At 44.6% G+C, this 144,179-nt stretch overlaps 1 protein-coding gene across 1 annotated transcript; it reads left to right on the top strand.

The window, feature by feature from the left end:
* The first annotated feature begins 4,713 nt into the window (after positions 1-4,713).
* Positions 4,714-115,383, top strand: LOC149467450 (sodium- and chloride-dependent creatine transporter 1-like). Its single transcript, XM_089671646.1, has 14 exons — positions 4,714-5,174; positions 49,203-49,454; positions 59,162-59,293; positions 67,680-67,956; positions 70,767-70,899; positions 78,985-79,119; positions 82,366-82,469; positions 87,828-87,952; positions 92,079-92,191; positions 98,488-98,625; positions 101,432-101,534; positions 107,541-107,641; positions 109,680-109,850; positions 113,442-115,383. The coding sequence occupies exons 1-14, from the start codon at positions 5,135-5,137 to the stop codon at positions 113,583-113,585; spliced, it is 1,968 nt and encodes a 655-aa protein (XP_089527772.1). The 5' UTR covers positions 4,714-5,134; the 3' UTR covers positions 113,586-115,383.
* Positions 115,384-144,179: the final 28,796 nt, after the last annotated feature.

Consider the following 144,179-nt stretch of genomic DNA (forward strand, 5'->3'; position numbering starts at 1 on the left):
TACTAAAAAAAGGGCCAGTTTACTGTCCTTCAGACTTTAGGGGGGATATACCCTTTCCAGAGGGAATAAAAAAGTCCCATCATTGGTGTCAGTGGGAGGAATAGTACCTCATCATTGGTGTCAGTGGGAGGAATAGTGCCCCATCATTGATATCAGTGGGAGGAATAGTACCTCATCATTGGTGTCAGTGGGAGGAATAGTGCCCCATCATTGGTGTCAGTGGGAGGAATAGTGCCCCATCATTGGTGTCAGTTGGAAGAATAGTGCCCCATCATTGGTGTCAGTGGGAGGAATAGTGCCCCATTATTGGTGTCAATGGGAGGAATAGTGCCCCATCATTGGTGTCAGTGGGAGGAATAGTGCCCCATCATTGGTATCAGTGGGAGGAATAGTGCCCCATCATTGGTGTCAGTGGGAGGAATAGTACCTCATCATTGGTATCAGTGGGAGGAATAGTGCTCCATCATTGGTATCAGTGGGAGGAATAGTGCCCCATCACTGGTGTCAGTGGGAGGAATAGTGCCTCATCATTGGTGTCAGTGGGAGGAATAGTGCCCCGTCATTGGTGTCAGTGGGAGGAATGGTGCCTCATCATTGGTATCAGTGGGAGGAATAGTGCCCCGTCATTGGTGTCAGTGGGAGGAATAGTGCCCCATCATTGGTATCAGTGGGAGGAATAGTGCCCCATCATTGGTGTCAGTGGGAGGAATAGTGCCCCATCATTGGTATCAGTGGGAGGAATGGTGCCCCATCATTGGTATCAGTGGGAGGAATGGTGCCCCATTGCTGGTATCAGTGGGAGGAATAGTGCCCCATCATTGGTGTCAGTGGGAGGAATGGTGCCCCATTGCTGGTATCAGTGGGAGGAATGGTACCCTATCATTGGTCTCAGTGGGAAGAATAGTGCCCCAAGAAGGGCTGCAGTACTGAGTGAAGTTTACACCATCAGGCCAAAAGATTAACACTAGGCCATCTGGCCGATACTGTTGGACATCACATTCCAAAACCATGAGCTTTCACATGCATACGGTTGTCCTTCAGCAGCCCCCACTCCTCCGGGAAGGCTTTCTACCAGATTGTGGAGTCTGCCTGTGGGAATTTGAGTCCATTCAGCCAAAAAAGCATTTATGAGGTCAGGTACTAATGTTGGAGGAGAAGACCTGCCTCACAATTGGTGTCCCCCTTCATCCTAAAGATGTTCAGTAGGGTTGAGGTCAGGGCTCTGAGCAGGACACTCGGGTTCCTCAACACCAAAACTGTCCTTATGGAGCTGGCTTTGTACGCAGGAGCACAGTCATGGTGGAACAGAAAAGGCTCTTCACCAAACGTGGAAGAGCACAATTGTCTGCAATGTCTTTGTATGATGTAACCTTACCATACCCTTCACTGGAAATACTCAGTTCTATGGAGGGGTGTCCACATATGTTTAGCCAAATAGTATGTTTAAAGGCCAGGTGTCCTCAACTGCTAGTAAAATAATATAGAAGGCAGTAGAGATTAACTGCACATGTTTGGCACGTGGTGCAATCATGAGGGCTTATGCACATGGACGTAGGGATAGCCAGACCAAGAGATGGTCAGAGACTGTGGACATAATACAGGAAATGGCTACAGACTGCAGCCATGACACGAGATGGTCAGAGACTGCAGACATGATACAAGAGATGGTCAGAGACTGCAGACATGATACAAGAGATGGTCAGAGACTGCAGACATGATACAAGAGATGGTCAGAGACTGTGGACATAATACAGGAAATGGCTACAGACTGCAGACATGACACAAGAGATGGTCAGAGACTGTGGACATAATACAGGAAATGGCTACAGACTGCAGACATGACACGAGATGGTCAGAGACTGCAGACATGATACAAGAGATGGTCAGAGACTGCAGATATGATACAAGAGATGGTCAGAGACTGTGGACATAATACAGGAAATGGCTACAGACTGCAGACATGACACAAGAGATGGTCAGAGACTGTGGACATATTACAGGAAATGGCTACAGACTGCAGACATGACACGAGATGGTCAGAGACTGCAGACATGACACGAGATGGTCAGAGACTGCAGACATGATACAAGAGATGGTCAGAGACTGCAGACATGATACAAGAGATGGTCAGAGACTGTGGACATAATACAGGAAATGGCTACAGACTGCAGACATGACACAAGAGATGGTCAGAGACTGCAGACATGATACAAGAGATGGTCAGAGACTGCAGACATGATACAAGAGATGGTCAGAGACTGCAGACATAACACAAGAGATGGTCAGAGACTGTAGACATGATACAAGAGATGGTCAGAGACTGCAGACATGACACAAGAGATGGTCAGATATTGCAGACATAACACAAGAGATGGTCAGAGAGCACAGGCATGCTACAAGAGCTGGTCAGAGACTGCAGACATGATACAAGAGATGGTCAGAGACTGCAGACATGATACAGGAGATGGTCAGAGACTGCAGACATAACACAAGAGATGGTCAGATACTGCAGACATGATACAGGATATGGTCAGAGACTGAAGACATGATACAAGAGATGGTCAGAGACTGCAAACATACTACAAGAGAGGGTCAGAGACTACAGACATGACACGAGAGATGGTCAGAGATTGCAGACATGATACAAAAGATGGTCAGAGACTGCAGACATGATACAAGAGATGGTCAGAGACTGCAGACATGATACAAGAGATGGTCAGAGACTGCAGACATGATACAAGAGATGGTCAGAGACTGTAGACATAGTTACATAGTGAGGTTGAAGTCCATCTACTTCAACCAACAAGAAAAGGTTATTGAAAACCCCCATGTACACAATCCTATATCCACAGATAATCCAGAGGAAGGCAAAAAACACAATAAAGCATGATCCAATTCACTCCAGTGGGGGACAAAAATTATTTTCAGATCCCCGGGAAGCAATCGGATATTCCCTGGATCAACTACCCCTGGTGTTATCTTGTGTCTCATGATACAAGAGATGGTCAGAGACTTCAAACAATATAGAAGAGATGGTCAAAGACTGCAGACATGATACAAGAGATGATCAGAGACTGCAGACATGATACAGGAGATGGTCAGAGAGTGCAGGCATGATACAAGAGATGGTCAGAGACTGTAGACACTATAGGAGAGGTGGTCAGAGAGTGCAGACACTATAGGAGAGGTGGTCAGAGAGTGCAGACATTATAGGAGAGATGGTCAGAGAGTGCAGACACTATAGGAGAGGTGGTCAGAGAGTGCAGACACTATAGGAGAGATGGTCAGAGAGTGCAGACATTATAGGAGAGATGGTCAGAGAGTGCAGACAATATAGAAGAGATAGTCAGAGAGTGCAGACATTATAGGAGAGATGGTCAGAGAGTGCAGACATTATAGAAGAGATGGTTAGCGACTGCAGACATTATATAGGACATGGACAAAGATTGCAGGCATGATACAGGAGATGGTCAGAAATTGCAGACATGACACAAGAGATGGTCAGAGAGTGCGGATATGATACAAGAGATGGACATGGACTGCAGACATGATACAAGAGATGGACATGGACTGCAGACATGATACAAGAGATGGTCAGAGACTGCAGATAATATAGAAGAGATGGTCAGAGACTGCAGACATGATACAAGAGATGGTAAGAGAGTGCAGACATGATACAAGAGATGGTTAAAGAGTGAGAGTGCAGACATTATAGGAGAGATGGTCAGAGACTGCAGACATTATATAGGACATGGACAAAGATTGCAGGCATGATACAGGAGATGGTCAGAAATTGCAGACATGATACAAGAGATGGTCAGAGACTGCAGACATGATACAAGAGATGGTCAGAGACTGCAGACATGATACAAGAGATGATCAGAGACTGCAGACATTATATAGGACATAGACAGAGATTGCAGACATGCTACAGGAGATGGTCAGAGACTGCAGGCATGACACAAGAGATGGTCAGAGAGCGCAGACATTATAGAAGAGATGGTCAGAGAGTGAAGACATTATAGAAGAGATGGTCAGAGACTGCAGACATGATACAAGAGATGGTCAGAGAGTGCAGACAATATAGAAGAGATGGTCACAGACTGCAGACAATATAGAAGAGATGGTCAGAGACTGCAGACAATATAGAAGAGATGGTCAGAGACTCCAGACATGACATAAGAGAAGGACAGAGACTACAATAATGATCCAAGAGATGGTCAGAGACTGTGACCATGCTTTAGGACATGTTGGAGGCTGGGGACAGTCATTGACTGGAGACATATTACAGGAGACTGGTACAAATCATCACTATTCCAAGGAAATAGGGAAACACAGATCAGTGTCTGCAGGGGCCACAAGGGCCACACAAAGTGTCTCATGTTGGGCACCAGGGCTTTAAACACCACTACATACTATATTTTGTCCCTCGCTACTCCTACTGCTTCCTCGTTGGCGATTTTCCTGCTCCGATCGCTGCACCAGAAACGCTCAGGCTAAAGCCGGCTGCAAATTCAGGGTAAATGGCCAGTGGCCAAGGGATGGCCAGCGGAGGCTGCAGCTTGCAGAGGAACGCCAGGCAGGTGCATCTGCGTCTGTTGATGCTATTATACCAGCAGGGGCCGCCGACCAATCAGGAGAAGGATGGGAGGGAGGCAGAGCGAGCGAGCGAGCCTTTTTTTTTCCTCCTCTATTTCCATTCTTTATTTGGAGACAGAGAGCTCAGTGCTTGTGAGTCACCGAGTGTGATGGAGATCGCTCCAACACAAAGCCTCGTCTTCCGTCGCTGAACCGGCTCTCCTCCGCCGCTGGCCGCTCGCTGACGCTTCCTTCCCGCATTCTGCAACTTCATCAATGCGGTTCTTCAGACTCACCTTCAAGTGTTTTGTGGATTGCTTCTGAGCCCCCCTCCCCGCCTCTCCCGCGGTTCGTCCTATCTTTTATTTTTTTATTTCTTACCTCCTAACAGCGATTACCCTCCTTCCTTCGAGAAAAAAAAAACAAAAAAAAAAGAAAGAAAGAAAATAGACTAAATAACTCTCTTTTTTTTTTTATTTGCTAAAAAAAAAAAAAAAAAAAAAAGGCGACAATTCTGATAAAAAAAAAAAAAATCGATAAACCACCCCGAAAAAGAATGAGAAGTATATCGACGACGGTGAAAGAGAAGAGCGCAGGTACGTTCACTACGAGAAAAAACAAAATTGCTGATATTGCATGAGCGGCGGTGGTTGCGTCTGGTGTGGTAGACGCGTGCGTTCTGTACTATGGAAGCGCGTTCATTAGTGCCAATGGGGAGGATGTATTTCTAGGGGGGGGAGGGGGGGATGTGGTGTGGAAAGGCTTGACAGCTGTACGATGGCGACCGTCGCGTACGATTTGGAGCCGGTTCCCATTTCCGCATAAGTGTTGCGCGTTGGTGTGGAATGACGACGCGGCTTCTGCAGTCATATGATAGACCTGCTTACGTCTCATCAGACGCACCGACCACGGAGCTCCATTCAGAGCGTTCCATCATGCAGGCATACGTCTCATCAGACGCACCGACCACGGAGCTCCATTCACAGCGTTCCATCATGCAGGCATACGTCTCATCAGACGCACCGACCACGGAGCTCCATTCACAGCGTTCCATCATGCAGGCATACGTCTCATCAGACGCACCGACCACGGAGCTCCATTCACAGCGTTCCATCATGCAGGCTCGTCGCATTACGTTCCGCGGCTTTTGGTTTTTTTTTTTCGCAGAGCGTCTTCCTGCAGACTTACCAATCGCAGTCGCTGCTGACCTTACCGGAGCGCAAAAATCAAAGGTGCCCCCTCCCCCCAACTGACTGTGATTGTCCTGACAGCAGACGTACAGATTATTGGAGCACAAAGGAGCTCCCTTCCCCCCATGATAGTCTGATGGGTGCTGGAGGATGCTTTGTGCACAAATGTATCAATTTATATATATACCTAGATGTGAATGGATAGAGGAGATTCAACAATGTATCATTATATATATACCTAGATATGAATGCGTAGAGGAGATTCAACAATGTATCAATATATATACCTAGATGTGAATGCGTAGAGGAGCTTCAACAATGTATCAATATATATACCTAGATATGAATGGATGGAGGAGATTCAACAATGTATCAATATATATATATACCTAGATATGAATGGATGGAGGAGATTCAACAATGTATCAATATATATATATACCTAGATATGAATGGATAGAGGAGATTCAACAATGTATCAATATATATATATATACCTAGATATGAATGGATGGAGGAGATTCAACAATGTATCAATATATATATATACCTAGATATGAATGCATAGAGGAGATTCAACAATGTATCAATATATATATATATACCTAGATGTGAATGGAAAGAGGAGATTCAACAATGTATCAATATATATATACCTAGATATGAATGGATAGAGGAGATTCAACAATGTATCAATATATATATACCTAGATATGAATGGATAGAGGAGATTCAACAATGTATCAATATATATATACCTAGATGTGAATGGATAGAGGAGATTCACCAATGTATCAATATATATATATACCTAGATATGAATGGATGGAGGAGATTCAACAATGTATCAATATATATATACCTAGATATGAATGGATAGAGGAGATTCAACAATGTATCAATATGTATATACCTAGATGTGAATGGATAGAAGAGATTCAACAATGTATCAATATGTATATATACCTAGATGTGAATGGAAAGAGGAGATTCAACAATGTATCAATATATATATACCTAGATATGAATGGATGGAGGAGATTCAACAATGTATCAATATATATATATATACCTAGATATGAATGGATGGAGGAGATTCAACAATGTATCAATATATATATATATACCTAGATATGAATGGATGGAGGAGATTCAACAATGTATCAATATATATATACCTAGATATGAATGGATAGAGGAGATTCAACAATGTATCAATATGTATATATACCTAGATGTGAATGGAAAGAGGAGATTCAACAATGTATCAATATATATATACCTAGATATGAATGGATAGAGGAGATTCACCAATGTATCAATATATATATATACCTAGATATGAATGCATAGAGGAGATTCAACAATGTATCAATATATATATATACCTAGATATGAATGGATGGAGGAGATTCAACAATGTATCAATATATATATACCTAGATATGAATGGATAGAGGAGATTCAACAATGTATCAATATATATATACCTAGATATGAATGGATAGAGGAGATTCAACAATGTATCAATATATATATACCTAGATATGAATGGATAGAGGAGATTCAACAATGTATCAATATGTATATACCTAGATGTGAATGCATACTATGGAGGCGCAATGAACTGGTGACATGACTCACTGGCTGCCCATGCATATGGATGGCATAGTCTGTGCTGATAGCCAGACGGCGCGATGACGTCCCATTGTACGGAAACGATGTATCTGCTTGTATCACATGACCGATGATGACCATGGGTTCTATAGGAGATGTAGTTCAGGGATGCCTCCTATCACTGTAGACTTTACTTGTCTGGCCTCATGCACACAGGGCGATTTTCCTGCAGCCTTTAGGAACGTCCCCCCCCCAACGCCCCTCCATGTTATCCTATGGCTCTATGCACACTGTGGCTTTTAGAAGCTTTTAGACTCCATTCACACCTATGCAGTTTGCTTTTTGTCCGTTTTGCAGCACTTTTCACAGTTCGTTTTGCGTTTTTTTCCCCTACACACGTTTTTGATGCGTTTTGCATTTTGTTCAGCTTTTTTTTTTTAAGTGGAATTTTTATTTTTTAGCTGGGCAGAATAAAAATGCGAAATGCTGCAAAAACGTGGCAAAAACGCACTACCAAGCAGATTCTCCATTGAACTCTTATGTAGCAAAAATGCTGGAAAAACTCCCCGACCCTTTCCAAAAACGCATCAATGTGAACGTGTCCCATTCGAGACCATTGTACATGGACTGCAGTGCATTTCCGCAAAAAAAAAAAACACTAAGAAAACACATAGGTGTGAACAGAGCCTTAGTGGGAGGGGCATTCAGAGGCAGTAACAAAAAAAAAAGCCCAGGGCCAGTGCGTTCTGGAGCAGAAAAAACGCTGCTGCCAGGAAGAAAAAAAAAAAAAAACCTCAGTGGACACGAGGCCATTCACTATACAATCTGATTGTACAATCTCCCATGTGATTCACACAGGAACCGCACCACATTCCTGCGCAGATCACATGTGATTTGTGTGCGGTGCGATCGGAGTCGTACATTTTGTATGGCTCTAATCTCACCGCACCAAAAACGTGCAGGACCCTTTTTTTGGTCTGCGCTAGAATCGGATCGCATGGGTATTCACACCTACGTGATCCGATTCTGCACATCGCACCGCGTTTTGCGGACCGATTTCGGGGTGTTGTTAACTTAAACCCTTCCCGCCAGCGCCTCCCGGCCCTTTAAGAGTTTCAGAAGCCGGGAGGCGTGGCAGGTGGGGTTTAGGGATCATGTGACCGCCGTGACGAATCAGGGTTTAGGGATCATGACGCGTCGGGAAAGGTCCCGATCGAAAGAGAAGACCAGGACCTTTCTGTGAGTACCGGACGTGTGCTGGGAGCGGGCAGGGCGCGCGCTCTCAGCACGTTTTTTATAATTGAACGCAAATGTGCGGCCGCTCAGCATCTAGGCCCAGACGCCGGGAAGCGGCACATTTGTGTGCGGCCGGTGTGAACAGGTTAAAAAGGTTCCTGCATTACTTTGATGCAGCTCTCATGCGACTTGAGTGCCATAGACTTCAATGTAAACTCTCAAAAGTCGCCTCTTAAACTATTGGCGCCGGCCGAACGCAAATGTGTGGCCTCCCGGCGTCTGGGCTTAGACGCCGAGCGGCCGCACATTTGCGTTCTATTAAAAAAACACATATGTTCTGAGAGCGCGCGCCCTGAGCGCTCCCAGCACACATGTCCGGTACTAACGGAAAGGTCCTGATCTCCTCTTTCGATCGGGACCGTTCCCGATCATGTGACCGCCGTGACAGAAAATCATGGTGGTCACATGACCCTAAAACCACGCCCCGCCTCCTGGTGTGAACCAGGAGCGGACTGACCATTCGAGCACTCGGGCACTGCCTGAGGACCCAGGGTCAGTAGGGGGCCCCATGAGATGCCCCTGGTACCTTTCAGAGGCTTTTTTGGGTGTGGTTTGAGTGTGGGCGAGGACACGGGGGCCCCATAATCCCCTATTGCCCGGGGGCCCCATGAGTTGTCAGTCCGCCCCTGGTGTGAACCTGGAGTAAGAGGGTTTACCACCAATACCCACCATTGGGTACAACCGACTGGAGGGACTCCCTACCGACCCACCTACCCTGGTCCAGTCAGTCCAGCGCAGTCTTCAGCACAAACAAGATACCCACCCATGATCACATGATCGGGAAAGGTCCAGATCGAATGAGCAGACCGGGACCTTTCCGTGAGTACCGGACATGTGTGCTGGGAGCGTGCAGGGAGCGCGCTCTCAGCACATATGTTTTTTCTTACCTGAACGCAAATGTGCGGCCGCTCGGCGTCTAGGCCCGGACGTCAGGAGGCCGCACATTTGTGTGCACCCGGCGTAAAGGGGGTTAACACACCCGCAGCGGTTCTCATGAACGGGGTGCGATTCTGATGCGGGGCGGAATTCGCACAGAAAACGCTGCAAATTCCGCATCTGTTTGAACCCTTGGATTACACTTATGCGGATTTCAGTGCGTTTTCCAGTTTGCAGAGACGCACTACAGTCCATGTACTATGATTTCCTATGCGATATACCGCACCGCATTAGCCTGAACCCGGGTTTAATAATTCTGGAATTGCATTGGGGAAGATTTACTAAAAGTGGTGCGCACAGAATCCGGTGCAGCTCTGCAGAGAAACCAATCAGCTTCCAGGTTTTATGGCCAGAGCTTAACTGAACAAACTGAAGCTAGAAGCTGATTGGCCGCCATGCGCAGCTTCAAAAGGTAAGAGGTATTTGAGCGCACTACAAGTAGCAGCTATGCACGGTAGGTAACCAAATAAAACCTGTAAATCAGAAAAAAAAAACGTAGTGCAGCTCTAAAAAGAATAAATCGAATAAATTGCCTTTATGATCAATACAATAAAGTTCATGGATATATAATTATAAAATCTAAATGTTCAAAAAGTGACAATAGTGCTCTGAAGCAGGGGCGGACTGACCATTTGGAAACTTGGGCACTGCCCGAGGGCCTGGGGTCAGTAGGGGGCCCCATGAGATGCCCCTGGTACCTTTTTCATAGGCTTTTTTGAGTTTGGGCAAGGACACAGGGGCCCCATGATCCCCTATTGCCCAGAGGCCCCATGAGTTGTCAGTCCGCCTCTGCTCTGAAGGTGCCCGCTTCAAAATATTCCAGTGCTCGTGCAGATGGGAAATAACAAAATTGCGCACTCACCAGATGCACAACTTTAATGCGCATATATATATAGGTATAGATGTCCTCTCAATGGGATCTGGGTAGAAGATGATAGGTGATCCTCCCTCTGAAGGGTAGATGACACAACGGGCGATTCCAGGGCTTAATGTTGATCCAAGACAGCCAGAGGTCCCCTACAGGGTTTGGTGGATGCAGTAATCTGAGTAGACAGGAGATCCTAGGATTGAAGAATCTCCTCTGGTGAGCACATCGCTGAATCCCTGCACAGTGAATTCATTTGCAGAAGCCCATTTAAGGTCCATCCCAGTACCCAGAGAGGGGATCTCCTGTCTACCCAGGATACTGCATCCACCAAACCCTGTAGGGGACCTCTGGCTGTCTTGGACAGGGGCGGACTGACAACTCATGGGGCCCCCGGGCAATAGGGGATCATGGGGCCCCTGTGTCCTTGCCCAAACTCAAAAAAGCCTATGAAAAAGGCACCAGGGACATCTCATGGGGCCCCCTACTGACCCCAGGCCCTCGGGCAGTGCCCAAGTTTCCAAATGGTCAGTCCGCCCCTGGTCTTGGATCAACATTAAGCCCTGGAATCACCTGTTGTGCAGGGGCGGGCTGACCATTTGGAAACTTGGGCAATGCCCGAGGGCCTGGGGTCAGTAGGGGGCCCCAGGAGATGCCCCTGGTACCTTTTATATAGGCTTTTTTGAGTTTGGGCAAGAACACAGGGGCCCCATGATCCCCTATTGCCCGGGGGCCCCATGAGTTGTCAGTCCGCCCCTGCCATTGTGTCATCTACCCTTCAGTGGGAGGATCACCTATCATCTGTTCTACCCTGATCCCATTGAGTGGACATCTATACCTATATATATATGTGCATTAAAATTGTGCATCTGGTGAGTGCGCAATTTTATTATTTCCCATCTGCACGAGCACCGGAATATCTTTGAAGCGAGCACCTTCAGAGCACTATTGTCACTTTTGGAACATTTAGATTTTATGATTATATATCCATGAATTTATTGTATTTATCATAAAGGCAATTTATTCGATTTACTCTTTTTAGAGCTGCACTACGTTGTTTTATTCTGCCATGCACAGCTGCACCAGATTCTGAGTGCTCCAGCTCTAGTAAATCTCCTCCAATGTATTGATTCGCGTGATCAAAATCCTTGTTTTTGGTCATTATTGAAATTACATAGATACATAGTTAGTCTGGCTGAAAAAAGACAAAAGTCCATCCAGTTCCACCATTAACCACTTGCCGTCCGCCTGCTGTATATAAACGGCAGGGCGGTGGCAGTCCAGGGGCGGGTTGCCATTCATAAACGGCACCCGCCTTTTCTAGCTGTGCGCGCTCCCTCCGGAAACAGTGAAACACCGATCGTCGGACGGGACCTCTGTACGAGGTCCTGATCATGTGATCACTGATTGGCCAATCAGTGATCACATGCAAAGTAGTAAGCAAGATGTCACTTGTGACATCATTGCTTACTATGTGTGAAATCTGTGAATGATCACAGAGATCACATGGTACAGGGCTATTCACAACACCCTTGTAGCATGTGACAAGTTGTGACCACTCACAGCTCACTCAGTAATTCTCAATGACTGCAAGAATGCAGACAGAGAGAAAGAGAAATGATTGCTTTTACATCCAATATGGGTGTAAAAGCAATCAGCGTAAAAAAAAAAAAAATCTACATCACGCCCCACAAGTAGTACAGTGTCACCATGGTGACACTGTACTGCTAGGGTGACAGTATGTAAAAAAAAATAAAAAAATAAAAAATAATAATATAAAAAAATAAAATAAAAATGTAAAAAAAAGTTTAAAAATTATAATTTTTGGTTATAAACTAATTCAGATTTTTTTTTTTTACTAAATAAATAACGGAATACATTTTGGCCAAGATTTATGATGAAATATTATTTATTTGCAAAATTTTATTTAAAAAAACACTTTTTTTTCAAAATTTTTGGACTTTTTCATTTACATAGTAAAAAAAATTAAAATCCCAGCGGTGAATAAATACCACCAAAATAAAGCTTTATCTGTCTCAAAAAAATGGTAAAAAATTCATATGGGTACATATGGGTGTTGCATGACCGCGCAATTGTCATTCAAAGTGTGATAGCGCTGAAAGCTAAAAATTGCCCTGGACAGGAAGGGGGTAAAAGTGTCCGGACTGGAAGTGGTTAAACAAAAAAAAAAGAAAAGTTATAATCCTACACCCACAGTTGATCCAGAGGAAGGCAAAAAAAAACCCAGCAAAGCACGATCCAATTTTTTCCTGTTGGGGAAAAAATTCCTTCCTCACAACTGTTTATATATATATTATTTATTTATTTATTTTTAATTTTTTTAATTTTTTTTAAACTGGTTGAATTAGAAAAAGAAAATAAAACCCCCAGCGAGCCACACATTATAATACTGCAAGGGTACAAAAAAAATGAAACAGCAGTGGTAATGTGTGTGGCCAACTTGGCCAGGGATACTATTGTCACTTTATTCAGCCTCATCCAGATTTTACAGTTGGACGGCATCCTGTGTGACTCCTACGTGAAATGAGAACGATGTAAAATTCAGCCGACTCTTAAAGCTGAGGTTTTAATTTGCCGATATTTCGCCTTCCCTGGTCCCCCCCCTCCCCCATCAACACACTAATTCAAATTATAAGCAAACTCTTTCAGCTTTTATTACATACCTTATTTTAGACCTAGAGATGTCATAACTGGGTCTCTGTGCTTCTCAATGCAATGCAGGCAGGTTATGGCTGGTGGGAGGGGCCAGCAGGGTGCTGTACGTCACAGCCTCAGTGCTCCTCTCAAGAGCCCTCAGCTCTGAAGCAAGTAGTGGGAGGAGTTATGCAAATATCAGAATGCCTTGATGGGTGGGTATCTTGTTTGTGCTGAAGACTGCGCTGGACTGTCTGGACCAGTCACTGGGTAGGAGGGTGGGTAGGGAGAAGTCCCTCCAGTCGGTTGTACCCAATGGTGGATATTGGTGGTAAACCCTCTTACTCCAGGTTCACACCAGGGGCGGACTGTCAATTCATGGGGCCCCCGGGTAATAGGGGATTATGGGGCCCCTGTGTCCTCGCCCACACTCAAACCACACCCAAAAAAGCCTCTGAAAGGTACCAAGGGCATCTCATGGGGCCCCCTACTGACCCTGGGCCCTCAGGCAGTGCCCAAGTTTCCAAATGGTCAGTCCGCCCCTGGTCTTGGATCAACATTAAGCCCTGGAATCACCCGTTGTGCAGGGGCGGGCTGACCATTTGGAAACTTGGGCACTGCCCGAGGGCCTGGGGTCAGTAGGGGGCCCCATGAGATGCCCTTGGTACCTTTCAGAGGCTTTTTTGGGTGTGGTTTGAGTGTGGGCGAGGACACAGGGGCCCCATAATCCCCTATTACCCGGGGGCCCCATGAATTGACAGTCAGCCCCTGGTGTGAACCTGGAGTAAGAGGGTTTACCACCAATATCCACCATTGGGTACAACCGACTGGAGGGACTTCTCCCTACCCACCCTCCTATGCATGCTTGAATGGTCAGACCGCTCCTGGTTCACACCAGGGGCAGACTGACAACTCATGGGGCCCCCAGGCAATAGGGGATCATGGGGCCCCTGTGTCCTTGCCCAAACTCAAAAAAGCCTATGAAAAAGGTACCAGGGGCATCTCATGGGGCCCCCTACTGACCCTGGGCCCTCAGGCAGTGCCCGAGTGCTTGAATGGTCAGTCCGCTCCTGGTTCACACCAGGGGCAGACCGACAACTCAGGGGGCCCCCAGGCAATAGGGGATCATGGGGCCCCTGTGCCTTTGCCCAAACTCAAAAAAGCCTATAAAAAAGGTACCAGGGGCATCTCATGGGGCCCCCTACTGACCCCGGGCCCTCGGGCAGTACCCAAGTGCTCGAATGGTCAGTCCGCTCCCGGTTCAAACCTAATTGTTTTCTGCGGCATTTTGCAGAAACGCACAGCAGTCCGTTTAACATGATTTCCTATGGGACAGGTCCACATCTCCGCGTTTTCACCCGGTGCGTTTTTTGAAAAGGGTCAGGGACTTTTTTAAATGCAAAAAAGTTGTATTTTTGGCTTTATAGACCTCAATGGAAATGATGCATAAAAGCATGTAGTACGTTTTCGATGCGTTTTGCATTTTAAATCTGCCTAGCAACAAAAAAATTTAAGAAAATGAAAAAAAAACCAACACAAAACACATAAAAAAGGGTCAAAAATGCGTCAAAAACGCAGGTGCAAAAATTAGAAGTTTTCTCTTCTCTTTCCTCAGCATAGTTTGCGACTTTGGATGGGTGCGACTCGGTGTGACTTTGGCTTCGACTGTTGCAGAACTGTCACATTGCTAACATTAAGCCCTTGGCGCCGGTGCCTCCCGGCCCTTTAAGGGTTCCAGAAGCCGGGAGGCGGGGCGTGGTTTTAGGGTCATGTGACCGCCATGATTTTCTGTCACGGCGGTCACATGATCGGGAACGGTCCCGATCGAAAGAGGAGATTAGGACCTTTCCGTGAGTACCGAACGTGTGTGCTGGGAGCACTCAGGGCGTGCGCTCTCAGAACATATGTGTTTTTTTTTAATAGAACGCAAATGTGTGGCCGCTCGGTGTCTAGGCCCAGACGCCGGGAGGCCACACATTTGCGTTCGGCCGGCGCCAATAGTTTAAGAGGCGACTTTTGAGAGTTTACATTGCAGTCTATGGCACTCAAGTCGCATGAGAGCTGCATCAAAAGTAATGCAGGAACATTTTTAACCTCTTCATGCCGGCCGCACACGAATGTGCCGCCTCCCGGCGTCTGGGCCTAGACGCCGAGCGGCCGCACATTTGCGTTCAATTATAAAAAAACATGCTGAGAGCACGCGCCCTGCCCGTTCTCACCTGGTCTTCTCTTTCGATCGGGACCTTTCCCGATCATGTGACCGCCGTGACGACGCGTCATGGCAGTCACATGATCCCTAAACCCCGCACCGCCCGTCCCGCCTCCAGGCTTCTGAAACTCTTAAAGGGCCAGGAGGCGCCGGCGTGAAGGGGTTAAAGTCGCTGCCGATTGGAACGGCTTCCGTTGAAGTACATGGGCCGTGCTACTTCATGTGTCCAAAGTCACATGACAAGTCGCTGAAGTGTGATCGGAGCCTGGAATTCAGCTTTATTTACTCCGCAGTGCCTGCGGCTACAGAGTTCAGTGAGGGCTCATTTAAAAAGTGAACTATTAACCCCTTGTCTACCAAGCTACGTTTATAAACATCCTGGCATTCAAGGGAAGAAAACAAGCTCACGACTTGCTATCGATTTTATACAACCTCAGGTGGACGGTCAGCTCCTGGCGCGAGGGGCGGTAATCCAACAACCCCCGGTACATGATGGAACCTTGAGCTATGGCTGCCTGGACAGGCCCCGCCGTCTTCAGATCCCTTCGCTTGCGTCTAGCCGCTACAAGTCATTGAAAGTGACTAAATGTGAAGCCGAAACCTTTGAAAGGCAGCCAGCGCTAATGTTATTCATTGATTTCCATTAAAGGAGCTCAGGGTATTGGCAGGACCCCAATAGGTGCCGTCTCTGGAGTAGAGTTTGGAAGGAGGACCAAGGGGGGGGGGAGGTTATGGCGGCCCAGCTGGCGTGGGATTTCTAGAAACAGTGCAAAATGTAACCCTTTCCTGCTCAAAAACTAAAAAAAATGCCTATTGCTTCAACAAAAAGCAAAAAGACAATGTACATAAGTTCCGTAACACAGAGGAACCGGTAGGTAGTTTATTTATTAATATAAAGCTTTGCCTTTGTTAAAAAAATACATTAAATAATAATGAAAGAAAAAAAACAAATATATATTTTGTAGTTTATTTTATTTAAAGGGTAACTCCATTTGAATAAAAAAAAGCAAGTAAAAACAATAAATAATAATTAAAGAAAAAAAACCCAAATATATATTTTGTAGTTTATTTTATTTAAAGGGCAACTCCACTTAAAAAAAAAGCAATTAAAAAAAACAATAAATAATAATTAAAAAAAAACAAACTAATATATATTTTGTAGTTTATTTTATTTAAAGGGTAACGCCACTTAAAAAAAATAGCAAGTAAAAAAAAAAAATAATAAAATAAAAGCATCTACTATATTAGTCATATTGTAATTGAATGTTATTAAAATGTCTCCTTTCCATTTCAATCTGGAACTGCTGTAATTTTCTGTAAAAGGCAACCTGGAGGCATTCTCTACATAGATGGTGTGCAGTACGCCCACTCCTCCCCCAGAAATGTCATTTCCTGCTTGTGTGATTGGATCACTGACTTTCCCAGGGGTCTGCACTAAGATACAAGGGCATCCCCTGCAACAACAATGTCGTTTTTGGTGAGATACACCCAATGGGAAAAATGATAGCTACAAGGATGCAGACCCTGCCACTTTCCACATTAGAGCCCTGACCTTCCCAGAGGTCTGCACTAAGATACAAGTCAGGTTTTGGACATCCCCTGCAACACAAAATGTCATTTTTGGTGAGATACTCCAAAAGGGAAAAATCACAGCTACAGGGATGCAGACCCTGCCACTTTCCACATTAGAGCCCTGACCTTCCCAGAGGTCTGCACTAAGATACAAGTCAGGTTTTGGACATCCCCTGCAACACAAAATGTCATTTTTGGTGAGATACTCCCAAAGGGAAAATCATAGCTACAGGGATGCAGACCCAGCTACTTTCCACATTAGAGCCCTGACCTTCCCAGAGGTCTGCACTAAGATACAAGTCAGGTTTTGGACATCCCCTGCAACAAAAAATGTCATTTTTGGTGAGATGTTCCTAAAGGAATGCAGACACCGCCATGTTCCTCACTAGAACCCTGCAAGTTGCTGCTGCTGATTGATAGTTATACAGTCACTTCTATTCACATTCAGTTTGCACAAACAAACAGCTGTTTCTTCAGAATAATAAAATATAGGAATCAGCAACAACACTTGTTAAAATCCCTGCCATGTACAGTAGATCACCCAGAGGGGAATGATAAATTTATTTTTCTCAACAAAAGTGGAGCTACTCTTTAAAATACTTTTAAGGGCAATACAATACAATTTACACTCTGAAAAAAATGGGCAACTAATTACAGATGACACCTTCACTGCCCTGGAAGAAGTAAAAAAAATGAAAGGAAAAGAAAAAAGAAAGTAAAAAAGAAACAACATTCACATAAATAGGAAAAAAAATAAAACTCCCCAATGAGAGCTGTGAAAATGTGGAATAGACTCCCTCAAGAGGTGGTTGTGGCCAGCTCAGTGGATTGCTGTAGGAAAGTCCTGGATTCTTTCTCGGATACACAGAATATAACTGGATATAACATTTATAGGTAAAGTTGATCCAGGGAATATCCAATTGCCTCTCGGGGGATCAGGAAGGAATTTTCTTTTCCCTGCAGGAGCAAATTGGATTGTACTTTGCTTGATTTTTTTGCCTTCCTCTGGATCAGCTGTGGGTGTAGGATTATAACTTTTTTTTTTATGGTTGAACTTGATGTACTTTTTGTCTTTTTTCAGCCAGACTAACTATGTAACTGTTAAAAATAACCCCCCATTCAAAAAGACTCCAAATTAGTCTTTCTCAGCCTTCTATCCCCCATATCTATCTATCTATCTATCTATCTATCTATCTATCTATCTATCTATCATCTATCTATCTATCCATCCATCCATCCATCCATCCATCCATCCATCTATCTATCTATCTATCTATCTATCTATCTATCTATCTATCTATCTATCTATCTATCTATCTATCTATCTATCTATCTATCTCTCCATCTATCTATCTATCTATCTCTCCATCTCTCCATCTCTCCATCTCTCCATCTATCTATCTCTCCATCTCTCCATCTATCTATCTCTCCATCTCTCCATCTATCTATCTCTCCATCTCTCCATCTATCTATCTCTCCATCTCTCCATCTATCTATCTCTCCATCTCTCCATCTATCTATCTCTCCATCTCTCCATCTATCCATCTATCTATCTATCTATCTATCTATCTATCTATCTATCTATCTCTCCATCTATCTATCTATCTATCTCTCCATCTCTCCATCTCTCCATCTATCTATCTCTCCATCTCTCCATCTATCTATCTCTCCATCTCTCCATCTATCTATCTCTCCATCTCTCCATCTATCTATCTCTCCATCTCTCCATCTCTCCATCTATCCATCTATCTATCTATCTATCTATCTATCTATCTATCTATCTATCTATCTATCTATCTATCTATCTATCTATCTATCTATCCATCTATCTATCTATCTATCTATCTATTATCTATCTATCCATTCAGTCGTATCCAACCCTTGGCGATTGCATGGACTGTCACTCATAAGCGACTTTTTCCATTAATTCTCTTAGCAATTATTTTACAGGGGAGGTTGCCAGGTCTTTCCCCAACCCCTACCATGGACCAGGAGATCCTGCATGGCCAGGGATTCTATCCCCATAGGAACCCCTAAATTATTTATCAGGTTTCCAGAAACCTTTACTAAAACCAATTTATTAAGTGCCAATGGGAAAATGCCTCTTGCATTGGTGGCCAGTAGTAGATGTGTGTTGTAGGAGCGCTGGAGCTGCTGGACAGGTACCTAATCTGTAATATCCCTGAGGAAGGGTGAGTTTTGAGTCCCTGAAACACACTGGCTACCCACTTTTATATGGTTTTTAATAAACCTTTAATTTTTGTGGCCCTCTTATCTATCGTATACCCTATTGGTGGTCAGTAGTAAGAACTGTCATAATACCAGCCATTCAGCCACGTAGTTAGTCTCCTCCTGCTGGCTTTGCCAGGTGGCATTGGCACCCAGAACTATGCAAGCACCATAAATAGGAGGTCTGTCAACCAAAGTTTAAGGAACCCTAGCAACCTCTCAAGGAACCATTCCTTTTCTAGAAAGGGTTTTATCTATGCTGCTTTCCTCCTACCAGGGGCGGACTGACCATTTGGAAACTGAGGCACTGCCCGAGGGCCCGGGGGTCAGTAGGGGGCCCCCATGAGATGCCCTGGTACCTTTTTCATAGGCTTTTTTGAGTTTGGGCAAGGACACAGGGGCCCCATGATCCCCTATTGCCCGGGGGCCCCATAAGTTGTAAGTCTGCCCTTGCCTCCTACGTGGAGAGTTACCGATGTACAGCCCTGGGAAGGTGGGAGGCTGATGTAGGCAACCTGACAGGTGACCACCAGGAAATGGCCCTGGAGTGGGTGTTCTCTAGCTCCCTGAAGGTATCACAGAGGCTTTCGCAATTGTATATTCTCCTCAGGGTACACTATACTCCTCTTAAATTATACAACAACGACAAGATCCCATTTGTAGCAAATGCTGCAGGGATCATGGGGATTAGATCCATTTGCTATTGCGTTGACCCAAATTGCAGATACCGGGAAACAATCAATAATACTAGTAAAAAGGCCTTGCAAACTACGATTGGACTAGATCCCAAACAATGCAACTTAGGTATTATAGATGAAGTGGTACCAGACTCGTAGACTAGGGAGGCAGCCTCCAAATCTCTATTCCAGGCAGGGGCGAACTGACCATTTGGAAACTTGGGCAATGCCCGAAGGCCCGGGGTCAGTAGGGGGCCCCATGAGTTGCCCCTGGTACCTTTTTCATAGGCTTTTTTTAGTTTGGGCAAGGACACAGGGGTCCCATGATCCCCTATTGCCCGGGGGCCACATGAGTTGTCAGTCTGCCCCTGATTCCAGGCACATAAACTTATCATAATCCATTGAAAGTCCATGGCTCCCCCTTCCCCACAGGCATATGTAGCACACCCCCTAAAAAGCGGCTGATAAATTTAGTCCGATTCCCCCAGATTCCCCGGATAAAGCACACACAGCCAGATTTACAGCATTTTTTTTTACTCTTCCACTGGCTTGAATCAACAGTCTAGGGGTGTTTTTTTTAGGGTTTTATTGGGAATGTTGAACTTAAATGAGGATAGAGGGAGCGTGGGACACCCCAAAAACTGAAGGACTGGTCAAGTTGAGGACTCCTTAGCTATCTTGCTGAACTGAACAGAAAGAATCTCCAACAGAATCTCTATTGCTGACACTGACTTAATTACTCACAGCCATAGGATCATCGGTTGACTCCTTGCGACATCCACCAGGCTCTTCTCAGTGAGGGAGATGCAGGCTCACACCACCATAGGACAGCTTTCCACCAACTTCCTCCTGGCTCTATCTAATGAGCTTCTCCAGGTCCAACCTAAACCCAGGACTTAACCTTGTGAATGGGCCCTCCAGCTAAGGCTTAGCTTGGACCTCAGTGTTTTCCTAATTGCTCTCTCCTGCTGTCTCAGGCCTCAGTCTGTTTATGAGCTCTCCAACCACTTACTGGGTTCCAGAAGTTCCAGAAATATTCAAGTGACACTAAAACTTTGATTTTTTTTTAATAAAACATGCCCATACTTACCTGCTCTGTGCAGTGGTTTTGCACAGAGCAACCTAGATCCTCTTCTTTCCCCACTGGTGCTCCTGGCTCCTTCCCCCTGAGCAGGAAAACTTGCTCATTCTAGGTGCACTGCTGCGTGCTCGTCCCCTTTTTTAAATTTTAGATCAAGCCCATTATTGTTTGAAAACAATTATTTGAAAAAAAATATATATATATATAAATATATATATACATATAATTTTTTTTTTATTTTCAAAGCAAATATTGTCGAAGCACCTCAACGTGTGAAATTGAGAGATTTCGCTATGTTGAAATTGTCCATTCCACAGAAAAATCAATTTTGCCAAAATCCCTCCATTCGTCCCTAATTAGCAGATTCCTGGTTGACTTTTCTCATTGCCCTTTACCTCGAAAAAGTCAATGCTGGAGGCCATACATATTCGTCAGAGTTTATTTATTAAATAGCAGGTGGTCCAATACACATTAGAAACTAACGCGTTTCGGCTTACAGGGCTATGTAAGGCAAAATGCGTTGACTTTCTGCTGTAGACTGGACCACATGATTTTTATTCAACTCTGTGGATTTTGTATGAACTCCAGCATTGACTTTTTCGAGTACGAAGTGGATGGGGCTGACAGGAGCCCAGCTGAGGGGGGGGACTGACACTGGCTGCATGATGATAACAACCAGGAGGATGAGCTCAGCTCATTTGTTTGGTGTCGTTTACCTCCCCCGCAGGGGTAGACTGACAACCCATGGGTCCCCCCAGGCAATAGGGGATCATGGGGCCAATGTGTCCTTGCCCACACTCAAAGCATACCCAAAAAAGCCTAAAAAAAGGTACCAGGGGCATTTCATGGGGCCCCCTACTGACCCCGGGCCCTCAGGCAGTGCCCGAGTGCTCGAATGGTCAGTCCACTCCTGCTCCCCCGGTATGGGAAAGTCCACGTCTAACCAACACCGATAATTGCAAGACTTCTTCCAACACTGGAACACCGGAACAGTTTTACTGTATCTCTACCCAGCTAAATACAACTTCTTTGTTCAGCAAGCTGGCCTGGTTTGGTACCCAGGATGACTGTCACACACTGGCACATCGCAGTCACAGGGTGGGTACAATGACGGCATTGAGTAACCCCCCTTGAGCTGTTTGGGTAAACAGTCAAATCTTGTATCTGCCTTGGCTGCAGATAGACATCCTGTTACCTCATTATACAGGGTTATTGATAATGGAGGAGCACAGAAATACATCCATTTTCAAAACAAAACTGTTACTTTTGAACACTGCGTGGGGTCCTGGGTTCAGTTTCCTCCAGGGATTCTGTCTGCATGGAGTTTGTAGATGTAGCGACCTCCTAGAGAGGATAGGTAAATGTAGTTCTTTTTGGCTTCCCTGTACATAGTGGAGCAGTTTGTGATTATTTTCGACCTGTTCTGGGCTTTACTGGCTGCAGATTTGACAGTTTTCTCCTGCCTTCTGGAGGATCGTGGATTGTAGCGAGATGAATGGAGAAAATCCACAGCCTGAATATTTATATGGTCTCAGCCAATCCCTGGGGGAGGGTGCCCAGTAGGTGGCCGGGGTGTGCATAAATAGTCTTGAGCCTGAGGCAGCCCTGTTCTTGTGCAGGAGAAGAAGTTCCCGGCCTGAAAGGCTGATGTCCTTCTGAGTAGCCCTGCTGTAGTTCTACATGTGCTCACCAAGGTCCCAGCTATTCTAGAGCTGGCGGGCCTGTTCTGCTGAAATTTGCTGGAACTGATTAAGGGATTTCACTGAGGGTCTGGTCTGGAGGGTTCACAGGAGGAAATGTCTGGCTGATATTGAAAGGAGGCATCCATGTATGCAGGGACATTGTGAGTACAACTGTAACAAGTGTAGAGCTGCCACCCTTCTGGGAATCATTCTCAGCTTCTATAGCATGGCTCCCAGCCTCTCTGAAAACCTCCAATCTCCAATGATCATAAGTAGAGGCTGGCACCAGTGTAGATCAGCAAAAACATAAAGTCCTTTGTTGATAACGGTGACAAAACCCAACGCGTTTTGGCCCTCAGGCCTTAATCATGGCTCATGAGTCATGATTAAGGCCTGAGGGCCGAAACTTGCTGGAACTGATTAAGGGACTTCACTGAGGGTCTGGTCTGGAGAGTCCACAGGAGGAAATGTCTGAATGATATTGAAAGGAGGCATCCAAGTATCAAGGGACATTGTGAGTACAACTGTAACACGTGTAGAGCTCCCAACCTCCTGTGAATCATTCTCAGCTTCTATAGCATGGCTCCCAGCCTCTCTGAAAACCTCCAATCTACAATGATCATAAGTAGAGGCTGGCATCAGTGTAGATCAGCAAAAACATACAGTCCTTTGTTGATAACGGTGACAAAACCCAAAGCGTTTTGGCTCTCAGGCCTTAATCATGGCTCATGAGTCATGATTAAGGCCTGAGGGACGAAACTTACTGGAACTGAATAAGGGATTTCACTGAGGGTCTGGTCTGGAGAGTTCACAGGAGGAAATGTCTGGCTGATATTGAAAGGAGGCATCCAAGTTTCAAGGGACCATCTACTTCTTGGGCTGAGATGCCGGCTCAGAGATGGCAAAATCCAAGCAGTTCTTGGCTCAATGTCTGACACAGATCAGCCCCTGCTGCAGCCTCTTTTGTGACTTGTTACAAAGCTACAATGGTGATCACTGTAGTGGATGGAGATTTAGGAAATGCTTCCTTCTGCCTGCAGCAGGCTGATGACATCATATGAGCCTAGGCAAAGTCACCAGGTGGAGGCAGTTTTAAAAAAAATTATACTATGCTGACAATGCCTTCATCTGCTTCTCTCTCCAGGTAGGTCGGAGAAATCTTTATTCAGGCATCATTCAGGGTCACCATCTACTTCTTGGGCTGAGATGTCGGCTCAGGGATGGCATAAATCAAACAGTTCTTGGCTCAATGTTTGACACAGATCAGCCCCTGCTGCAGCCTCTTTTGTGACTTGTTACAATGCTGATCACTGGAGTGGATGGAGATTTAGGTAATGCTTCCTTCTGCCTGCAGCAGGCTGATGACATCATATGAGCCTAGGCAAAGTCACCGGATGGAGGCTTTTAAAAAAAAAATGATACTATACTGAAAATGCCTTCATCTGCTTCTCTCCCCAGGTAGGTTAGGGCAAGGTTTATTCAGGCATCAGGGCAATCTTGGGCTGAGATGCCAGTTCAGAGAAAGCAAAATCCAAGCAGTTCTTGGCTCAGTGTCTGACACAGATCAGCCCCTGCTGCAGCCTCTTTTGTGACTTGTTACAAAGTTACAATGCTGATCACTGGAGTGGATGGAGATTTAGGCAATGCTTCCTTCTGCCTGCAGCAGGCTGATGACATCATATGAGCCTAGGCAAAGTCACCGGATGGAAGCTGTTTAAAAAAAACAATGACACTATATGTACTGTATATTGGTAGGTCGGGAAGGTATTCATGCCGGCTTGTAGAGTCACCTAACTGAAGTCGCTGCTCTGGCTTCTAAGTGGCGGCCTCAGGCATGAGTGGGGGCTGGGAGCACTTCAGTTCATTTGGCGCGGCGCACAGCATGCCATCTTTCAGGTTTACGGCACACTGAGCCAGGACGCTGCTTGTCGCTGCCTGTACATAAATAACTTCCCTGGCACAGCGATCTGCTTCTCACCACGGAGGCCACATAACCGGGATTTCTGATTTCTGAGCCATACTTTTCTCTCCCATATATTACCTATCAGCTATTCTTAATGCTGATCTATTCCTATGTGCCACATATGGGGGGCAGTAATACCGTACGGCATGTAACCTTGTTACGGGATGGAATGTAGAGGATGCAGGTTTCTAATAATAATTACAATATATTACAACAACCAGCCAGGAATGAGGCTGCGTGGGGGGACTCAATAGGAGAAGCTTTAACTGCTTCCCGTCCTCAGGCTGTATATATTTGGCCTCAGGATCGAGTGGTTATACCACGTATCTTTTTTTGGTCGGCGACCGGCTTCCCAGTAAAAGTGATCCGAGAGCAGGGGCGGACTGACAACTCATGGGGCCCCCGGGCAATAGGGGATCATTGGGCCCCTGTATCCTTGCCCAAACTCAAAAAAGCCTATGTAAAAGGTACCAGGGGCATCTCATGGGGCCCCCTACTGACCCCGGGCCCTCAGGCAGTGCCTGAGTTTCCAAATGGTCAGTCCGCCCCTGTCCGAGAGGTTATGCAGCCACCTCCGGGGGCGGACTGACAACTCATGGGGCCCCCGGGCAATAGGGGATCATGGGGCCCCTGTGTCCTTGCCCAAACTCAAAAAAGCCTATGAAAATGGTACCAGGGGCATCTCTTGGGGCCCCCTACTGACCCCTGGCCCTCAGGCAGTGCCTGAGTTTCCAAATGGTCAGTCCGCCCCTGTCCGAGAGGTTATGCAGCCACCTCCAGGGGCGGACTGACAACTCATGGGGCCCCCGGGCAATAGGAAATCATGGGGCCCCTGTGTCCTTGCCCACACTCAAACCACACCCAAAAAAGTCTATGAAAGGTACCAGGGGCATCTCATGGGGGCCCCCTACTGACCCCGGGTCCTCAGGCAGCACCTGGGTGCCCAAAAGGTCAGTCCGCCCCTGGCCACCCCATTACTTTTATAGCATTTAGGAGGCTTCCCCCTTCTCTACTGCCGCCTGTTGTCATTGTAAGCGGTCAGGTTGGCTGCACATAGAAAAAGAGAGGAACATCTGAAGGATTTTGTCACCTCCACTTTCAGTTTGGTCCCTACAGGCCAAGAAAGCGGCAGCTCAAGCAGATCTTTGTTTGATTGGGTGCCTTGGACAGCAGAGGAAGGATCTGTTAATAAGGAGTACCTGTCACTGCCCACCCACATAGAATAAAAATATATTTAAAATATATTTGAAATTTTGGCCATATTCAATATATTTCAAAATATATTTCAATAAATAAATAAATATATATATATATAATATGGCCAAAATTATAGCTTGACCATATATAAGGACAATATATTTTAAAAATATTCTTCCCAAATACATTGACATATATTTGAAACGCTACAATTTTGGCCATATTCAATATATTTCAAAATATATTTCAATAAATATATACAGTGAAGGAAATGCGTATTTGCTCCCCTGCTGATTTTGAATGTTCGCCCCTCACACAGAAATGATCGGTCTAAAAATCGAATGTTCGGTGTAACACTGAGAGACAGAATAGCAACAACAAATTCAGCAGAAATGCACGTCTAACAAATGATGACTGATCTGCATGTTCATGAGGGAAATAAGTATTTGATCCCCTATCATTCAGCAGGATTTCTGGCTCCCAGGTGTCTCTCATACAGGTAACAAGCTGAGATTAGAAGCAGTCTCTTAAAGGGAGTGCTGCTAATCTCGTTATGTTACATGTATAAAAGACACCTGTCCACAGGAGCAATCAAACCATCAGATTCCAAAGTCTCCACCATGGCAAAGAAAGACAAAGAGCTGTCCAAGGATGTCAGGGACAAGATTGTAGACCTACACAAGGCTGGACTGGGCTACCAAACTATGGCCAAACAGCTTGGTGAGAAGGTGACAACAGTTGGTGCAATCATTCACAAATGGAAGAAACACAAAACAAGTGTCAGTCTCCCTAGGTCTGGTGCACCATGCAAGATCTCCCCTCGTGGGGTGTCAATGATCATGAGAACAGTGAGGCATCATCCCAGAACTACACGTGAGGATCTTGTCAATGATCTCCAGGCAGCTGGGACCACAGTCACCAAGAAAACAATTGGTAACACACTACGCCGACAAGGACTGAAATCCTACAGTGCCCGCAAGGTCCCTCTGCTCAAGAAAGCACATGTCCAGGCCCGTCTGAAGTCTGCCACTGAACATCTGAATGATGCAGAGGAGGACTGGTGGAAAGTGTTGTGGTCAGATGAGACCAAAATCGAGCTCTTTGGCATCAACTCAACTCGCCGTGTTTGGAGGAGGAGGAATGCTGCCTATGACCCCAAGAACACCATCCCAACTGTGAAACATGGTGGTGGAAACATTCTGCTTTGGGGGTGTTTTTCTGCTAAGGGGACAGGACAACTGCACCGCATCAAAGGGACGATGGACAGGGCAATGTACCGTCAAATCATGGGTGAGAACCTTCTTCCCTCAGCCAGGGCATTGAAAATGGGTCGTGGATGGGTGTTCCAGCATTACAATGACCCGAAACACGCGGCCAAGGCAACAGAGGAGTGGCTCAAGAAGAAGCACATTAAGGTCCTGGAGTGGCCTAGCCAGTCTCCAGACCTTAAATCTGTGGAGGGAGCTGAAGGTTCGAGTTGCCAAACATCAGCCACCAAACCTTAATGACTTGGAGTGGATCTGCCAAGAGGAGTGGGCCAAATCCCTCCTGAGATGTGTGCGAACCTGGAGGCCAACTCCAGGAAACGTCTAACCTCTGTGATTGCCAACAAGGGATTTGCCACCAGGTACCAAGTCATGTTTTGTGAAGGGGATCAAATACTTATTTCCCTCATGAACATGCAGATCCGTCATCGTTTGTTAGACATGCATTTCTGCTGAATTTTTTGTTGCTATTCTGTCTCTCAGTATTACAATACACCGAACATTCGATTTTTAGACCGATCATTTCTTTGTGAGGGGCAAACATTCAAAATCAGCAGGGGATCAAATACTTATTTCCTTCACTGTATACAGTGGGGATCGAAAGTTTGGGCACCCCAGCTAAAAATTTGTATTAATGTGCATAAAGAAGCCAAGGAAAGATGGAAAAATCTCCAAAAGGCATCAAATTACGGATTAGACATTCTTATAATATGTCAACAAAGTTAGATTTTATTTCCATCATTTACACTTTCAAAATAACAGAAAACAAAATGGCGTCTGCAAAAGTTTGGGCACTCTGCAGAGTTAATATCTTGTACTGTCCCCTTTGGCAAGTATCACGGCTTGTAAACGCTTTTTGTAGCCAGCCAAGAGTCTTTCAATTCTTGTTTGAGGTATCTTTGCCCATTCTTCCTTACAAAAGTCTTCCAGTTCTTTGAGATTTCTGGGCTGTCTGTCACGCACTGCTCTTTTAAGGTCTATCCATAGATTTTCAATGATGTTGAGGTCAGGATATTGTGAAGGCCATGGCAAAACCTTCAGTTTACGCCTCTTGATGTAATCCCCCGTGGATTTCGAGGTGTGTTTAGGATCATTATCCATTTGTAGAAGCCATCCTCTCTTTAACTTCAGCTTTTTCACAGATGGCATCAAGTTACCATCCAAAATTTGCGGAAATTTTATTGAATCCATTTTTCCTTCTACTCGTGAGATGTTCCCTGTGCCACTGGCTGCAACACAACCCCAAAGCATGATTGATCCAACCCCATGCTTAACAGTTGGACAGAGGTTCTTTTCATTAAATTCTGTGCCCCTTCTTCTCCAAACGTACCTTTGCTCATTCCGGCCAAAAAGTTCAATTTTAACCTCATCGGTCCACAGAACTTGTTTCCAAAATGCATCAGGCTTGTCTATATGTTCATTTGCAAAGTTCAAACGATGATTTTTGTGGTGAGGACGTAGAAGAGGTTTTCTTCTGATGACTCTTCCATGAAGACCATATTTGTACAAGTATCTCTTTATAGTGGAATAGTGTACCACAACTCCAGCGTCTGCCAGATCTTTCTGGAGGGATCGTGCAGTCAAACGTGGGTTTTGAATTGTTTTTCTCACAATCCTGCGAGCTGTTCTGTCTGATATTTTTCTTGGTCATCCAGATCTTGCTTTAACTTCCACTGTTTCTGATGACTGCCATTTCTTAATTACATTCCGAACAGAGGATATTGACATCTGAAAACGCTTTGCTATCTTCTTATAGCCTTCTCCAGCTTTGTGAGCGTCAACTATTTTCAGTTTCAGTTTTCTAGACAACTGCTTAGAAGAACCCATGGTGCTGATTGTTGGGGCAAGGTCAGATGAGTCTGGGCATTTAAAACCTTTGAGATTGACATCACCTGGTCTTCCCAGACGTTGATTGAGAACAATCCATGACACTGGCAGGTCTCAGCTTTGCAAAGGGGGCAGTGCATGCTATAAATTCTGCAGGGTGCCCAAACGTTTGCAGACGCCATTTTTTTGTTTTGTTATTTTGAAAGTGTAAATGATGGAAATAAAATCTAACTTTTGTTGACATATTATAAGAATGTCTAATCTGTAATTTGATGCCTTTTGGAGATTTTTCCATCTTTCCTTGGCTTCTTTATGCACATTAATACAAATTTTTAGCTGGGGTGCCCAAACTTTCGATCCCCACTGTACTGCGTGTTGAAATGCATTTTTTATATATGACAAAATATATGAAAAATATTTTTAAAAATATATATATTTTTAAATATATTCTTCAGATTTTTTTTTTAACATATAAAAAAGTCATTTTAACACATATTTTTACATCTATTTGTAAATGTGTTCCAAAAATGTAGATTTGTATTTTTAAAGACATACAGTATATTTGAAATGTGTTTTTAAAAAATATTTTTCATATATTTTGTAATAAAAACGCATTTCAACATACAGTATATATATTTATTGAAATATATTTTGGAATATGGTCAAAACTGTAGTATTTCAAATATATTTTTCTTCCATATGGGCAAGCTATCACAAGGGGTGGTGTTCGCCCCTTGTGATAGCGATAAAAGTTGAATGAAAAAAAAAAATGTAAAGTGTAAAAAAAAAAAAAAAAATTAAAGAAAACAATTTTAAAGCACTTCCCCTCCGGGGCTCATGTTCGAAACAGCGATTGCACCACACGTGAGTGAGTAAGAACAATAGATCTGTTATTTCCCTTTTCTAGGCTCTGCATTTCTTCCCTAACCCTGGTGGGATTGATTGGTTTCCACTTTCCATCTGTTGATGGAAGACGGTTCAAGTGAGCAATGCAGGAGGGTCAACTCTCTATGATCAGGGGTGTATCTGCCGTGAGGCAAGCAAGGCGTTTGCCTAGGACGGCATTTTTCATAGGGGCAGCATCCCCCCTAGGCCAGAGGGGACACACGGGTTGATCTGATGCCCCAATAAAAGGCCGCTGCTCTGTTGCTTTACTCACAGACCCTTTTCGCTTGTTCCACCGCTGATGCTACTGCCTCCTGGTTGCTAGGATCGCTTGGTGTCTAGTAACCAGTGACGTCACATCTCCCAATGCAGAGTGAGGCTGAGGTCCGGCATGGACTTTTTGTCTTTTTTCAGCCAGACTAACTATGTAACTGTTAAAAATAATCCCCCATTCAAAAACACTCCAAATTAGTCTTTCTCAACCTTCTATCCAAAGATCCATTCTCTCCTGCGCTCAAAGACTCAGATCAAACGGGCGTTAGTGACAAGCAGCGTGTTGCGTGTTCATCCGCCGGTGATCAGAGGTTGTGCAGCTCTATCATGAAGCTGGGGAAGCTCGATAAAACTGTAGAAGAAGATGAAAGAAAGAGCGCAAAAACCTTGCGCATTACCTCAATAAATAGTGACTAATTTTATTAATAAGGAAATATACTCACAAAGTGATAGTATAACAGGCATAAGTAACCATAATCCACACAGGGTCACAGGTAAATCCAAAAGGGGGGGGGGTGTGAAGGTTAACGCGTTTCGAAGGGTGCTCCCTTCTTCATCGGAGCTGGGTTGAGCAGATAGAGACTTCAGAGTTCCCATGGCAAGGAGACATTCAGCCACTGAGTGTCAGTATTCCAGCAGCTCAGCCTGTTTAGAATGAAACGCGTTAGCCTTCACCCACCCCCCCCTATTGGATTTAATAAAATGAGTCACTATTCATTGAGGTAATGCGCAAGCTTTGTGCGCTCTTCCTTTCATCTTCTTCAACCTTCTGTCCCCCAGAGGAACCCCTAAATTGATTATCATGTTTCCAGGAACCTTTACTAAAACCAATTTATTAAGTTCCAATGGGAGAATGCCTCTTCCATTGGTGGCCAGTAGTAGATGCGTGTTGTAGGAGAGCTGGACAGGCGCTGGTCATAGACGGTTCATTTATCGCCCAATTTTTGGTCCGAAAAACGAAACATCGGTTGTTCTGTTGCCACCAATGATTGTGAAAATTGGCTGTTTTTTGCAAATTTTCCAAGGTATCTGTAACTATGTACATGGTTTTGGTAAATGACAGGCGGCACAGTGGCTTAGTGGTTAGCACATCTGCCTTGCAGTACATGGGTCATGGGTTTGGTTCCTGACCATGGTGCCTCCTGCATGGAGTTTGCATGTTCTCCTTGTGCTTCCGTGGGTTTCCGTCGGGTGCTCTGGTTTCCTCCCACACTCCAAAGACATGCTGGTAGGTGAATTGGCTCCTGTCTAAATTGGCCCTAGTATGTGTATGTATGAATGTGAGTTAGGGACCTTAGATTGTACACCCCTTGAGGGTTAGGGACCTTAGATTGTACGCCCCCTGAGGGTTAGGGACCTTAGATTGTACGCCCCTTGAGGGTTAGGGACCTTAGATTGTAGACCCCTTGAGGGTTAGGGACCTTAGATTGTACACCCCTTGAGGGTTAGGGACCTTAGATTGTACACCCCTTGAGGGTTAGGGACCTTAGATTGTACGCCCCTTGAGGGTCAGGGACCTTAGATTGTACGCCCCTTGAGGGTTAGAGACCTTAGATTGTACGCCCCTTGAGGGTCAGGGACCTTAGATTGTACGCCCCTTGAGGGTTAGGGACCTTAGATTGGACACCCCTTGAGGGTTAGAGACCTTAGATTGTACGCCCCTTGAGGGTTAGGGACCTTAGATTGTACCCCCCTTGAGGGTTAGGGACCTTAGATTGTACGCCCCTTGAGGGTTAGGGACCTTAGATTGTACGCCCCTTGAGGGTTAGGGACCTTAGATTGTACGCCCCTTGAGGGTTAGGGACCTTAGATTGTACGCCCCTTGAGGGTTAGGGACCTTAGATTGTACACCCCTTGAGGGTTAGGGACCTTAGATTGTACGCCCCTTGAGGGTTAGGGACTGATGTGAATGTACAATATATATGTACTATATAAGTGCTGTGTAAATTGACGGCGCTATAGAAGTACCTGAAATAAATAAATAAATGTACAGGAGGTGATGAGATCATAGTGTATGACTAGCAATCGACCTCGAATAACCTCTCGCTGGCATGATATCGGAGAGCAGGTTCGATCGAAGGGCCCTAAACGGCGCCGATTCTTTCCTTAGCCTCCGTTTTCCCGGAAGGTGAGTGCGGCGCTGCCCTTGAAATCAGCACCGTGGGCGTACAGGTCTCAAGGACGACCGCTGCCATTAGCTGCGATAATCAGCCCCCCCCTGTCCTTCAGGAGCGGCGAGTCCTTGTGGAGATGCTGATAAGGGGACGCGTTGCAGCGAAGGAAATTTCTCCATACTTTGTTACAGCTGCCGAGCCCCCGCCGACGTGTGTAGGTGTCTGTGGGCTCAATGATTCCTAGACGCCGAGTGAGTCATCGCTCTGCATTGTGATGTCACAGGCAGCGGCTCGCAGCGCACGGCCGGGCTTCCAGCTGCATCCGGCAACATCAAGGTCGTCCTTCTAAGTGCGTCTCCTGCCGATGGCAGCCGATGAACTGTGCTGAGCAGGGGCGGACTGACAACTCATGGGGCCCCCGGGCAATATGGGATCATGGGGCCCCTGTGTCCTCACCAGGGGCGGACTGACAACTTATGGGGCCCCCGGGCAATATGGGATCATGGGGCCCCCGTGTCCTCACCAGGGGCGGACTGACAACTTATGGGGCCCCCGGCAATAGGGGATCATGGGGCCCCCGTGTCCTCACCTGGGGCGGACTGACAACTTAGGGGGCCCCCAGGCAATAGGGGATCATGGGGACCCCGTGTCCTCACCAGGGGCGGACTGACAACTTATGGGGCCCCCGGGCAATAGGGGATCATGGGGACCCCGTGTCCTCACCAGGGGCGGACTGACAACTTAGGGGGCCCCCAGGCAATAGGGGATCATGGGGCCCCCGTGTCCTCACCTGGGGCGGACTGACAACTTAGGGGGCCCCCAGGCAATAGGGGATCATGGGGACCCCGTGTCCTCACCAGGGGCGGACTGACAACTTAGGGGGCCCCCGGGCAATAGGGGATCATGGGGCCCCCGTGTCCTCACCAGGGGCGGACTGACAACTTATGGGGCCCCCGGGCAATAGGGGATCATGGGGCCCCTGTGTCCTTGCCCACACTCAACAAAGCCTATAAAAAAAAGGTACCAGGGGCATCTCATGGGGCCCCCTACTGACCCCGGGCCCTCAAGCAGTGCCCAAGTGCTCGAATGGTCAGTCCGCCCCTGGTGCTGAGCCGCGGCTGGAAATGCTGGCTGCCTGGCTGTCTCCGGCTTCACTGCTTTCTGAGCTTTTTTTTTTTTTAGTTGCACCCCCATTTTTAAAGTATGCAAAATCTCAAGGACCCCCCAAACCCCCCGCTCCCCCCCCCCATGTTACTTGTCAACCTGAGCCTGAGACCATGCACACAGCCCAATTGATGGAAGGAGCTTCACATCAGGAGCCCCCCTTCATATCAGAGTCTCTCCTACACATAAGAGCCCCCATCACATTATCTGCCCCTGTACATCACACACTCTATTATATACAATATACTATACTTGAGTTTCTGCATCACATTAGAGCTCCCCCATCACACCAGAGGTCCCCCCATCACATCAGCGTCCCCCTTTACATCAGAGCTCCCAATTATATCAGAGCCCCCTCCCACCCTTCACATCAGAGCCCTCCCTTTACCTCACAGCCCCCCTTCACATCAGAGTCTCCCCCCTTAAAACATAGCCCCCATCACATAAGAGTCCCCCCTTTACAATAGAATCCCCCCATCACATCAGATCCCCCTGCCCCCTTCACATCAGAGTCTCACTTATACGTGAGATCCCCCTATCACATCATTTGTACCTATACATTAGAAACCTTCTATACATGAGTCCTTCCATCACTTCAGAGTCCCTTCATCACATCAGAGCCTCCCCGTTACATCAGAGGTCCCCCCATCACATCAGAGTCAACTCTTTACACCAGAGGGCCCTCATCACATCGAAGCCCCCCCCCCTCACAACATAGCCTCCCCATCACATCAGAGGTCCCCCCATCACATCAGAGTCAACTCTTTACACCAGAGGGTCCTCATCACATCAAAGTCCCCCCCCTTCACATCAGAGACCCCCCATCACATCAGAGTCTTCCCTGTACATGAGATCCCCCTATCACATCACTTGTCCCTATACATCAGAAGCCTTCTACACATGAGTCCTTCCATCACTTCAGAGTCCCTCCATCACATCAGAGCCTCCCCATCACATCAGCGGTCCCACCATCACATCAGAGTAAACTCTTTACACCAGAGGGCCCTCATTACATTGAGGCCTCCCCCACTTCACATCAGAGGCCCCCCATCACATCAGAGTCTTCCCTGTACATGATATCCCCCTATCACATAATTTGTCCCTATACATCAGAATCTTTCCATACATGAGTCCTTCCCTCAATTCAGAGTGCGGTTTCTGTGCGAATCACATGCGACATACCGCACCACATATATATGAACCCGGGCTTAGAGATGTAAGAGTTTGAATCTTTCATTTAATGAGTAACCATTTTTTAAAGTTTTGGACAGAGTAGAGAATAGTAAGATCCCCGTTTTTGCTTTTTTTAACCTTTTCCTTCCTCTCCTAGAGATGCAAGAGGAAGGGAAAGAGTAATCTTTCAACAGTCAGGTTGGCTGTAAGGGGCCCCGTGGTTTCTAACAGCAGCCCTGCACAGATGATGTACATAAAGCTCCCCTGAAATGTCATTTCCTGCTTGTGTGATTGACTCGCTGATTTTCCCAGAAGTCTGCAAGTCAGATTTTGGGCATCCCCTGCAACAACAATGTCATTTTTGGTGAGATATTCCCAAAGGGAAAATCACATCTACAGGGATGCAGACCCTGCTACTTTCCACATTAGAGCCCTGACCTTCCCAGAGGTCTACACTAAGATACAAGTCAGATTTTGGACATCCCCTGCAACACAAAATTTCATTTTTGGTAAAATACTCCCAAAGGGAAAATCATGGCTACAGGGATGCAGACCCTGCCACTTTCCACATTAGAGCCCTGACCTTCCCAGAGGTCTGCACTTCGATACAAGTCAGTTTTTGGATATCCCCTGCAACAACAATGTCATTTTTGGTGAGATATTCCCAAAGGGAAAAATCCCATCTACAGGGATGCAGACCCTGCCACTTTTCCACATTAGAGCCCTGACCTTCCCAGAGGTCTGCACTATGATACAAGTCAGATTTTGGACATCCCCTGAAACACAAAATGTCATTTTTGGTGAAATGCACCTAAAGGGATGCAGACCCTGCCACTTTCCTCATTAGAACCCTGCAAGTGCAGCAGCTGATTGATAATGATAAATGTCATATCCCCTATATCCTTTTTTAATAAATAACTTTCCCTTTAACCTCTTAGCGCCAGCGCCTCCCGGCCCTTTAAGAGTTTCAGAAGTTGGGAGGCGGGCGGGGTTTTAGGGTCGTGTGACTGCCGTGATTCGCCGTCACGGTGGTCACAGGATCCGAAAAAGTCCCGATCACAAGGAGAGATCGGGACCTTTCCGTGGGTCATGGACATATGTGCTGGGAGCACGCAGGGCGTGATTCACCATCACGGCGGTCACATGATTGGAAAAGGTCCCGATCGCAAGGGGAGATTGGGACCTTTCTGTGAGTCACGGACATATGCGCAGTGAGCGCACAGAGCGTGATTCGCCGTCACGGCAGTCACATGATTGGAAAAGGTCCCAATCGCAAGGGGAGATTGGGACCTTTCCGTGAGTCACGGACATATGCGCTGGGAGCGCGCAGGGCATGATTCGCCATCACGGCGGTCACATGATTGGAAAAGGTCCCGATCGGAACGAGAGATCAGTACCTTTCTGTGAGTCACGGACATATGTGCTGGGAGCACGCAGGGCATGATTTGCCGTCATGGCAGTCACATGATTGGAAAAGGTCCCAATCGCAAGGGGAGATTGGGACCTTTTCCTTGAGTCATGGACACATGTGCTGGGAGCACGCAGGGCGTGATTCGCCGTCACGGCGGTCACATGATTGGAAAAGGTCCCAATCGCAAGGAGAGATCGGGACCTTTTCCGTGAGTCACGGACACGTGCTGGGAGCGAGCAGGGCGTGATTCGCCGTCACGGCGGTCACATGATTGGAAAAGGTCCCAATCTCAAGGGAAGATCGGGACCTTTTCCGTGAGTCACGGACACATGTGCTGGGAGCGCGCAGGGCGTGATTCGCCGTCACGGCAGTCACATGATTGGAAAAGGTCCCAATCGCAAGGGAAGATCGGGACCTTTTCCGTGAGTCACGGACACATGTGCTGGGAGCGCGCAGGGCGTGATTCGCCGTCACGGCAGTCACATGATTGGAAAAGGTCCCAATCGCAAGGGAAGATCGGGACCTTTTCCGTGAGTCACGGACACATGTGCTGGGAGCGCGCAGGGCGTGATTCGCCGTCACGGCAGTCACATGATTGGAAAAGGTCCCAATCGCAAGGGAAGATCAAGACCTTTCCGTGAGTCACGGACACATGTGCTGGGAGCGTGCAGGTCGCGCGCTCTCAGCACATATGTATTTTTTAATGGCACGCAAATATGCGGCCGCTCGGCGTCAAGGCCCAGACGCCGAGAGGCCGCATATTTGCGTGCGTTCGGCGTCAAGGGATTAAAGTAATAGGAAAACGACACGGGTTGTCCTTATTGATCCCCTTCTGATAACGCCAGTGTCACTCCGAAAGCACTCAGAACCAGAGACAGCCAGGCAACTGCCATTTTTAGATCAAGGTTACAGTGGCAGTCACCTATCTCTTTTAACGACAAGCGCACGTTTAACATGGGCCCCCACCCACTGAAGTGTCAGCGGGGCGACGCGTTGTCACTGCGGCAGCTGTGGTTTGTATAAGCCGGACGCGCGGTTTTACGTACATCAATCACTCGGCTTCCGTACGCGAATCTCCATTAACATAATCATCAGAAGATTAAATCCATAATCAGATTCCTCGCGGGGAATAGATGGGCCATTGTTTTTCAGCAAAGTGCTTTCATGGCGTAGAGGGACATTCCAAGAGCGTTGGGGAGGTGGAGACTCACAGAAGACGGTTCCTTGCCAAGGAAAAAAAAAAAAAAAAAAAGGAAAAATCCCCCCCTCCCCCCATTGCAATAGCTTGGTGTCATTTCTCATTACAATTTACTCCGCGTTACCGGCGCATAATGAGCAGGAGTCCGATATATTATACGGGGTAATGTGTGACCTAATGATAACGATCAGGCTGTTGGGAGTCGATGGTGGGTTTTTTTTTCGTTTTTTTTTTTCGTTTTTTTTTTTTCGTTATTATCATTAATCGCTATTATTAGTTTCATTGTTTATTGGGTTTTCGCTTTTTTCGCTTCCTTTTACATATCAGAACGCCTACTCACACAGACTGACAGACAGTTCCAGATGGCCGAAGGCCCTGACAGATGCTAGTATAGTAAGTCAGTAATAAGAGACAAGCAGGCATGCAGATCGGAGTGCTGACTTCACTAGCTGCATGCTTGTTTGAGATTAGGTGGTCAAGCAACTAGCATTTTTCAGTGGTTGGTCAGGAATGGAAGCCTACACAGCAAACGTTTCATCCGCTTGTGTTTTGCCTTCCCTGGTTCCTCCTTTCCCCCCTCATTACTGTGACAGTATTTTTTTTTTTTTTTCATTAAAACGTTTGCATTTTTCAATACAAATCTTATTTTAGACTCAGCTCACTGGGTCTCTGTGTTTCTCTATGCCAGTGTTGCTCAACCTTTTTTTGGTCAAGGCACCCTTTTCAAATGATGGACAGTCCCGAGGCACCCTTTAAAATGTGGACAGTCCCGAGGCACCCTTTAAAATGATGGTCAGTCCCGAGGCACCCTTTAAAATGATGGACAGTCCCAAAGCACCCTTTAAAATGATGGACAGTCCTGAGGCACCCTTTAAAATGATGGACAGTCCCGAGGCACCCTTTTCAAATGATGGACAGTCCCGAGGCACCCTTTAAAACTATGGACAGTCCCGAGGCACCCTTTAAAATGATGGACAGTCCCGAAGCACCCTTTAAAATGATGGACAGTCCCGAGGCACCCTTTAAAATGATGGACAGTCCCGAGGCACCCTTTGAAACGATGGACAGTCCCGAGGCACCCTTTAAAATGATGGACAGTCCCGAGGCACCCTTTGAAATGATGGACAGTCCCGAGGCACCCTTTAAAATGATGGACAGTCCCGAGGCACCCTTTAAAATGATGGAGAGTCCCGAGGCACCCTTTAAAATGATGGAGAGTCCCGAGGCACCCTTTAAAATGATGGACAGTCCCGAGGCACCCTTTAAAATGATGGACAGTCCCGAGGCACCCTTTAAAATGATGGACAGTCCCGAGGCACCCTTTAAAATGTGGACAGTCCCGAGGCACCCTTTAAAATGTGGACAGTCCCGAGGCACCCTTTAAAATGATGGACAGTCCCGAGGCACCCCATTCTAAAATGTGAAAAACTATTCTAATAGTTTTTTATAATGCAGCAACATCCACACTTGTAGGACCCCCAACATTAGAGGTGATTTATTCTTCCAGAGCAAATACACTTTTGCACGCTGGTACTGACTAGTATACCAGTGTTTCTCCTCTCCCTCAGTTTTTCTCCATCACTGAGCTAATGTGACCCCAGTACCAGGGGCGGACTGACCATTTGGAAACTCGGGCACTGCTCGAGGGCCCGGGGTCAGTAGGGGGCCCCATGAGATGCCCCTGGTACCTTTTTCATAGGCTTTTTTGAGTTTGGGCAAGAACACAGGGGCCCCATGATCCCTTATTGCCCGGGGGCCCCATGAGTTGTCAGTCCGCCCCTGCCCAGTACTGATGGAGAGGGGCAGGGGAGGGGGAAGAAGAACCCAACTTTCAGCTGCTGCAGAGAGAGCGATACAGGGGATTGGTTCCAGTAATTGACCCATTAACCCTTCCTGCTCACATCCAATTCACCCAGCTGCCTGGGCCCCCCTGCAGGCCTGGGCCCTGTACAGGAGGACTGGTGGTACCCCCTTATACACAAAGCGCTCAATTTGCCACCTGTGTCCCATTTGGGAGATTTCCTTTCATTTCCTGTCCCAGACAAGTAGTGAGAGGAAATCCCAACAAAGTGAGGAAATCACCAGAACCAGTGTCCCCATTGGTAGATTTCCCTTTTTATTCCTGTTCTGGTGTCAACCCAACATTTGGGGATTTCTTTTACTTTCAGTTATAACAGTAAGCAGGGGAAATCTCAATAAGAGGGGCACAGACAGCAATAAAAACCTGACAGGTGTTCTAGTCCATCTCCACTCAATTAAAAAAAAAAAAAAGTTTGCTGTTAGTCTACTTTAATAGTTGGATTGGACATCTCCTTTAAGAATGCAGTGCTACTGTTGGCCAGCAGAGGCAGCGCTGAGCCCTCCCCTCTTTAGCTTTGCAGACTCCTGAAATAAATCAGCTTTTTTTATTGGTAGATTTCCTTTTTATTCCTGTTCTGGTGGCAACCCAACATTTGGGAATTTCTTTTACTTTCAGTTATAACAGTAAGCAGGGGAAATCTCAATAACAGGGATACAAGCGGCAATAAAAACCTGACAGGTGTTCTAATCCATCTCCACTCAATTTAAAGGAAGAAAAAAAGTTTTGCTGTTAGTATTCTTTAATAGTTGGATTGGACATCCCCTTTAAGAATGCAGTTCCACTTTTGGCCAGCAGAGGCGGCGCTGAGCCCTCCCATCTGTAGATCTGCAGACTCCTGAAATGAATCAGCTTTTTTTTGGGGGGGGGGGGAGGAATGACCATTTTCCTTTAAAAAAATGATGAACATTAAGCAAGAGAAATCTCAATAACCGGGGCACAGACGGCAATAAAAACCTGACAGGTTCATCACTCAATCAATAAAAAAAAAAATGTTTTACTGTTAGTATACTTTAACAGATGGATTGGACATCCCCTTTAAGAATGCAGTGCTACTGTTGGCCAGCAGAGGCAGCCCTGAGCCCTCCCAACTTTAGATCTGCAGACTCCTGAAATAAATCAGCTTTTTTTTATTGGTAGATTTCTCTTTTAATTCTGTTCTGGTGCCAACCCAACATTTCAGAAATTCTTTTACTTTCAGTTATAACAGTAAGCAGGGGAAATCTCAATAACAGGGGTACAGACACTAATAAAAACCTGACAGTCGGTCTAGTCCATCTCCACTCAATCAAAAAAAAAAAAAGTTTGCTGTTAGTCTACTTTAATAGTTGGATTGGACATCCCCTTTAAGAATGCAGTTCCACTGTTGGCCAGCAGAGGCAGCGCTGAGCCCTCCCATCTTTAGATCCGCAGACTCCTGAAACAAATCAGCTTTTTTTTTTTTTTCTTTTTTTTTGGAAATGACCATTTTCCTTAAAGAAAGCGATGAAAGCGTTGCCGACACCTACATGCGCACTTTGAGCACTTTGAAGAGGTGGCAGTAACTGCATACCAAGTATTAGGTTACCATGGCTACGGTCAGATTAGTGAAATTTCCACTCTTTATCAGATTATAGGATTTATGAGCTAAAACTGAGGGCTGGAAAGCACAGGAGCACATGTCTAATGGGAGCTCTAATCTACGGGGTGTAAAATATCAGCAGGGTAGATATATATATATATATATAAAAAAATTATCCGACCGCCTGCGCCTACTGCTACGGGCAATTTTTACTCAATGGAAGACAAGAGAACTACAGATCTCAGCATGCCTTAAATTTTTGAATCTCAAAAGTAGGGACCTTACCTACAGCGACCAATCAGATGCTCAGTTATGAATTCAGAGTTGTGCGGGAGGTTCCCTGAGCCTTTGGGGGTTGGCTCATACCAGTCCTAGTCAGGGGCGGACTGACCATTTGAGCACTCAGGCACTGCCAGAGGGCCCGGGGTCAGTAGGGGGCCCCATGAAATGCCCCTGGTACCTTTCATAGGCTTTTTTGGGTGTGCTTTGAGTGTGGGCAAGGACACAGGGGCCCCATGATCCCCTATTGCCCAGGGGCCCCATGAGCTGTCAGTCCGCCCCTGGTCCTAGTGGGCAGCATTGCCCAACGTGGTCCCAACACAAAGACCTGTTGGTGTGCATTGCAAGAAAATGATGCGATCCAGCACTGCGATGAGTTAGAACCAGGGATTTTTCCCCAAAAAAATAGGTGCAGGAACTCCCCCCTTCTGAGTCATTCCTTGTCTCCGGCCCCCTGCCCACCTCCCAGTACGGCTCCTTTTGCCAAGTATCATTTTGTGGTGCGAAAGAATTTGTATGGAATTTGTTAATGATAACAAGAAATGCAGAAAAATAAATCCCCTGTAGCCAGCAAATCTCGACAACCCCCAGCAACAGTAGATTCCTTCGGCAACAATGGACCCCCCCAACACAAAATACCACCCCAGCAACACCGGACACCCAGCAACTACAACAAACCTCCCAGCAGCTGTCATAAACAGACGCTCCAGCAGCCAGCAACAATAGACCCCTCGCTCAACAGTAGATCCCTTTCAGCAACAATTGATCCCCCACCAGCAACAATAGACCTCCCCAGCAACAATAGAATACCACACAACAAATACCCCCTTCAGTAACAATAGATCCCCCAGCAGCTGCAACAAACCTCCCAGCAGTCATCATAAATAGACACTCCAGCAGCCAGCAACAATAGACAATAGTCCCCTCACTCAACAGTAGATCCCTTTCTGCAACCATTGATCCCCCACCAGCAACAATAGACCTCACCAGCAACAATAGAATACCACACAACAAATACCCCCTTCAGTAACAATAGATCCCCCAGCAGCTACAACAAACCTCCCAGCAGCTGTCATAAAAAGACGCTCCAGCAGCCAGCAACAATAGACCCCTCACTCAACAGTTGATCCCTTTCAGCAACAATTGATCCCCCACCAGCAACAATAGACCTACAGCAACAATAGACAATCACACAAAAATAGACCCCCTTCAGTAACAATATATCCCCCAGCAGCTACAACAAATCTCCCAGCAGCCGTCATAAATAGACGCTCCAGCAGCAATAGACCCCTCGCTCAACAGTAGATCCCCCACCAGCAACAATAGACCTCCCCAGCAACAAAAGAATATCACACAAAAATCTGCAGATGAGGTTGGGGAATTGAGAATTTTCATTTGCCTGAATTTTCAGTGAATAACGGGAGAGATTTCAGGAAAATGTCGCCATCGTGGCATCATGCATTGAAGTAAAAGGGGAATGTGCAATAAGGTTGTTCTTGTGGAATTTTGAAAGGTATCAGCTGGAGCGAGGCAATGTACCAGGGGCAGACTGACAACTCATGGGGCCCCCGGGCAATAGGGGATCATGGGGCCCCGATGTCCTTGCCCAAACTCAAAAAAGCCTATGAAAAAGGTACCAGGGGCATCTCATGGGGCCCCCTACTGACCCCGGGCCCTCGGCAAATGCCCGAGTTTCCAAATGGTCAGTCGGCCTCTGCAATGTACCCAAGACTTGAGTTAATACACATGGATACTTCAAGTGGATGTAAGGTTTTTTTACCCTTATGTATTCTATGTATGAAGGTAAAAAACCTTCTGCGTGCAGCAGCCCCCCCAATACTCACCTAAGCCCCCTCTCAATCAGGCAATGTGCACTGGAGTCTCGGCTATCCCAGGACTCCCTCTCTTCATTGATTGAGACAGAAGCAGGAGCCATTAGCTCCCACTGCTGTCAATCACAGCCAGTGAGCCAATGAGAAGAGAGAGGGGGCAGGGCTGAGCCACGGCACCGTGTGTGAATGGATACACAGAGCATTGGGTGCCCCTCATAGCAAGCTGCTTGCTGTGATCCTTAGTATTATCATTTAAACTCCACGGCCTACTTGAGTATTGTTGCTGACCATGTCCATCCCTTTATGACTCCAGTGCAGGGGCGAACTGACCATTCGAGCACTCGGGCACTGCCCGAGGGCCCGGGGTCAGTAGGGGGCCCCATGAGATGCCCCTGGTACCTTTTTTATAGGCTTTTTTGAGTTTGAGCAAGGACACAGGGGCCCCATAATCCCCTATTGCCCGGGGGCCCAATGAGTTGTCAGTCCGCCCCTGCTCCAGTGTCCCCATCTTCTGATGGCTCCTTCCAGCAGGATAATGCACCATCACAAAGCTCACATCATCTCCAACTGGTTTCTTGAACATGACAATGAGCTCACTGTACTCCAATGGCCTCCATGGTCACCAGATCTCAGTCCCATAGAGCACCTCCTGGGATGTGGTGGAACGGAAGATTCCCATCATGGATGTGCAGCCGACAAATGTGCAGCAACTGAGGAATGTTTCCAACACCTTCTTGAATCTATGCCACGAAGAATGAAGGCAGTTCTGAAGGGAAAAGGGGGTCCAACCCCGTACTAGCAAAGTGTACCTAATAAAGTGGCCTGGGAGTGTGAATAAGGCACTTACAGACCACAGATTGCCAGAGGGGCACTTCCCTAGGAGGGAGCTATGACATAGCTTGGTCACACTACAGTTCCCATATTTCTACAGATATCTGGCTGCCAGTGGGAGACTGTTCTAGGAAGAGAACACACCCTAGTAGGGGACACCTTCTCTTTTTTTCCTCAATGGGTACCTCTCCCTAATACTACTTCTACTCTTTTCCTAATCACTGGGGACTCTGTCCCTATCATACTCACATACTGTGGGCACTCTGAATCACCTATTTATGGAAGTCTACCTTCATGAGAGCCCTTCACCTCGTTTGTCGGCTTCAGCTGACCATGAGGAATGGGATCAGCCAGGCCTTTTGGCTAGGTGGACCCAAGTGTGCCTTGTCCCCATCAGGGGTCTTGCACCCCATGCTGTCAGGGAAGGGTCCTTCATCTTCGGGTGGGGACCGTATGACACACCCTAAGTGCTCCTTTTTTGTGTGTGTTCACATTCACTTTTTGGGTTCACTTTTGGTATTTTTGCGCAATGCACCATGGGCTTATTGAATTCTGAGTCAAGATGGCCTCCCAAATCTTGCAGGATTTTGATATTCAATAGTATTGCCATTCTCCCCAAGATGGCTGCCTGGAGCCCCTAGCAGGGGACATTTAGCCCTAAATGGTCTCTTTCCAGCCTGAAGAATAGGCACACTGCCACCTTCAGGTTGGTGGACATACTGCAGCCCAACACATGCCTACAAGGGTGCCCTAGACTTCAAATGGCTGCCGAGGTGTTCAGAAGCTCCATCAACTATCAGGGTCCTGTTCTTGTGCTGATAGAATGGACCCTTATTTTCCTCATTATTTTATGTTTATTTCACAGAAAAAAATTAGTGAAAAACAAACAAAAAAAAAGTTAAAAGAAAATAAAGATAAACTAAACCCTAAATACTCCACCTCCCCCCCCAAAAAATTCTCTAAAAATAAAAAATTGATTTGTTTTATCTAGTGCATTTTTAGCAATAATTTTCTTGACATAATCATTTTTGTCATCATCAAAATCAATCAATCCAAAATAACTCCCACTCTACACTTTTCTGGATAGTTTATCTACAATGCAGCACAATAGCTTGGTGGTTAGCACTTCTGGCTTGCAGGCAAGGGGTCCTCAGTTTGAATCCCAACCTGGACAATACCTGCATGGAGTTTGCATATTCTCTTTGTGCTTACATGGGTTTCCTCACACACTCCAAAGAGCTGTAGTGAATTGGTTCCTATTGAAATTGGCCCTAGTAGGTGTATCTGTGACTGTGTGGTGGAGACAAAAAAAAGAGGCAAAGATGTTGATGGACCACTTGGTCTTTTTTTTTGCCCTCACTCTTCTACATTTCTATGGACTTTAAATTTTAAGCTCATTGGGGGCCCTTGAGTCAACACCAGGAACCTATACACTGATGATTCTTAATTTCCTTAGACTGGCATGAACAGCCTGACCATGGGACTGGTATGGGTACGGGGGGTCATCGGTGAGTTCTTTTCCTCCATTCTTCCACTGAGGAGCAATGCCATTAAGCTGCAGGATGGCATCCATCAGGAAGAGCACTTACCCGAAAATTGAAGAGGATGGAGCCCAAGATAGGATGTGCTGCTGGGAAGCTGATTGTACATTACTAGTTATTACCTTCTAATTACCTAATATCTGACATCTATCTATCTATCTAGGTCATCCACCAGTTTCACTTACCTCTTGGTACTGTTTCTATAGAATTTGGCACCCATCCCCCCTCCCGATCAGCCTGGTATTTTTCTGAAAGTAGGGACAAGGTTGTAATATCTCTTCAGAGTGGACTGAGCATTTACATCTAAATATATGAAATGGAGTAATTCAATTAGCCGGAGCCATTGTTCAGGATATGGAGAATGTCTCAGGAGGAGAGGAAATTAGATGGAGAAGATGACCTTGAGGATGACAAGAGTGATATTGATCAGCTTCTATTCTTCAGCCACTCCAAGGCCTAACCACTCTCAGATCTATACTGCAATGACCTCCCAGTGAACTTAGCAACTTCTGTACCATGCTGGTGATTGTCAGCCTTGCATGATAAAGCAGTCTGAAAATTAATGGTAATATGGAATGTGCTGAAGGTGTGGCCACAGATGGGTAGATGTCTCACCAAGAAGTATGGATGTCAAGAAATCTGTGTGTCCTCCATTGCAGCAAGAGCAGTGTCTGGAAATTCAACCAATGGGCTCAGTGGTGGTGGTAACCTTCTTCCTTTTGAATGAGAGTTGGAATGGATCAAGGAAGACTTGTCATATCCTAAAGAATAGATCAAGGAATGTTTGTGTTATCTAAGAGAAGGTCTTATCCTAGATCAGGGTTTCTCAACCAAGGTTCCTCCAGAGGTTGCTAGGGGTTCCTTGAGCAATTAGCAATTTCTGCCTCTTGGATAACTTCCCACTGACCCCAATTCTATTTTTAAGTGAATAGGAATTATACAAAATTATACAAAACATAGAAAAATGTCCCAAAATTGGGGGTTTTATTGAGAAAACACTTTGTATAGTAGCAGCTACCAATTCTGTATATTAGTATTTCATAATTCTATTTATTTCTTGTTAATAAGTATCATAATTAGGTTGTGTTTATGCCACAATTGTAATCTATGAGGTCACAGTCACGAGAGCTAATTGTGAGATAATTACTAGTCAATCAGGTACATAATCACATTAAGTAATTTCTGTGCTCTACATGGGAATTTAATTACCATTACAAGCTACCATATGTATTTGTAATGTGACTCAGAAAGGAGCCATGCCTTAGTTGAAAAGTGTCTTTGGATTCATTTTGCTGGTTTCTCCTGAGATTGTTTCTTCACACACACTTGGTTGGTTCTGAAGATGGGTGTATGACTTTCTGTTTAGTCAGGCATTGGTGTTTTGCTCTGTACAGAGGTCTAACTTGCCACCGGGCTCTGGCATGCATTTTGGTTGTTTCTGAGATTATGTTGCTTCACACATAGTTGGCCATAGTTGACCGTTGCCCATTGTTAAATGGCTATGTCACAGTAATGTTCCTTTTTGGGAGATACCTACTAAAATACTGACTATGTTAGTAGTTATGTATCCATATATACTTAGATAGATAGATAGATAGATAGATAGATAGATAGATAGATAGATAATGGATGGATAGATAGATAGATAGATAGATAGATAGATAGATAGATAATGGATGGATAGATAGATAGATAGATAGATAGATAGATAGATAGATAGATAATGGATAGATAGATAGATAGATAGATAGATAGATAATGGATGGATAGATAGATAGATAGATAGATAGATAATGGATGGATAGATAGATAGATAGATAATAGAGAGATAGATAGAAAGATAGATAGATAGATAGATAGATAGATAGATAGATAGATAATGGATGGATAGATAGATAGATAGATAGATAGATAGATAGATAGATAATGGATGGATAGATAGATAGATAGATAGATAGATAGATAGATAGATAGATAGTAGCCATTTTGTTGGTAGGTTATTAAACTGTCTATTAGACTCTTGACAGCAAACCCTGTTATTTTTGGGGTTTTCACCACTGAATGAGTAAATGTAATATGGTGGAAATGGTTTCCTCAGATGTCCTCATTCTAGTTGTAACAGAGATGGGCCCCTCATGACACTTTATGGCCCCATGTCTGTAATCTACTGTTTTAATTATTGGCACAATATGGGAAGCCAATAAGAAAGCATATTTTAATCAGGTTTGGGCAGCAGAATGTGGTACCTTGCCGCCGATCACTTATCTTTGCAATAAGAATTTCCAGAATAAAATAAGCCATGCCCCATCCTTTTTAACTTTATCCAGAAATGTCCTAACCTAGCAAGCAACACAGCATTAGCACTAGGAACTTAGGACCAGCTACCACCAGACACCTGACCCATGGACAACGCTTAAATATCTGGGATTGATTAGTCTGTGCCAAACATAGAGAATACGCGTGCAGCTAAAATTCCCCTAAAGTGTACCACAGTGGCTAAGTTGTTAGTACATCCAACAAGCAGCACAAGGGTAGTTGGTTTAGATCCCAACCACAGCACTACCTGCCTGGAGGTGGCATGTTCTCCCTGTGCCTGTGTGGATTTCCTCCCACACTCCAAAGACAGACTGGTAGGTTAATTGGCTCCTGTCTAAATTGGCCCTTGTATGTGTATGTAGCACTACTCCCTTAGGAGTTTCTACGTTTTGGGTTCCCCTATAGGTTTCCCACCTGACTGCCCTCTCCCCTTATCTGGTCTAGGGGGTGCAGGATTACTCACTCAGTCCTCCCCTGCAAGCTTGTGGGTTGGTGGTTGCCTTCAGGCCTTACGCTGGGCTGGCTCCTTCAATGCTACCCAGGCTGTCCTCTCTCAGGGGTCAGTGAAGCTGAGAGATCCTCCTGTCCAGCAACTCTGCTGTAGGTTAACCCTACTCCCTAGCTCCACATTCAGCCTTTACTTCATCTTCCACCTGATACTCTCCTGCTGCTGAGCAGGCTCAGTCACACTTAAGGGCTGCCCTGGCCCCATGCCAAGCCTCCTGCTTGGGGATTGGCCAGAGTCCCTTAAGTGTGCAGATCAGCCCCTCCCCACCCCCATCCACTGCCTTCTAGAGACTTCTCATGCTTCTAGAGCAGGGGGAGGTATCAGGGAACTGACCTGCAGAGCCCTCAGCCCTGACGTAAAGTGAGTTGGCTGACTCACACCCAGGCTGGCTCATGCCCAGTCTGCTATCCAGCCTCTACTAAAAACCTACCTAGCTCCCCCTGACTAACTAGAGGGGCGCTACATATACGTGTGAATGTGAATTAGGTATCTTAGATTGTAAGCTCTTTGAGGGCAGGAACTGATGTGAATGTACAACATAGATGTAAAGCACTGCATAAATTGATGGCGCTATATTAGTACATGTAACATATACTGTAAATTATATCTTTAGGGGTAGTCATTTTCCAGGATGGAGCACAAGAGCAAAGAAGGCATCCTGTCAATTATTTAGGTTGTGTGCAGGGGCGGACTGAGCATTTGGAAACCCGGGCACTGCCCGAGGGCCCGGGGTCAGTAGGGGGCCCCATGAGATGCCCCTGCTACCTTTTTCATAGGCTTTTTTGAGTTTGGGCAAGGACACAGGGGCCCCATGATCCCCTATTGCCCGGGGGCCCCATGAGTTGTCAGTCCGCCCCTGGTTGTGTGTGAGATACTTGGCTGTCCATATACTTGCAGAAAAGGATAATAGATGATTGTCCAAACTGCTCTGAGCAGAAAAGTGTGAGCATAATACATGTACTCTTGTGTAAGCATGCATGATAGAAGAGAACTCTAAGACTGGCCACACCCATGGCAATTTTAAAAATCAACAACTTTCAACAAGTTTATATTAGAAAAAAATGACCAACAAACCTAATAACGGTCGCTCAAAACCACGAAACCATTGAGACTGTTGGTGGCAAAACAAAGTCTTGTTGAAAGAGGCTGATAATCCCAGAAATTTGCCATTTTTTTTTATGGGCAACATTAGTGTTCTCTATTGCAGTCAAATTTATCATTTCCATCCCTGCAATGATGATATAAAAAGTAAAAGTACAGTCATGGCTTTGGTCAACTGATAGCGCTTCCTTTACACACCTTTATATCAGAGGCCAATTTTTCTTTGATGGTTCAGAGCTGTGTTGCATGTTGATCGGTTACAAAACTGAGTTTTATGAAGCTGAAGTCTTTTTTTTTTTTTTTTTTCTCTTCCTACAGAGAAAGATGGGGCGTGCTCGAGGGCCCCAGAAATGGAGGGATCTGAGACAGCAGGAGGGGGGGAAGCAGTTTCGGATGAAAAGGCCGTCATCGCTCCTCTGGTGCTGCCCACCATGGGCCCGGTTAAAATACCCATTCCAGAGCGAGAGACCTGGACTCGACAGATGGACTTCATCATGTCCTGTGTAGGATTTGCAGTCGGTCTGGGAAATGTGTGGCGGTTTCCTTATCTTTGCTACAAGAATGGAGGAGGTAAGAGGGGTGTCTTAAAGGAAATTGTAATGGAACCGACCCCAGACTGCGCTTGGGTACTTCCGTTAGAATACCGCTTCCCCTTACGAACACCGACAACAGACACCACAGCAGACCATACAAGACTAGACAACACCAGTCTTGAAGTAAACCAGGAAGTAGACTAGTTTCTTTTAACACAGATACAAGATATATACATTCAAGGGAACAACCCCCCCTCCCTGCATAATGACACAGGGCGGGGCAATCTACATTTAGTAACAAGAGACACACCAGCAGACAGTCCCATCAGGAGGGAGGGCTTCTGGAGACACCCCCTACCAAGCCAATACACATAAACACATACATCCCATAATAGTTTGCTCCCAAGCAGGGGAGGACTGACAACTCATGGGGTCCCTGGGCAATAGGGGATCATGGGGCCCCTGTGTCCTCGCCCACACCCAAAAAAGCCTATGAAAAAGCCAATGAAAGGTACCAGGGGCATCTCTACTGACCCTGGGCCCTCAGGCAGTGCTCGAGAGCTTGAATGGTCAGTCCACCCCTGCTCCCAAGCAAGACACACAATAGAACAATGGGATGCAACCACATGGCATTAAACAATCAACAGCCCCCCTCCCCAATATTAGGACAGATCACCCTGTACCCCTAACAGGTACAGGGTGACTTACACATAGGAGGGATATGCGGAGCTGAGACAGGGGTTTCCCCACCTCTCCAAAGTGAGCTGTGTTCCATGGGCCCCCCACCCAAAGTATATAGTATAATGTATAATGTATAGTGTTTTTCTTCCTTTCTTTCTTTTTACACAGCCTAATTCCTAAGGTTATACAGTATTTACACACAACTGAATGAGTCAAAGCAGTGACCTTTCCCTTGACCACCATCCCTGCTCTGTTCAGACATCTATCTTTGAAGTCTTAATCAGTGTCAGAGAGTCTGAAGGCAAACAGCTTCTGATTTGATCTCTCTTTAGCAGGGGCAGACTGACAACTCATGGGGCCCCTGGGCAATAGGGGATCATGGGGCCCCTGTGTCCTTGCCCACACTCAAAAAAGCCTATAAAAAGGTACCTGGGGCATTTCATGGGGCCCCCTACTGACCCCGGGCCCTCAGGCAGTGCCCGAGTGCTCGAATGGTCAGTCAGCCCCTGCTCTTTAGAAAACCCAGAAATAGTCCTGGACCTTGTATACAATGGTAATTTACAAATGTATAAAGTTGAAAAAAAGGACGCTATGTCTAATGTAGTTTCTCTTTAAAGTAAAAGTTCACCTTTTAGAAAAAAAAAAAAGTAAGCTATCACCCTCCCCAACCTCCCAGTCCCTGCTGTACTTACATCTGTGGATGATGAGCTGTCAGTCCCCACGCAGCAGGTGTAGGGGTGCAGAAATCTGAAATCCCCATTCTTCTTCCCTTTGTCTCTGTAGTGCTCTCAGGACAGATCAGAGCGATTTTCATTAAAGTAGTCACGTGTTGAAAGACCAATCAGAATCGCCCTGATCTATTCTGGAAGCCCTTCAAAAAAAAGGGGAAGAAAATCAGGAATTTCAACTACCTGAACCACTACGCTGCCTGGGTGGGAACTGACAGCTCAACACCCACGAAGGCAGTGGTGTTTTTAGGTTTTGTGCTGCCCTAGGCAACAAAAAAATCGTCCGCCCCCCCGCGGAGAGAACCTGACACCAACCAACACCACCCCCCACCTGAGAGAGCCTTTCACTACCACCACCCTCCATACACCGGCCACCCCACCTCCCAACCTCCTCCCAGCAAGAGAGAGAAAGACACTCACCTTCACCGCTCCAGACATCCCCTAGAATGAGAGTCAGGCTCTGCATATACTGTCAAGCAGCCCGCAGCCTCCCACCTGGTCCCCATGCTGTGTGTATTGCTTCTTCTGTCCCTTCTTCCAGGGAGTGGTGCTGCCCCCTTGAAAAATGCCGCTCTAGGCAAATGCCTTGTTTGCCTTGTGGTAAATACACCCCTGCGAAAGTATGAACAGCGGAGACCAGGGCAGTGGGTAGGGTCTAAAGCAGGCCATAAATGAGTCGAATTCCGAACGATTTTCGTTCGAAATTCGGACCTAAGAATTTTGTTCTGTTAGTGGGGCAATGGCACCAGCCAATTTCCGTGGTTCCTCCCCATTTCGTTTATCAGACATGCTGGAAAATTCATGAAAAATGATTTTCAAAATCATTGGTGGCACCATCGGATTACAGAACGAACGATGTTTTTGATTTTCGCTCTAAAAATTGTTTGGAATTCGACCCATGCATGGCCTGCTTTAGTTCACCTTTTCACTTTTTTTTCTGAAAAAGGGAACTAGCCCTTTAAGATAGTGACATTAAATTCCTGTAGGTTTCAATTTAAACCCTTGGCGCCAGCGCCTCCCGGCCCTTTAAGGATGTGGGGCGGGGCTTTAGGGTCATGTGACCGCCATGATTTGCTGTCACGGTGGTCACATGATCGGGAAAGGTCCCGATCGAAAGAGGAGATCGGGACCTTTCTGTGAGTACCGAATGTGTGTGCTGGGAGCGGGCAGGGCGCACGCTCTCAGCACATATGTTTTTTTTTTTTAATAGAACGCAAATGTGCGGCCGCTCGGCGCCTAGGCCCAGACGCCAGGAGGCCGCACATGTGCGTTCGGCCGGCGCCAAGAGGTTAAGGGCTGGATGGGTTCTTGCTACTACCCAATATGTCCCATCTCTGTGCTTTTGAATTGAAGACCATTCAACTGCCAATAGTGGCCAGGGGTGGACTGACAACTCATGGGGCCCCCGGGCAATAGGGGTCATGGGGCCCCTGCGTCCTTGCCCAGACTCAAAAAAGCCTATGAAAAGGGTACCAGGGGCATCTCATGGGGCCCCCTACTGACCCCAGGCCCTCGGGCAGTGCCCGAGTTTCCAAATGGCCAGTCCGCCCCTGATAGTGGCAAATCCAAAGACAAATAATGGCATCGCACTCTACCAATGGACCACCCATGCAAACATTATTGGGGTGCGTAGCTGTAGGAATGGAAATTTTTTTCTACGGCCTTTTGAGAGGGGCCAGGCACACATTATTCATGTAATTCTGACCACTGGTGTCACCGAGTGACAAAAGCCGGCACATGATTCAACACAGCCCTACTGTTCACTCAGCGGTGAGTGTCTTCCTCCCACAAAGACGAAGGAGAATTAATCACAGTATAATGATCTTCAGTCACATTCCATGTGATACTTTGCAAGGTCCTGGAATAGAAACAGCCCTGGAAATGGGATTTTGCATTCTGCAGAGAGTTCGCAGCACGTGAGAAGAAGCTTTTAAGATTGAAAGCTATTTCTAAATCTATTCCTGGATGTTCCGGATGTTCCATTACCAGGACAGCAGAATGGTGTCCTGAAATAACTACTTCTATCGTGGATCGCCTTATTGGGCCTTCATAGAAGTTGAGTCATTGGTTGGATTTTTCTAATAGTGATTGTACACTCAGAGGCATCCCTAGGGTTGGTGTCACCCGGTGTGGTAACAGTTGGTGACACCCCCTCCGACGATCCCCATAGAATGGATCGGATCTGCGGATTGAGCATAATGGATCGGACTCGGATCCATTATGCTCAATCCGCAGATCGGATCCATCCCGCGGGGATCGTCGGCTTTCTTTACATTTTAACCTTTTTGTGGAGAGGGTCCGGTGTCACCCCGTATAGGTTGCATGCCGACGATCCCCACAGGATGGATGGGATCTGCGGATTTAGCATAATGGATCAGAGTCCGATCCATTATGCTCCCCAATCTGAAGATCCGATCCATTCTGCGGGATCGTCGGCATGCAACCTTTACGGGGTGACACCGGACCCGCTCCAAGAAAAGGTAAGATGTAAAGAAAGCTGACGATCCCTGTAGGATGGTTCGGATCCATCCTGCGGGGATCGTCGGCTTGCTTTACAACTTACCTTTTCGTGGAGTGGGTCCGGTGTCACCCTGTGCGGTCGGTGTCACCCGGTGCGGGATGCACCCCCCGCACCTGCCTTGGGACGCCACTGCATACACTATATACCTTCTCAATTAACCTTGGTTTACGTAAACCAGAAAAATGAACTCTTGTTTGCTCCATTTTGATCTGTCAAATATACTCTTATACCCCCACATAAGTTTTGGGGCGGGTCAGACAGTGTCTGTAGCATGGGTGGGGTCACAGAGGCAGTTGCCCTTGGTACAAAATTCATAGGGGCCCAAAACTAGTAAGGATCCAGGGCGAGACGAGGTGGGAGATCAGTCTGTGCACGCTTCTGTTCTGGTCCCTTTCTTGTCCCTTTGACCTCCACTAATTTTTGAGGATAACTTATGCAGGCCATACATGGTTCGAAGTTACAACGAATTTTCGCCCGAAAATCAAAAACGTCATTTGCTCGGTATTCCGATGCCATCAATGATTTCGAAAATCGGCCCACCAAGTCATAAAGTTCACCCCATATAGCAGGAAAAATGTCTGTTCCTTCCAGGTCACAGCTTGTGCGCATATTCTTTTTGGAAAAAACGAGTGTAGGATTTGACCAGCATTGAGTCGAAAATCGGTAGTTTTTCACAAATGTTCCAACATACCCGATCACCAAAAAGGGGAGGAACCATGAAAATCGGCTGGTGCCACTGACCCACTAACACAGCGAAAAATCAGTCGAATTTCGACCCGTGTATGGCCGGCCTAACTCCTTATAACGTTTCTCTTTAACTAGCTGCCGACCGCAGATAGCCGAATGACAGCTGCACTGTGGCCGGCCAGTTCTGGGTGGACGTCATATGACGTCCTCCCAGAACGCGCTCTCCTGCGTGCCCCAGGGGGTGCGCACAAGGCGATCTCCGTGATCGCTGTGTCCTACGGACACAGCTGATCACGTGATGTGGTAAAAGGCCAATCACAGCGGCCTTTTACCACGTGATCAGCGGTGTCCAATGACACGCTGATCAGAGGGAAATGCAAGTGCCGGTTCTCGGCTGCACTTTCCTCACGCTGTCAGATCGTGAGGAAAGTACTGCCGAGGACCGGCAGTTGTCAGAGCGGGGATCGGCACTGATCATCAGGGCACTGATGATCAGTGCCCTGATGATCGGTGCCCAGCAGTGCCACCCGCAAGTTCCGCCCACCTGTGCCCAGCAGTGCGCCCACTAGCTCCACCCACCCGTGCCCAGCAGTGCACCCACCTGTGCCCAGCAGTGCACCCACCTGTGCCACTCTGCAGTGCCACCTACCTGTGCCCAGAAGTGCCACCTACCTGTGCCCAGCAGTGCCACCCACCTGTGCCCACCCACCTGTGCCCACCAGTGCCACCCACCTGTGCCCACCCACCAGTGCTGCCCACCAGTGCCACCCACCAGTGCAGCCCAGCAGTGCTGCCAGTCAGTGCCACCAGTCAGTGCCCAGGGGTTGTGCCAGTCAGTGCCGCCAGTCAGTGCCCAGCAGTGATGCCAGTCAGTGCCGTCTATCAGTACCCATCATCAGTGTCACCTATCAGTGCCGCCTATCAGTGCTGCATATTAGTGCCGCCTATCCGTGACACCTCATTAGTGCTGTCTATCAGTGCCGCCTATCCGTGCCACCTCATTAGTACTGCCTATCAGTGCCCTTTAGTGCTGCCTATCAGTGCCCATCAGTGCCGCCTATCAGTGCCCATCAGTGCTGCCTCATCAACGCACATCAGTGAAGGAGAAAAAATACCTGTTTGAAAAATTTTATAAAAGAAACAAAGAAACTTTTTTTTTTTCAAATTTTTTGCACTTTTTTTATTTATAGCGCAAAAAGTAAAGTGCCCAGTGGCAATTAAATACCACCAAAAGAAAGCTCTATTTGTGAGAAAAAAATGATCAAAATTTCATATGGGTACAATGTTGCATGACCGCGCAATTGTCAATCAAAGTGCGGCAGCGCTGAAAGCTGAAAATTGGCCTGGTAAATAAGGGGGTATAAGTGCCTGGTAGGCAAGTGGTTAATAAGCTGGACTGACCTATATAAAAGCAAAGAGTTTCCATTCCCACAGCTACACACCCCAATAATGTTTGCATGCGTGGTCCATTGGTAGAGTGCGATGCCATTATTTGTCTTTGGATTTGCCACTATTGGCAGTTGAATGGTCTTCAATCCAAAAGCTCAGAGATGGGACATATTGGGTAGTAGCAAGAACCCATCCAGCCCTTAAATTGAAACCTACAGAAATTTAATGTCACTATCTTAAAGGGTTAGTTCCCTTTTCCAGAAAAAAAAGTGAAAGCAGGCCATACATGGGTCGAATCCCAAACAGTTCTTCGAGCATAAATCGAAAACATTGTACGTTCTGTAATCCGATGGTGCCACCAATGAATTTGAAAATCAGTAATTTTTCATGAATTTTCCAACATGCCCGATCACCGAAAAGGGGAGGAACAACGAAAATCGGCCGGTGCCATTGACCCATTAACAGAGCGAAAATCTGTTAATTCTTAGGTCCGATTTTCGGATGAAAAGTCGTTCGAATTTCGACCCATGTATGGTCGGCCTAACTCGTTTCTCTTTAATAAGCTGGACTGACCTATATAAAAGGAGCAAACAGTAATGAGAGCCTCCCCCCCCCCACCATCCAACGTCTCGGAGAATCACACACTCTAAAAATGGAAATCTGCTGCAGCGAGGGGAGGGAGGAGGGAAAAAAGTGTCATTGGTTAAAGAAAATATCGCCCGGAGGTACGGGATAAGGAAAGGATAGAGGAAGATTTGAAGGTTGATGAATTATACATGTGACACAGCATGCTCCTGTATCTCACATCTCCGCTTATGAAGCAGAAGACTGGAGACTCCCTCTCCATAGCATTTCCATACAACTGCCACTATGACCCAACAGTGATGAATGCCACTGATTTACATAGAGGAGAACCACTGAATAGACTGCGTTGTACAAGAAGGATGTGTGCGGGAGATTCCTGGGAAATTCTATCCTGCTACATGGACACAAAAAGGATTCACACTCTACAGCTCTTCTTTTTCTTCCGATATCTTCTTCTCTCAAGATTTACTATATATATATATATATATTTATATACGTATTTATTTTTTTATTTATATATATATATATATATATATATATATATATACATTTTTTTTATATATATATATATATTTCAATACTCATTATTACATTTTTGGGGGGTTTACATACACTTTAAGAACACAAAGTAATACATGCAGTATATATTTTTTTCCCATGGACAAGCAAGACCTTCTTATGGTGATATTATTTGGCAAAAAAAATTTTTTTACTTTCTATGCTTTCTATAAACAAAATATTAATACAATTTAATTTAAAAAAAGGGCCTATGTTAAAGTGTTACTAAACCCAAGACCCTGCGTTCACTATATCTGGTCTCCCCGGACCCTGCGTTCACTATATCTGGTCTCCCTGGACCCGGCATTCACTATATCCACTCTCCCTGGACCCTGCATTCACTATATCCACTCTCCCTGGACCCCGCATTCACTGTATCCGCTCTTCCCTGGACCCTGCATTCACTATATCTGCTCTCCCCGGACCCTGCATTCACTATATCTGCTCTCCCCGGACCCTGCATTCACTATATCCGGTCTCCCCGGACCCTGCATTCACTATATCCGGTCTCCCCGGACCCTGCATTCGCTATATCCGCTCTCCCCGGACCCTGCATTCACTATATCCGGTCTCCCCGGACCCTGCATTCACTATATCCGGTCTCCCCGGACCCTGCTGTCACTATATCCGGTCTCCCCGGACCCTGCTGTCACTATATCCGGTCTCCCCCGACCCTGCATTCACTATATCTGCTCTCCCCGGACCCTGCATTCACTATATCCGGTCTCCCCGGACCCTGCATTCACTATATCCGCTCTCCCCGGACCCTGCATTCACTATATCCGCTCTCCCCGGACCCTGCATTCACTATATCCGCTCTCCCCGGACCCTGCATTCACTATATCCGCTCTCCCCGGACCCTGCATTCACTATATCCGCTCTCCCCGGACCCTGCATTCACTATATCTGCTCTCCCCGGACCCTACATTCACTATATCTGGTCTCTCACAGTACACACAACAAGGAAATGCAATTGTTTTAGTAAATATAAACTTCTAAATTTATTTGGGTCCCCCACTGGCACTCCTAACTCCTTCCCCCTGATGAATGCCCCCACAAGCCACTTGCTCTGGGGGCACTTGTGTGTGCTTGCTCCCGAGCCCTGCTCTCTGTGTCCATAAGACACACAGAGCACAGCTCAGCCCTGCCCCCGCTCCCTCTTCACTGACTGTGATTGACCGAGCCAGTGATTGAGCCAGTAAGAAGGGAGAGAGCCGGGATAGCTGAGGCTCTTGTGTACATCACTGGATTAAGACCGGGCTCAGGTATTAGGGGTGGCTGTAAGGGGGGGGGGGGTAGGGGAGATGCACCCTGAATTCCTTCAGCCTGTACAACCAATTTAAATATTAATGGTTAAGGCCTCATTCACACTTCAGAATGGGGGCTATTAGTGATCAGATGGGGGGGGGGTTCTCTGCAAATACTGTAAGTGCGGGCAGAAAGCCCAATTAAAAACATGGGGCTGTGTTAATTGGCTCCTGTCTACATTGGCCCTAGTATGTATATATGTGAGAGGGGCTGATGTGAAAGCCTTCCATACATTTTTACATGCTGCTATATATAAATGCCTGTAATAAATACATTAAATAGAATCACCCAGTATAGTGAGTGACCAACAGGTGGAAACCAGTGTTACTGACTCTGACTTTCCTCAGTTTAACTACAAGTACCTATTGTCAGGTCATTCATGGTGTTAGGACCATCCTTATTCATGTAGTCAGTCCAGAGCTCATGTGTAGGAAGCTACAGAAGCTTTGATTGCTCCAGTCCAGATACACCATGGTGTGCCAATGTTTTTGGTGTTAGGACCATCCTCATTCATGTAGTCAGTCCAGAGCTCATGTGTAGGAAGCTACAGAAGCTTTGATTGCTCCAGTCCAGATACACCATGGTATGCCAATGTTCTTGGTGTTAGGACCATCCTCATTCATGTAGTCAGTCCAGAGCTCATGTGTAGGAAGCTACAGAAGCGTTGATTGCTTCAGTCCAGATACACCATGGTATGCCAATGTTCTTGGTGTTAGGACCATCCTCATTCATGTAGTCAGTCCAGAGCTCATGTGTAGGAAGCTACAGAAGCGTTGATTGCTCCAGTCCAGATACACCATGGTGTGCCAATGTTTTTGGTGTTAGGACCATCCTCATTCATGTAGTCAGTCCAGAGCTCATGTGTAGGAAGCTACAGAAGCGTTGATTGCTCCAGTCCAGATACACCATGGTATGCCAATGTTCTTGGTGTTAGGACCATCCTCATTCATGTAGTCAGTCCAGAGCTCATGTGTAGGAAGCTACAGAAGCTTTGATTGCTCCAGTCCAGATACACCATGGTATGCCAATGTTCTTGGTGTTAGGACCATCCTCATTCATGTAGTCAGTCCAGAGCTCATGTGTAGGATGCTACAGAAGCGTTGATTGCTCCAGTCCATATACACTATAATATGCCAATGTTCTTGGTGTTAGGATCATCCTCATTCATGTAGTCAGTCCAGAGCTCATGTGTAGGATGCTACAGAATCTACAGAAGTGTTGATTGTTCCAGTTCAGATACACCATGGTATGCCAATGTTCTTGAGCACCCATTTTGTTTTTCCATAGGTGTGTTTCTCATTCCCTACTTGCTGATCGTGTTTGTGGGTGGAATCCCAGTGTTCTTCTTAGAAATTGCTTTGGGTCAGTTCATGAAGCAAGGAGGAATTGCAGCGTGGAACATCGCTCCGCTTTTCAAAGGTAAGGTCTTCATGGTGGAGCCCAGATGGTGTCCATGCAGAGAACAGCTTATACACTCACTTGTACACTGGTACACTTGTTCAATTGCTTAGTAACCAAATTGTTAATGAGCCAATCATATGGCAGCAACTCAATTTAGGCATTTAGTCGTAGAGCAGACACAGACAGCACAGTGGCTAAATGGTTAGCACTTCCACTTGGCAGTACTAGGGTCGTTGGTTTGAATCCCATCCACAGTACCGCCTGCCTGGAGTTTGCATATTTTCTCTGTGCCTGCATGCGTTTCCTCCCACACTCCAAAGGCATGCTGGTAGGTTAATTGGATCCTATCTAAATTGGCCCTAGTATATGGATGTAAGTTAGGGACTTTAGATTGCATCCCTTGAGGGTTAGGGACTGATGGGAGTGTATAATATACATGTAAAGTGCTGCATAAATTGACAGTGCTATATAAGTACCTGTAAAAAATAAAAATAAGACAACTTGCTGAAGTTCTAACAGAGCATCAGAAAGGGGATTTAAGTGACTTTGTACGTGGCATGGTTGTTGGTGCCAGATGGGCTGGTCTGAGTATTTCAAAAAAATGCTGATCTAATGGGATTTTCACACACAACCATTTCTAAGGTTTACAGAGAATGGTCTAAAAACTAAAAAATATCCAGTGAGTGGCAGTTGTTGGTGTCAGAGGAGAATGGGCAGACTGGTTTCTACGACATTCAGATGGTAGGGTCCAGGGGCGGACTGACCATTTGGAAACTCGGGCATTGCCCGAGGGCCCGGGGTCAGTAGGGGACCCCATGAGATGCACCTGGTACCTTTTTCATAGGCTTTTTTTGAGTTTGGGAAAGGACACAGGGGCCCCATGATCCCCTATTGCCCGGGGGTCCCATAAGTTGTCAGTCCGCCCCTGGTAGGGTCAGAATTTGGCATAAACAACATGAAAGCAGGGATCTATCCTACCTTCTATCAATGGTTCAGGCTGGTGGTGTAATGGTGTGGGGGAGATTTTTTTTGGCACTAGCAAGGTGGACCTAATAACGTGGCCGGTGAGTGTCGCTGTACACTCTCAGGCTCCTTTATATCTTCTAGATCCAAATATTTAGATCTAGAAAATACACTCACCTGACCCGCCCTTCCCCCCCTCCCCCCCCCCCCACAAGACCGGTCCTTTCGGCTTAAACAAGCAGCCAGTCCATGCAATGAGGGCACAGCCCCACTGCCCGCTAAAAAAGAAAAAAAATTTGAACTGGAGTTCTGCTTTAAGAAATGAACAGGGATTATCCAATCAGTTAAGCTATAGAATGGTAATTTAGCAGATATTTAAATTTCCCCTAAATATAGAGATTAATCATGAAATCCCAAATTGCATGATTGTTTGCAGTATCTGAGATTTTTAGGTTGTTAACGGCAATAAATAAACTGAGTTTTCACAAGAATAAACTGATTTTTCACTACTACATATTTGATTGCATTTTATCAGCTATTAATTTATATTTTATTGTGTTATATATTTTATTAAATATATTTTGAAAAATCAAAAAACGCTTGCAGATGTAGGATTTGTTTTTTTTCCACCTTTGCTCGTAACTTTAAACAAGGTAGTCATTCTTCGTAAGAAAAATATTATCTCCGTCCGTCTGTCATCACCTTGCAGACATCTAATTAGTCTGCTGCCGTGCTGTGTGTGGATCCTGACGGTTCAGAGAATGTGAAAACTTGGGAGTACATCAAATATTATTATAAACTAGCCTTTCTCAATTCTTTTCCATTCTTTTAAAAAAGAAAAAAAAGAAAAATAGGTGTTACATTTTTTTAAAATTGTATTTTTAATTATGAGAATGCAATTACCAGTTAAGATGGCGGCAACATTTGGCCAATAAAACTATCCAAAAATAACAATGGCAGTTTGGGTAGTATGACTAAGCCCTCATGCACACGGGACATTTTGATAACACTGGTAACGTTAGCTGTGTAAAGTCCTGTTTTTCAGCTTTTTATTAGTGTTCTTGCATTAGCGTTTTGCTGCGTCTGTGGTTTTTAGCATTTTTGTTACCCACAAAAAAATTTTTTGGTCAAAAAAAGGTTAAACAAAGGTGGTTTGCAGTGTCTTGCCGCGTTTTTCAGTGTTAGAGCATTTTTACAGCTGAAAAACTCCTCTAGAAACCCACTAGTTTTGGGTTTTTTTTCCAGCCAAAAAATGTTGATTACAGCCTATGTGTGCACGGACACATAGGATAACATGCTGGGGGGTTTATTGACTGTAGAAAAAAAAAGTCAAACGCCAAAAACAGCCGCTGTAAAAACGTCAAGTATGCACGAGGGCTTAACCCCCCTGGCGGTATTCCCGAGTGTAGCTCGGGGTAAAGTTTCAGTACCAAAAGCGGTAACCCTGAGCTACACTCGGGAATACACTGCAGCGTTGCTCAGGGATTCCCTACAGCGCTTAACTTGTCCTTCACTACCGAGATGCGTCCCCTGCAGCGTCCCCGGCCATCTCCTCCGGCCGATGCCGGCATCTGGCTTCCGTGTTCCGGTCCCTGTGACATCAGGACGTACAGGCGCTGGAACCGGCGTCAAATTTGAAAATTTAAAAAATTACTTTTTTTAAAAACGATTATTTCATAGCAAAACATTCCTGTATCAAAGCATTTCACATACATTTTGTCCCGAGTGCTTTGTCCGGCGCCCTGCCTGCATTTTTACTGTTCTTTCTGCCTGGAAACTTAGAAAAGTCCACGGCGTCCAAAAAGCGTCCCTTTAGGTCAAAAGAGGTTTTAGACCGGCTAGAGAACAGCGATAGTAAATCAGAACCACTTGCAGAATTGAGTGATAATGATTCGTGGGGGAAATTCCTCATCAGACACTGAAAACGATTCTGCGACTGAGCTCAGCGATGTGCGAACTTGGCGCTCTATTTCACATTTCAGTGATTTTTGGTTTGATTATATTATTGAATTAAATATATTATTATTATATTATTATTTTTTATGAGTATTTATTAAGTAAATAATTACTAAGAATTGCAGGCCTACAATACATAACACCAAATTTCCATGCAAAAAAATGGTACCGCTTTTGGTACAAAATTCCTGACATAATCATACCGCCAGGGAGGTTAAAATGAAGTTGGTGGTGTTACATTGTAAAAATTGACACTTGATTTGTTTTAATTTTACGAATCTGAAAAGGATGATCTAATCGATTCACCAAAAAGCTAAATCAGTAAATTGATGACTTATTCAATATTCCAAATATAACCACTTCCTGTCTGAACACTTTTACCCCCGTCCTGTCCAGGGCAATTTTCAGCTTTCAGTGCTATCACAATTTGAATGACAATTGCGCAGTCATGCAATACTGTACCCATGTAAATTTTTTACCATTTTTTTGAGACAGATAAAGCTTTATTTTGGTGGTATTTATTCTCCGCTGGGATTTTTATTTTTTTTGCTAAGTAAATGAAAACGTCCAAAAATTTTGAAACATTTTTTTTAATAAAATTTTGCAAATAAATAATATTTCATCCTAAATCTTGGCCAAAATTGATTCCGTTATTTTTTTAGCAAAAACAAAAAATCAAAATTAGTTTATAACCAAAAATTATAATTTTTAAACATTTTGTTTACATTTTTATTTTATTTTTTTATATTATTATTTTTTATTTATTTTTTTTTTTTTTTTACATACTGTCACCCTAGCAGTACAGTGTCACCATGGTGACACTGTACTACTTGTGGGGGGTGATGAAGATTTTTTTTTTTTTTTTACACTGATTGCTTTTACACCCATACAGGATGTAAAAGCAATCATTTCTCTTTCTCTCTGTCTGCATTCTTGCAGTCATTGAGAAGTACTGAGTGAGCTGTGATTGGTCACAGCTTGTCACATGGTACAAGGCTGTTGTGAATAGCCTTGTACCATGTGACCTCTGTGATCATTCACAGATTTCACACGTAGTAAGCAATGATATCACAAGTGACATCTTGCTTACTGCTTTGCATGTGATCACTGATTGGCCAATCAGTGATTACATGATCGGGACCTCAGAGGTCCCGTCCGACGATTGGTGTATCACTGTGTCCGGAGGACACAGCGGGCACTGGATCGCGCAGGATCACCAGGGATCGCGCACAGCTAGAAAAGGCAGGTGCCATTTATGAACGGCAACCCGCCCCTGCACTGCCACCGCCCTGCCGTTTATAAGCAGCAGGCGGACGGCAAGTGGATAATGATGAATATTGAGATATTAAATTGCTTAATTGTTTTGCAGTCTCCAAGATTTTCAGATTCACAATGGTGATTAATAAACTGATTTTCTACTGATCTGGCAGAAAGAATAAATTTTGGAAAATCAAAAATGTTTTCCATTTGCCAACAAGTGGTCTGATTTGTTCATCTCTGCTGGTAACTTAGACAATGTACTCCTTCTTCACAAGGAAAATATTATCTTCCCCGGCCTGTCGCCACTCACAGACATCTAATTACTCTGCTGTCATGCTGTGTGAGGACCCTGGCAGTTTATAGAATGTGAAAACTATTGGGTACATCAAATATTATTATAAACTATTCCCCGTTATCTTTTTTTTTTTCCCCTCTCAAGATAATTGATAAAATGTGTGGAAACAGAAAAGACACTTTTATGCTCAGAAAGCCCCCAAGGTGGCATTCCAATGGATTATCTCTCGGTAGGTGTGCAGAAACTGTAGGAACTGTATAGAGCAGCCTTCTTCAACCTTTTCAACAGAGAGGAACCCTTGAAATAACTTTGCGGTCTCTGGGAACCCCTGCTAAAAATTATTATATCTCCAACTCATGATACATTAGTGTGATGGTCAATGGGAAGAATATTCCTTACACTTGTGGTCATTGGGAAGAATTACCCCTTTACAGACAGCTAAAAAGATCAATGGTGTCAGAAGTAACTTATCTAAGAGGCAGAAATTGCTCAAGGAACTCCTAGCAACCTCTGGAAGAACCCTGGTTGAGAAACCCTGCTCTAGATCAACTGTGGGTATAGTATTCTGTATACCAGTGGTCTCCAAATTGCGGCCCTGGGGCTGGATGTGGCCCTTTGCTTGCCTTTATCTGGCCCTTGGGGCACTATTCCGTAGACTGATAGGACACACTATTCTGCAAACTTTTCCCCGTTATCTCCAACTCATGATACATTAGTGTGATGGTCAATGGGAAGAATATTCCTTACACTTGTGGTCATTGGGAAGAATTACCCCCTTACAGAGATCTAAAAGGATCAATGGGGTCAGAAGGAGCTTATCTGAGAGGTAGAAATTGCTCAAGGAACTCCTAGCAACCTCTGGAAGAACCCTGGTTGAGAAACCCTGCTCTAGATCAACTGTGGGTATAGTATTCTGTATACCAGTGGTCTCCAAATTGCGGCCCTGGGGCTGGATGTGGCCCTTTGCTTGCCTTTAACCAGCCCTTAGGGCAATATTCCGTAGACTGATAAGACACACTATTCTGCCAACTGATACCAACAAAAAAGGTCACCATTTCTCCACTGACACCAATTGGAAGTATTTGTGCCCCATCACTGGTATCATTGGGTGGAATAATGTCAATTTATCTGGCCCTTGGGGCACTATTCCGTAGACTGATAGGACACACTATTCTGCAAACTTTTCCCCGTTATCTCCAACTCATGATACATTAGTGTGATGGTCAATGGGAAGAATATTCCTTACACTTGTGGTCATTGGGAGGAATTACCCCCTTACAGAGAGCTAAAAAGATCAATGGGGTCAGAAGGAACTTATCTGAGAGGCAGAAATTGCTCAAGGAACTCCTAGCAACCTCTGGAGGAACCTTGGTTGAGAAACCCTGCTCTAGATCAACTGTGGGTATAATATTCTGTATATCAGTGGTCTTCAAATTGCAGCTCTGGGGCCAGATGTGGCCCTTTGCTTGCCTTTAACCGGCCCTTAGGGCACTATTCCGTAGACTGATAAGACACACTATTCTGCCAACTGATACCAACAAAAAAGGTCACCATTTCTCCACTGACACCAATTGGAAGTATTTGTGCCCCATCACTGGTATCATTGGGTGGAATAATGTCAATTGGGCATTATTCCTGCCAATGATACTAGTGATGGGGCATGAATACTCCCCCCCTAATACTGAATGTGGCGATGCTTACTCCCACTGATGCCAGGAAAATATCGAATCCTGCTGGCCACAGTCTGATCCCCCCTAAAGTCTGAAGAACAATAAACTGGGCCTTTGTTTAGAAAGTATGGAGACGTGTGTCTATTTTCAACCTGACTTACTATGTAACTATGTAGGGATGAATGAAAATGATTTGACTTATTTCGGCATTCTCACCTCCCAAAATTGCACAAGTGAAAAGACTTCAAGTAGAACTATGGACAAAACTTTTTTTTTCCATTTAGGATAGAGCAAGAGAGAGTTATAACCCATCAGCTTTTTTTTCACCATCTGTGTCTCATTTTGGAGATATTCCTTTACGTTCTGTCCCGTATTCCAACAGGAAGTGAGAGGAAATCCAGAAAGTTAAGGGAATCCCTTAGGGACCCCCAGGTCATCAGAACTAGTGGAAGATTTCCCCTCTATTACGTTTCCTGGGACAATCCAAAATGTAGGATTTTCTTTTACTTTCTCTTTCAATGATAACAGTAAATGGGACAAATAGGCTAGGCTCACACTACATGCGATTCCCGCACCCACAACCACCCGAAGCTGCATCGCCCATCTCTTGCGAGATGAGGGAGGCCTACTGAGGAAGTCTCGCCTTTGGACGATACATGTGTAAGTGGGGGGAGCCACGCACATAACGTCATCCCGCGGCCATCTTGTCAGATTGTGGCAATGTACAAACCTGCACAGTGGAGTGCCCTGTATTGTTAGGGTATTTCCACTTCTTTTATTAAATATATTTATATGGAGAACACTATGGGCTCTTTTTTTGTTGTTTTATGATGGATTAACACTGCTGAGATTGTATGGGAAAGAGGAAGAATAAGACCTGGAGTCTCCATATGCCCTTAAAGGGGAAGCGCATTTATTTATTTATTACAGGTACTTATATAGTGCTGTCAATTTACGCAGCGCTTTACATATATATTGTACATTCACATCAGTCCCTAACCCTCAAGGGGCGTACAATCTAAGGTCCCCAACCCTCAAGGGGCATACAATCTATGGTCCCTAACCCTCAAGGGGGGTACAAGGTCCCTAACCCTCAAGGGGCATACAATCTAAGGTCCCTAACCCTCAAGGGGCGTACAAGGTCCCTAACCCTCAAGGGGCATACAATCTAAGGTCCCTAACCCTCAAGGGGCAGACAATCTATGGTCCCTAACCCTCAAGGGGCGTACAAAGTCCCTAACCCTCAAGGGGCGTACAATCTAAGGTCCCTAACTCACATTCATACATACTAGGGACAATTTAGACAGGAAACAATTCATCTACCAGCATGTCTTTGGAGTGTGGGAGGAAACTGGAGGAAACCCCTGCAGGCACAACATGCAAACTCCAGGCAGGTGGTGCTGTAGTTTGGATTTGAACCAACAACCTGAGTACTGCCAGGTGGAAGTGCTAACCATTTAGCCATTGTGCTGTCCTTTGACTACCTGTTGGTTCAGGAGTCAATTCTTAACCCCTTTGTGCCAGCACCTCCCGGCCCTTTAAGAGGTTTCAAAAGCTGAGGTTTTAGGGTCTTGTGACCATTGTGATTCACTATCACATGATTGGAAGAGGTCCTGATCGCAACCTTTCCGTGAGTCACGGAAATATGTGCTGGGAGGGCATCAAGGCCCAGATCCTGAGAGGCCACATATTTGTGTGCGCTCAGTATCTAGGGGTTAAAGGTGAGCTTCCAATTCTTCTGGTGGAGGTGACTTTCACATGTTGATGACTACGAGGAGCCAATTCACCTACCAGCATGTCTTTGGAGTGTGGGAGAAAACTGGTGTTCCCAAATGAAACCCTTGCAAGCACAGGGAGAACATGCAAACTCCAGGCAGGTGGTGCCATGATTAGGATTTGAACCAATGACCATGGTACTGCCAGGTGGATGTGCTAACCATTTAGCCACTGTGCTGCCCCTGTTGGCCTGGGCCCCGTACAGGAGGACTGGTGGTTCCCCTTTATCCACGACCCTGGCTTTACATATACAGTATTTGCAAATGTAATGAAAACAGACAGCATTTGAAACCTGACAGAAGCTCTAACCCCCTTACCTTCTCTATCTAAAACCAAGAAAAAATTTCGGCTAAAGTTGGGCTTTACTACATATTTGTAATGGCTTTAATCAGCATTTTCACGGCATTATTAGTTAGTCTGTTAGCATTTTTTTTCTACAGCGCTAATATTCCGTTTTGTTTTGGGGTTTTTTTATGTCCGGCAGGTCTTGGCTTTGCCTCGATGGTGATTGTGTTCTTCTGTAACACGTACTACATTATGATCCTGGTCTGGGGCCTCTATTACCTGGTACACTCCTTCACTAACACCCTGCCCTGGGCCACCTGTGGACATCCCTGGAACACCAAGGAGTGTACCGAAGTCTTCCTACTAGACCAGTGCTCCAACGTGACTTCAGCCAATGCAACCGGCTTCAGCACCACGCACAATATCAGCTGTGATGCTCTCCTGAACAAGAGATCACCGGTCATCGAGTTCTGGGAGTGAGTATGAAAGACAATATATTTTGTTTTATTGTTACTTGGTGGTGCATTTCCACTTTTTTGTCATTTGGCTCTTTTGTCTTTGCATTCATCCATCCCCATACTATCGCCATGACCAGGGGCAGACTGACAACTCATGGGGCCCCCGGGCAATAGGAGATTATGGGGCCCCTGTGTCATCGCCCACACTCAAATCACACCCAAAAAAGCCTATGAAAGGTATCAGGGACATCTCATGGGGCCCCCTACTGACCCCGGGCCCTCGGGCAGTGCCGAGTTCCCCAATGGCCAGTCCACCCCTGACCATGACTGCATGTCATATACAGCCCTGTATGGATTTTTTGAGTTGCAGGAGAAATCAGTTCCAGTCCAAGAGTGTTTATTTTAAAATCCAGGATTTCAGTTTAAATCAGTTCAGTACCATTCAGGCAAATCAGAACAAGGGGTGGACTGACCATTTGGAAACTCGGGCACTGCCCGTGGGCCCGGGGTCAGTAGGGGGCCCCATGAGATGCCCCTGGTACCTTTTTCATAGGCTTTTTTGAGTTTGGGCAAGGACACAGGGGCCCCATGATCCCCTATTGCCCAGGGGCCCCATGAGTTGTCAGTCCACCCCTGATCAGAACAAATGGCGTGAAACATTTTAGGGCTCCATATACACTGCAGCTGCTAAACTGATGCTCAGGAGCTGTTCAGCATTTTTTTCAGCAGCCCCTGAACTCTCCCTAATGTTTTCCTATGTGTCCGTGTACACATCATCGTTTACAGTCGTTTACAGGCAGTTGAGTTTACAGTCGTTTTTTTTGAACGCTCCAAACTTGCGTTCAGAAGTAGATTTTACCGGCGTTTCAAATGCCAAATGCTTGTAACCGTGGTTAACCGCATTTACAAGCATTTGCGTTTAGACGTGTTTTTTGACAGCTCCATATCCAGATGCGGTCCAGAGCCTTTTTTCTTCATAAAAAATTCACGCATAGTGTTCTCCATGTATTCAAATTGACCCGATACATCAGCGCAGTCAGTTCCAGGTTTCGCGTGAAGGAAAAAATGGTAGAACGCGCCGCATTATGCTCATGATGGGATCCATAGTGAATACAACCAGAAAAGACAGGTCATCTCAACCAGGGGCCGACTGACCATTTGGAAACTCGGGCATTGCCCGAGGGCCCGGGGTTAGTAGAGGGCCTCATGAGATGCCCCTGGTACCTTTTTCATAGGCTTTTTTGAGTTTGGGCAAGGACACAGGATCCCCATGATCCCCTATTGCCGGGGGCCCCATGAGTTGTCAGTCCGCCCCTGACCTCAACACACTTCTGCGGAGCTGTCCTCCCCATAGTCTTGTGGGACACGTGACAGGTCCCAGAAGACTACAGGTGGCCATTCACAAAGTGCAGCGCTTCTCGCGCATGCGCAGTGGGCACCTGGCTGTGAAGCCGCAAGCTGTCACAGCCGGGAGCCCACACTGAAGATGCTGGCGTCGGGGAGAGAAGATGGCCGATGAAAGTAGGACACCGCTGGACCGAGGAACAGGTAGGACTGAGAAGCAGTTTCTTCTACACAGTAGAGCCGAGCAGCCGGCCCGGTATTCTAACACAGCGGCGGTGGAAATACCAGTCTGTGCTGCTCCATATTTGCTCCATAATACGCACAGACATTTTCCCCCACTTTTTGGGGGGAATAAATTGCGTCTTATGGACAGGGGCGGACTGACAACTCATGAGGCCCCCGGGCAATAGGGGATCATGGGGCCCCTATGTCCTTGCCCACATTCAAAAAAGCCTATAAAAAAGGTACCAGGGGCATTTCATGGGGCCCTCTACTGACCCCAGGCCCCATTCTGGGCATTTGGGAAGGTCTCCTGAGGTTACCTTTTAAAAATGCTTCTAAATGCAGACGCGGATAAACTGACGTTTTATAACCTACGTTTTCCAGCAGTCACTTTCCAGCGGTCAGAAGAGTTTTCCAAAGGCCCCGTGTACATGAACCCTTATAGTCTGTTTTCTTTAGAATGTAGCCGCACCACCTGCACATATGTGAACCTAGGGTCAAAGGACTTGAGTTGACAGTTTTGGTTGGCTTCGAATAGGCTATGCATTTCCATAAAAGCCTATTGGAATACAAAACCCCCTTGAAGCAGGTCCAATGCTGGTCAGAAGGAGGTCAACTTGCCAGTGAGTTGTCAGTGATCTCAGAAGACACTATTTTTTCGCTGTTATGTGATACTTTACATTTTTGGGGGTTGTATTCGAGATGTGCAAAGAGAGATCACAAGAACACTTGTAACATTTAATTACGTAATGACAGATACAGATAAAAAAGAATTAATTAAAATTAGAAAATATATCAAGAATACTTAACTAAAGATGCCTTTTTGCCACGGAGTCCCGTCCGCTTTTTCAGCGTGGCACAGATGATCAGAAGCAGACATGTGCATGATAGCAGCTCCGATACAAGACCGAATATTCCAAGTTATAGCTGTAGTATATACAGGACTTGAATGTAAGGAATGGCCAACCTATCCCCCTTTAGAGCAACATGACATTTTAAGGACTTCTTCAGTTTGTAATGACATTCTTTTGGTATGAAGTCAGCTAAGGTAGCCAGGATATTTGCGGCTTTCTTAGATATTGTGAGACAATTTTACCAAGGAAATATGAAATATGCAGTTTCTGTATCAAGGCACTCAAACTGATGATGACATAATGCCATTAACACAGGCCCAAAAACCTATTTTTGAATTTAGGGAACTGGTTTTGGCCCAAATTCGGTTGACATGGGACCTAAAGCCTATTGTTGTTTTTCTTCTGCAGGAATAAGGTGCTGCAGCTCTCCGGAGGTCTGAATGAGCCTGGGCAGTTGAACTGGCAGATGATACTTTGCCTCCTGGCCACGTGGATCATTGTCTATTTCTGCATCTGGAAGGGCGTGAAATCGACTGGAAAGGTAACGTAACGATAACACTGAGCTCATATATAGACATCAGAAAATAGTCTTGTGTTACTAATGGCAAACGAGATTAATGGCTTCTCCAACCTGCTCTAGAAATCTGGTCTTGTTTAATAATTTTTTCGGCACCACTATCTAGGCATGGAGGTCAATAACTGAGTGTAAATCCGTCAGTTTCATTTTACAGGGATGCAGCCAATACGCAGGATTCTAAAAATGGAAAAATTAGGGACCGGCATCAGGAATATGAGTAGCAAGTGTTTAAAAATACACGATGCAAGAGAAGAGAGGAGGGATACAAAGGAAATTTGTGTAATTTGCATGATTTATTGTTGTAGGTGCTATATTCAATAGCTCCTGAAGAAGCCTTAAAATAGGCGAAACGTGTTGAGAAGTAATGCACCGGATATAGATTGTTGTAATGATTACTGAATACATGTCATCACTATAATGGGGTACAGGGGAGGGGGATATACATTACTGTATACATGTCATATCACTATAATGGAGTACAGGGGAGGGGGGATATACATTACTGTATACATGTCATATCCCTATAATGGAGTACAGGGGAGGGGGATATACATTACTGTGTACATGTCATATCACTATAATGGAGTACAGGGGAGGGGGATATACATTACTGTATACACGTCATATCACTATAATGGAGTACAGGGGAGCTGGGATATACATTACTGTATACACGTCATATCACTATAATGGAGTACAGGGGAGGGGGGGATATACATTACTGTATACACGTCATATCACTATAATGGAGTACAAGGGAGGGGGGGATATACATTACTGTTTACACGTCATATCACTATAATGGAGTACAGGGGAGCTGGGATATACATTACTGTATACACGTCATATCACTATAATGGAGTACAGGGGAGGGGGGATATACATTACTGTATACACGTCATATCACTATAATGGAGTACAGGGGAGCTGGGATATACATTACTGTATACACGTCATATCACTATAATGGAATACAGGGGAGGGGGATATACATTACTGTATACATGTCATATCACTATAATGGAGTACAGGGGAGGGGGGATATACATTACTGTATACACGTCATATCACTATAATGGAGTACAGGGGAGGGGGATATACATTACTGTATACACGTCATATCACTATAATGGGGTACAGGGGAGGGGGATATACATTACTGTATACATGTCATATCACTATAATGAAGTACAGGGGAGGGGGATATACATTACTGTATACATGTCATATCACTATAATGGAGTACAGGGGAGCTGGGATATACATTACTGTATACATGTCATATCACTATATACTCAGTAATGTATATCCCAGCTCCCCTGTACGCCATTATAGTGATATGACATGTTGTATACAGTACTTACTCCTAGTCCCTCCGAGTCCCCCGTGGTGGTGGAGATGGTGTCTCCTCTCAGCGGAGTAGAGCGGACCTCTCCTGCACCTGTCCCCTCGGCGGCGGTGCCGCGGAAGCCGGAAACCGGAAGTTGTAAACCGTAACTCGGCTTCACAATGAGGCTTGGAGCGCAGGGGCAGTCGCTCCATGCTTCATCTGTGCTTGCTGCTCGCCGCTTGCCACAGAGGAATTTCTCCTCCCATTTGGCGAGCGGGCGAGTGGCTTATTCAAGCCCTGTCTTAAGGTGTATGGGAAATGCACCAATATTTCCATCACAAAATGTACATATTTTCCTTTGTTAAAGTTTATCTAAAAGCAAAACTTTTTGAATTATTAGGAAATTAATTTAATTAGTAGGAAAGCCACCATAAGCTCGGTATTCTTTTCATGCAGTAATTTTTCTACAATACAACTTTATCTGCAACTCCTTACACATTAGTGCGATGGTCAGTGGGAAGAATTCTCCTTACACTTGTGGCCATTGGAAAGAGTTACCCCCTTACAGATAGCTAAAAAGATCAGTGGTGTCATTGGGAACTTATCTGAGAGGCTGAAATTGCTCATTGCTCAAGGAACCCCTAGCAACCTCTGGAGGAACCCTGCTTGAGAAACCCTGCTATATCATCTTGGAATTACCAGCCCAAAATTTTACCTAATTTTAATCAATAGGAAAGCAATCATAAAGCCATTATTTTTTAACCTCCAGAAAAGGGGGCATCAAGAGGCCCATTTGAATGAGGCCTTAGCTATGACCTTATGCCAGCTTAGAGATACCTCCTTTCTCAACCTTGTAAACACAGAGGAACCCTTGAAAGAACTTTCCGGTCTCTGGGAACCCTGGCTAAAAGTTACTATATTTACAACTCATGATACTTTAGTGTGATGGTCAGTGGGAAGGATGCTTCTTACACTTGTGGTCATTGGAAATAATTCCCCCCTTACTGATAGCTAAAATGATCAATGACGTCAGTGGGAACTTATGTTAGAGACAGAAGTTGCTCAAGGAACCCCTGACAACTTCTGAAGGATCCTAGGGTTTCATGAAACCCTGGTTGAGAAAACTTAGAGATACCTGGCCAAAATTTTACCAAATGTTTATTAATAGGAAAGCAATCATAAAGCCGGTATTTTTTTTTCTCAGAGAAGGTGGCAGCAGGATGTCCATGTGAATGAGGCTTGACTCCATACCACAGCCTTTCTCAACCTTTTCAACACAGAGGAACCCATGAAAAAATGTTCTACAATACAACTATATCTGCAACTCATTGGCCATTGGAAAGAGTTACCCCTTTACAGATAGCTAAAAAGATCAATGGTGTCAGTGGGAACTTATCTGAGAGGCAGAAATTGCTCATCACTCAAGGAACCCCTAGCAATGCCTGTAGGAACCCTGGTTGAGAAACTCTGCTACATCAGCTTAGAATTACCTGCCCAAAATGTTACCTAATTTTAATCAATAGGAAAGCAATCATAAAACAATTATTTTTTAACCTCCAGAAAAGGAGTCATCAAGAGGCCCGTTTGAATGAGACCTTAGCTATGACCCTCTGCCAGCTTAGAGATACCTGGCCAAAATTTTACATAATTTTAATTAGTAGGAAAGCAATCATAAGGCTTGAATTTTTTTCTCAGAAAAGGTGGCAGCTCTATCCCCGCTGGGCATCAGTCTGAGCGGCGGTAGGGAAAGTACAGCCGGATATGTGATGAAGGCTCTCTCCTTGCTGTCTCTCCACATCTCCCCGAGGGGACCGTTTTCAGCTCTCAGCGCTGATTGCCATGTGGGTCACGTGTCCCGCCCCTCTCCACTTCTCCTCGCACGGCTGATTGCACCGGACAGGCAGTTTAATCAAACCGCGTCAGAGTTTAATCTCTGCAGCTCTCCCTCCAATACTAATGTGTATCTCAAATAAAACAGGCGAACATGGGTAGTAAGAAGCACGGATACATGCAAGATACCAGCACACACCAGCCATAGACGTAGGGCCCTAACATTACTGTTCTGAAGAGGACCTGTCAGTCTTCAGAGATCTTATTCAATAAATTGATTCCAGTTATTATTTTTTTTTTTTCGTTATCATGGAAGTCAACTGTATCAAATAACTACTTTATCATAAATAATATCTTTATTGTTTTCTTATTTTCTTGAGTGAAAAAAAATCGTAGAGCATTACCTAAATAAATAGAAATAAATTATGTAGCCAGACCGCATAGAGATACCCCGCCAGTACGCAGTGAGTGAGAGCCGGAGTTTCAACACAATCCAGGAGTGTAAATGTAAGAAGAAGATAAACTGCTCGGACCAGGGGCGGACTGACCATTTGGAAACTCGGGCACTGCCCAAGGGCCCGGGTCAGTAGGGGGCCCCATGAGATGCCCCTGGTACCTTTTTCATAGGCTTTTTTTGAGTTTGGGCAAGGACACAGATGCCCCATGATCCCCTATTTCCCGGGGGCCCCAAGAGTTGTCAGTCCGCCCCTGGCTCAGACCAACCCAATAAACTCGGTAAGAACGTTGGCCTCAGCTGCCCCTCCAGCCACATTCACTGACGCATTTCGCCCCACCCACCGGGGCTTGATCACAGATCAAGCCCTCGGTGTGCGGGGAGGAATGCATCAGGGGTTGGTCAAAACAGGGCAATTATCTTTGTAACAGAAAAAAAAAAATGAAGAAAGAAAAATTTTAATTACAACATCTTTATTGTACAAGCAAAATAAAAAGTTACTATAGCACATCCAAAAAATGTATTTTCTGGATTGTTTAAAAAAACAAAACAAACAATGATAATTAAGCTGAAAAAAAGGAAAAATCGTAAGTCTTTATCGCACAAAAAAAAAAAGTTATTATACCACTTGCCAAAAGAAAAAAAAAGTCATAACCTGGATCGTTCAGAAAAAAACAAAACAAACAGTAATTGCCCCACATCACCCTCCTTGTGCACCATATATTTCCTCCTGCTGCTCAAGCCCCCTTGCGTGCCACCCATCCCCGCAGTGCTGCCTGCTACCCTCCTTTGCACCGGCATCTGCAGGCACTAAGATTATAGGATCCTTCAGGATGGAGAGTGGGGGAAGGTTTCCGTAAATACGTCACATTTACCAGCCCCTTCCAGTCCTGAATTAACACAATGAGCAATCTGTACCGATCACTCATTGTGTTCATTCTTAACTGTAGTTCATAAGTAAAATGAACTGTGGGGTTTATTTGGGGGGAAGGTTCCTGTCAGGTTGGCTGTATGGGGCCCCCGTGGTTTGGGGGGTCCTGTCAGGTTGGCTGTATGGGGCCCCGTGGTTTGGGGGGTCCTGTCAGGTTGGCTGTATGGGGCCCCGTGGTTTGGGGGGCCCTGTCAGGTTGGCTGTATGAGGCCCCGTGGTTTGGTGGGCCTTGTCAGGTTGGCTGCATGGAGCCCCATGGTTTGGGGGGCCCTGTCAGGTTGGCTGTATGGGGCCCCATGGTTTGGGGGGTCCTGTCAGGTTGGCTGTATGGGGCCCCCGTGGTTTGGGGGGCCTTGTCAGGTTGGCTGTATGGGCCTCTGTAGTTTGGGGGGACTTGTCAGGTTGGCTGTATGGGGCACGTGGTTTGGGGGGTCCTGTCAGGTTAGCTGTATGGGGCCCCGTGGTTTGGGGGGCCTTGTCAGGTTGGCTGTATGGGGCCCCATGGTTTGGGGAGTCCTGTCAGGTTGGCTGTATGGGGCTCCGTGGTTTGGGGGGTCCTGTCAGGTTGGCTGTATGGGGCCCGGTGGTGTGGGCGGTCCTGTCGCGTTGGCTGTATGGGTCCCCATGGTTTGGGGGGGCCTGTCAGGTTGGCTGTATGGGGCCCCGTGGTTTAGGGGGTCCTGTCAGGTTGGCTGTATGGGGCCCCGTGGTTTGGGGGGTCCTGTCAGGTTGGCTGTATGGGGCCCTGTGGTTTGGGTGGTCCTGTCAGGTTGGCTGTATGGGGCCCCGTGGTTTGGGGGGTCCTGTCAGGTTGGCTGTATGGGGCCCCGTGGTTTGGGGGATCCTGTCAGGTTGGCTGTATGGGGCCCCATGGTTTGCAGGGCCCTGTCAGGTTGGCTGTATGGGGCCCCGTGATTTGGGTGGTCCTGTCAGGTTGGCTTTATGGGGCCCCCGTGGTTTCTAACAGCAGCCCTGGGAGGGCATGTTGTAGATGACAACACAGCTAACAATCCAAAACTGGGCTTTGTCACCCTATAGCAGAAAGTGTTTAAATAATGGTCTTCATGGCGGCATCATCAGGTATTATTGATGAAAGCTGGAATGTTGAAAAACGTTTTTAAATGATAATCTAGGAGATTTTAGTGATTGGATTTACAAAAATGGTGATTTGTGTGTTGAGCTACTCCAATAGAAAACATTGGCATGCTGGGATTTGTAGTCGCCCCCTGACAGCCTCGTTTTTATTTAGGGTGCAGTACGCCTGGTTGCAGCCGTCGCTGTGAAGCACGCTCGCCTCTGAAGGCTGCATTATCATTAAATGTGTTCTACGGTGATTTCATTTAGATAATGACATCAGTACCATCGCTGCAACCCGAGGATTACGGCTCCCAGCTCATCCATTAGAGGGACAACACCAGGAAGATGTGTAATGCCGTGTGTGCAATTAAATGGAAATGAAATGTGAAATTCATTTGATCAGGAATCGTTTTATTGTGTTATAGTCGTTCTGTTAAAGTGTAGTTTTCGACTTTCGATGAGTAAAATCTTCCCACGTGAAATTTCGGTGGAAAAAAAATGACCTTTTCCTTTCCAATCTGTTGCCCTAAATTTTAATAGTTGCCAAATTAGAATTTAAAGGAAATAAATTTAATAAATAATTAAATAACTTAAATACATTTAAAGGAAAAGTTCACCTTCCGTAACATGTTACACCCATATTCATGCAACATGTTGCCAATGGACCTTCCACCTCTCCTCCATGATACCTGTTGTGACAGCTAGCTGGGGAGAGTCCCCCCTCCCCCTCGATAGCTGTCACAAAAAGAAAAAACGTGGCCGTCTGGGGCTCCGTCCACCCAGCCGCGTCATTCATTCACTCACGGTGTTCTGTGAATGAATGAACTACAAGTCCTAACAGACTTTGCAGCTGTTGGCTTGTAGTTCTCAATGCCTTCCTCTGGATCAACTGTGGGTGTAGGATTATAACTTTTTTTTTTTATATTTCTATGGTTGAACTGGATGGACTTTTGTCTTTTTTCAGCCAGACTAACTATGTAACTATGTAACTACCACGGCACTGTGGAGCGCAGTGGTAGTTCTTTGATTCTTACTGTCCGTATGTCTGCTTGCCCATGCATCCCGTACGAGCAAGCAGATATACTGACAGGTCTGCAGGAGACCTGCATGGCACCAGTGATCCGCTGTTCGCTGGTGCAATGTTTTAGAGTACTGGTGTCAAACTGGCGGCCCTCCAGCAGCTGCCAAACTACAAGTCCCATGAGGCATTGCAAGATTGACAGTTACAATTATGACTCCGAAAGGCAGAGGCATGATGGGACTTGTAGTTTCGCAACAGCTGGAGGGCCGCTAGTTTGACACCCCTGCTTTAGAGGCTGCAGAAACGAACAATAATAAATGCACATTTTTTTTGCCTGCATTTATTATTTTTTTGTAAAAAAAGGTAAATTTATCCTTTAAAGGGCAACTGCACTTTTGTGGGGAAAAAAATAGCACAGGTGATTACAAGAGGCTGAAATAAAGTTAAATTCAGGGACTTATGCAGGACATTCATGGGTTGAATTCCCTTTCATTTTCTTTAGAAAATCAGAAATTTTATTTAGAAAATCAGAAATTTTATTTAGTTAATCGGACATTTTTGAAAATCGGACACGTTTTTGTAATCTGATGGTGCCGCCAATGATTTAAAAAATCAACGAACCAAACCTTCCAATTTCTCCTCCTGTTGCTACAGAAAAGAATTTTCGTGGCCAAGAATTTTCTTTTCTTTCCAGGTCACGGCTTTATATTTCTCACACGATTCTCCCATCATTGATTCGAAATTTGTTTGTTTTTCAAAAAATTTCCAACATGCCCGATCACTCAAATTTGCTGATCACACAAAAATCTGCCGTTTCTGTGACCCTCTAATGGTGCTAAATTCAAACCGAAAATTCTTAGAAAAGATTTTGGAAAGAAAATTCTTTCAGAATTAGACCCGTGTATGGCCAGCTTTGGGCGGCACAGTGGCTTAGTGGTTATCACATCTGCCGTGCAGTAAATGGGTCATGGGTTCGATTCCTGACCATAGCACCTCCTGCATGGAGTTTGCATGTTCTCCCTGTGCTTGCGTGGGTTTTCTCTGGGTACTCCAGTTTCCTCCCACACTCTCAAAGACATGCTGGTAGGTTAATTGGCTCCTGTCTAAATTGTCCTAGTTTCATCCCTGGCCATGTGGGATCTCCTGCATGGTGGGGGTTGGGGAAAGACCTGGCAACCTACCCTGTAAAAATAATTGCCAAGAGAATTCATGGACAAAGTTGCTTAAGAGTGACAGTCCATGCAATCGCCAAGGGTCGGATACGACTGAATGGATAGATAGAGATGGCCGGCTTTACACTAGCTACATTTACGCATAATATGCAATAAATGGTGTTTATATTATGTGCCTGGAGTTTACTCTTCACTTCACGGAGTCTCTAGAAATTAACAACTTTCTTTCCCCAGGTTGTCTACTTCACAGCTTTGTTTCCGTACGTGGTCCTGATCGTCCTCCTGGCCCATGGAGTCACTCTGCCAGGGGCATTGGATGGCATTGTCTACTATCTCAAGCCTAACTGGTCCAAGCTGGCTGAAGCTCAGGTGAGAGATTGCAAGAAGTTGTATGATGGTATGTAGGTACAATAGAGTAATCCAATCCGTGTGTCCGTGGCACTGATCATACGGTATAGGCTATGTGGCAACATTTTTATGGACACCTGATCATCGCATCTACACCTTATGGCCAAAAGAATGTGAAAACCCCTCCAAATGATTGAGTTCAGGAGTCTCCAGTGAAGGGTACTGTTGAGGTTACAGTGTACAAAGACATTTTAGACAATTGTGTACTTCCAATCAGTTTGGTGAAGACCCTTTTATGTTCCAACATGACTGTGCCCCTGTTTACTGTACATAGCTAGCTCCATAAAGACGTTTCATTGTGTTCTTTTCGGAGGTCAACTGAAACACCAATTGGGAGCCAGGTCTTCTTACCCAACAGCAATATGTGAACTCACTAACCCCCGTTGTTACAGCTGAGATAAGAGGTGCCTAACTGGTACTCTTTCCTTTCTGCTTCTTAAACATGGATGCACAGAAGACCCAGAAATGCATGTTTATACCTGAGATTCTGAAAAAAAGCCTCTTGGTGGATAGTACCTACATGTTTGATGGTCCCTTGAGGCTACCATTATGCACTGTCTGCTCAGTAAGAAACTGATCAACTTACTTTTACTTTGCTTGTGTACCTATATCAGGTAGGGTACTGTGTTGTCAAAGGTAGGATCCTTTTTTATAGCTCCCTGTTAATCAATGTACAGGCGTACCTCGGTTTACGAAAGCCTTGGTTAATGTAGTTATCGGTTTACGAATGAAAATCCATTGAAAATAATGGCTCGGTTTACAAATTGTTTTCTCAATACGAACGAATTAATTGGTTTTCAGTGCATTTACAAATTAATTTTTAATCATGTCCCTGTACAGTATTTATGCCTTTAAAGTGCACTTTATAAAGAGTTTTGAACAGATAAAAGACTATTTTAAACTTTTTTTCTGACCTCTGGAACGGATTAATTGGTTTTCAATGCATTTGTATTATACACGGAGATCATATCCCCCCTTATGTATTATATATGGAGATCATATCCCCCCTCATGTATTATACATGAAGATCATATCCCCCTTATGTATTATACATGGAGATCATATATCCCCCCCTTATGTATTATACATGGAGATCATATCCCCCCTTATGTATTATACATGGAGATCATATCCCCCCTCATGTATTATACATGGAGATCATATCCCCCTTATGTATTATACATGGAGATCACATCCCCCCCCGTATGTATTATACATGGAGATCATATCCCCCCTTATGTATTATACATGGAGATCATATCCCCCCTTATGTATTATACATGGAGATCATATCCCCCCTTATGTATTATACATGGCGATCATATCCCCCCTTATGTATTATACATGGCGATCATATCCCCCCCTTATGTATTATACATGGTGATCATACCCCCCCTTATGTATTATACATGGAGATCATATCCCCCCTTATGTATTATACATGGAGATCATATCCCCCCTTATGTATTATACATGGAGATCATATCCCCCCTTATGTATTATACATGGTGATCATATCCCCCCTTATGTATTATACATGGTGATCATATCCCCCCCTTATGTATTATACATGGTGATCATATCCCCCCTTATGTATTATACATGGAGATCATATCCCCCCTTATGTATTATACATGGTGATCATATCCCCCCTTATGTATTATACATGGTGATCATATCCCCCCTTATGTATTATACATGGAGATCATATCCCCCCCTTATGTATTATACATGGAGATCATATCCCCCCCCTTGTGTATTATACATGGAGATCATATCCCCCCCTCATGTATTATACATGGTGATCATATCCCCCTTATGTATTATACATGGAGATCATATCCCCCCTTATGTATTATACATGGAGATCATATCCCCCCTTATGTATTATACATGCTGATCATATCCCCCCTTATGTATTATACATGCTGATCATATCCCCCTTATTCTCCTCTTCTCAAGAGAGAATAAATTCAGTTCCTCTAATCTTTCCTCATAGCTGATCTCCTCCATGCCTCGTATCAGTTTGGTTGCCCTTCTCTGTACTTTCTCCAGTTCCCCAATGTTCTTTTTGTGAATTGGTGCCCAAAACTGAACTGCATATTCCAGATGTTGTTTGCATGTCCTTTAAAAACCCTACATTCTAATGTAAGGTTACTATATTACAATTTGTGTTTGCTCTGCTGAGCTGGCTGATCCTGAAGGGCAAGGGTTAACGCTGCTGGACAGGTTTTCCCATGCTTTTTTTAGGAAAATACCACCCTTTGTAGGACAAATTATATAAGTAGGGGCTCATTGAGTCCCTTGGGGCCTTTTGCCATTAAGAATGAAGCTGTCACTCTGTTGCTCGACCGCCCCTTGCGGGAACTTAGTGGGAAGGGGGGGATTACATGGATTTGAAGGAACCAGTTATGGATTTACTACTATTTATGGACTCTTGCCCTGCTAAGGACTGTAATGGACTTTCACACCTAATGCTCACCTGGAAAGCATATCTGTATTTTAGGTGATGGGAAGGTAACATGTGAAGTGGTACCTCAATGGGTGTCAAGACTGACCCCATCTATTTTATAAAAGGGTTGAATTTAGCTTTTTTTATGGAAATCTGCAGGGTGCTCAAGAAAGTCAAAATTCATTAGGTGCAAGGTACCTGTCCCAACCAACCAATCATCTCTTTACCCTGCCATCATTGGTGAGCGTGGTAACTGTGGACATTTCAAGTGCATTGGAGAAACGGAGCGGAACAGCTTTTAAGTGGACCAAGGCAATCTTAACTCTGTAACCCCAGCTTTCTGTTTTCCATTGCAGAAGAAAGTTGAAAATTACTCAATGCTGTCTGTTTTTGGAGCCTTGCTCGGCATTTTATGTATAAACACGTCAGCTATTTCCTAAATATTGCTCTGGCTGCCATATGAACCCTTTGATTTGATATACAATAATGTCAAATAAAGCTTAACCTTCTCTTTCCATGTAGGCCTGCACTTATATCCATTATGCTCTGGTTTATATATAATATAATGAAACAGTTTCCTTCCTCTGAACATATATATTGCTGACCTTTTAAGTTGCTTACATTTTAAGCCACATAGAATATAATTTATCATGGGTCCGTCAAAGAGTAAAGAGTAGAGACTCTGGCATCTGCTTTGGCTCACGGCTTAAGATAACGTTGGCTCAAATTGAATATACACCATCTCTTCCTTCCAGGTATGGATAGACGCTGGAACGCAGATCTTCTTTTCGTATGCTATTGGGTTAGGGGCTCTAACAGCCCTTGGCAGCTACAACAGATTTCACAATAACTGCTACAGGTGAGTCCGTGCGCAATGAAGGAAGACAACGATCAAACTCAATATGTCTTAAAAGCTTTGTTTCCAGGGTGACACTCGCCCCCCAGTCTCCGAAGTCTCCTTAGATGTCGCTACTTATAATCCTTAAAACCAATGAACTTATATCTAACGTGTTTCGTTCCCTCCGGCTTGTCCAGTGCTGAGCACTAAAGCCAATAAAGGGGCCACCAAACATAAATTGTATTAACTGTTTCTTCCAAATATTTGTATTTTTCCTAATAATTATGGAAAATAAGCAAATGTTTCAGGAGTTTTTTTAGAAATAAGCAAGGAAGATAGCCCTGAGACCATACAGAACGTTGGACACCCAACAATAAAGGTTATGTATTCTTCCAAGGCAAACACACCGTTGTACAGTGGTATGGACTAGTTTTCCAGTGTTTCTCTTCTTCCTGAGTTTCTCTCCCCCGCTCAGCTAATGTGACCCCAATGCTGATGGAGAGGGGAGAACAAGGATGCTGAGCAGGTGCCCAATGTACTTTGTATCAGTCGATGAAATTATTGGTTGTTATGACGCTGGTGGCTAGAAGCTTGATCCACCCCCTGGCTTGTATACAATTTTTGGTCAACTTTTAGGCATTTTGCCAAGACACCCCTAAAGAAACATGAAGGCCCACCTGTTTGCAAAAGTCTGGTCTATAGGAAGTATTTTTCCAACTGTTTTGAGTACAGGGCCTGGTAAATTCTTCCAAAACCATCCTTGCCCCAACAGCAAGTGGTGGCTAGAAGCTTGATCCACCCCCTGGCTTGTATACAATTGTTGGTCAACTTTTAGGAATTTTGTCAAGACACCACTAATGAAATATGAAGGCACCCTGGTTGCAAAAGTCTGCTCTATAGCAAGTAGTTTTCCAACCATTTCGAGACCAGGGCCTGGTAAATTCTTCTAAAACCATCCTTGCCCCAACAGCAAGTGGTGGCTAGAAGCTTGAATCACCCCCTGGCTTGTATACAATTTTTGGTCATCTTTTAGGCATTTTGCCAAGACACCCTAAAGAAACATGAAGGCACTCTGGTTTAAAAAGTCTGCTCTATAGCAAGTAGTTTTCCAACTGTTTCAAGACCAGGGCCTGGTAAATTCTTCCAAAACCATCCTTGCCCCAACAGCAAGTGGTGGCTAGAAGCTTGATCCACCCCCTGGCTTGTATACAATTGTTGGTCCACTTTTAGGAATTTTGTCAAGACACCACTAATGAAATATGAAGGCACCCTGGTTGCAAAAGTCTGGTCTATAGCAAGTAGTTTTCCAACCATTTCGAGACCAGGGCCTGGTAAATTCTTCTAAAACCATCCTTGCCCCAACAGCAAATGGTGGCTAGAAGCTTGAATCACCTTCTGGCTTGTATACAATTTTTCGTCAACTTTTAGGCATTTTGCCAAGACACCCCTAAAGAAACATGAAGGCACTCTGGTTTAAAAAGTCTGGTCTATAGCAAGTAGTTTTCCAACCGTTTCAAGACCAGGGCCTGGTAAATTCTTCCAATACAATCCTTGCCCCAACAGCAAGTGGTGGCTAGAAGCTTGATCCACCCCCTGGCTTGTATACAATTTTTGGTCAACTTTTAGGAATTTTGTCAAGACACCACTAATGAAATATGAAGGCACCCTGGTTGCAAAAGTCTGGTCTATAGCAAGTAGTTTTCCAACCATTTAGAGACCAGGGCCTGGTAAATTCTTCCAAAACCATCCTTGCCCCAACAGCATGTGGTGGCTAGAAGCTTGATCCACCCCCTGGCTTGTATACAATTTTTGGTCAACTTTTAGGAATTTTGTCAAGACACCACTAAAGAAATATGAAGGCACCCTGGTTGCAAAAGTCTGCTCTATAGCAAGTAGTTTTCCAACCGTTTCGAGGCCAGGACCTGGTAAATTCTTCTAAAACCATTCTTGCCCCAACAGCAAGTGGTGGCTAGAAGCTTGAATCACCCCCTGGCTTGTATACAATTTTTGGTCAACTTTTAGGCATTTTGCCAAGACACCCTTAAAGAAACATGAAGGCACCCTGGTTTAAAAAGTCTGGTCTATAGCAAGTAGTTTTCCAACTGTTTCAAGACCAGGGCCTGGTAAATTCTTCCAAAACCATCCTTGCCCCAACAGCACAAAAATAACACTTATACTCACATAATAAAGGTATGGGAATGCAAAAGGTACACTGAAATGTTGGATGTGGCTGTAGAAGAGAGGGGCTGTAGAGTGGGTTGAGGGGCTCTGCAGAAGACTTGGTGGCCCTGTAGGGGATTGGGTTTCTGGAGAGGGTTGGGGGTACTGTAGATGGTTGGTGGGCACTGTGGGACAATGTTGGAAGTTAGGGGCACTATGGAGGGCTGTTGTATCTGCAGCAGATTGGGAGGCACTGTGAAGGCAGAGCACTCTCAAGGGGCATGGAGGCACTGTGGACCACTATGAGACCAGCTTGGGGGGCACTATGGAATCTTGGAGTCACTGTGGAAGGTCAGGTCCAGGGGCGGACTGACAACTCATGGGGCCCCCGGGCAATAGGGGACCATGGGGCCCTTGTGTCCTTGCCCAAACTCAAAAAAGCCTATGAAAAAGGTACCAGGGGCATCTCATGGGGCCCCCTACTGACCCCGGGCCCTCGGGCAGTGCCCGAGTTTCCAAATGTTCAGTCTGCCCCTGGTCAGACCTGTAGCTGGCTGAAGGCCTGGGAGAAGGCTGCGTTGAGAACCACTGGTCTAAAGCATTCCTCTTCACTCCTCTAGCTGCTACATAAAAGGATATGAAAGGAGGTGCAGGGAGGGGCAAAAGAGCTGGGCCAGCACAAAGCATAACTGGACACTCTCAAAAGAGTGGAAAGCTATGATGTGCAGATTGGGTGCGAGGAAATTGACTTTTCCTGAAGAAATTTGCTAGCAAGTTCAAATAAATAAAACAAGTTTATGGAAAAGAAAAACACTGCAAATACGCAAGTACTTCTTTTAGATTTTTTCCAGTAATTTTTTTAGGTCGATGGCAGGGGCTCCTTAAATCATATTATAGGTTGGTTGGGAAGGCCTTTTCTCAGAATGTTTAAAGATCCTGATTTAGTACTTGTGCATCTCTTTGTGGTATGGAAGGAATCCAGCGAGTTTACGAAAGATGTGAAATGAATTAAACTTTGCTCTCCTCGGATTGGCAGTAGTGATGTGGCAATCCTTAAAGGGTGATTTACAGGCACTTTCTCAGTCCACAGCCCAGGACAGATCAGCAGTTGTAAAACGATTGTAAACATTTAGAGGTGTATATGTTTACATGTGTGCAGTTCCTTTTGTTACAAATCGAAATTCAGATGAAGTTTTTCTATTTTCTGAGATTCAGATGAATCAATGTAGCAAAGAATTTCAACAAATTCGAAATAAACTATAAAGAAATGAATTGTCTGAATTAGAAAATGAATTCAAATTAGAAAATGAATTAGAATTTGATTTAAAAAATGTATTTGAATTCGAATTATAAACATATTGCAATATATACAGTGAAATGAGATGATGATTCCTACTTAGCCTGCTGAATAGAATAAAATAAAATAGAATAAAATGGAATGTAATAGAAAAGAGTAAATTAGAAAATAAAGGAATAGAATGAAAAATAAAATAATAGAATAAAACAATAGAATAGATTACAATGGAATAAAACAGAATAGAATAGTTACATAGTTACAAAGTTAGTCTGCCTGAAAAAAGTCCATCCAATTAAACCAATTAAACAAAAAAAAAAAGTTATAATCCTATACCCATAGTTGATCCAGAGGAAGGCAAAAAACCCAGCAAAGCACGATTCAATTTGCTCCTGCAGGAAAAAAAATTCCTTCCTGATTCCTGATTAGAAAATAAAAGAATAGAATTGAATAGAATAGAAAAAAAAATGAATAGATTAAAATAGAATGGAAAGAACGAATATAGCCATGTTCTGAAATTCTAATTTCAAATCAATTTGAAATGAGCAAATATACAAAATTAATCTGAATATAGAAAACAAATTCTGAAAATAAATCGTTCTAAGATAATGGATATGATGAAACAAAACTTATTACCTCAACGAAAGAATACAAAAACGAAAAAAAAAAAATTTTCTGTCGTGCACATCTCTATATATTTGGTTTTTTTTCGCCGTGTAATTTATGAAAGCTCGATCAAATAAAAATATAATTATTGCAAAGAAAAAACAAATTCTACAAAAAAATAAAGTAGAATCAAACTCAATCAGAAAAAAAAAATATCGTATGAGCTTTAGGATGTTCATGTTATTTCAAAAATTTTTTACGTTTCTAAAACCTCCAGCTTTCATCGAAATAATACCTAGTGCCTCCCTGCTGTGAAGACCCTTCCTTATTCAGACTCTTCCAATTATGTGGTGACAACGCTCTGTCCCTGTCTCCCAACTGAGTTCTTGTGTTGTCACCCTGTCAAGTGTTCATCTGATGAAGACTGTATACTGCTGTGATGACACATTGCACGGGTTTGTCCCGCCTGGTCACAAAGCTGGGGTAGAGCAATAATATGGAGCCAATAATATGGAACCAATAGTATGGAGCCAATAGTATGGAGCCAATAATATGGAGCCAATAATATGGAGCCAATAGTATGGAGCCAATAGTATGGAGCCAATAATATGGAGCCAATATTATGGAGCCAATAATATGGTGTCAATAGTATGGAGCCAATAATATGGAGCCAGTAATACGGAGCCAATAGTATGAAGCCAATAGTATGGAGTCAATAATATGGCACCAATAATATGAAGCCAATAACATGGAGCCAATAATTTGGAACCAATAATATGGAGCCAATAGTATGGAGCCAGTAGTATGGAGCCAGTAGTATGGAGCCAATAATATGGAGCCAACAGTATGGAGCCAACAGTATGGAGCCAATAATATGGAGCCAATAATATGGAGTCAATAGCATGGAGCCAATAATATGGAGCCAATGCTGGAGCAAGTGCAAGTAGAAAGGACGTGACCAGGGGCGGACTGACCATTTGGAAACTCGGGCACTGCCCGAGGGCCCGGGGTCAGTAGGGGGCCCCATGAGATGCCCCTGGTACCTTTTTCATAGGCTTTTTTGAGTTTGGGCAAGGACACAGGGGCCCCATGATCCCCTATTGCCCGGGGGCCCCATGAGTTGTCAGTCCGCCCCTGGACGTGACCAAAGAGGCTGCAGCAGATTAGCAGTTCTGAGATTGATAAAATGGTGAAATATGTCAAGACCCCTTTTAATAGTCATGGTTACCTGCCATTTCTTGCCTTTATTTGATTCGATCATCTGCTATAGAAGTTTTTCCATTTGTAACTGTTTTATATTCTGCTTCTGTGCTCCCCAGAGATGCATATATATTGGCTGCTATTAACAGTTCTACAAGCTTCTTTGCTGGTTTCGTGGTCTTCTCAGTCCTGGGGTTCATGGCGTCAGAGCAGGGGGTTGACATATCAAAAGTTGCAGAATCTGGTAAGTACACATGGAATGAAATGATCGAGATCAGGAACAAACTTCTTTTTGTTCCCACTAACTGAAGCCGTATATAAAGGAAGATCAGTAAATATTTGCTGAAAACAAACAATATACATTTCAAAGATTTTGGGTATTTTCTTTTTTTTTTTCGATGTTCTCTTCTAAACCAATTGATATTTGCCTCATTTGTATATTCTAAAACTAAGCTGCCAAGTGGGAAGGTCCACCTTCATTATCACCAACTCAGCAATCCCAGTCCTATAAGAAAAGCAGTTTTCCATAGTGGAAATGTAAACATTTGAAGGTGTTGCTGGTTTTAAAAATTCATGGCAACTCAAATGTAATGATAATTATTAAATAATAAATTAAAAAACAGTCTTTGAAAAATACACACACAATAAATAAATAAATATATATATATATATATACACATATATAGTGTGTGTATGTATGTATATATATATATATATATATATAGTGCGTGTGTATGTGTGTGTAAATATATATATTTAGTGTGTGTGTGTGTGTATATATATATATATATAAATATATATATATATATATATGTACATATATACATTGTGTGTGTGTATATATATATATATGTATATACACACACACACTATATATATATATATATATATATACACATCTATATATATATATATATATATATCTCTATATATATATATTGTGTGTATGTATATAGTATATATATATTGTGTATGTGTATATATATATATATATATATATATATATATATGTATATATATATATATATATTGTGTGTGTGTATATATATGTATGTATGTATGTATTGTGTGTGTGTATGTATGTGTATATATATATATATATATATATATATATATATATATATATATATTTTTTTTTTTTTTTTTTTTTTTTGCAAAAGTGGGTGTATTTACTAAGACTGGAGAGTGCAGAATCTGGTGCAGCTGTGCATGGTAGCCACTCAGCTTCTATCTTCAGCTTGTTCAATGAAGCTTTGACAATAACACCCCGTTCACATCAAGCCTGACTTTGAAATCGTGCGACTTACAGTGAAGTCGCACGATTTAAAAGTTGGGAGATTTAAGGTGCGATTTGCAAGACATCTGACACAGATGTCTATGCAAATCGCACCAAAAGTAGTGCATGTGCTACTTTTGAAATCGGTGCGGCTCCGACCAAGTTGGAAGCACACCGATATGACCGCTGTGATTGCAGACAATAGGGTGCGACTTGGCATGTGATTTGCAAGTCGCATAGCATGCAAATCGTATGCAAAGTCGCACCCGATGTGACCAGGGACTTAGGCTCCATTCACACCTATGCAGTTTGCTTTTTGTCTGCTTTGCAGTGTTTTTGCCACGATCTGCGTTTTGCTCAGCTTTTTTTTTGTGGATTTATTTTTTTTGCTGAGCAGAATAAAAATGCAAAACACAAAATGTGGCAAAATCGTGGCAACAACGCACCACCATGCATTTCAGCAGATTCTCCATTGAACTCTATTGTAGCAAAAACTCTGCTTTTTGCTTTTAAAAAAGTCCCTGACCCTTTCTAAAAATGGCTCAAAAAATGTGAGCGTGTTCCATAGGAAGCCATGTTAAGTGGACTGTAGTGCGTTTCTGCAAAAAGCACTAAAAAACGCATTGGTGTGAAAGGATCCTAAAACCTGGAAGCTGATTGGTATGCAGCTATGCACAGCTGCACCAGAATTTGCACGCTCCAGTTTTAGTAAATCTACCACAATATTAGAATCATATAAAACAACTTTGTGTTTGCGCATATAATCCTTCAACGGGTATAAAAGGATTTTTCTTAATGGAGTCTTTACACTAAATTGCAAAATACTAGGTCTGGGGTCTCCAATCTTTCAAAACTAAAGCCCAGTTTACTGCCTTTCAGACCTTAGCAAGGCTGGGCTGTGGCCAGTAGGAGTAGAAATTGTCCTGCCATCAGTGGAAGTAAACCGTGCATTTTTGCAATTAGAGGCAGAATAGTACCCATTGTTGGTGTCAGTTGGAGGAATAGAGCCTTTTCATTGGTGTCAGGGGAAGGAATATTGCCCCATCATTGGTGTCTATGGGAAGAATAGTGTCCCATTGTTGGTATCTATGGGTGGAATAGTGCCCCATCATTGGTGTAATTCGAATGAATAGTGCCCCATCATTGGTGTCAGAAGAAGGAATAGTGTTCCATCATTGGTATTAGTGGGAGAAATAGTGCCACGTTGTTGGTGTCTATGGAGGGAATAGTGCCCCATTATTGGTGTCAGTAGAAGGAATACTGTGCCATCATTGGTATTAGTGGGAGGAATAGTGCCTCATCATTGGTGTCTATGGGAATAATAGAGTCCCATTGTTGGTATCTATGGGTGGAATAGTGTCCCATCATTGGTGTCAGAAGAAGGAATACTGTGCCATCATTGATGTTAGTGGAAGGAATAGTGCCCCATCATTGGTGTCAGTGGGAGGAATAGTGCTCCATCATTGGTGTCAGTAGAAAGAATAGTGCCCCATCTTTGATGGAAGTGGGAGGAATAGTGCCCCATCATTGGTGTCTATGAGAGGAATAGTGCCTTATTGTTGGTGTCTATGGAAGGAATAGAGCCCCATCATTGGTGTCAGTATAAGTAATAGTGCCACATCATTAGTGTAAGTGGGAGGAATAGTGCCCCATCATTGGTGTCAGAAGAAGGAATACTGCGCCATCATTGGTATTAGTGGGAGGAACAGTGCCCCATTGTTGGTGTCTATGGAAAGAATAGTGCCCCTTCATTGGTATCACTAGAAGGAATAGTGCCCCATCATTGATATCAGTGGAAGGAATAGTGCCCCATCATTGATTTCAGTGGGAGGAATAGTGCTGCATCATTGGTGTCTATGAGAGGAATAGTGCCTCATCGTTGGTGTCTTTGGGAGGAATAGTGCCTCATCATTGGTGTCAGTAGAAGGAATAGTGCCTCATCATTGGTGTAGGTGGGAGGAATAGTGCCCTATCATTGTTGTCTATGAGAGGAATATTGCCCCATTGTTGGTGTCTATGGAAGGAATAGTGCCACATCATTGGTGTCAGTAGAAGGAATAGTGCCTCATCATTGGTGTAAGTGGGAGGAATAGTGCCCCATCATTGGTGTAAGTGGGAGGAATAGTGCTCCATCATTGGTATCAGTGGGAGGAATAGTGCCCCATCATTGTTGTGTATGAGAGGAATAGTGCCTCATCGTTGGTGTCTTTGGGAGGAATAGTGCCCCATTGTTGGTGTCTGTGGGAGGAATAGTGCCCCATCATTGGTATCAGTGGGAGGAATAGTGCCCCGTCATTGGTATCAGTGGGAGGAATATTGCCCCATCATTGGTATCAGTGGGAGGAATAGTGCCCCATCATTGGTGTCAGTAGAATGAATAGTGCCCCATCATTGGTGGCTATGAGAGGAATAGTGCCTCATCGTTGGTGGCTATGAGAGGAATAGTGCCTCATCGTTGGTGTCTATGAGAGGAAAAGTTCCCCATTCTTGATGTCAGTGGGAGGACTTATGCCCCATTCTAGGTGCCAGTCAGAAGAATAGTGCTCCAAGAGCCAGATAAAGGCAAGCAAAAGGCCACAATTTGGAGGCCACTCCACTAGGCGATGGTGGAAACTAGACTAGCAGTTAGTGTGCCTGGTCTATAAACTGATTTGTAGCTGGGGAAGGTAATCATATGGCTTAATAGGTGGGAGAGAGTTGAGGTTGGGTGTCACCATTGATGACGACCGGTACTAGTCTAGTAAGCAGGTAGAGCCTAAGGCTGGCCATACACTATACAATTTTCTGTCCCATTTCTGCCCAATTTCCTTTAGATTTATCTTCAACTGTGTAGTGCAAGGGCCTGCCTAATTGTATACAATTGAAAGTGTATGGCCAGCCTTAGCATGAAGTTTGTAGAAGTGCTGGCTCCTAATGGCCTCTTAATGCTACTTAGCAATACATCAGAAGTATAGCAGGATGGATGAATTTCAAGAATATAATTTTACATACCTTTAGGCAGTCAAACCGGGATCTCTCTCTATGTATTCCAATTTTGCTGCTTGCCTGTAGTTTGTCTTTCACGGTTCACGTTCTTCTGCCTGTTTCCTCCTAGGTCCTGGACTGGCCTTTATCGCATATCCAAAGGCTGTGACTTTGATGCCATTTGCTCCGATCTGGGCTGCACTTTTCTTCTTTATGCTCTTGGTTCTTGGTCTGGACAGCCAGGTAATCTCCGGACATTGTATGTAAATGTAAACAAGGGGTTTGGACCAGTGAATGAATTACAAATTGAAATGGTGACCTGGCCACTTTACCCAATCTAAATTCTCTAGGCCATAATTCTGTTGCACATTTTTGACTGCTATGTCATTTTTTAGGCCACCTGCAAAATTGTCAAGATTGATGAAAATGATTAAATGCAAACATCTGAAAGAAAAGTGAGATGGGCAGTTTTGTTAAAGTAGAATTCTAGCCAAGTTGACTTATTATTTTTAGTTTTTTAGAACTAGTTTGGATGTTACGAGCCTAGAGAACTCCTTGGTGGAAGGCAAGTCCTCACTTGGAAAGCTCATTAGATAGCAAGTCCGGTCTTGTATGAAGTTTTGGGTACAGTTAGGAAGAACTATTTGTCAGGTCTCTGTTTCTGACTGAGCGGAAGTCCATCCCGCAATGTACCTTTAAACCCTTCAGTAGGGTGCAGGACCAACTGTGATACTATGGAGCCCAAGATACAAGAACAGCCAGAACACCAAGAAGTAAAGACTTCAAATCTGTAGTCCTTAATTGCAATAACAGCATATTTAGCACAGAGACTACATCAAAACCATTGAAGTTTTAAGACATTATGACTAGAGATGTGCACAATGGAAACATTCGTTTAGTTTTGGATTCATTCGTTAAAGTGGAGTTCCACCTGAAAAAAAAAAATAAAAGTCAAAAGCTGCAAAAACTGTAGCTGCTGACTTGTAAAATACAGCCACTTACCTGTCCCTCTGTCCAGCGGTCTCTTCACAATGGCTGGTTTCACCGGCCCTCTTCTCTCCCTGGCGCCGCCATCTTTAGTGTGGGCACTCAGCTGTGACAGCTTGCGGCTTCACAGCCGGGTGCCCACTGTGCATGCGCGAGAAGCGCTGCGCTTTGTGGATGGCCACGTAGTCTTCTGGGACCTGTCACGTGTCCCAGAAGACTACGGGGAGGGAGGGACAACTTCTGCTTCCGATCACCAAGGTGTTCGCAGCGGAAGTGGGAGAGGGTACCTGTCAAATTCGGGTACCCCCTCCCCCCGCTCCCCAAAGGTGCCAATCCTTAATGGGGTGCGTGGGACAAAGGCTTAAAGCAGAACTTCCCCTTTTGGGTGGAGCTCCGCCCGCTTTAAGTTATTTCTTTTTATCATATAAGAATCATATTTTCTTATATTTGGATTAATTTACTATATTCGGTATTTTCAAATCGATTTGAAATTTGAATTTCGGAAGACAGCCATATTTGTTCTATTTTATTCAATTATTTCAGGTACTTATATAGCACCGTCCATTTACGCAGCGCTTTACATATATATATTGTACATTCACATCAGTCCCTAACCCTCAAGGGGTGTACAATCTAAGGTCCCTAACTCACATTCATACATACACATACTAGGGACAATTTAAATAGGAGCCAATTAAACCATGTTTTTGGAGTGCAGGAGGAAACCAGAGTACCCGCAGGAAACCCACAGGGAGAACATGCAAACTCCAGGCTGGTGGTGCTGTGGTTGGGATTTGAACCCACAAGCTTAGTCCTGCCAGGTGGAAGTGCTAACCATTTAGCCACTGTGCTGCCCTATTCTATTATATTCTGTTTTTTTATATTCTGTTCTATTCCATTCTTTTTTTATATTCTATTAATTTCTATCCTGTACTGTTTTATTCTATTCTTTTTTATTCTATTCTATCCTTTTTTATCCTATTCTGTTATAGTCTACTATTTTCTATTCTTTTTTATTCTATTCTTTTATATTCTATAAAGCGGCCTAAGAAGGAATCATCATTTTATTTCACTTTTATACCCTACTGTATTTATTGTAATATGTTTCCATTTTGAATTTGAATTCATTTTCGAATTCAAATTTATTTTCACATTCAAATTTATTCTCAAATTTAGAAATTATGTTTCATTCTAATTTATTTTGAATTGGAAATTGAAAAATATTGTCCAAATTTAGATTTGTAATGAAACGCATGTCTAATTATGACCCCTTTCATCTGTCACCGTGATAAAGAGGCCATGGTATCTTGTAAACATCTGTGGATTTTAAGCATCTATGTGCTAAATATTTTATTATTGCAATTCAAGTTTTGGGGTCTTTTCTGATTGGTGTGCTGGCCATTTTTTTGTGCCTTTGGGCTCTATTTATGTCTGTCACCACATTAGGGAGGTTTTCCCTCACTTCCTGTCCTTGTGATGCCTATACAAGAAATATGAATTGTGGGTGTAGTCAGGGCAGGAAGGAATAGACTGCAATAAAAACATTGGCAGACGTTCTCTACCCATCCTCATTCTACTTAAATATGTTTCCATGGAAGAGATTTCCCATCACTTCCTGTCTTGACAGGAAGTGAGGGAAAGTCTGCCCAATAGAGACACAGATGGTAATAAGAATGTAAATGAGGTTCTAACCCTTCCCTACCCTATCCAAGCCAAAATAAAATGCATTGACTAGGATTGGGCAATTAAAATTTCAAAGTGGCCACAGAAAACGGGAATGCCCAATAAATCCACTAGTACAGTCCTTTTCAAACTTTTCAAACTGGGGTAAAACTTTTTACCCCAGGTAAATAATTTTCAGGTCTCAGGGATTTCTCGCTACAATAAACAAGAAATAAATGGTGCTAATAGGCTAAGCAGCCCAAGTCCATAAAAGTCCAACTTCAACAGATAGTCCTGTATTGCTCTCCGCAGGCTCACTTAGGGCAGCCACCCCAAAGTAGAAAGCAGCCTCTGTAATGGAAACAAAAGGGAGAAAGGGGGCGCCCACTAAGTGTAGCATTAAAATCATCCACCTTATTGAACTACAGTTAGCAGCTCACTGGCTTAATAGACAAAAGGCGTATCTCCACAAGAACACCGCTGTTAGTCCCGCCGATGTCTCGTCCTGTTTGTGCAGCCACCAGGCTCATGTGTAGAAGGCTCAGGACCACTGAAAACCAAAACGGGAAGTGCCAGTAACCATCCTGGTGTGCACAGGGGGGCAGGAATGGAAGTGACATCATGTGAGCTGCCCTATGGGTGCGGCTATGTCTTTCAGAGCTTCCTGCTCTTTTCTTTGGCCAATAGGAACACGGGGTGGTGTGCACATTTATTAGGCGGAGGAAAGAGCAGGAAACTCTGAAATGCGTAGCCATGACCACAAGGCAATAATTAAATAAAAACTCATTACTGTTCGAATCATGATGCTCCACGGTTTATGCCATTGGCTCAGGTGCAGCCCTGCACAGATCGGGGAGTCTTCGAGCCACTGAAAAACAAGAGGGCACACACTCCTTGTGCATTATCGGGATAAAACCTTTTATTAAAACCTATATAACAAATGGATACTCACAGATTGAATGTAAATACAGGCATCTATCAAAATGCTTCAGTCTAGGGCAATGGGGTGCCATCCTGGGACCTTCTGGTTGAAGAAGCTGACGCATTTCAGGAGAAGCTTTGCTCTGAAGAAGGGAGTGCAGCTCCTGAAACACATCAGCTTCTTCAACCAGAAGGTTCCAGGACGGGACCCCGTTGCCCTAGACTGAAGCATTTTGATAGATGCCTGTTTTAACATTCCATCTGTGAATGACCAAAGGACAATCCACATGACGTCACTTCTGCACCTGCTTCCCTGTGCACTCCAGGGTGATTATTGGCACTTCCTGTTTCCGTTTCCAGTGGTCCCAAGCCTTCTACACAGAGCCTAGTGGCTGCACAAGCAAGATGAGGCATTGGTGGGGCTGACAGCAGTATTCTTGTGGAAATGTGCATTTTATTTGTTTCTGATTGTATTTCAATAAAGTTGATGATTTTAATGCTACACTTAGTGGGCGCTCCCTGTCTTCCATTTTATCCCTCACTGCAATAAATTCTTTGGAGTCATTGGGAAAATGTCCCTTACAGTGGTGGTCAGAATGCCATCCTTGTAGACAAAAAAATCATTGGTGTCATGCTGCTGGCTTTGCCAAGTGGTGTTGGTCCCAGAACTATGCAGTCGCCATCAGATGGGAGGTCAGTCAGGAAAAGCTCAAAGAACCCCCAGCAACCTCTGGAGGAACCTTAGAGTTTTACAGAACCCTTTCGGAGAATGGCTGTCCTAATAGAACAACCACCTCTGCTCTATCCTTGAATTATCCCCACTGAAGTAACAAACCACAATAAAGACACTTACATTTTCTGGTAGCGGGGTAATCCCTCACTGCAATAAATTCTTTGGAGTCATTGGGAAAATGTCCCTTACAGTGGTGGTCAGAATACCACCCTTGTAGACAAAAAAATCATTGGTGTCATGCTGCTGGCTTTGCCAAGTGGTGTTGGTCCCAGAACTATGCAGTCGCCATCAGATGGGAGGTCAGTCAGTCAAAGCTCAAAGAACCCACAGCAACCTCTGGAGGAACCTTAGAATTTTACAGAGCCCTTTCGGAGAATGGCTGTCCTAATAGAACAACCACCTCTGCCCTATCCTTGAGTGATCCCCACTGAAGTAACAAACCACAATAAAGACATTTACATTTTCTGGTAGCGGGGTAATCCCTCATTGCAATAAATTCTTTGGAATCATTGGGAAAATGTCCTTTACAGTGGTGGAACCCTTTCGGAGAATGGCTGTCCTAATAGAACAACCACCTCTGCTCTATCCTTGAGTGATCCTCACTGAAGTAACAAACCACAATAAAAGACACTTACATTTTCTGGTAGCAGGGTAATCCCTCATTGCAATAAATTCTTTGGAATCATTGGGAAAATGTCCCTTACAGTGGTGGTCAGAATACCACCCTTGTAGACAAAAAAATCATTGGTGTCATGCTGCTGGCTTTGCCAAGTGGTGTTGGTCCCAGAACTATGCAGTCGCCATCAGATGGGAGGTCAGTCAGTCAAAGCTCAAAGAACCCACAGCAACCTCTGGAGGAACCTTAGAATTTTACAGAGCCCTTTCGGAGAATGGCTGTCCTAATAGAACAACCACCTCTGCTCTATCCTTGAGTGATCCCCACTGAAGTAACAAACCACAATAAAGACACTTACATTTTCTGGTAGCAGGGTAATCCCTCATTGCAATAAATTCTTTGGAATCATTGGGAAAATGTCCCTTACAGTGGTGGGACCCTTTCGGAGAATGGCTGTCCTAATAGAACAACCACCTCTGCTCTATCCTTGATTGATCCCCACTGAAGTAACAAACCACAATAAAGACATTTACATTTTCTGGTAGCGGGGTAAGACTTCACATATGTTCTTTGGTAGATGAAGAGACTTGGCAGGAATCGGAGACAATTTAAAGAGTCATGCTAACAGTTAGCATCAAACATCTGTTTGAGCTCAAGGAACAAGACCATGCCAGGCAGGTGGCTACCTGATTGGACTTCTGCCCAGGCAAGATAATAATTATATGAGAAAGCAACCCAAATCACATTTCTGCTCAAGGTTCTCGGAATGATTTAATATGTGCCCTAAGTAGGAAATGTCAGAGATGTGCTGAAATATTTTAGTCAAGTCCCCATAGTAGTCAAAAAAACTAGTATACCAAAGCATTTAGCCTTGCCAAAGGCTATTCAGCCCAGAAAAATTGGAATCCTCAAGCTTCCATGGCCTGGACTGCTTAAAGTGGTGGACCTATGGTCCCAAATCTTGCTTGCAATTTGCAGGTTCTGCTTAAAACAAACATAAATTCCTGGCAGACATGCTAATGTGTACTTTTGGTCAGTTGCCAGAAGCTGAGGGACCCAACGTGCAGAAGCATTTAGGTAAAATAGGAATTGTCAGATTTTCAGGAGAACATTTTCGTTATCTATTTTATACCTCTTCCTACTTAGGCTGTGAACGTTTCTATGAACCAAGTCGTCCATGAAATTCTTTTGCTACATTGAAAACCGTAAACCGTGCATGGTATTTCTTTATAAGTATGAAGATGTTAGCAGTTTCTTGCACCATATATGGTGGGTGGTGAAATGTTTTTGTATTATAATTTTATTGGCATTAGTTTGGCACCCAGGGAAAATGTTTGGTATTTATGTGATGTCTTCAAGTGCTGAGCAAGACCTCCACTCCCTACAGGACATCTGCTCTCTCTTCACCTTCCTCTTCTCTTACATGGGCGCCCTACAGAGAGGAGGTTGGACACTGGCACCGTCAGGGCACAGGTGGAGGAGGAGACGGGAGACAGCCCAGTGGGACAGTCTGTGTGATGGTAGCCAGGGTCTGGGTACGGGAAACCTCTCATGAAACTATAATGTGTTCAGCTGGCCTTCCTACCAGTTTACTGACTAGTTCTTCTACTCTTTTGACAGTTCGTGGGGGTGGAGGGATTCATCACTGGAATCCTGGATTTGTTTCCTCACCCAGTTAATGGTGTTGTGCGCAGGGAGGTAACTGCTGCAGTCTGTTGTCTTCTGTGCTTTGTCATCGACCTCTCCATGGTGACCGAGGTAAGGTACTAGTGAAATTTGAAGGGCTGGTCCACCAAAGAAAGAGGTGTAATGTCTAAACTGTACAAAATGTTCTTTATATGATATTTGAGGGACGAGGTACGTTTGCAGTCTGGTCTATACAATGATGTACAAAATGGGGGTTGTGTATAGGAGGTATGACAATTTAATTCCTGGGAAAATGTTTGTGCAGGAGCATTGTCGTGGTGGAGAATCTACTTGTCAGGCCAGAGCTCTGTTCTTTTCCTCCAGATTCCTGTAACCTTTTTAGAATTTCTATGTGACAATGTTGACCGTTGTACCGTGTTCTATGAAATTGTAGTGAACTAGCCCCTTGTGATAAAACACATGAGCGTGAATATATGAGGTTTTGCACTTTGTCCAATTTTGCATCCGTCCTTTGCTTTTTTGGCTTCCCACTTTTTACGTCATTGTGGACATCTTCCCGCTCATCCTTAAAAGAGAAGTGTGCACTTTTTTTCCCCTCATTCATACTTATCTTGGTTCATGCAGCATTGGGCCGATGCTGCATCTATCCCAAGCGGCTCTAAGTGTGAGAAGTCAGCGATCACATGACCACTGTTTGCTGATCGCTGAGTTTTCCTCTCCACTCTGGGTAGAGAGCGGTGATTGCTCAGCACCCCTCTGCTCAGCTCTCCCTCCTTCACTGATATAGGCCGAGGAAGCTGCACTGATGGGCACTAATAGGCAGCACTGATGGACACTGATAGGCAGCACTGATGGGCACTGGAGCACTGGGCTGTGGAGGGGGAGGGAGCAGCTCGCTGAGAGGCTGAGCCTGGTGCTGCTCCAGACACTGGGGTGGATCCCGACATTGAAGTCGGGATCTTTCCCCAGCCAGGACCGGCTGAAAACGGGTCACAGGATTGCAGATCGAACTGCACTCCTGTGATCCACAGGAGAAGTACAGCCAAAAGAGCTTTGGCTGTACTTCTCCTTTAAACCACCGATGCCATTCAAAAACACTGGATTTCTGCGACCCAGGCGAGTGCAAGTTAGAACATGTTGGAACACGCTGGAGTGCGAACGGCTGTACGACTCACCGCCATAGTGCTACGCTGTGGGCATTCCGGGAATTAAATTGTCACACCTCCTATTTTGTTCTGCTGCATAGAGACCTCTTCAAAAAGAGATCCTTCTCAAGAAGGCACATGGAGAATCTAAAAAAAAGCTCAGGAACCCAAGGTCCCTTTTCGAAGTTCATCACTTGAGTCTACAAAAAGGGCGACCATGATAATGGTGCAGAAATTCCAGCTTTGTTCAATACTCACATAGTCAGGTTGAAAAAAAGACATAATTCCATCTAGTTCAACCAACGGAAAAAATAAATCAATAGAAAACCTCAGTACACACATTCCTTATCCTACCGTTGGTCCAGAAGAAGGCAACAAACCCTATGAAGCACGACCCAATTATGCTTCAGCATGGGAAAAAAATTCCTTCCTGATCCCCCAGGAGGCAATTGGATATTCCTTGAATCAACCATCTCTGATGTTAACCCCTTTGTGCTGGTGCCTCCTGGACCCTTAAAGGGTTTTAGATACTGGGAGGCAGGGCGGGGTTTGTGATCACGTGATTGCCATGATTGGCTGTCACATGATCGTTAAGCTCCCGAACACAAGTAGAGATCTGGAGCTTTCAGTTAGCCACTGGTGGATGCTCACGGGCAGACTGACAACTCATGGGGCTCCCGGACAATAGGGGATCATGGGGCCCCTGTGTCCTTGTCCACACTCAAACCACTCCCAAAAAAGCCTATGAAAGTTACCAGGGGCATCTCATGGGGCCAATACATACCCCGGGCCCTCGGGCAGTGCCCGAGTGTCTGAATGGTCAGTCCGCCCCTGTTGGGTATGCATCTCGGTGTTAAGTCCCACCCGCCAAGAGGCCAAATATATAGGTACTGATGAGGCTGCCATGATATGTGGCACTGATGGGCACTGATAGGCAGAATAGAAGGGAACTGATAGGTGGCACTGACTGGCAGAATTGATGGGCACTGATAGGCAGAATAGAAGGGAACTGATAGGTGGCACTGACTGGCAGAATTGATGGGCATTAATAGGCAGAATAGAAGGGCACTGATAGGTGACACTGACTGGCATCACTGATGGGCACAGATCAATGCCAAGTTGTTCCTATATGGCAATGGTTTCAGCAAATGCCATCGCAGAATCCTATCTGCTTCTGTTCGGGAGAACATACGTACCCAACCACGTGTCGGCTGCTACTGAGAGTCAATAGGGGTTTTGCAGGGAACACGAGGTTATCAATCCAGTAGTTCTTCATTTCGGAATCCAGTACAACTTGTCATACGTACATATGAAAAATGTTGTATTATATCCAGTCAACAGGTTGCATTTGTGTTTTTTTCAAACATATCTACTTACCGCCAGATGTAAATATCCCGATGTTTACAGTGCACAGTAGCTCAAGCTGAAATTTACAGACAAATGTGAAAGTGGCTCCTCCCTCTCACCACCTTTGTCAGACTAAGATTTCGATCACACAAAGAGAGAGAGAGAGAGAGCCTCAAAACAGGCAGCCACTGATGTGTCCCCTCTTTAGATAATCCACAGTGCTCTGGGAATCCTTTGTCATGTAATACTTTACATTTTATTAGTAAAACAGAATATGTTACATATATATATATATATATATATATATATATATATATATATATATACACATTTGTTTAAAATCTTATCATCTTAAAATAAATAGAGCCCCCCACAACCCTTTTAATCCCATGTCTCGGTCATAGTTGTCCATTTTATGATTGCAGGGTGGGATGTACGTCTTCCAGCTCTTTGACTACTATTCTGCGAGTGGCATCACGCTGCTGTGGCAAGCTTTCTGGGAGTGCGTGGTTATCGCGTGGGTTTATGGTAAGTCATACCAGTGGCGTTCTTAGGCGGGTGCGGGGGGTACGCGCCGCAACGGGTGCACCTATCTCACGGGGTGACACCGGACCCTCTCCACGAGCTCCACGAAAAAGAAAGTTTTAAAGCAAGCCGACGATCCCCACAAGATGGATCGGATCTGTGGATTGAGCATAATGGATCGGAACTGTGGATTGAGCATAATGGATCGGAGTCCGATCCATTATGCTCCCCAATCCGCAGATCCGATCCATTATGCTCCCCAATCCACAGATCCGATCCATCCTGCGGGGATCGTCGGCTTGCAACCTATACGGGGTTAACTGATCTAGGTAAGGCTTTGCAAGATCCAAGACCAGGAATGTGGCCCCGATAGCAGGAACCTCCTCCATCTGACATCACTTCCCGAGTGTGTGCAGACCGGACCGGTGTTGAAAGATCAGTTAACCCCGTATAGGTTGGACGCCGACGGTCCCAGCAGGATGGATGGGATCTGCGGATTGGGGAGCATAATGGATCGGACTCAGATTGATTACGCTCAATCCGCAGATCCGATCCATCCTGCGGGGATTGTCGGCGTCCAACCTATACGGGGTTAACTGATCTTTCAACACCGGTCCGGTCTGCACACACTCGGAGAAGTGACACCAAGTGTTACCGCACCGGGTGACACCAACCCTAGGGACGCCCCTGAGTCATACACTACAAGAATCACAACTCATCTTCATTACAGTGAAACAGACAGCTGCACACAAAAACAAGTTCATTTAAAGCCGAACTCCAGGCAAAACGGCAAGCAAGCTGTTTTACCTGCTAAAGGATTTCTGTTCATCCTGTCCTGAGATTAATACAGCTCTGCCACACAGCACAGCCCGGTTTGGCAGGGTAGGAGGAGGCCTGTTTTTTTTTTCTCTGCCGCAGTAACACCTACAGGTCTTGTCCCTTCCACAGCCTGTGACCGAATAATAAAATGAGGAGGCAGAAGACTGATGAGTTCACCTCTCTATCACTCTGCTCTCTCCTACTATCAGCAGGCTCCATGCACTGCAGCTCAAGTGATTGGCTCCTTGTTCTGCTTTTCCCTCCCCCAGTCTGAGCTCTGCGATGAGCTGTGTCCGAAGAACAAAGAGATCACAGACAGTGCTGGGTGTGCGCTAGGGGGGGAGCGATTCTGGGAGGACGTCATACGACACCCTCCCAGAACTGGCCAACCACGCTGTAGCAGCCAGCAAGAGGTTAAATATGTCTTTAATGAACAGGATCACTATCATATTCTCTAGATTGAACGGGATGCAGCGCCACCTAGTGGATTGTTACAATAAACCATCATTGCAGCAGTGCGTCACAATCTGTATACGCAGAAAGTTTGGAGTTTACTCCAAGGGCCGTTCACACCACATGCACACCACATGCACACCACATGCACACCACACCACATGCACACCACATGCACACCACACCACATGCACACCACACCACATCACATGCACACCACACCACATCACATGCACACCACACCACACCACACCACATGCACACCACACCACATGCACACCACATGCACACCACACCACATGCACACCACACCACACCACATGCACACCACATGCACACCACACCACATGCACACCACACCACATGCACACCACACCACATGCACACCACACTACACCACATGCACACCACATGCACACCACACCACATGCACACCACACCACATGCACACCACATCACATGCACACCACACCACATGCACACGACACCACATGCACACCACATGCACACCACATGCACACCACACCACATGCACACCACACCACACCACATGCACACCACACCACATCACATGCACACCACATGCACACCACACCACATGCACACCACACCACACCACATGCACACCACACCACATGCACACCACACCACACCACACCACATGCACACCACATGCACACCACATCCACACGACATGCACACGACATGCACACCACACCACATGCACACCACACCACACCACACCACATGCACACCACATCACATGCACACCACACCACATGCACACCACATCCACACCACATGCACACGACATGCACACCACACCACATGCACACCACACCACATGCACACCACACCACATCCACACCACATGCACACCACATCACATGCACACCACACCACATGCACACCACACCACATGCACACCACATGCACACCACATGCACACCACACCACATCACATGCACACCACACCACATCACATGCACACCACACCACATGCACACCACACGCACACCACACTACACCACATGCACACCACACCACATGCACACCACACCACACCACATGCACACCACACCACATGCACACCACACCACACCACATGCACACCACATCACATGCACACCACACCACATGCACACCACATGCACACCACACCACACCACATGCACACCACATGCACACCACACCACATGCACACCACACGCACACCACACCACATGCACACCACACCACATGCACACCACATCACATGCACACCACACCACATGCACACCACACCACACCACATGCACACCACATCACATGCACACCACATGCACACCATACCACATGCACACCACACCACACCACATCCACACCACATCACATGCACACCACACCACACCACATGCACACCACACCACACCACATGCACACCACATGCACACCACACCACACCACATGCACACCACATGCACACCACACCACATGCACACCACACCACATGCACACCACACCACATGCACACCACACTACACCACATGCACACCACATGCACACCACACCACATGCACACCACACCACATGCACACCACATCACATGCACACCACACCACATGCACACCACATGCACACCACATGCACACCACATGCACACCACACCACATGCACACCACACCACACCACATGCACACCACACCACATCACATGCACACCACATGCACACCACACCACATGCACACCACACCACACCACATGCACACCACACCACACCACATGCACACCACATGCACACCACATCTACACGACATGCACACCACATGCACACCACACCACATGCACACCACACCACACCACACCACATGCACACCACATCACATGCACACCACACCACATGCACACCACATCCACACCACATGCACACAACATGCACACCACACCACATGCACACCACATCACATGCACACCACACCACACCACATGCACACCACACCACATCCACACCACATGCACACCACATCACATGCACACCACACCACATGCACACCACACCACATGCACACCACACCACACCACATGCACACCACATGCACACCACACCACATCACATGCACACCACACCACATGCACACCACACGCACACCACACTACACCACATGCACACCACACCACATGCACACCACACCACATGCACACCACACCACATGCACACCACACCACACCACATGCACACCACATCACATGCACACCACACCACATGCACACCACATGCACACCACACCACATGCACACCACACCACATGCACACCACACGCACACCACACCACATGCACACCACACCACATGCACACCACACCACACCACATGCACACCACATCACATGCACACCACACCACATGCACACCACACCACACCACATGCACACCACATCACATGCACACCACATGCACACCATACCACATGCACACCACACCACACCACATCCACACCACATCCACACCACATCACATGCACACCACACCACACCACATGCACACCACACCACACCACACCACATGCACACCACACCACATGCACACCACACCACATGCACACCACACGCACACCACACCACACCACACCACATGCACACCACACCACATGCACACCACACCCACACCACACCCACACCACATGCACACCACATGCACACCACACCACATGCACACCACACGCACACCACACCACACCACACCACACCACATCCACACCACACGCACACCACACCACATGCACACCACACCACATGCACACCACACGCACACCACACCACATGCACACCACACCACACCACATTTGTTTCTGCATCAAAAACGGTAGTAGGTTATACGGTTAAATATATTCTTCAGTTTTTTTTAACATATAAAAAAGTCATTTTAACATATATTTTTACATATATTTGTAAATGCATTCCAAAAATGTAGATTAAATGTATTTTTAAAGACATACAGTATAATTTAAAAAATTAAAAAAAAATATTTTCCATGTATTTTGTAATAAAAATGCATTTCAACATACAGTATATATATATATATACTGTAGGTTGAAATGCGTTTTTATTACAAAATATATGAAAAATATTTTAAAAAATGAATTTTCAAATACACTGTATATCTTTAAAAATACAAATCTACATCTTTGGAATTGAATATATTTGAGATATATATATTATTATTATACAGGATTTATATATTATTATTACACAAGATTTATATAACGCCAACAGTTTGCTCAGCGCTTTACAATATAACGGGAGACAATACAGCAACAATACAGTTCAATACAAGAGGGATAGGAGGGCCCTGATCCTTGGAGCTTACAATCTAGAAGATATATATATATATATATTTTTTTTTAAATATATTGAATACATACAAAATTGTAGTATTTCAAAGATACGTCAATATATTTGGGAAGAATATTTTTTAAAATACATTTAAAATATATTTTTCTTCCATGTGGGTAGGCGCTTTAACTTTAACACAAACCAATCAGTGTACACTTATTGTGATGTATTTTTTAACAAATACATGTAGCAGAATACATTTTGGCCAACATTTGTGATTCTTTAAATGTTTCTATTGGATATGCTTTATAGTAGAAAGTTCAAAATATTGTTTGTTTTTTTTCTAAATTTTTGTTCTTTTTTCATTTATAGCTCAAAATTAAAAAGCCCCAGTGGTGATCAAATACCACCAAAAGAAAGCTCTATTTGTGTAAAAAAAAAGACAAAAATGTAGTATGGGTACAATGTTGCACGACCTATCAATTACCAGTTAAAGTAACGCAGTGCTGAACAGCAAAAAAAATGGCCTGGTCTCATGACTATTGCACCAGAGATAGGCTTGTCCACTCCCCATTACCACCATGACTGTTCCGTACAAACCCCCCCTTTCCCCTTAACCAATTATACTTACAAAAAACATGACACAAATTTTGGAGTAAATGGCCAACACGGCCTTTTATTAACAACACAAATTTAAATACACCAACCATTCCTTATAACGGAAACCCAAAGAATTGTTGTTGGTCTTCGAAGGCACCCCCAAACAATCCGAAATGCACCTGCGGACAACCATATACACTAGGCCTCCAGCCGCAACCAACCAGCTCGGAGACAACCATACCGTCCGCAGTGCAGCACCACCACCTTCCAGTTAAACCTTGGTTAACTGGGAATGTCCCCGGGTACACCATACCACCGATGGGTCCCACACCATTGTTTTTACCTTCCAAGATAAGAACCGCCTCCAAAGACCAACAACCACCCAGGAACCAACCTAACCCCCCTTTACCTGGAGGAACCCAATACTCACCAAAAACAGGGAGGGCGGGAGGGAAGCTCTCACTCCTGACGTCCAGCTCAAACTGATGCCCCCTCACTGAAACCCCCCACCCTAAGGTGCAGGAAACCCCACCTACTCTCAACCTTCCACCAACCAAATACCCCCACTATCAAAAACAAACCCCTTGGATCTGCCTTAACCCTTTCTGTTCCTCCTTCCCCACTCTGGGCCTAGTCATGTATGCCCTGCGCCATTGCTTCTTTCTTTTTTGCTACGGGCATTTCTTTTCTGTACTTTATACTATAAATTGTTACATTATTGTATGTTGTTTAGGTTTCTTGTCCGTCAGAGTAAGGCTCTTCTACAATGAATGGATATGATGATATAGGTGTTGGTAATGTGTGTAACACAGAATTGTGCTCTCCAGGTGCAGACAGGTTCATGGATGACATTGCTCGGATGATTGGTTACCGGCCTTTGCCGTACATGAAGTGGTGCTGGTCTGTGATCACTCCCCTCGTCTGTGTGGTAAGTGGAGCAGGCACTGCCCAATTTACTTTCATTCTGATTTGCAGGACCCTGAAAATGCACATATAAGCACATTAATAATACAATATTCATAATAAATTGCATTATTATTTTTCATTTTCAATAACATTAACAATCAATTTTAGAGCCCACATAAATACATAAAAATACTTTGCATTATTATTTTTCATTTTCAATACATTCTTAATAATAATATTTTTTCATAATCCTTTAAACATTTTATAATTCTTTTTAATAAATTGTATCATTTTATTTTTTTTTTTTTAGCTATTTAAACAAAACCAAACAAAAATAAAAACAACAAAAAGACATAAAAGGCCACCACTGTATTTATGAAATAAAGGAGATTAAAAAAGTACAAATTCCACATTCCACAATTGCTAAAAATCCAGTTTTCTGCTCATTTCTGTATATGTAGGTTAAGTATATACAGTATATCCAAAACTGGTTTTTTTTCTGTTTTGGACAAGTAGGAAAGGGTTAAAATAGTTTTTTTAGGACCCAGTCATATGTTAGAATATAAAATGGACATGAAGAATGTTTTCTGATGCAGATCGGAGCTGCATTGCTTTAGTGTAACAGGGTGTAGCCAGGGGCAGACTGACCATTTGGAAACTTGGGCACTGCCCGAGGGCCCGGGGTCAGTAGGGGGCCCCATGAGATGCCCCTGGTACCTTTTTCATAGGCTTTTTTGAGTTTGAGCAAGGACACAGGGGCCCCATGATCCCCTATTGCCCGGGGGCCCCATGAGTTGTCAGTCCGCCCCTGGGTGTAGCTCAAAATAAATGCTACCGCAACACACATAACTTTGCAGTAACACGCCCTGACAGAAAGGTATTTAGTTTTTGTAATAGATTAATACCTATATTTGTGAAGTCCATCTAGGGGCCAAAATGCAGTAGATTTCTAAAATACCTCAATGAGAAAATATACTGCATTTTGGCCAATTAATGGTATTAAGGTGTGTATTTTTTTATTTTTTGTTTGCATTTATTTGCTATTCAGATTTAAAAAAATTTTTTTGGGCTTTGTTTTGGATATACTGCATTGGGCAATTAAAGGTATTTAGGTGTATTTTTTTATTTTTAATGTTATTTTTTTTAAGGTTTTTTTTTCTTTTTACTATATTGCATTTTGACCAATTATGTCCAAAATTTTGCAGCCTGTAGAAAGGCGTGTGCTATTCATCCAACAAATGCTTTATAAATAGGCCCCTAAAGATTTAGATTTCCCATCATTTTATCTCAATGACAGTGCTCAGCAGGAGAAATAAAAGGGTAAATCCCATGGTGATACGCAATGAAAACCTGAATGGGGACTAAAATTCTTCCCTACTATATCCAAAACTAGAAAAAAAAAAAACTAAAAAAAATCTGTAAAAATTCTTCCCTATTATATCCAAAACTAGAAAAAAAAAAACTAAAAAAACCTGTAAAAAAAATAAATGTATGTATGTGTGTATATATATATATATATATATATATATATATATAAAATACGCTTTAATGATAAAATTATGTATAATTATTTATAACAAATAAAAACCCCTAAAAATAAGTAAATAAATAAATAAATATTTTATTTATATATATATATATATATATATATATATATATATATATATATATATATATATATAATACGAATAAAAAAATAATAGAATAAAAATTTTAAAAATACACTTTAATGATAGAATTATTTATAAATTATTTATGTAAATAGCAACCTGCTCAAAGAACCCCAGCAGTGCTATAGTTTGCAGCAACTGCTGCCTCTAATGCTTGGCCTACTTGCCAGCTTGGCCTACTATAAAATATAAAGATACATTCAAATAAATAAATGTGAAATGTATATAATAAATGTTATCATTACAGGTGCTAATCACATACATATTTTATAACATGCTATACCTGGGTTGATGTAAAAATAAAAACACATTCTACAAAAATCATTCATTACCAGACAGAGCCAGGTCAATATGTGGAAAAACGTTTTGTGGTATTTTTTTTTCTTTCAGGGTATTTTTGTGTTTCATGTAGTCAACTACAAACCCCTGACTTACAACAAGACTTACGTCTACCCGTGGTGGGGTGAGGCCATTGGCTGGAGTCTCGCTTTGGCCTCCATGCTGTGTATTCCAATGACTGTGGTTTGCAAGATGCTGAGATCTAAGGGCTCTCTTCGGGAGGTGAGTGCAACTTTATAGTGGCTAAATTTTACTTCCTGTATTTGAATTTATTTTAGTTATAAAATAGAATAACACCAATAAATCTGGACCATGCTGCTCCAGTAGACTCATCAGGGCTTTTTTTCTTAGAGAATAGGTGCAGGTACTCCCCCCTTATGAGTCACCCCTTGTTTCCACCCCATACCCACCTCCGAGCACTGTCCCTTGGTTCCACCCTCTACCCAGCTCCAAGCACCATCCCTTGGTTCCACCCTCTACCCACCTCCGACCACCATCCCTTGGTTCCACCCTCTACCCATCACCTCTGAGCACCATCCCGGGTTCCACCCCCTACCCACCTCTGAGCACCGTCCCTTGGTTCCACCCTCTACCCACCTCTGAGCACCATCCCTTGCTTCCACCCACTACCCACCTCTGAGCATTGTCCCTTGGTTCCACCCCCTACCCACCTCCAAACACCGTTCCTTGGTTCCACCCCCTACCCACCTCCACGCACCATCCATTGGTTCCACCCTCTACTCACCTCCGAGCACCATCCCTTGGTTCCACCCTCTACCCACCTCTGAGCACCATCCTTTGTTTCCACCCTCTATCCACCTCCGAGCACCATCCTTTGTTTCCACCCTCTACCCACCTCCGAGCACCATCCCTTGGTTCCACCCTCTACCCACCTCCGAGCACCGTCCCTTGGCTCCACCCTCTACCCACCTCCGAGCACTGTCCCTTGGCTCCACTTTCTACCCACCTCTGAGCACCATCCCTTGCTTCCACCCACTACCCACCTCTGAGCACTGTCCCTTGGTTCCACCCCCTACCCACCTCCAAACACCGTTCCTTGGTTCCACCCCCTACCCACCTCCACGCACCATCCATTGGTTCCACCCTCTACTCACCTCCGAGCACCATCCCTTGGTTCCACCCTCTACCCACCTCTGAGCACCATCCTTTGTTTCCACCCTCTATCCACCTCCGAGCACCATCCTTTGTTTCCACCCTCTACCCACCTCCGAGCACCATCCCTTGGTTCCACCCTCTACCCACCTCCGAGCACCGTCCCTTGGCTCCACCCTCTACCCACCTCCGAGCACTGTCCCTTGGCTCCACTTTCTACCCACCTCTGAGCACCATCCCTTGCTTCCACCCACTACCCACCTCTGAGCACTGTCCCTTGGTTCCACCCCCTACCCACCTCCAAACACCGTTCCTTGGTTCCACCCACTACCCACCTCCACGCACCATCCATTGGTTCCACCCTCTACTCACCTCCGAGCACCATCCCTTGGTTCCGCCCTCTACCTACCTCCGAGCAATGTCCCTTGGTTCCAACCCCTACCCACCTCCGAGCAATGTCCCTTGGTTCCACCCCCTACCCACCTACGAGCACCGTCCCTTGGTTCCACCCTCTACCCACCTCCGAGCACCGTCCCTTGGCTCCACCCTCTACCCACCTCCGAGCACTGTCCCTTGGCTCCACTTTCTACCCACCTCCGAGCACCGTCCCTTGGTTCCACCCTCTATCCACCTCCAAGCACCATCCCTTGGTTCCACCCGCTACCCAGCTCCGAGCACCGTCCCTTTTAGAGAATACAGAACCAAGAATCAGTTTGTGATGATGTAATTTTTCTGGAATTTTTTAATAACAAGAAATGCAGTAAAATAGATTGCCTACGACCAGCAACATTAAACCCCCCAGCAGCAATAGATCCTCCAGCAACAATAAATCCCCCAAGAACCAATATCCCCCCACCAGCTACAACAGACCCTTCACAACAAAATACCCACCTGCAACAATAGATCCACCCCAGCAATAATAGACCACCTCTAGCAACAATAGATCTACAAGCCGCCTGCAACAATAGACTCCTCCCTCAAAAGTAGATGCCTTTCAGCAATAATTGATCCCCCCGAGCAACATAAGACTCCCCAACAACAATAGATCCCTCAAGAACCAATATCCCCCCACCAGATACAACAAACCCCTCACAACAAAATACCCACCTGCAACAATAGATACAACCCAGCAACAATAGACCACCGCTAGCAACAATAGATCCCCCAGTAACCAGCAGCAATACAATCTCTAGGACACCCCAGCACCCCCTGCCATTACATACATTCAGTGCTGGAGGTGCCGTAACTGCATTCCCTCGCGTTCCCACTGAAAAAAAAAGCCCTCATCAATGGCAAAAGAAGAATTTAAAGGGTAATTCCACCCAGAACCTTTTTATTTCCACTCACCTTCTATTTTAGCGACAGCGTTATCACCAACTCAGGAAGAGAGGGGAACTCCACAATGAATACACAGACAGCAATAGAAAGCTGATGGGATTCTATAGCTGTCTGTGTCCCGGTTGGATTTTCTTCTCACTTTCTGTTCTTGGGGACAACATTGTCCCCAGGATAAAAAGTCATTGATGTCTCCCCAGACAGCAGATAAAAGTATAATATATAATAGATATAATGAAAGTATAACTAAAGGCAAAACTTTATCTTTAGCTTTGGCCGGAGCGGCGAGGGATTAGAACACCTATTAGGTTTTTATTGTCGCCTGTGCCCCAGTTAGGGAGATTCCCGCTCTATTTGCCCTGATTACCATTATCATTGAAAGTGAAAGTAAAAGAATATCACAAAGTTTGGGTTTTACCCAGAAAAGTAATAGAGGGGAATTCTTCCAATAGGGACATTAGCTCTGATGGTCTAGTGGTCCCCAAGCAATTCCCTTAATTTGCAGGGATTTCCCCTCACTTCCTGGTTGACTTTGGGACAGGAAGTGAAGGGAAATTTGTCTAGATAAACCAACAGATCAAAAGTTATAACCAGGGGTGGACTGACAACTCATGGGGCCTCCGGGCAACAGGGGATCATGGGGCCCCTGTGTCATTGCCCAAACTCAAAAAAGCCTATGAAAAAGGTACCAGGGGCATCTCATGGGGCCCCCTACTGACCCCGGGCCCTCGGGCAGTGCCCGAGTTTCCAAATGGTCAGTCCGCCTCTGGTTATAACCCTCCCTTACTCTATCCAAAATGAAAAAAAAAGTTTTGCCTATAGTTCTCGTAGCCCCACACCAAGACGTAATAGTCCAAGTACAAATTTATTTCACTTTAAGATCACATTGAAGAATTTATACGTAAAAGAACCAACACGTTTCTCCATTCATCATGTTTGAAAATGGAAAACAACGTATCAGACCGGACTAGATACAATATATGTGGTATTTTGATCAATTAAATGTTGAACCACGGTGGTCATCAGCAGCTGGTTTTGCATTCCTTATGTAGTCGTCTTATACATGGTTTACCGTTTTCAAGCCATGATGAAGAAGGTGAAATGAGTTGGCTCTTTTTTAAAGTCTTCTATTTGAATAACCAGTTGCCCTCAAAGTCCCAAGACAAGAATAAAAGTTGAAAAAAGTTTTAAGTGTTGTAAATGTTGGGCTTTGAGTTCCATCTTGGCCTGCTGGGCCAAATATGTGCCAACACATTTTTGGAACGTTTGCTTTTTTTTTAGATATGTTTAATTGTCCAACAGAAAATACCAGGTTCTCGACAGCTAAAAGTTCCATTGCCTGATTTGTCTTTTTTTTCTTGGCAGCGCTGGCACCACCTGACCACCCCGGTTTGGGGTCACCACCATCTTGAGTACCTCACCCCAGAAGCGGAGACCAAGCTGCTCCCTCCCGACTCTCTTGTCACACTCAACAAGGAGAAGGCCACCCTGTTTGAGACCGTGATCTAAGCTAGCCGTGATGGCATCTCGCCGTCAGTAATGATTTCTTATTATGCTTAGTGCCAATCCGTTCATCCTGTGTTTTGTATATGTGCAGCTTTTTGAGGGGTGGCAAGGGGGGAAGGGTGCGGGTAAAGAGATCTTGCACTTTAGAAAGTGTCTGAAACTTGGTCTCCAGATTACTTGGTTGTTCCTTCTGTACTTGAGGCCTTTTTTAATGGTGTGACACAAAGGGGGTACCACCTCTTACAGGTCCAGATTTTTTTCAAGAATGGCTACTATTATTCCCTCGCTCGCTTACTGCGATATCTGCTGGCCAAGTCTGCTATTGCATCACGTTACTCTCTACGAGAGCCTTCAGCTGAATGGCCGGGTTGCATGCAATGAGCAGTGCAACAGTTGTGAGGTCCCACTGGTGTTTTCTATGTCACTGTGGGAGATGAGTACCTCTTCGTGCTGCCACATATAAAGGGTCACAAGCAAATGAGAGCTTTTGATCCAGCTAGATATTCTCCCACGTAGGACACTCTACTGAATATCCGTATCATCAAAAACCTTACAAGTCATACCCTGTGACCTTGACCCTGCTTTTTTATTCTTTATTATGAGCTGCAGCACAACCTGTTATTTGAGGCTACAAATCTCTCTTTGGTAGAATTACATATCACTTCCTAGCAGCTAAAAGTACATGCATTTCATCTAGGGACGGGGATGAAGGTCTGGGTTGGCTATTTAAAGAAAAAGCAATTGTAATCAGCAAGTCACCACAATATAATATGGCCTCCTCTAATCGATTCAAATGGTTACAGATCAAAAAGGGATTAAACAGGGATCTGAATATGAAGGGGGTATTACACAAGTTGTTAGTCCATCTCTAAAATTCAAACACATCAATGAAGGGTAATTGCACTAAGTAGATCCTAAAATGCAAGCCATGCAAATAGGAGAATGTTCAGAGTTGAAACGCATAGTGGCTATTGAAGGGTGAGTAGGGGGAAAGGCGGAACACTTGTGCTTACATGCCAGCAGTAAAATACTGTGTCCAGGCTGAATTTAAACCAACCAGCTAAGTAGAGTATTATATTTTTGGAAGCATTTGGTGTCTACCTTCAGAATAGCCATGTTATCTTATATGCATGGCTGGATTTCAAGATGTATTTTCAGCATCAGCCCTTCAGGTCATTGATCGATTGAAATTTAAGAGGTGGACTAATTACTTGGTTGGAGTTTTACTTTTGTTATGCCTTGACTTTAATTCATTAACCAGGTCAAGGCATAACTTATAGTGAAACGCCATCCAAAACATTTTGTGAGATTTTCATCAAGTGGCGGAGGGCTCCTCCTTCAGGCATTTTTGCTACCTGTTTCCTCATTAGAGAGATATACTTCACTTCCTGGCAAGATTACATTTATCCGTGGTCACCCCCCATCCAGTTCTTATAGGTACCTTTAGATATGTCAGTAGTTAAAGGGGCAGTCGACTGCCTTATAAGAAAGTCTAGGTCAAACTGCATTATGTGATATGGCCATTATGCTGTCTTGAAGCCATAGACGCAGATGTGAAAGGCTTCAATTGCCTGCCAGAGATCCAAAAACATTCTATGTTTTGCCACATGTTCTCCTTTACATCCCTCCTAGAAGTTCACATCACATTTTCAGATAATTCTGCCAAGGGTTCTACAATGTTCCCAACAAAGTATTAAAAGTACCTGTATTTTCTGATGCTGTAACTGATAACCCGTATTTTACGTTGTAGGAAATGTAAAAGCAAAAAGCACTTAAAGAAATTTTTACAATGTGATAATGAGATGCTTTGTAAAGTATTGTTTTTAAAGTAGACTTCTTCCCTACAAATCATAATGGTAGCCATGATGTAGGGAAGACCATTATGAAGCTCATTTCACTAGAAGCAAGTGACCTTGATGAAGCCTAAGTCTCTAGTGCCTCTGGGGTTACAAATCTCTTGTGGACTGATAGGTTGTATTCTTTGTATGTTGAGGGCCCCTGTTGTGATTTTATAAGTACACTTTAAAGTAACCCTTCGTTTTTTCTAAAGGTAAACCGTTCACCTTATAACCAACTCACTGGTGCATAATCAGTGAGGAGAAACTCTTGTCTGTCCCCAAAGACCCGTTGGGTGATGTCATCTTGGCTCATGCACAGCATGGAAAAGCCAGACTGTCAATCATAACCTGCAAGTCAGACACCTCTACCTTTCCTCTGCTCCTGGCATATGGCATACGGAGCAGTCTGAGATGGAGATAAGAGATTAGCTGTTGACTTTTAATGAAAATTCTAAATTTGCATATCAGTAACAGAATTTAGTCTACTTAGGCTGAACATTTTGAAGAAAGGAATGTGTTGGAAACAGCTGATGGAGCAATGTATAAAGGCAGCACAATGTTCCATACTTGAGGAATATAAAGTGTCACTTTATTATTTGTGATGGTCTTTCCAAACCTTGTCTTGGATAATGTAGTAAATTAGTGATTCCAAAATTTGCAAATCTTATGATCCTCTGGAAAACATATTCTTTTTAAAAATTTTTTTTTTTGCAAGGCAATTTTAAGGGCTTCCCGTAGATATCCTATGTTTGATTCATCTGTTATGAGGAATACCCATAGCCATAGATAGGTGAACAATGGACCCTAAAAGAGGACCTATATTATGCTAACTAAAGTTGGCATAACAGGCCCTTGAGAATCTTTTCTACCGTCTTTTAAGACATCTAATTTATATAGTGCATCAGCCATCCAATAACTTTTTGGGGAAAGGACCTCTTTGCATAGTCCTTGCATTATATGACCCAAAGTTTGTGGGCCTTGATTATCACACCTATATAAGCTTTTTGAACGTCCAATTGTAAAACCAATAGCATAAATTTGGAATTACTTCCCACCTTCCCTTTTTGCAGTCATAACATCTTCCACTCTTCTGGGAAGGCTTTCCACAAGATTTTGCAGTGTGTCTGGGGGAATTTAAGTCTATTGAGCAAAAAAGTGCATTAGTGAGGTCATGTTCTGATGTTGGAAAGCCAATTGTGAGCCAGGTCTTCTTTCCAACATCAGAACCTGACCTTGCTAATGCACTTTTTTGGCTGAATTCCCCCTGACATTCCAAAATCTTGTATCCATATCCAACAAGCTCATATAGGTGCGATAGTCAGGGCCCACAAACTTTGACCTCAACCATGCAGAACTCCTTTGGGATTACTTGGAAAGCCAATTGTGAGCCAAATCTTCTTTCCAAGTAATCCCATAGGTGTTCTGCAGGGTTGAGGTCAAAGTTTGTGGGCCCTGACTATCGCACCTATATGAGCTTGTTGGATATATATATCCAACAAGGCTTTCCACAAGATTTTCGAATGTGTCAGGGGGAATTCAGTCAAAAAGGTGCATTAGCGAGGTCAGGTTCTGATGTTGGAAAGAAGACCTGGCTCACAATTTGCTTTCCAACTAATCCCAACAGTGTTCAGTAGGGTTGAGGTCAGGGCTCTGTGCAGACCACTCAAGTTCCCCCACAGCAAACTCATAAATTCTTGTCTTTATTGAGCTGGTTTTGTGCACAGGGTCATGCTGGAACAGAAATGGACCTTCCCCAGATTGTCACAAGTTGGAAGTGCCCAATGTATGCCTTTGTATGCTTTAGCATCAACAGAACCCTTCACTGGAAACTCAATACACTCTTTTGGCCTAAAATAGTTTTGGCCATATAATGTAAATTAATTGCACTGAACCAAACCAAATGGCTTTAGAACTTGAATCTGCCAAAAGGAAATTAATTATGAAGCATCGCTATAGCCAAAACCTTTTTTTTGCCTTGGATACCAGGTGTAAGAGTTATATCCCCTGTCAAAATATTGTTGCTGCCTGTTTTGGAGAAAGACAAAGAAAACACTTTATTGGGTTGGCCAAAGTTGCACTACAATTAATTTCCATCACGGCACCGCCTGGAAATGTTCTATTGTATCTACCTTAGTAGGTTTCATTTTATGTATTTAAAAATCCCACCTTTAAATTCCATTCAGTTGAGTGACACATTAAAACATGAAGACAAATAATTTGGAGAAGGAGATAAAATATTTTTAACCAAATGATTAGCACATGTAGAAATCACGCTAATCAATGATTAGCACATGTAGAAATCACGCTAATCAATGATTGGCACATGTAGAAATCACACTAATCAATGATTAGCACATGTAGTAAAAGGTTTACTATTTTGAGCACCCAAGTGTTTTGAAAGCAACTGTGAGAAAACAAATTTGCTATCAAAAGGAAGATGCATGTATCAAAAAAGTTGGTGAAAAACGTCTTGGACAACATGGGGGGGATTTACAAAAAACTGCAGCACTCAGAAACTGGTGCAGCTGTGCATGACAGCCAATCAGCTTCTAGCTCCAGCTTGTTCAATTAAGCTTTGACAATAAAAACTGGAAGCTGACTGATTACTATGTAGAGTTGCACCAGATTTTGCGCCATGCAGTTTTAGTAAATAACCTCCATGTATCCTGTTTAAAAGGCAGTTTGAAGTGCATTGGCCAAGCCCAAGCGACATTGGGTCATAGCAAGCAATTAGTTTACTGCAGTGCCAATTTTTTTTTCTGTGTCACCTATCTGTCCTCTGCATTTCAAATGAGCTCCCAGGGCTCATGGTCCTGAGTAAGGCCTGAGCAGCCGAAACCTGTCGGCATTTCTTATGGCTGTATTCCACTACCTTTAATAAAGGAAGACCGTTTGCTTATATTACCGCTGTGCCGGCTTTCTTCCAAAGATTGAAAATTGATCATAGTTGTGATGCAGGGCTCAATTTTGTGTCTAAATGTTTAGTTATTTTTTTACCAACCCCCCCCCCAAACAACATACCGGAAAGGCTTAATGGATGAAGGAAAAAAAAGTAATGTATTTATTTTTTGAACAGAGTAGTATTTTTGTAGATATAGTTTTAACAATCAGTAATCTATATCTTATACATATATAAATCAATGTATCCTTATAGTAGGACTTATGTAAGACCTGCAGGAAGGAGGTGGATATCATGCTCATTGCAACCAATTAAATTCTTCCTTTTATTCTCTACCCTGAGATAATAAAAATGCAACAATAATGAGATTGGCTGTTATGGTACTCTCCTTCTGTGCAGTCTTAATTCATGAAGTCCACTAAGATAACAGCCATCATTTTAATTGTTTGAAATTAGAACTGTACGTGTGGCATGCAGCAACCAGTGAGGCTCCAAGTGTCCTATGTGAAAAAAAATAGAAAATTAAAAAAAGGAATTTGTTTTTCCTATTGAATTAGACCATTTCACTTATTTATAAAGCGGTTTTGGCCATTTTCTGAATTTCAAATTTAATAACGATTATGCCTTTCCATCTATTTTTCAGCTTAAAGGGGATGTAGAGTGTTAAACTATATATTTACTTTGTGTGACTATTAAAAAACACATTTTTGGTATTTTCTTTTTTTGATTTTCAGACTTTCCTGCAGCTATTGTGCTCAGAATAGTCCAGAATGACTCGGAGGAGGGACAAGCCCCCTCACCCCCTACTACCAGAGACACCCTAAAGCGAAAGCACAGTTTATTTTAAATTACTGTGTATTCTGAAATAAAATTTCTATGTTTAGCTTGCAAGATTTTGAATATGACTTAATATAATGGATTTTCCATATTTTTCTTAATAAATTAAATATAGAAGTTTATAGATTAGTCACTAGAGGGAGCTCTCAGTGTTTTGACTCTTTCTCTCTCAACAGCCATTAAAATAAGATGTCAACCACACAGGGAGGGCATTGTTTTCAATGAGTCGGCCAACTCAAAGACTTGCAGTGTGCGAAGGAGCAGTAAAAAAGCACAACCTTTTTGTACTGTGGAGCCATGAAATAAGACGCAGAGCCTGATCATTTATTAAGCACATTTCTTAGAATTTGTACACACAAAATTATTGATAAGGTTTATCCGAAACTGGATGAAACTTTACATATTTATCAACAGCAATAATAAGAATATGCATCCCTTTATTTAGTCAGTTAAACACAGGCTGCCGACAATCGTGCAGGCAACACTGAACATTTGTTTATTAGATGACCCTGCATCTGAGTATCATAAATGCATCCCATATTCCATATAATAATAAACATTTTCTATAAGTAAAAAAAATATTATACATAAAAAAAAAGTTTTTAATAAAATAAAATTTACTAAAAAAAACACTGTACATTCCCTATAATCTGTTATTTTCCAGGGACAGAAGCTGCACAAGAATTGTCCTTGGTGTATTTTTCTTCAATGTTAGATTGTCTCCAGTTTATCAACAACTTTTCCAGTAAAAAATTTACTATTTACCATAATGGGACCAAGATCGTCAAACCCGACAAGCAGTTACTTTGCTGAGCTTACCATTTTGTTCTGTGCAGATTGGAAAAGGAGACTCCTGGTTTCTGTAAGCACCACAGTTTGTTTTTCAGACTTTTTGATAAATATGGCTCGGTGTTGAGGTACCCATACACGGGCTCAGTGTGAACCATCTAAGACGACGTCAAATGAATAAGTGTGTGCAGGTTGGATCAGAGCATGACAACTGGTTGTGCAACCCTATGATAGGACTGGTTGGGTATTTATTCACTGAGGTGTCCCTTGGGTACACCCAACCATTCAGTGGAATTGGCGGGTACAGGCTAAAAATCGGAGCAGAGCTTGTTATGGACACTGAGCAGAGCGGTCATTGTATCTGTTAAGGGTGGGTACCCCTGCTACAGAAATAAAAGCAAATGCTATTGGAAGGGCAAATAGGGAGATCCATAATTCATATTAGGGGGGTGGGTGGAGACTGCCTCCGAATGCCCCATCATGATTTGGTTTCTCTAGATCTGTTTTATGGGTGGCTATTAATCCTTCTCTGTGGCCCTCAATGGTTTTAGGATTAAAAAAAATGAATGTGCCCCCAGCAGATCTCCAGATGATACTACACTTCCAGTGAAATACTTTAGAAAAGGCTTTATGGCCATTTTTCCTGGGATATAACACCGTAAGTTGCAATTTTACCATAATGTTAAGCTCTGAAGTGCCCCTGGGCTGCCACATTCAGCCCACAGTTTCATCTAAGTTTGATATGCATGCTCTAGATTAGGGGCCCCCAAACTTTCTAAACAAAGAGCCAGTTTACTGTCCTTCAAACTTTAAGTGGGCCGGATTGTGACCTCTGGGTATAATAAATGCTTCGGCCTCAGTGGGAGTAGACAAGATTTTAGTCTTGGTGGTCAGTGGGAGAAAACAATTACATAGCTCCTGTGGTCAGTAGGAGGAGAAATAGTGCCTCGTCTTTGGGTTGGTGACAGTAGGAGGAATAGTGTCCCATTGCTGGTGACAGTGAAAGGAATAGGGCCCCATCATTGGGTTGGTGTCAGTGAAAGTAATAGTGTCCTATCATTGGGTGTCAGTGAAAGGAATAGTGTCCCATCGTTGGTATCAGTGGAAGAAATGGTGTCCCATCGTTGATATCAATGGAAGGAATGGTGTCCCATCGTGAAGTCAGTGGAAGTAATAGTGTCCCATCGTTGGGTGTAAGTGAAATGAATGGTGTCCCATCGTTGGTATCAGTGGAAGAAATGGTGTCCCATCGTGATATCAGTGGAAGAAATGGTGTCCCATCATTGGGTTGGTGTCCGTGGATGAAATGGTGTCTCATCGTTGGTATCAGTGAAAGGAACGGCGTCCCATTGTTGGTATTAGCAGAAGGAATGGTGTCCCCTCGTTGATATCAATGGAAGGAATGGTGTCCCATCGTGATATCAGTGGAAGAAATGGTGTCCCATCATTGGGTTGGTGTCCGTGGATGAAATAGTGTCTCATCGTTGGTATCAGTGAAAGGAACGGCGTCCCATTGTTGGTATTAGCAGAAGGAATGGTGTCCCCTCGTTGATATCAATGGAAGGAATGGTTTCCCATCGTGATATCAGTGGAAGAAATGGTGTCCCATCATTGGGTTGGTGTCCGTGGATGAAATGGTGTCCCATCGTTGGTAACAGTGAAAGGAACGGCGTCCCATTGTTGGTATTAGTAGAAGCAATGGTGTCCCATCTTTGGTGTCAATGGGAGAAATAGTTTTCCATAATTGGTGTCAGTGGTAGGAATAGTGCCCCAAGGGCCAGATAAAGGCAAGCGAATGGCTACATCCAGTCCATGGGCCATGGTTTGGAGACCACTGTTCTGGATGTTTAGGGATGGCCATGTTGATAAAAAAGAGCCATCTGTTACTTTCCAGTTTAAGGGCATGTCACAGGAACAGTTATATAACCACAGGTATAAGTAGAGAAGTCGCAGCTGTCCCCGGTTGCAGAGAAGACAGTACGGCGCAATGTTTTGTTGCAAAAAGTTGATGAAAGCACAACTTTCTCAATCACCCCAGGAGCCCCAAATCCCAAAGCACTCTAATATGCCAATACCAACAGCAATGTCAAATGTAAGTCTCATAGACGTACAACCAATATCTCCTGTGTATGGGTACCTCAACATTTTTATAGCTGTGTAGGTCTGGAAAAAAAAGTGTCCTGGAAAAGTTGCATGCCTCACCTGACAGTGTCTTGTGATACAGAGTCCACTTGCTGGCGGGGTGGAACCATACTGCCGTCTTACCTCGCATTGAAGCTGCACAGCCATTGACTCTTGTTCTGTCTTTCTCCTAACACCTTCCGTGACTAGCTTTGCATGTCACCAGCCTTTAACGTGTGATACAAAGTGTCCGCCATGCATGCTCTGTGTACTTAATGTATTTGCTTCATTGGATAATTGTGATCTTTATAAATGATTCAGGCATTCAGATAAGTGAAAAAAAAAATACCTGTAGGCATTGGCTTTTTTTTTTTGCATAGAAGAATGCAGTAACCAATAAGACATGATCATTCATCCCTTTAACTACTGTTCTCCTGAGATCCGATGTGTGATTGGCTGCTGTGGGTCAATGGGCATCACTGGAACAAAGCCAAGCTGGCCTTAAGCTCAAGCCACATCTACATGGATGAAGCATCTCCCATTTCCAGCCAATGGAAATGCCCAAGAGGGCCAGATGAAGGCTTGGGGCCCGTGCAATTACATGCAGGTTCTATAAGAGTGCACCACCAGCTCTCCATTACTGGTGGATATTGCCTTTGTTGATATTGTGGGGAACTTACAGTTTCAAAGAATTTTGGCAATAAATTGGTTTTTGGTGCTAAAAAGTCCATCAGCTCTTTTGGCGCTAAACACATGTAATGCAAACTCCGCCCAGACTCTAAAGCAGTTGTCGGTTTTCTAATTTTAGCTTCCTGTACCTTTCAATGGCGGGACGTATAGCGTTTCCTTCGCTTGGGCTGACCATCCTTAGTTGTACCCCTTGTAGAACTGTAGGTGGCACCAGAAGCTTGATGGATGATGATTTATCCCCAAGCCAACGACATCCTCTACGGTCATATAGACCACTTTAACAAAATAAATGGCAATTTAATCTTAAAACCAATTTTTTTTTTTCCAGCTGCATTAGAAATTCATATTCTACGTCCAAAAAACCTTCACGGCAATCTAATGGTAAATCGTTCAAATGATTTCTGTACTTAAAAGGAGCCCATTGTAACAGCAGAACGAGCCTATCTTTAGATTGCAATGCTGTGATAACCCATAGTAGCCAAGGGACAACCGTTTGTGTTGTCAGATAACCGGCTTTGGATTGGTTGCCAAGAGTTATTGTATTTAACTGCTTTTGTACTGATATTACATTTTAAAGGGCAACTCCATTCAAACCAGTAATCAGCAGATCAGGGGTAAGGGATGCCTACAGTATACTTTACACTTAGTTCCATGTTTTTTTTTTGTTTTGTTTTTCCTCTGTTCCATTGTATAAAAGTCTTGTTGTTGAGCAAATTCTGGGACTGGCAGTAGGCGGAGTCAGTTCAATCCTAACGATCAGTGACAACCTTAATACAGGTGTACTGCGGTTTACGAATTGAATGCGTTCTCCGGGACGTTTTGTATTGCAAAAAATTTGTAAACTGAAATGCGGTTTCCCATAGGAATGCATTTAAAACCAATTAACCCGTTTCGTAGGTCAGAAAAAAGTTAAAAAAAAAAGTTGCTGCTACTAAAGGTCAGTTCCAGTTTTTAAATGTAATTACTGGCTTTTTTTTTCTTCACTATAGCTCAGAGAATCAGCTCTCACTTTCCCACTCTCCTTTAAGTTTATTTACCCGGGTTAAAAGAAACAATGTTTCCTTTTAGTTTGTTTCCCGAGATAAAAGAAAGAAAGTTTCCTTTTAGTTTATTTCCCCGAGTTACGCAGTTTCCCATAGGAATGCATTGAAAACCAGTTAATCCATTCCAGAGGTCATAAAAAAGTAAAAAAAAGTCGCTGTCACTATAGGTCAGTGCCGGTTTTTAAATGTAATTACTGGCTTTTTTTTCTTCACTATAGCTCAGAGAATCAACAGTCACTTTCCATCCAGCTAAAAGAAACAAAGTTTCCTTTTAGTTTATTTCCCTTGGATAAAAGAAACAAAGTTTCCTTTTAGTTTCTTTCCAGAGATAAAAGAAAGTGTCCTTTAGTTTATTTCCCCGAGTTAAAAGAAATAAAGTTTCCTTTTAGTTTCTTTCCCGAGATAAAAGAAAGTTTCCTTTTAGTTATTTCCCCGAGTTAAAAGAAACAAATTTTCCTTTTAGTTTCTTTCTCGAGATAAAAGAAAGTTTCCTTTTAGTTTATTTCCCGAGATAAAATAAACAAATTTCCTTTTAATTTATTTCCCTGAGATAAAAGAAATAAAATTTCCTTTTAGTTTCTTTCCCGAGATAAAAGAAAGTTTCTTTTTAGTTAATTCCCCGAGTTAATAAAAAACAGTTTTCTTTTAGTTTCTTTCCTGAGATAAAAAAAAGTTTCCTTTTGTTTATTTCCCTGAGTTAAAAGAAACAAAGTTTCCTTTTAGTTTCTTTCCCGAGATAAAAGAAACAAAGTTTTCTTTTAGTTTATTTCCCCGAGTTAAAAGAAACAAAGTTTCCTTTTAGTTTATTTCCCCAAGATAAAAGAAACAAAGTTTCCTTTTAGTTTCTTTCCCGAGATAAAAGGAAGTTTCCTTTAGTTTATTTCCCCGAGTTAAAAGAAATTGTTTCTTTTATCTCATGAAATAAACAAAAAGGAAACTATTTCTTTTAACTCGGGGAAATAAACTAAAGGAAACTTTCTTTTATCTCCGGAAAGAAACTAAAAGGACACTTTGTTTCTTTTATCTCGGGAAATAAACTAAAAGGAAACTTTTTTCTTTTATCTCGGGAAATAAGCTAAAAGGAAACTAAGTTTCCTTTTAGTTTATTTCCCGAGATAAAAGAAACAAAGTTTCCTTTTCGTTTATTTCCCGAGATACAAGAAACAAAGTTTCCTTTTCGTTTATTTCCCGAGTTAAAAGAAACAATGTTTCCTTTTAGTTTATTTCCCGAGATAAAAGAAACTAAGTTTCCTTTAGCTCCAGGGAATGTGACAGCTAATTCTGTGAGCTATAGTGAAGAAGAAAAAAAGCCGGTAATTGCATTTAAAAATAGGCACCGACATACACTTCATATTGCGAAAAAAATTCGTAAACATTTTCAATGGATTTTCATTCGTAAACCGAAAATTACATCAATGGAGGCTTTTGTAAACCGAGGTACACCTGTATATGTATATAGCCTGACACCTTGTGGTGGGAGAAGAAAGTGCAGAGAGACAGAGCTCAGCAGTTGCTGGAATTATGATTTCCAAGCAGCATAATTGGGGGAACAGAGGAATGAAAGGAAGTCTCATTCAGGTTACAAGTTTCTTCCCCCACTCTACTAATCTGCACTGGACATCTTTATAGGTATTTGCATTACATTTTTTTTTTCTGCGTTTTTTTTTAAGAGTTGAAAATCCAGCCAATTGTTTTTTTCAAATTTTGTTTTGAATAGAGTTGGGAAGAGTTAGATCCTGGTGGGGCATTTGTGCCTGCGCCCCTGCTAGTGCCCCTGTTAGTGCCCCTGTTAGTGCCCCTGTTAGTGCCCCTGTTAGTGACTTATCCGGTGATTCTTCAGCCAACAGTGGTGCAGCACAGACGCAAACAGCAGCAAAGATATCTTTTTAAATTGATTGTTCTTGGGGATTCCTAAAAAAAATATTTATTGATTGAAAACATCAAATGCACCCAACATGTTTCAGGGGACAACCTCCCCCTTTTCCATGGCCAACATAGAAAGGACTATGGAAAACATAAAGGATGGTGTTTGGCCAATCAAACACAGAATTCATTGTTTACTCTCTATACCGTGAACCAGGGGTGTATTTAACAAAAGGCAAACAAGGCATTTGCCTAGGGCGGCATCTTTCGGGGGGCAGCTGCATTTTTCAGGCGGGCAGCGCTACCCCCCTAAAGAAGGGATGGAAGAAGAGACACACACAGCATGGGGACCAGATGGGATCTGAGAGAGGCTGCGGGCTGCTTGATGGTGTATGCAGAGCCTGACTCTTGTTCCCGGGGATGTCCAGAGCTGTGAAGGTGAGTGTCTTCTCTCTCGCCAGGGTGAGACAGTGTATGGGGGGTGGTGGTAGTGGAAGGCTGTCTTCTGAGGTGGGGGGGCTGGGGTGTTGTTGGTCAATGGCAGGCACTCTTCATGGGGGAAGGTGGTGTTGGTCGGTGTCAGGGTCTCTCCATGGGGGGAGCCCATTTTTTTGTTGCCTGGGGCAGCACAAAGCCGTGAACAGCAATCTGGCTGTTTCTTCTCCCTGCAAAGCACAGCCAGAGAGTGAAGTAAAAGAGGATAGAATAGGAGGGCGCTTCTAAGTGTAGTATATCCGGAAGAACTTTAATGATGATGGTTAGAAACACTTAGAAACACCATGCAAGAACCCGGTGTGCCGGCCAGCAGCTGCAGGGGGAGCTGAGGATGTCCAAGATGGCCACCACAAGTTCCGGGATCGCTGGAGCGCACGCTGTCCAGGAGACCGCAACCGGAAGTGATGTGGGTGTGGAACGGTGATGCGTTTCGGCGCATGCGCAGAGCTCCTTCTTCAAGATTGGTCTTGAAGAAGGAGCTCTGCGCGTGCTCCGATGCGTGTCACCGTTCCACGCCCACGCCACGTGCGGACCAACAAAAGGGTGCTGCATTTTTTTGATGCGGATGCGGTGTGATCTGAGACATACAAAATGTACGGATCAAATTGCACCGCACAGAATGCGATGAGGTTCCCGTGTGAATCACATGCGACATTCTGCACTGCACAAGTGTGAACCTGGGCTCATTTAAACCATTTATTATACATTTATTGGGGGTTTTTTTGCTGCCAAAAGCATGTAGCTGAATGCATTTTGGTCTAAAATTATGAGCAATTTTTTTTTTATTGGCTATTTTATCACAAAGTAGAAAATATTTTTACCAACATTTTTGATCTTTTGTTTATATTGCAAAAAATGAAGAAAAAAAACCCCAGTGATGATCAAACACCACCAAAAAAGTTCTATTTGTGTGCCCTTACAACATATTTCTGCACTTCTGTGAGCCAGATTCCCGTCACAGAGCCACTCCAGGCTCTGGGAGGATCCTGACAGTATTGTCAAGATCCACCCAGATGCCTTTTAGCACGCTGTTCCCAGCTTCAGTGAGTGCTGAGAGCAGAGAGCCGGTGGCTGACAGTTGCTGCTCTCTGTTCAATGAAGATAGCTCAGTTCTAGGTCTCAGAGCTGGTGGGCGACAGCTGTAGCATCAGACCACAAGTAATTTTACATTTTTTTTAGAAACTGCAGCTTTCGTTAAAATACTAACTCCCATGAAGGTTCTTGTTTTGGCACTTCCTGTTATAGGGTGACAACTCCCTGTCTTTGTCCCCCAATTGGTCTCCTACATTGTCACCCTGTATCAAGCACTTCCAATGCAGCAGCAGCTGTGCCGATGCAGGTTGCAGGTCTTAGAGCTGGCGGGGGACAGCTGTAGCATCAGACCAAAAGTCATTTTAATTTTTTTTTTTAAACTGCAGCTTTCGTTAAAATACTAACTCGTGTGAAGGTTCTTGTTTTGGCACTTCCTGTTATAGGGTGACAACTCCTTGTCTTTGTCCCCCAATTGGGCTCCTACGTTGTCACCCTGTATCAAACACTTCAGCAGCAGCCATGCCGATGCAGGTTGCACAGGCATGGTCCGCACTTGGAATTATCAGGAACCCCCCCCCCCCTGAAAAATGCCATGCAGCTGTCACTGAAGTCTGTGGTGTGTTTAGGTTTTGTGCTGCCCTAGGCAACACAAAAATCGTCTGCCCCCACATACACTGACCAACACAACCCCCCGTTCCCCCTCCCATGAAGATCGTCTGACATTGATAAACAACACCCCTGCCCCCCACCTGGGAGAGCCTTCCACTACACCATCAAGCAGCCTCTCTCAGATCCCACCTGGTTCCCGTGGTGCGCATGTCCCTTCTTTCATCCCTTGTTCAGGGGGAAATTGCTGCCCCCTTGAAAAATGCCGCCCTAGGCAAGTGCCTTGTTTGCCTTGTGGTAAATAAGCCCCTGGCTGAAGTGAAAGACAGGAAGTGGCTTCAAAGAATTTGCAGGAGATCAGGAATACTAAGGTGCAAAAATGAAAAAAAAAAAAAAGGATTAAAACTGTATTTTTTTCTTAAATTGAAGTTGCTAACAATACACGATACTAACAAAATACTAGCAAACCAATTGCATTTTTAGGCCGGGTTTAGATGGACTTTTAACCCTTCTCTACTCTACCTGAAAATAAAATTCAAAAAAACTTTTTGGCTACAGTTCTCCTTTGCGCGTTTCTTAGACTCATTTCTCACAGAGAAAGCCTACAGATTATTGTACGGTCCATCAGGGCGGAGCTTACAAAAAGCCGCCGCCACACTTCACAGTGCTTCTTCAGTGTCCCTACAGCCTTGATTCCAGCATGGCACGCCATTGCCCCGGCCAGAATGCCACGGATGTTGCTCGTAGTTGATTCCATATCATGTTTTCTGTGTGTGCCAAACTTTGCCTTGCGCCAAATGCTGTACAGAACCCCCCCCCTCCCCCCATCCCTAGTGTTGTGTGCCAGGCCTCCCTCGCCAGTGCAGTATTCACACTTCATGGTTTATGCCAATATAAGTATTTCTATAGGGTCTTATTTTTATGAGTAGACATCAAATGTATGAGTTAAACTAAAAGAACCTTGCAATAAAAATTTAATGAAACAAAAATATGGTGGTGGTTTTCTTTGCATGAAATTTTCCTAAAGTGTTGCTAAACCCACAACAGTACAATCAGTCTGTAGATGCAGTAAAGCATGATTGTTATACTCACTGTGGAACCTAAGGGGTTAATCCTCCGCATTGGGCAAAAAAGGCTGTTTGATCCTGTCTTCTCTGATCCTACACTTCTTCTACTGTCCCCAATCCATTTGCTATAGTACAGAGCAGCAGTGGCAAGTCTGCACATGCTCAGTTTGGTGTGTATTGCCAGAGAGTTGTTCTTTTTTTTTTTGGGAGGGTGCGGGTGATCAGCACAGGGCCAATCAGCAGTTCAGATAGATTTTTTTTAAATATATTCTTCAGATTTTTTTTTAACATATAAAAAAGTCATTTTAACATATATTTTTACGTATATTTGTAAATGCATTCCAAAAATGTAGATTTGTATTTTTAAAGACATCCAGTATATTTGAAATGTATTTTTAAAAATATTTTTCATATATTTTGTAATAAAAGCGCATTTCAACATGCAGCATATATATTTATTGAAATACATTTTGAAATATATTGAATATGGCCAAAATTGTAGCATTTCAATTATATGTCGATATATTTAGGAAGAATATTTTTAAAATGTATTTCAAATATATTTTTCTTCCATGTGGGTTACCTTTAATAAATCAACCCCAATGCCTCGCAAAAGTAGGATTGACATCATCACTGTAATAAAAAAAATATAATTTTTTAACTTTCTATAATTAAATCACTTTCAATAACTAAAATGTGTGTATTTTCAGCCTTGGTTGTATGACTTGGCTCAGCTAGAGAGGAAGGCTGACAGAAGCTCTCAGAAGTTCTCAGTTACCCCTGACCAGGGGCAGACTGACCTTTTGGAAACTCGGGCATTGCCCGAGGACCCGGGGTCAGTAGGGGGCCCCATGAGATGTCCCTGATACCTTTTTCATAGGCTTTTTTGAGTTTGGGCAAGGACACAGGGGCCCCATGATCGCCTATTGCCCGGGGGCCCCATGAGTTGTCAGTCCGCCCCTGACAAAGTTAGGGCTCATGCGCTGTGTGCTTTAGCCATGCAACATAAATCATGGGAGTATTTCCAGGGTTGTATGCCTGCATGCATGTACAGGTATACACAAATAGAGGTGTAAACCCGCCTACAGCCTTGTACAGGTATTTATTACTATGGGGGAGGGGGGCTGTGCGCAGCAGCTGTGTTTTTCAGGCATGAACATTTACACTGTATTCCCAAAAAATATTTATGGTTTGTCCCAACTGCTATCAGTGACAATTTTGGCTGGACAGCTTGGTCTGCAAGCAGGGGCGGACTGACCATTTGGAAACTCGGGCACTGCCCGAGGGCCCGGGGTCAGTAGGGGGCCCCATGAGATGTCCTTGATACCTTTTTCATAGGCTTTTTTGAGTTTGGGCTAGGACATAGGGGCCCCATGATCCCCTATTGCCCGGGGGCCCCATGGGTTGTCAGTCCGCCCCTGCCTGCAAGTCAGTAAGGCAGAATATTTTCTTATTGCCGTATTTCAGAAAACGATACCGTATTTTGGCCACTAGATAGCGCTCACGACACAGGAGTTCATCTATTCAAAAGTATTTGGTGATATTTAGTTCAGTTTGCACAAATGTTTCAGATGTTTGTACAAAAAAAGTGTTTTGTAAATAGACCCCTTTGGTGCTATATAAATACCTATACAAAGCAAGGAGTTGCTGTATGTGTCCATATAAAGAAGTGCAGCACAATTGGACTGTCAAGGGGTCTAAAGGACCCTCTTACCAGCCCTCCCTGATCCAAGTGTTCATCACTAAAAATATAAAACCAGAACACTCGGAATCTGGTGCAGCTGTGCACGGTAGCCAATCAGCTTCTAACGTCAGCCTGTTCAATTAAGCTTTGGAAATAAAACCTGAAAGCTGATTGGTTATTATGCAGAGTTGCTCCAGATTTTGCACCATTCAGTTTTAGTTAAGAAAAACTATATCTTTTTAAAACTGGAAACCAAATGCAGCTGCTGACTATCAGCGGTCCATGCACTTAACAAAACCCTGTAATGCGGCTTGCCAGCCTGACCTTTGGAAAATAACCGAGCGACAATCTCCTTCCAGCAGATCAAAAAAGGGAAGATGTTATTTTCTACGTCAAAAGAATTTCTGATGCGCTCAAGAGCAGAGGGAGATCGTACAGTCTATTCTTGGAGGATAAAAACAGTAATTGTTACTTTATTTTTTTGAATTTGTAAGTGCTAATTTAGAAAAAAATATATATATATTTAGAGAGTAAGAATGCTTTTCCAAGCAGCTATAAAACTCATTTTGCAGCGGTAAAATGTTTGCTTCTGTTCCTTGTAGGAAAGAAACTGCCTCTCTTCATCCTCTTCTGTGCCAGATGGGTGCAGTTGGGTGTCAGAAGCTGAATTTCAGATGCCACCAGGGGCGGACTAACCATTTGGAAACTCGGGCACTGCCCGAGGGCCCGGGGTCAGTAGGGGGCTCCTGGTACCTTTTTCATAGGCTTTTTTGAGTTTGGGCAAGGACACAGGGGCCCCATGATCCCCTATTGCCCGGGGGCCCCATGAGTTGTCAGTCCGCCCCTGGATGCCACTGTTAATTTGGGGTCCCTATACAGTGGGGAAAATAATTATTTGATCCCTTGAAGATTTTGTAAGTTTAAGTTTGCCCACTTGCAAAGAAATGAAGGGTCTATCATTTGTATCATAGGTGTATTTTAAATGGTAGAGACAGAATATCAACCAAAAATCCAGAAAAAAACACAATACAAATGTTATTATCTGAGTTGCAGTTCAGTGAGTAAAATAAGTATTTGATCTGCAAGCAAAACATGACGTAGTACTTGGTGGAGAGGCACAGAGGTCAGATGTTTCTTCTAGTTGGTTCCCAGGTTTGCACACATCTCAGGAGGGATTTTGGTCCACTCTTCTCTACAGATCTTCTCTAAATCCTTATGGTTTCTTGGCTGTTGCTTGGCAACTGGAAGTTTCAGTTCCTTACCATACATTTTCTATAGGATTAAGGTCTGGAGACTGGCTAGGCCACTCCATAACCTTAATGTGCTTCTTCTTGAACCACTCCTTTGTTGCCTTGGTGGTATGTTTTGGGTCATTGTCATGCCGGAAGACCCATCCATGACCCATCTTCAGTGTTCTGGCTGACAGAAGAAGGTTCTCATCCAAGAGTTTACAATACATGACCCCGTCCATTGGCCCCTCAATGCGGCAAAGTCGGCCTGTACCTTTAGCAGAGAAACAGCCCCAAAGCATAATGTTTCCACCTCCATGCTTGACTGTAGGGATGGTGTTCTTAGGGTCATAGTCAGCATTTTTCTTCCTCCAAACACGGCAAGTTAAGTTAATGCGAAAGAGCTTAGTTTTGGTCTCATCTGACCACAGCACTTTCTCCCAATCCTTCTCTGAATCATTTAGATGTTCACTGGCAAACTTCAGATGGACCTCTACATGTGTCTTCTTGAGGAGGGGGACCTTGCGGGTACTGCAGGATTTCAGTCCATGGCAGCTTGTTGTGTTACCAATGGTTTATTTGGTGTCTGTGGTCCCAACTGCCTTGAGATCATTCACAAGCTCCTACTGTGTAGTTCTGGGCTGATCCCTCACTTTTCTCAGGATCGTCTTTACCCCATGAGGCGAAATCTTGCATGGAGCTCTAGACCGAGGGTGATTGATGGTTATTTTGTATTTCCTTTATTTGCAAATAATCACTCCAACACTTGTGTCCTTCTCACCAAGCTTCTTGCTGATGGTCTTGCTGCCTACTTCAGCCTTGTGCAGGTCTACAATCTTGTCCCTGACGTCCTTTGGCAGCTCTTTGGTCTTGCCCAGGGTGATGAGGTTTGAATGGAAGAAAAAAATTCTGTGAACAGGTATCTTTTATACACATAATGAGTTGTCATGAGGAGCACCTTCTTATATTGACAGGACTAATCTGTGTAGCTCATGAACACATAGCCAGTTTGTGAGAGCCAGAATTATTGTTGGTTGGTAGGGGATCAAATACTTATTTTAGTTACTGAACTGCAGCTCAATTTATAACATTTGTATCATATGTTTTTTTCTGGATTTTTGGTGGATATTTTGTTTCTATCATTTAAAATACACCTATGATAAAAATTATAGACCCTTCATTTCTTTGTAAGTAGGCAAACTTACAAAATCGGCAGCGGATCAAATAATTATATTCGCCACTGTATAAACCTTGTACATTAAAAATACATTAATCAGCAATAGCTGATACCCAGCAAATATTGAGGGGTTTTGTGGCCAAAACGGCCCTGATCTATTGAGGCATGGACTCCACTAGACCTCTGAAGGTACGTTGTGGTATCTGGCATCAAGCCGTCAGTAGCAGATCCTTTAAGTCCTGTAAGTTGGGAGGTGAGGCCTCCATGGATCAGACTTGTTTTTCCAGCACATCCCACAGATGCTCAGTGAATTGAGATCTGAAGAATTTTGGGGCCAAGTCAACTTCTCAAACTTGTTGCTGTGTATCTCAAACCTTTCGTAAACCATTTTTGCAGTGTGGCAGCGTCATTATCCTGCTGAAAGACACCACTGCCCTCAGGGAATACCGTTTCCATGAAGGGGTGTACTTGGTCATCAACAATGTTCAAGTAGGTGACAGGGGTGGACTGACAACTCATGGGGCTCCCGGGCAATAGGGGATCATGGGGCCCCTGTGTCCTTGCCCAAACTCAAAAAAGCCTATGAAAAAGGTACCAGGGGCATCTCATGGGGCCCCCTACTGACCCAAATGGTCAGTCCGCCCCTGGTAGGTGATATGTGTCAAAGTAACATCCACATGAATGTGAGGACCCAAGGTTTCCCAGAAGAACATTGCCCAAAGCATTACACTGCCTCCATAGACTTGTCTTCTTCCCATACTGCATCATGGTGCCATCTCTTCCCAAGGTAAGTGACACACACACCCCCAGCCATCCACCCCCCTCCCCCCAAAAAAAACACGATTCACCAAACCAAGGCACCTTTTTCTATTGTTCCAAGGTCCAGTTATGATGCTCACAATCCCATTGTAGGTACTTTTGGCTGTGGACATGGGAATGCAAAGCCCTGCCTCTACTAAGATGGCCACCTCCACACAAAGACACCCGTCAGAACAAGGCATGGTAAGATATTATTGAGGAAAAGATCAGCAGCTGGGAGGCCACAGGCAATACTGTTGACTAGGTGTTTGTCCTCCTATTGCCTTCTTTGAGCACAGTTTTCACATTACAGGTTCACTTTAAAAAGACAATACATTTCCCTTCTGCTAGACCAGCATTTCACCTTTTTTCAGTCAATGCACCCTTTAAAAGTATGCAAAATCTCCAGGAACCTCAGTCTAAAATGTAAATGTTACCATCAATCGGAAACTTGATCCTGGAATTAATGCACACAACTGTCCCCCTTTATGTCAGAGTCCCCTGTTCGCGTTAAAGTCCTACCATCACATCTGAGGTTATGAATGTCAGAGTCCCACCATCACATCACAGGTTTCCCATCACAGAATCCTCTCATCACATCAGAAGTCCACCTTCCCTGCTAGAGTCCCCTCTATACATCAGAGCCTCCCCTAAAATTGGAGCCCCCTATCACATCACAGTTCCCTTTTACAGGATTTTCCATCACAGAGTCCCCCATCACAGAATCTTTTCATCACATCAGAAGCTCACCTTTCCCAATCATTAGAGCCCTCTATCACATTAGCGTCCTCCTTCGCAGAGTTCCCTGTTCCTACCAGAGCCCTACCTTAACCCAGCAGCATGGTAGAGGGCAGAAGGTGGAGCAGGTAGGTACACTTCAGTTCTTTTCAGCATGATGGGGTTTCCCTGTATACAATCTGTCCTGGATTAGTGCCATACGTAGCCATGTGGGCGGACATCATGGGGTTTATTTACTAAAGCTGGAGAGTCCAAAATCAGACTCCCTTCTGCATAGAAACCAATCAGCTTCTAACCTCAGCTTGTTCAATGAAGCTCTGGCAATGAAACCTGGAAGCTGATTGGTTTCTATGCAGAAGGGAGTCTGATTTTGGACTCTCCAGCTTTAGTAAATAAACCCCCATGAGTCCTTGCTGTAGAGCTTCCATTGTTGTTATGGCACTGGTGGCCAACCCACCCACACCATGGCAACACCGTGATCCAGGTCAAACCGTGTCCCGTGTTCATGGCATCCTTGGGAAACCCAAAGGGCACCCAAGTTTGAAATGCTATGCTAGGCAATTCATTTGGATAGGTACAGCCAGTAATACAAGAAAACAATGCAGTGTACCAGACACACTTTATCTCCATTGAAAGGCCGGTACACGGCTCTTGTCTGCACAAATAAACATCCTTCTTTATTGTGCCATTTAGCAAATGAAGCCGTAATGGTCTCTGTTCTATCTGCAGACAGAGAATTCTCGTGATCACAGAGTTTGCTGAAAGAGGGAAAAAAAATGAAGAGGAATAATGACCATCCTGTGGATAAAATGGCAATTCAACATTCTGAGGAACTGACTCATACTAAATAACAAGAAAAGCACAGCGCTTGAAAGATGCACAGAGTACAAATGAGAAAAAAAGAAATGGGCACATTATCAGTCCAAATAAAACAAAACTACAGATAAGGCAATAATGAGCAAATTCTGCCAATTCACCCAACCTGAGATCTCAGCTTGCAATTAATATTTATACATTTTTTTAAGCCTAAGTGTAGCTAAAATTAAAAAGAGAATAAACAGCACAAGGGACAATATTTACAGTCAGTAGGATATGTCCCTTGTGCTGATTCCTCTTCTTTCAATTGAAATTCTTCTCAATCCCTGACCCCACCATCTCCTCTGTAATCTTTCGGAGCGGTAGGGGAGGTTAATACAAATGTAAAGCCCTACAGGTTAGCTAGATAGCTGTTTGTAGTTTTCTTTTTAGGCAGAGGCTGAGTAGCACCCTGGGATGAGTCAGCCTGTGAGTGAGGCAAGAGGTCATGCTGGGAAGCTCTAACAGGTCAGGACTTCTGGAGCCCTCCCACCCTTCCAGAAACTTAGAGAACTTTCTGGAAGAGGGATGGAGAGGGGAAGGAGGCCCAGATCTGCATGTTTGAGGGAGCCTGGCCAATCCCCTGGAAGGAGACTGGCCATGGTGTCCATGGCAACCCTCAAAAGTGACAGAGCCTGTGCAGCAGAGTTAGTTAGTGCCAGGTGGAAGATGGAGCGAGAGGTTGGAGCAAGGAGCCTGGGAGGGGGCCCAGGGAAAGGGCCTACCTACAGGCAGGTGCTGGAGAAGAAGACCTCCACTGTACCACCATCATCAAGGGAAGACATCCTGGACAGCGGGGAAGGAGTCAGCCCAGCAAAAGGCCTGAAGGCAGCCACTAATCCATTAAGCTATTGGGAAGGACAGTGTCAGTATTCCTTCTGTACCTCATAAGGGGAGAGGGCAGTCAGGTGGAAAACCCAACTAGCTTCTCATCTGGGTCTGGTGTGCTATATTGGCAGTTTCTGGGCCCCCCTTGCCCAGGGAATACCTTCAGTAGAGCTGGGTGAAAAGGAGGATTCTACTGGGGTCTGAGGAGGTACACCAGAGAGCTGGAATGCTCTCAGAGGAAAGACTATTTTGGCCATTTCTGAACATGGTTGCTGAGGAGTTTGTCCTCAAGTTTGCAATTACCTTGAGCATCCCATACACCCCTCAACCCTATCCAAGTTATGAACCCCTCAATAAAATCACAAAACAAAGCTCAAGGATTGTTTACTGACTGGAAAGTGTGGACGAAAATGCTTGTTGCCTGGCTGTGCAGAGCTGCAGGGGTACCCAAAAACTCAGCGACTCCTAAGGGGGTAGTGCTATACAACTAGGAGGCTCTCATCAAGAGTAATCCCAATATGCCCACCCTTTCCACCCAGGTCCACTATTCATAGAAGCTGTACTACAGATTATATGAACAAAACACAATAGATGAATGGAGGACAAGCGGATGATTGATAGCTCTGCTCCCTCCATTCATAGATGTAAACTACGTGAATTATATTTCATTTGCCTAACCTCAATGTATCTTGTGTTATAAATGCAGTGTTTGCTTTTATCTTTTTTTACATCATTTATTGTATTTCATTGCTACTGATTTCCTACAGCCTCTTGGTACAGGTGCAAGGGTGCTTCTGCAGGTCCTGGGGTACCTGAAAATCTTATGTCTGCATGCACTCCAGCAGTAGCTACATAGCATTTTTCAGGGTGGGTTTCTTCATGGTGACATGCCTGGTGGTGACATCAGTCTCCAATGGGAGTACATGTGACAGGGTTACATTGATGGAGAACAATTGGCAGATAGGGAAATAGTATTGTCAACCTATAACAGGAAGTGCCTGAACAACCGTCATGGCAGGATCACCGGGTATTATTTCAAGGCCTCTTGCACACGGTTCAGATGTTTGAGCATCAGAATTTCTGGACAGAATTTCTTTCTGTCATTTTTGTCATTTTGTGTTGCACGTATTTGCGCGTATGCGCATTCACAAGCATAATACATCCCATAGGCAAAAATCTATGAATATTCAAGATAATTATGCTCATATGGCCGTATTTGCACATATTCAAAATACTGACTGGGAACACAGATCTTTAAATTTTTTTCCACTTAAAGCAATGCTCCACCCAAAAGGGGAAGTTCCATTTTAAGGACTGCTCCCCAGCTCCCCATTATGGATTGGCACCTTTGGGGGGTGGGGGGGTGTTACCCGAATTTGACAGGTACCAGCTCCCACTTCTGGTCCGGTCCTAGGCGATCGGTAACGGAAGGTGTCCTCCCTCCCTGTAGTCTTTTGGGACACGTGACAGGTCCCAGAAGACTACAGGACCATTCATGAAGCGCAGCGCTACTCGGGGCATTTGCAGTGGGTACCCGGCTGTGAAGCCGCAAGCTGTCACAGCCGGGTGCCCACACTGAAGATGCCGGCCTCCTGGAGTACAGGACGGCCGGTGAAACGGGCTGCAGGGGGGACACCATGGGACCAAGGGACAGGTGAGTGGCTGTTTTTTAAAAGTCAGCAGCTACAGTTTTTGTAGCTGCTGACTTTTATTTTTTGACAGGGTGAGTGGAACTCCGCTTTAAGCGTACATAGTGCTTATTTACGAGTCTGTGTGTACAGACACATTGTAAACATTTTAGATCAGTAAAAACACCCTCTGTGCTAAGCTTTTTCAAGCTGCAGTGTGCAAGAGGCATAATAAAAGCTGCGGATTTAAAATAAAATGAAAATTGCCTTAGAAATTATTTAAAGAATTACCAGTAAAAATTTATGAAAAAAAAACAAGAATCAAAACGTAATGCAACCACCATGTCTAAGGACTGGTAAGCTGCAATATATTGCATTTTTGATTTTGGGTTTATATACAGTTTAACATATTAATGCAAGTTCAGTCATTGCTTCCTATTTTTTTTAAATCTACACAGGTCCAGATCTAGCCTGTCTGATGTGTGTGTGTGGGGGGGTTGGGGCGTAAAAAATGTCAGGGGGCAGTGTACACAGAGTCAGCAAGGCAAAGGATAGGGTCAGCATTTTGTAGGGCAATGTACAGGGGCTATTAGTTTGTAGGAGGTGTACAGGGTGTCTGCAAGGCAGAGAACAGTGGGTCAGCAGGACAGAGGGCAGGGGTCAGCAGGGCAGAGAACAGTGGGTCAGCAGGACAGAGGGCAGGGGTCAGCAGGGCAGAGAACAGTGGGTCAGCAGGACAGAGGGCAGGGGTCAGCAGGGCAGAGAACAGTGGGTCAGCAGGACAGAGGGCAGGGGTCAGCAGGGCTAAAGACAGGGGTCAGCAGAGCCAAGGACAGGGGTTAGCAGGACAGAGGACAGGGTTCACCGCTGGCAGAGCAAAGGACAGGGGTCACTGCTGGCAGGGCAAAGGACAGGGGTCACTGCTGGCAGGGCAAAGGACAGGGGTCACTGCTGGCAGGGCAAAGGACAGGGGTCACTGCTGGCAGGGCAAAGGACAGGGGTCACTGCTGGCAGGGCAAAGGACAGGGGTCACCACTGGAATGGCAAAGGACAGGGCTCACCGCTGGCAGGGCAAAGGACAGGGGTCACTGCTGGCAGGAGAGAGGACAGGGGTCATCACTGGTTGGAGGAAGGACAGGGGACACCGCTGGGAGGAGAGAGGACAGAAGTCACCACTGCCTCTTTCCTGCTGGCAGCAAACAGGACAAGAGTCACCGCTTGCAGGAGAAAGGACAGGAATCACTTCCAGCAGGAGAGAAGACAGGAGTCACCACTGGAATGAAAGAGGACAGGGGTCACTGCTGGCAGGAGAGAGGACAGGGGTCACTGCTGGCAGGAGAGAGGACAGGGGTCACTGCTGGCAGGAGAGAGGACAGGGGTCACTGCTGGCAGGAGAGTGGACAGGAATCACCGCTTGCAGGGGGGAGGACAGGGGTTATCAGTGGTAGGAGGAAGGACAGGGGTCACCACTGGTAGGAGGAAAGACAGAGGATACCGCTGGCAGGAAAGAGGACAAGTGTCACTGCTGGCAGGAGAGAGAACAGGAGTCACTACTGGAATGAAAGGGAACAGGGGTCACTGCTGGCAGGAGAGGACAGGGGTCACCACTGGTAGGAGGAAGGACAGGGGACACCGCTGGCAGGAGAGAGGACAGAAGTTACCTCTGCCTCTTTCCTGCTGGCAGGAAAGAGGACAAGAGTCACCGCTTGCAGGAGAGAGGAGAGGAGTCACTTCCGGCAGGAAAAAAGACAGGGGTCATCACTGGAATGAAAGAGGACGGGGGTCACTGCTGGCAGGAGAGGACAGGGGTCACTGCTGGCAGGAGAGGACAGGGGTCACTGCTGGCAGGAGAGAGGACAGGGGGCACTGCTGACAGGAGAGGATAGGGGGCACTGCTGGCAGGAGAGGATAGGGGGCACTGCTGGCAGGAGAGGACAGGGGTCACTGCTGGCAGGAGAGGACAGGGGTCACTGCTGGCAGGAGAGAGGACAGGGAGCACTGCTGGCAGGAGAGGATAGGGGGCACTGCTGGCAGGAGAGGATAGGGGGCACTGCTGGCAGGAGAGGATAGGGAGCACTGCTGGCAGGAGAGGATAGGGGGCACTGCTAGCAGGAGAGAGGACAGGGGGCACTGCTGGCAAGAGAGAGGACAGGGGGCACTGCTGGCAGGAGAGGATAGGGGGCACTGCTGGCAGGAGAGGATAGGGGGCACTGCTGGCAGGAGAGGATAGGGGGCACTGCTGGCAGGAGAGGATAGGGGGCACTGCTGGCAGGAGAGGACAGGGGTCACTGCTGGCAGGAGAGGATAGGGGGCACTGCTAGCAGGAGAGAGGACAGGGGGCACTGCTGGCAAGAGAGAAGACAGGGGGCACTGCTGGCAGGAGAGGATAGGGGGCACTGCTGGCAGGAGAGGATAAGGAGCACTGCTGGCAGGAGAGAGGACAGGGGGCACTGCTGGAAGGAGAGGATAGGGGGCACCGCTGGCAGGAGAGGATAGGGGGCACTGCTGGCAGGAGAGACGTCAGGGGGCACTTCTGGCAGGGCAGAGGACAGAATATACAGTACATAGCTTGAGCACAGGCAGCAAGATCTCCTCCTCTCCACACAGCGCACATTGTATAGCTGAGATCCAATTCCCTTACACACAGCTATGATCTGCACAGTGTATAACTGGCTACTGCAGCTGAGCTGCCATTCTGAGCAGGGAATTGGCCTCTCTTTGCTGAGCTGTATCAGCTAAGAATCTACCACTAAAGGACAGGTGCTCTTAAAGTGTAACTCCACTTTTGTCGAGAAAAAAAAATCCCCTCTGGGTGATCTATGCAGATTGCAAGGATTTTAACAAACTGTTTTGCCAATTTATGCTCTGAAGAAATAACTGTTGGTTTCATCGTGTCCTTTTCAGACTAATTCTGAATGGGAGGGTCTGGTTCATTATAATCACCTGGTGCACATGTGTGCAAGTGTGCAAATGAGAGAATCTGCAGGGTCTAAATCCTTTTAGAAATATTGATAAAATGTAAATTCCTCTAGCGGGGGATGCCAGTTTGCGGTGATGCCCCGGGATCATTGGTTGCCTCCTGCCGATATCCAACAGGCTCTTCCTAGTGAAGGAGATGCTGACTCACACCACCATAGGACAGCTGAACTTTTTTCCACCATCTTCCCCTTGGCTCTCACCAGTGAGCTATTCCAGACGTGACTTGATGATTTGCAAATAGGCCCTGCAGCTAAGCCTAGCTGGGACCTTGCTGTCTTTATGAAGACTCTAAGATCCTGCAACAAGAGCAGATTTCCTGCACAGGGGTCTCCTCCTGTAGGACTAGACCCAGGAACACTGCACTCTACTGCCCAGGTTTCAGACCATTTATGGGCTCCCTCAACACCTACTGGGCACACCTCCCCAGGGATTGGCTATAGTCCCAAAATAATTCAGGCTCCATGCGCTATCCTTCCTCCTACTATGCTTCTACAGTTCTTTAGAAGACAGAGGGAAGTAAGAGAGCAGCAGCCTGTAAAACACTAAGCGGCCCTAAATAATCAACCCCTGCTCCTCCAATTACACTAAATTTACCTAGCATCCTACTCTACACTAAGGGGGTGCTACATTATTATTTGCTTTTTTTCCCCCAGGAAAGTGGAGTTATCCTTTAAGGCATTTTTGGACTCTGCATTCATTTCAAATCCCATTGGATGTCTGGAAACCAAATAAAGTTTATGTTAGGGATTATCACAGAAATTGTTTCATAATGGAGCAATTTAAATTTCACTCCAATGTTCCATTTCATTAAACGGCTGATTTGGGACAGGATGAGATTTATGTTCAATGGGGTAAGTAGTTACATAAAATCAATTGAGCCGCTAAATGGCCGGCCTTTTGGGGACCAGCCGCTTTCTGCAAACAAGAACTAGATGTTAATTATTTCCATTATTTGTACATCACTTAAATAATGCGTGGTTAAAACAAATAGACGTAATTAAACTTTGACTTGGAACCCCCTGGCAATTTATTGCTTTCAGAACATTGTATTGTGTTCAGATAAAAAGACGGAGAACAGTCCTTCTGCTCAGTTGCCTAAACATTTCGGCAGATGTCATGGGATATGGTGAGGTTACAAAGATAAGACCATTGGAAAATCTACTTAAAGTGGAAGAAAAGCCTAAGGCCGGCCATAGATGACTCGAAATTCAGCCAGCTCAGCGGGGGCCAAACTTGGTTCTATGTATGGGCAGGCTTGATTAGTTCTATATCAGTGCTGTTGGCTGCTAATGAATGTATTCTGATGGCGGGGAAGCCTCCCTGCTGTCAGAATACAATAGCTCTGCTGGAGGGATGCCCCCACACACCTCCAATGTGTGGATAGAGGAATCGACTCATTTTCTTAGGTTGAACGAAGTGAATTAAATAATGTATGGCCTGCCTAAGTCTAGCAATTCTTAAAAATGTTACCCTTCAATCCTGTATTAATCTGATTTGGTCCGGTCACATGATCCTGCAGCTCCAGCTCTGCTGTGTTATTGGAGCCAATGGGTGACGTCACAGCGCCGAAGTTCCCAGCCATGATAAGCGCTCCCTGAGCTGAAGCTACAGGATCGTGTGACTGGACCAGAGCAGATGTAATATAGGTTCGGTAGCATAGGTAAGATGAGGGAACATTTTTAAAGGAACATTTTTCTCCCACTTTAAACTGAAATGTTCCTCACCCCACTCCACCCCCCTTATCATTGGCAATGTTCACTCCAGCATGATCTCAGCACCCTTCTTTGCACCTTTGTAATGTGAGTGTAGGGTGGGTGCTGTGGTAATGCCCAGGGGACAGGTTCATGATGCCCTGTGTGCAGTCTTCTGGGTTGAGTAACACTGTCATTCAATGCAAAAACGCCCACTTTCCCAACTTGTCACTGCTGGGCCACCTTTTTCTTAGCCTCTTTTCCCAGTAATGTTCACTATGATGCAGAGAACAGTGCTGATGTGATGACATCAGTACCCTTCTCTGCATCACAACAATGTGGGTACAGGGTGCTGTAGAAATGTCCCCCAGGGGGTGGGTCCATGACACCTTACATGCAGTCCTCTGGGTTCAAAGACATTGGGCATCATTCAATGCAAAAACACCAGATCCACCAACTATTTAATGAATACATTGTTAACCATATTAACCTGTAAAAAGCAGATGCAATACAACCATGGACCCATTAGATATGGCAGCCTTTCCCTACCTTTTAAACAATGAGAACCCTTGAAATAAAATTCTGCTCTCAAGGAATCCTTTCTAATGATTTCTTTATCTACCTCTCAGGGTAGCGTGATTGTCGCTGGGAATAATACTGCTTACATTGATGTTCAATGGGGAGAATGCCACATTAGTGGTCAGTGGGAAGAATATTTCTTATATTGGTGGTCAGTGGGAAGAATGTCCTTTACATTGATGGTCAGTGGGAAGAATGTTCCTTACCTTGGTGATCAGTGGGAAGAATGTTCCTTACATTGATGGTCAGTGGGAAGAATGTTCCTTACATTGGAGGCCAGTGGGAAGAATGTTCCTTACATTGGTGGCCAGTGGGAAGAATGTTCCTTACATTGGTGGCCAGTGGGAAGAATGTCCCTTACATTGGTGGTCAGTGGGAAGAATGCTCCTTACATTGGGGGTCAGTGAGAAGAATGCTCCTTACATTGGTGGTCAGTGGGAAGAATGTTCCTATTTTTGGTTTTGTGGAAAGAATGTTCCTTTTATTGGTGGTCAGTGGGAAGAATGCTCCTTACATCGGTGGCCAGTGGGAAGAATGCTCCTTACATTGGTGGTTAGTGGGAAGAATGTTTCTATTATTTGTTTTGTGGAAAGAATGCTGTTTACATTGGTGGACAATGGGAAGAATGCTCCTTACATTGGTGGACAATGGGAAGAATGCTCCTTACATTGGTGGGCAGTGGGAAGAATGCTCCTTACAATGGTGGCCAGCGGGAAGAATGCTCCTTACATTGGTGGTAAGCAGGAAGAATGTTCCTTATATTGGTGGCCAGCGGGAAGAATGCTCCTTACATTGGTGGTCAGTGGGAAGAATGCTCCTTACATTGGTTGCCAGTGGGAAGAATGCTCCTTACATTGGTGGTCAGCGGGAAGAATATTCCTTTTATTGGTGGTAAGCAGGAAGAATGTTCCTTATATTGGTGGCCAGTGGGAAGAATGTTCCTTACATTGGTGGTCAGTGGGAAGAATGCTCCTTACATTGGTGGTCAGTGAGAAGAATGCTCCTTACATTGGTTGCCAGTGGGAAGAATGCTCCTTACATTGGTGGTCAGCGGGAAGAATATTCCTTTTATTGGTGGGTCAGTGGGAAGAATGTTCCTTATATTGGTGGTCATTGAGAAGCATGCTCCTT

Source organism: Staurois parvus, unplaced genomic scaffold (assembly GCF_062004578.1).
Source record: "Staurois parvus isolate SC_StPar_1 unplaced genomic scaffold, SC_StPar_1.0 ptg000111l, whole genome shotgun sequence".
Taxonomy (NCBI): Eukaryota; Metazoa; Chordata; class Amphibia; order Anura; family Ranidae; genus Staurois; species Staurois parvus.

What these genes read in the sequence shown, in the direction of transcription:
- LOC149467450 (XM_089671646.1), top strand. Translation starts at nt 5,135, where the DNA reads ATGAGAAGTATATCGACGACGGTGAAAGAGAAGAGCGCAG. An exon ending in CCGGTCATCGAGTTCTGGGA is followed by an intron (nt 67,957 to 70,766) that starts GTGAGTATGAAA and finishes TTTCTTCTGCAG; the next exon opens with GAATAAGGTGCTGCAGCTCT. An exon ending in CTAAGGGCTCTCTTCGGGAG is followed by an intron (nt 109,851 to 113,441) that starts GTGAGTGCAACT and finishes TTTTCTTGGCAG; the next exon opens with CGCTGGCACCACCTGACCAC.